The 121896-nt window shown below is 37.2% G+C and overlaps 1 protein-coding gene across 1 annotated transcript; it reads left to right on the top strand.

Annotated features, from left to right (window-relative positions):
- Positions 1-288: 288 nt before the first annotated feature.
- GRB14 (growth factor receptor bound protein 14) lies at positions 289-58903 on the top strand. Its single transcript, XM_030241825.2, has 14 exons — positions 289-419; positions 2052-2184; positions 33917-34073; positions 38366-38487; positions 40650-40724; positions 45676-45813; positions 46861-46971; positions 47161-47256; positions 47824-47904; positions 50164-50280; positions 50398-50455; positions 50547-50634; positions 54232-54325; positions 58202-58903. Exons 1-14 carry the CDS (start codon positions 289-291, stop codon positions 58346-58348), a joined length of 1548 nt encoding a protein of 515 aa, XP_030097685.1. The 3' UTR covers positions 58349-58903.
- Positions 58904-121896: the final 62993 nt, after the last annotated feature.

Genomic DNA, 121896 nt, shown 5'->3' with positions numbered 1-121896 from the left:
GCCCTGCTCCGCCGCCCGGCCTGGCGGAGCAGCCGAAGGGCACCGCTCGGCCCCCGCCCGCCCCGCGCTGCCTCCCCGTCGCAGCGCGGAGCCGGCGGCCGCCCGCCCCCGCCGCCGCCGCCGCCCTCGCACGTGTGCCGGGGAAGGCGCTCGGTGCCGCCCGGGCGGCGCTTCCCCCCGCTCCCCGTCGCCTCCCCCTCCTCCGCAGCGGGAGCGAGAGCAGCCTCCGCCCGGCAGCGCCGGGGCCGCTCGCCGCCGTGCCGCCCCGCCAGGACGTCGCCGCCGCCGATGGCCGCCCCGCTGCCCGGTGCGCCCGGCGCAGGGCGGGCGGCAGAGCCCGCTGGCGGCGGCCCCCGCGGCTCCCCCCGCCCGCTCCCCCGGCCCCCCGGGGGGGACCCGCCGCCCTCGCCCCCCGACAGGTAAGGCCGGAGCCCGGCGGGCGCCGCCGCCCTGCCGCTCCCTCGAGGGCCGCCCGCTGCCGTCGGGGGGCGGGCAGCGCCCTGCGGGCGGGACGCGGGGCTGGCGGGGCCGGGGTGCGGCGGCCTGGGGAGGGGGCGAAGCGCAGGAGGGGGGCGGCCTGGCTCTGGACCGGCCCGCGCTTCCCTGGAGCTCAAAAGTTGTTTCCCGGCCCTGCAGACACTTTCCGCCGCTGCGGATGCGTGCGTGTCCCACCCGCCACCCCCCTTTTTATTTTTGAGGTTTCTCAGCCTGAGGTGAAAGGAGCCGGCGGTGCCGAGCCTGCCTTGTCAGGCTGAGCCAGCAGCTACTTTATCCCTGCAGTGTCTCTCTCAGAGTGTTGGTGAGATAAAACGGCTTCACCGGGAGCAGTGCCGCTGTCAGCGGTGGGCACCCCGTTTGTTGCCTCTCAGGCTGTTCTTAAGGGCATTGGTCTCTATTCTTAGTAAAGGAAGCTATGAGCTGGGTTTTTCATGAAGCATCTGATGAGTTTCGGTAGACTGAAGTTTACAAAATCTTAAAATACTGCATTACAGGATTTTTTGCTCCTCCTAAAGCAAAATATCACTTTAAATGAATCTTCACCAGTTTGGTGAGGATTTTCTGTAAGTGAAGTACCTTCATTCTGTATTATCTTATTCTGATGTTTTTCTCCACTTTGTACTAATTACAATATGAAATCAATCTGGAATGATTATAAAGAAGGTAATAAAGTAAAATATGAAGCTTGGGGGCATTAATTCACACATGTAGAAAACTTGTAATATGTTGGCAGATGCAAATACATCAGGTGCTTTGGGTGCAGGTTTTCAGATGAAATCAAGCAGACAAAGTGCTCTTCAATATTTTATGTGAGAAAACCATGCACTGTAATGTACACAGCAGTCTAAACAACCACATTATTAATGTGATACTTTAAACCCGTGCATAACTGAGCTCTTAGGCAAGTACAGTAGTGATTACCTTCCCTACTCCTGCAAATGCTGGCTGGTGATACTTCTGACACAATCCTGTTTCAGCAGACAGCAACAACTGAGACATTCATTTTATGATGGAGCTGCAGAGATGCCAATACAAAACTGACTGAAAACAGAAATGAATGGATTGCTTTGCATGATTTTATCTTGTCAGTCACTTTGATTCGATTCTGGTTAAAAAAAAAAAGTTTCCGTTTGTTTAAAATTCTGTTGTGGTATACTTGGAAAGTTTTGCTGAGAAGTTACATGCATCTACTGTTGTAATATGTGTACATAGGGAATGGCATAAACACAGGGACAACAAAATATTTACTAATGTCCTTAGAAGCCAATATAAATATATCTCTGCTCTTACTCTGCAAGGACTTAAGCATATTCAAACAACTTTATATTCAGAGCTGAATACTTGGATTGCTTTCAAGTAGTGTTAGGCACTGTATGTTAATATATTCAGCCTACTGATTAAATAAAATAACTCCAAAAAGGAAAGCTAATTGCTGCAACCAGGAAGCATCATGGTATTAGTGCTTTAGTAGTTCATATATTGTGGTTGGATATTGCAATTTTAACAGCAGCTGTTACGATTATTGCTTGATATTATGTATTCTGTTGAAATAGGAGAAAAAAGAAAGGTGACAGTATTTTGGAGAACCCATCTATTCCAAATCCTTTTCCTGAGCTGTGTTGCTCGCCGTTTGCATCGGTTTTGTCATCCAGTCTGTTGCCCAAGGCAACTTCAAGAAAAAAGCAGGTAAGATTTATAAATTATTGTTTGACAGTTTCTAAATTGGTTAAATGAAAGCTTGAGGAATAGCTCAGTTACCTATTAAAATATTTTATTAAAATAGAGGTGTTCATATTTCTGTAATTTGGGGAAATTTTTTCTGTAGGTCATCAATGATTGTAGAAAATGAGGTTTTGGAATCTGTGACTTAAGACATGACTGTTCTTTCACAAGGTGTGTGTGTGGCTCTGCAGATTTTTCAATTTAAGTGGAACCAGGGGCAGGCAGGCAGTACTTTATGTCCTTAAATGAGAAGTTAATTTCTTTTTTCCCTTCCTCCCCACCTCCAATTACTGTCATCAGTGTTACAGAACAGAGGGATTTAGCAGTCACTGAACAGCTTCTCTGAAGTTCTGATTTTGCCAGGATAATGGGAAAAACGTAAATGGATGGGGAAGGAGCAGATGCTGTGTACCTGGCTATATGTTAAATGCCTGTGTGTTTATCTGTGTATGGCTGATGTTACTGTATTTCCATAAGGACCTTACACTGTAAGCCAGGGGAAGATCTGAGTGGGCAGAAGGACCTGGCAGTACTGTTCAGCAGAGTTTCCAGTTAATGGAGATTACTGGTGTCGAAGATCAGTTTCACTCTTTGAAAGCTTACCTGTCTCATTCTCTCTGCCCTTCTTGAGACTGGAAAGAGTTCTGACAAGAAATATCTATGGGATTAAGATTACTCCCTCCTTCACACTCTCTGTTTTGGTGGTCTGCATGATCCCCATTTTAACAGTTTTAAGGGTGATATTGGAGGTGTAAGGCGTTAACCTTGACGGTTATTCAGTTTTTAGATTTGCATGGAGAATATGCCTGGAAGTTGAAGTTTCTTGTAGTTGTATTAACTTTTCTGAAGCTAACCTGCCACAGCTGTTTCTGTGCACCTGCCAGAGAACTTTGTTAGCCAAGTTGTGGCTAGTACCCTAAGGAGGAACCTTCTCCTCTCTTCTCCAGTGAAAAGCATGTATCTGTCTGGGAAACTGCCCTGATTCGATCTTGCCCTGTTTTGCATGTCCACCATGGTGTCTCTCTATAAGCTGTGGTGTCTTTCTGGACTACTTTTATTGCTTGTAGTACTTATCCTACAATAGCATTACTAATCTGATGCATTCTGGCCACTGTGGATCTGAATGTTGCTAACACAGTGGGATAAAACTGTTCTAGCTTCGTCTTCTTGGGCAAAGTGGAAGCATTGACTGTCTCTGCAGAGGCAGGAAAAACACTGAATTGGTAATATTATCTTTAAGAACAAAAGAACTAAAAGTCACAATTTTAAAAAATGTAGTTTAAATTAGTCATGTTGCAGGCCTAAATTGCAATCATTGTGGTAATCTTTGGACTTGAAACTGGGAAGCATGATTTAATACACAAAGGTCAACTGCTTTTGTGGCCAGTCATATTTAACATTACTGACAGGCTTGATCAGTTAAACCAGCTCAGTGTTAGCTTCAGTCTTCCAGAAGTTGAAGTTCATATCGTCACTGACTTTGCTTCTGCTTCTTCCTAAAGGTTCATTTGTACTTGTGATGATTTCTGCTCACAGTCCCTCCATTTCTCCTGGATTTTTACTTAAGAATGTAGCGCTTCTTCTGGTAAAAGGTTTCCTGACAGAAGTGAGCTAACATAATGCTGGTGTCTGTTGGAGGGCCTGACCTGTTTTTCAGCTACCAGAAAAATGGAGAGAAATATTCCTGTTACTTTTGTGGAGGCATTTTAACAAGACTGTGATTTCTGTCCCCTAGCTGTCTGTTTTTGGCCACTGCCATAAACAGGAGAAATTATAAGGAGGAATTATACTAGGCCAAGAAGACCATTTTTCCGGCTCAGGATGACTGCTGTTGCATTCTTCATCTAAAATTATTAAAGTTAAGGCCAAGTGACAATGGTCAAATTAAACTTTTATCTTTGAAATTCAGGTTGAAGTCTTCTAATAGGTTAAAAAATTTCTCAGGTTTAAAAGGACAGGAATGCTAAGCAGGTGTGCAAAGAGAAGTGAACTGGCTGTGACTTTGACTTCCCACAGGTGGCTGTGGAGCTCTGCTTGGAAATATTGTGTTTCCACCCCCTGTCCTTATTTTGTCAACTTTGTAGCAGCTCTGTGTGTAAATATGTATCTGCATACAAAAATTTCATGAATATTACTGTTACATTTTGATAGTTCACTAACTTTTAAGAGAAACCAGCCACTCTTAAGAATTTTTTTTTTGTGCATAGCGTTGACAGCTGCCAGAATTCTTTCTCTTCTGATGATCTACATATGTTTTCAGTGATTCTTCTTTTAGATTGCTTGCTTTTGATTTAGTTTCTTTTTCTTCTGTGCGTTTAATTTCAAGCATAGGGCAGAAAAATTGCAGAGTGAATTTCTACTTATGTCTTGTAGCTAACTATTATCAAAATGGGTGTTTCTAAAAGAAAAAAAAAAAAAGAAAAGATGCCTCTTCTGTCTTGTTTTTCTCTCCAAAAAAGATTTTCTGCTTCTGTAGAAGAAAGAAGTTGTCATGAATATCTGCTCTTTTATTCATAGCACCTGTGACATCTGAAATCTTTCTACTTCTAAATAGATTATTAACGTTATTTTGAATTCTTGTTTTTCTAAGCTGAAATTCTTACTGTCTTCTAATGATCTTTTATTATAAGCCTCTCAAAACGTTGAACATGCTGCTTGAACAGCATGTTTGTGGGGTTGACTTACTGAAAATAAGTTTATAAAAGCAAATTGGTAAAAGCCACGTAGCAGAATAGTGATTTGCCTCTGTGCTTGGGAAGTGGTATGTCCATGTCTCTGAACTTTTTTTGGATGAACATGCACCTGTTCATCTCTTTTCTCCACTTGCAGTTTGGAAGAGTTTGTGTTTTATCTTTGAATCACAGGAGCATTAAGTTTGGAAAAGACTTCCAACCTTTGACTGAACACCACCATGTTCGATTAACTAAGTGCCATGTCCATTAGTGCCTCGAACACTGCCAGGGATGGTGACTCTACTGCCTCCCTGGAGAGCCTGTTCCAGTGCTTAACAGCCCTTTCACCAAAAAAATGCAGAAAAGCTGGCAGCCCACAGCTTGGACATGTGCACTCTTCCCTGGGTTGGGGGCTGTCTGCATGCCGGGCCCAGAGAGTGATGGTGAATTATGCTGCTGCATCCAGAGGGTGTCTGGTCACTGGAGGTGTCCCAAGGGAGGGGTGTTGGGCCAAGTCTTGTTTAACATCTTACTGATGATCTGAATGAGGGCTTTGAGCCTGCCAGTAGCAAATTCAAAGACCATGGGAAGTTGGATCAGATTCTGTTCTTCTGGAGGGCAGGAGGGCCCTGTGGAAGGACCTGCACAGGCTGGATGGATGGGCCAGAGCAGGGGCATGAGGTTCATCATGACCACGTGCTGGTCCTGCGCTCGGGGTACAACAAGCCCATGCAGTGCTACAGGCTGGGGGCAGAGTGGCTGGAAAGTGGCCCAGCAGAAAAGGCCCTTGGGGTGCTGGTTGACAGCAGCTGACCACGAGCCAGTGTGTGCCCAGATGGTCAGGAAGGTCAAGGGCATCCTGGCCTGTAGCAGGAATTGTGGTTCCTGCAGGGCCAGGGATTGGTGAGACCTGTGTGTTCATTTCTGGGCTCCTCACTTGGAAAAAGGATTAACCATAGCGCTAAGAGCCATGGTGGATACTGGAGAGTGTCCAGTGAAGGGCAACAAGGCTCATGTACGGACTAGAGAATGTCTTGTGAGGAATGGCTGAGGGAGCTGGCTTTGGTTAGTCACGAGGAGTCTCAGGAGGGACCTCATTGCTCTTTACAGCTCCCTGAAGAGATGGAGTGAGGCTGGGGCTGGTCTCTTCTGCGGTGTCTGCAGTGAGAGAACACATGGAAGTGTTCTTAGCTGAGGCAGGGCAAATTCAGATTAGATAGTTGAAAAATGTTTTTACTGTTAGGGTGGTCAAGTGTGAGAGTAGGTTGCCCAGTGGGGTAGTGGAGTCATCATCCCTGTTTCAGAGGCATCTGCACCTGGTGCTGGACAATGCTTTAGTGGTTTAGGGGTTACAGTGGTGGTGCTTGTGTTGATGGTGGGGCTGGGTGACTGTAAAGGTATCTTCCAAACCCGGTGATTCTCTGATTCTATGAAATGTGCTCGATTATAAACTGACTTTCATGTTTCAGGGTGGTAGAATTTTATCAGAATAGGCAAAAAAAACATCTTTTCTCTCATGTCCAACACAGTATGGTCAGTTTGGTGGATGGTGGGAAATGTTGCCTTCCTCTGAGGAATCAAGCATCTGCTGCTTCTAGGTGGAATTCATGAACTCGCACGGAAAATTTAATTGTGCCACAGAGCTCGTGTTCTCTAAGAAATTATAAGGAACTGAAGATATCAAACACTGCACTTTTGTCTTTAATTATGATATAAATAATTATTAGTAGGGAAAAGTATGAATAAGAAAACTTATTCTATTCTTGTTGTCTTTGGTAAAATGAACTAAGAAGAGGTTACTGTAGGTTTATGGAAGCTTAGTTTTTTTGCTTTCTGAAAACAAAACCTGACTATTTTCACTGCAGTGTCAGTTCTTGCCCTGCTCAAGGATAAGCCAAAAAGTGTTTCATGACAAAAGTAGTTCAAGGTAATTAGTGCCTTGTTTCTTTAAATTAAATTAGAAGTGCAAAAATAAAACTCAAGTAAATCTCAAGGTGAAGAAAATCTGAAATTTTACCTTGCCTCTTTTGTCTTTCTTGATGTTCTAAACAAGTAGATATTTTTATCATGTTGATTCCAAATATACTCCCACAATGTTCTTTCCAGGAAATCAGTTGTATGAAGACCTCAAATACATGTGATTGTAGTGGAATTGACTTTACTTTTCGTATTCATAAAGATTTTACTGTAAAGCTCTTTGAAAAAGAGCCAACAGGAACTTTATGTGTAAGAGCAGATTTTTTTTTTAACTGTGTACTGTTCTAAGTTTATGAATACTATTGAGCATTGACTGTTGTAATTGGAGCACCATTTATTTTTTTTTTACAGCAATAATTCAGGGTCTTCTAATTCTCCATAACTGCATATAATTCTACTAGCAGACATATATAAGTCTTTGGTACTTAAAAGTTTTCATGACAGAATTTTTGTCTGAAATATCTGTTTACTCTTGACTTTCAAACAGTGCAAAAATAAAAAGGGTTTTTTTTGAAATGCAATGATTCATAAATTTCCAACCAATTTCCAAGGGTTGCAACATCTTTTCCAACCAAAAGAGGCATTACTTGAATTTACTCTCTGATTCCAGTCTGTGTGTTTCTTACCAGATTTCCTTCCAAGCTGGGAACAATTGCACATTTCCTCCTTTATCATTTCTCAAATCTTTTCTTCCTTACAGCCTCTAAACATATATATGTTTTCTCCATGGCTTTCCCCTAAATTAAAGAAAAAAGACTGAGGATTTTAAAGTCAGAAGGGAAAGGAAAGAGTCCTTCCAACCAGTTTATAGGTGAACAGTAAAAACATTTTGTACAGAACCGACTTAAAAAACTCAATGAAGTCTAATACAAGGATTGCAAAAATGATTCAGTTGAATTCCTTTTTGTGATGTTTCTTTTGGTGGTCTGCTCCAGTTCCTGTGCTGTGTTCTTCATTTCTGTGGTTGTACCTGCCCACCAAGAAAAGATTTATTGATATTACAGTAGATTGGAACTATTTAGAGCCCTATTAAAACTTGCTATTTTAATGCAGGTACCTTTGTACTTTGTCCAGTCACCTTAACACTGTAACAGTCACTTGTCTACACAGGTAAAAATCAGGAGGCAAGGTTGAACAATTTCTAGTTTTAGCAATCAGGAGTACTGCCTGGTTTATACTGGGGATGCCCTATCACAAGCTCTCTGATGTATCAACCTGGGGAAACTTCAGAATAATCAATCGTTTGTTTCTTTTTGTAATTTACTTTATCTTCTTTACATTGAAATTAGTTGCTTTCTGTCAAACTTCACATCAGTGTTTCCTTTCACTTTGTTACTGTCCAAAAACAACTCAAAGACTGTAAACATTAAGACTGTAAACATTCTAACTTCACAAAAATAGCATTTCCCCCCCCATTCTAATAGGCAAGAAAACAAGGGCACTTTAACTTTTGTGGTTACTAAGATACTGCCTCTGCAAGCTTTTTGCTTAATTTGTAACATCAGGAAGGTGTTAGGCTTTAAGTTTTACAGTTTTTACTTGTATAAAATAAAAAAAACAAACCATCAGTACTGTCAAAGATTTTGGTAGACATTTCGCCAGTGTTTGTCAGATTGGAATGGTTTTAACCATCCTTTGGTTGTTTTGGTTGTTTTGGATTCATCAGCCTAAAAGTCAAACATGAAGTTGCTTATCTTTTCTTTTAGGCCAGTTTTCTCAGTACAGGAAACTGCCTCTTCTGTGCTATTTGGGAAGTTCTATTTTGAACAAGAAACTTCTGTGATGTTGCAGTAGATCTAATAACTTGTCTAGAAAAGCCCCTGTAAATTTGGAAACCTTGATTTTTCCAATAAGTGAACCTTTAATATTAATCTCTTGAATTCTGCATTGACTAGCTGTATTTTGGCCCTGTCATGTCTCTGTGTCTAGAGCAGATGATGATACAAACATCATCAACTTCTTTGAATATAGAAGAAACTTGTCAGTTAAAGCCAGGTGAAACTGCAGGGAACTCTCTTATGCTGCTGAGTCACTTCTGATAATTCAGTTTTATTGAATTTGATGTTAAAAGATTAAACTCTTACGAATGGAGCCGGAATCCTCATCATTTTCAGAAGGAAGTGAGGCATGATGGATACCAACACAGTTTTTATTTATAATTGCTCCCAGGCATGGGTGCTTTTATTTAGGGTTAGACTGGAGAGCTGGAGAGTTTGGGTCATTTTGTAGCCACTCCATGCCTGCCATAGACAGATCCGTGATTAAAGAAATATTTTATTGACAGATCTTTTTTGAGGTTTCTTCTCAGGGATGGCATTGTCAGTAAGTGAAGGTAAGTGTGTAAAGGAGGGCATGCAAGAAGTCAGTATTGTAACAGCAGAACAGTATTGGCATCTTCTTTTTATGGACCATTGTTTGAACTGTCTTTGATCAGAACGTTCCCCTCTGACTTCCTGGGACACACAGTCTAGATTAATCAGAATCATATTTAGTAATATTCATAAAATTGGATGAAGCCTTAAGTATTTTTGTGGGGTTTTTTTTCTCCATTTTGTTTTTCCTCAATGTTCTTTTCTGTTCTTATAAAACTTCTGTTGTTCTTTTCTGGTCTACTTTTGTTGTGTCATTGCCCAGTATTTTAAACACCTGTGTTATATCAGCAACTGCTATTTTTATATCATAAACAGCTTATAGTTGCATTGAATGAGACTAGGGTAGTCAATGATTAATACTTAAATTATTTAAATTTTACAGGTTTAGTAAAATTGACAACTTAGATGATTCTTAATAAAGGTTTACAATCCCTTTTCCATGAAAAAGTGTGCAACAGGAGGAGAAAATACAAGGTACTTTACCATACATTTTACAGTACTAAAAAGTGTGTAAGATGATTGAATTTTCATGATTTTATCATCATAAAACTTTTTTATTCTAGAGCTGGGGCATTAACTGAAGAATGGAGCTCAAATTCAGATCAGTTTTTCCTAGGAGCTTTGGTGCAGTTTTTAGCATATCCTTGAATTACTGCATTTCTGATGTTCTGAGAGTTATTATCTTTTCAAATAAGAGCTTGAGAACTATAGAAACAAGCAGAGGCATATTCCCATCCTACTTCTGTGCATAAATGTTGACACAATAAGTATAATTTAGATTTTATATTTAAAAAGCCACGTGCCTCCATATGAACACCACTGTTCAGCCTGGCCAGTTTTTACTAGGTGGAATTAACATGATCATCCATGTAGAATAGTATTGAATATTTGTGATTGATAAAATAATTTAATAATCTTTGTACATTCATATTTTCTTGTATCTATTTACAGTAGATAACTGAGGACTTACTTGCTCTTTCACATGATAACTCCAGAGCCACTAATACAGTATGGTTGTTCTCCCATGATTTTTGCTTCATGCTCTTTTTAACTCTTTGCAGCAGTAATCTTTACTCTGTGACATGTGTAATTAAGAGATCAAGCTAGAGCTGTAATGAAAACTGGATCAATTGGAGATGTCAGTGTTAGAACAGAAAAAGAACTCACCCTTTTCTGGTGCCTGCTGATATCATGCTTCACTCTCTGCTTTCGGTTTCCCTTGCATAAGAAAATGTATAGAAACTGTCAATAGCCCTGAGATCTCTCACCCTTCTTACCACACTGTGTAGTAGAGGACAACTTATATCTGTGCCTTAACATCTGCAAATCACTTAGAGGAGAGTCTTTAGGGTAATAGCTGCCTGTTGCTGCTTGTACAGCAGGAGCACCAATGGCCAGGCAGTGGAAGAGCATCCTCTTATGGACAATTCATGCTGATCTCTTCTTGTGTGTGTGCAGAGGCAGTAACTGATACAGCTTCCAGCTGGGGATTTCAGGGCTCAGAGTTTCCAAACTTTTGTAGCAGTTGCTTATTCCTACAAAGAAGATGGCACTTGTATCTGTAGCAAGTGGTGAAATTTGGGAATGGTAAGTGGGAGATAACAGTTGACCAATGCTCACGTTCTCTGTGTTTTGTCTTCAGCATATTTAAAGCTGCTACTTCTAAAGGCATTCACACTTTTATGACTGCTTTTGATTTGGGAATGAACAGAAAGGGAGAATTTCAAGCCAGAGTATTTAAGCATGCATCTCATTTTGTAGTCCTGATGGGAGGACTCTCAGCTCAAATGAGAATAGTTTTAAAAAAATGCTAATCAGGCCAACAAAAATCTTTCATGAAGGGCAGTTGTGGGAGGAGAAATTGGGAGGGAGAAGAAATTAGACCTCTGCTCTCATAACAATGTGAAGTTGCTTTTCTCCTGTTTCAAGTCACAGAACATTCATTTGCAGCTAATCAGCTCATATTTTAGCCCAATAGTGTACATGATATTTAATACTGAAGTCTCAAGAGAGAAACATATATCGGTTATCTTAGTTGTGTGCCTGTGCTTCTAATTAGGATACTGATGAGGTGTTCCTGCCTGTTTCTGGTATGCTTATACTGCATACTGGTAGCTCTGTCTTTTAGCTGCTCCTCTTGATATATCCACAGGAAATCAGTATACACGAGATTGTCCTGTGATCAGAATGGGATTTTTCAATTACTGCATTCTTGGGCTATAAATAGCCTTTTTATATTAGTTATGTTATGATAACTCCTGTTACTGATTACATTAAGACTTGGTGTTTATGAACAGCTGCAAGCTCTTGATAATGGCACAGAAATGGTATCAGCTGTTGAGAAACAGGCTGGAAGTTTGCAAGAATTTATTCTCATAATTGCTAGAATTCACTGCTATGTCGTGAGAGGGAAGCCCATGTAATACGAGGTTTTTCTTAAATAACTCCGCTGACAGAACTTCATCAGTGTGCTTTTCTATCAGGTTTGAACCTATTGATCACAAAATAGGCAGCTGAAAAGCTTTGCAAGGAGCATGTGTAAAATGCTTTAAGATCCCCCCAGTTTGTGAGGAGAATTGGCAGGGATGGAAAGCTTCATTGTGTTCCTTGTGGCTCGTAGTTGGTGAATTTCCTATGTACTTTGTAACGTCTGTGTTGCTTTACAGGTAATACAGTCTGTTTTAGTGCAACTGCATCTGCATCAGCCCCTACTGACCCTCCAGGAGGGTGTACTGAATGCTGTGTGTGAAAACTAAGACCTATTAGTTTTCTTTGTGTAAGGGACTAGATGAGTAAAAAAACAACACCTCAATCACTCTGAAACCTCTCTTTTGTGGGGTGGTTTTAAACTAAGTAGTTATTTGTCAAGTGTATATAAATGTACCCGTGCAAAAACCACCCTGGGTGTGTTTCTATGGTCACATATTAAAGGGCTCTTCTGCTAAAGAGACAAAGTGGCTGTGCCAGGAGACAGGAGCTCTCACAAGGAAGGGCAAATAGCACCATGAATAACTTACCTGATTTACCTTGGTCTTGTGTAATAAACTACTGCATTAGCTCAAAGACAAGTACAAAAAATAGCATCAAAAAGTTTTATAAACCTTACAGGATTTATATTATGGGGATTTTTATTTTTTATCTACAGAAGCAAAAGCTGAGTCTGATTTGTTCTTGTTGCGTAGAAATGCTCACATTCCTGCATTATATCTGGCCGAGCTAGGAATAGATCAGCTCTTGTGACTCTGTATTCAGTGCCTTAAGGACATCACTGACCTTCCTCTTCTAGCAGGATATCTCTATTCCATATGTTGTTATAAAACCCTTATTGGAGTTACTAATTTACTAAGGGCATTTCAATTCTTGCCCACTCCATTTAGTCACGCTTTCTTAAGTGGCAAGAAGTAGAAGTGGTTTATATTTTGAAGTATCTAAAAAGTATCTGCACAATGTTTTCACAACTGTATCTGGTAGCTTAGTGACAAAAATAGGAGTGAAAAGCTGCATAAACATAGTCATTTCAGCAAGTGAGCTGGATCTGATTTCCTTCCTGTCTACCGGCACCAGCAAAATTCCTTGCACACCTGCCATGGACAAGTAAAATCTTTTATCTATAGGAAAAAAAAATAGTGGTCATATATGTTTCTCTGAAGTCATATTTGGCTTTCAAAGCCTTTCTGTATCTCATATTTATCAATAGAACTCCTCTTGACTTTCACGTGGTGAAGTGATTCTGCAAAGCTTGCACTTAGAAGTTGTATTTTATTCAATTTTTTTTCTTAAATGTGTGTGTGTGAAATTTAAAAAAAGAAAACATTTCTTAACGTTATTTTTAGTACTCTTTGATGCAACCATGTTTACTTTCACTAGTATACATAAATTACTGTAATATATTTTTTTAAGCCTAATCATTATTTAAATATTAGATTTTTATTAGTCAAGTCAAATGCAACACTTAAATTTTTGGTTACTTTCTGAATGGGCCTGGCCTGTTCATCTGATTGGAAAAGATACAGTACAGATAATTTCAGTGAAGAAAATGAGCCTTTGCTTCACCTTGCAGACAAATGGGTCAATTTTATTCATAGAGCAAAAAGCTGCACATGCTTTCAAGAGCCAAGGACCTTCAGTACCCAGGGGTAAGGAAAAATGGCTTGGGCTATTTTTGTTTCTTTCCTGGTGAAGTCACTAATGCAATGCTGCAAGTTCTACAGCTGCTATTACCCAAACATTTTTTCATAAGATCCGAGGGAGAAGGAGTAGAGGGAGTTTTTTGTCCTGGTGCTGCAATTATGTGCATGTCTAATATTCCTTGAGTAAAACGCCTGTGGGATCGGGCTCTGGAACCACAAGTTTTTTTCTGGCTCTTACAGCAACATTTTGAAGCTATATTATAGAATTTTGAAAACATGCTCCCACAGGAAATAAAAACTGTGTGCCTGAAAGGTAAAAACCTAATTGCAAACACTTGACATTTATCATAGCTATCTCTAGTAGAAAAGGATGTTAATTCCAAATGTTACGTAAGTAACACTTTAAACTTGATCTCAGAAGTACTTTTTTATTTTATCTAAACAATCATAAAGATTTTGGACTGGAGTTGGGCAAAAATAAAATGGAATAAATACCTTAAACGTAAAAGATTAGTTGCTATGGATCTTTTGCTGCTATAAACTGAATGTAAAAGGAGTCAAAGTTAAAAGTGAACCTTTATTACAAGGCAAGGAAATGAGTTGTTTAATAATAATGCTGTATTTTAATTGGTTTATGGTTTTATTAGAAGCTCTTTTTTTAAAGCTAACAATGAGGATCAAATGTCTGTCTCGAAAGAAATTCTCTTTGTGACTTAGCATAAGTTTCTTATCAGTTTTTTTCCATCCTGTGTGTCTCAATCAAGGACAACAGGTTTTGAAATTTTAGGAAAATATTTATCTTTACTTCCTATTCCTTGGCAATATTTTATTACTATCTGAGAGCTGCTGGTAAAATGCCAGTGCAATGCAGGTTTTAGTTTTTGGAGGGAGCTGTATTTTTTGTATTTGTGGTGTTTGCTCCTCTTGTTCATCAACAGAACTTCCTTCAGTACTACTGATTTTAGGATTTGAGAAAGGTGATTTAGCATGAAAAGAGATGCTTTGAATTCATAGATTCTGAAGTATCTCAGTGGTGCCAGAGACTAGTTATGTATTTGCCATCTGGAAAACTCTCAAATCAGAAAAGCCCATTAAATAAAATTGTTTATTTTTAACTTGTCATTGTACAGTTTCTTATGTCTTGGAGATGAGATTCTTTTCTAGATACTTTGGGATTCATAAAGAGTGTGCTCATTTCCACTGCGGGAAAAGAAAAAATCCCTATAAATATGTTCTAGGGAAATTTAGTATGGATTATTGTAATATTTACCAAGTCAGTCCTAAATACTTTTAGGACCTATACATCAGGTGTATGCTAAATAATATACACCTTGCAGTGACTGCCTATAAAATACAGCAGCCTGCATATCTGACATGTTATTCTTCAGGAAGCTATGAATGCTTAATTCAAATAATTTTCTAAAATGTCTGCAGTCTTCAGCTACGAAAAGCAATGTTTCTGATAAGAACTGCTTGGTCAAGAGTTGTAAAAGAAATACCCAATATCACAGTTCTAACATCTGTTTAATAATTTGGTTTACAACAGGAATGTTGCTTAGTCATGCTGCATAAAAGCAGAAAAAAAAATCTGTTATTAAGTGCATTATGAGACCACTAAAAAGAATTATACCTTGCCTTATCATTTAAGCAATACAAAATGTTGCCTTTTTTTGACAAAGAAGGGAAGAAAAACCCCAGATTTCCTATGTCAAACCATGTCAATGAAAAAAGATTTTTTAATGCAAATATTTGATACATAAAATAATTGTGTGATTGGGGGTGATCAAAAACTTGGGTTCATAAAACAGTCTTAAATGTCACTCTTTGTAACATTTTATTTGTCACTTTTTCAGGCTTGGTTGCATTGGAAAGGTAGTAATTGCATTACTTAAAGTAAAAGGGATGTTTTGCTTCTGCTTTGAATAAAGGTAGTTAAGAATCATATAATTAAACTCTATGGATTCATTAAATCTATTCTTAAGCTCAGTTACTTCTCTGAAACTCAAAGAACAGAAGCTCTGAGGAATATTTTGTTTCCCTGGAAAAAGCCAGAGAAAAAGCCCCAGGACTGTAACCACTCAGTGTGAGGTGTTAGAATGCAGTCTTTAATGATTTGGTTTTGTTTTGACAGGAAAGACAAAGCTCTGAGTGGTAGAAATGCATGTTGTTCTGCTTATTTTTATAGCCAGAGATAGTGTGGGCATTTCCAAGGACAGAACACAAGTTTTCAAGCTCTTTGGTTGGTTGATTTCTATTTTGTCCTACCCCGGTGTGTTCTGTCATTGGCTTTGAGTAGGACTGAATTCACATAAATGGAATGACATTTACTAGAGCCTTAGTCTTTGTGCTGACTCTCCAATATTTAGGTTATGAGGAATTAGGTTTAAAGAAATATTGCTAACTACTTTGTTCTGCTTCGTGTTACCACCTGGATGAAGGTTGGCAAGTTCTGTGAAAAGCAGACATGAATTTGTCTTCCAGAAGAGTAACATTGCCTGCAGTTATGCCAATAACTCTGCAGAAAAGGGTATGGCATTTAAATCAGTCTTTTAATTCTGACATTAGTATGGGTTGATAACAATGTTTAAGCATGGCTGTATTTATTTTTTCACCTTTTCTTAAATTTCTCTAGTGTAATAAGAATGTTTCTTTTCTGATAAATATAGAAATTTTTGATTTCATTCTGTGAAATATGTTTGCTTGTAAATATATATGTGTCCACAACTGATTTTTTTTTACTGGTGCTCTTTTCTCTGTAACTATAATTTTGTACTTTGTGCAGGAAATTATTTTTCTTACAGATTAATGTAGTTTTTAAAATGTCACGATTGCTTTAAAATATGCCTCTTTTGAAGGCTACGATACTGTTCCTAACAAAGGATTACTGGAGTCTGCTTCCACAGGTTTTGCTTCAGCCTTAAACACAATGTGCTTTTCCCTGACCTGTTCTGGCTAATCCTTTATAGTGGATGGCCCATCATGTATTTTGGGAACCAGGGTGACACTGTACAGCGTTTTTCCATAGCCACTGTAGCTTGCCTTTATTTGTTATCTCAATAAAAAGTGTAAGCAGTGCAAAATGATTACATCTGTGTGCACTAGGATTGCCTAGTGTAACTCAATGCGTTGGGGGTATCTGTGGAGTTAAAAATACACACGGAAATGAAGTGCAGAAATATGACTCTCTGCTGAGCCAGATATGTTAACTTATGAGAAGTTTTTTCAAAGAAGTTGTAAGTTATTAATTAGTTCGATTTATTTTGTAAATGTGTAGATATTTTTCAAAACCTCATTGCTGCATAATGTGCTTAACTCATTGTTAATAGACTCTTCTGTTACTGAGGGGCTTTTTAATGTAGCAGCATTGTGAAAAGTGAAAGTTCACTGAAATATGGCTGCAGTATTAAATGGTTCTCATGAGCAGTTTATGGGGAAGGCAGCATATATTAATGGCATTAGTCCTGTGGGTCTAAAGAAGTATATAAACACATAACTTTTATTGATTTGTGATATAAACAGTGTCCATTTATATTATTTCATTGTTTGAGTTGGAGGGGCAGCCTGTGAACATAATTGGGATGGATTGGTACAGATTAGATTATGCTGCTGTTTTACTAGCATGATAATATACTATTTTTCTGGTATAAAAACTTTTACATTTAGATATGTGCAAGATGTGCACAGTGTTAACATGGCGTTATCTAACAATTTGCAATATCTCTGCTACACTTCTCAAAAATACTCCTTTAAAAATTGTGGTCTAACTTCTCAGCTCTCATCCTCTCAGTCTTGTGGTTAGCTCCCTGTCCTCTCTTCCTCTCCCTAACACCCCTTTAGAGCTCAGATCTAGATTGTCATAGTTATTTTATTTTTGTCTGGGTTTTGTTAATTGTATATTAGGAGAGGAAGGTCTTTGTTCTTGCAGCGTGTAGTTGTGTTAGACTCCTGTGGTATGCACACAGCAGTACTTGGTGCTGTGTGGGAGGGGAGAGGTGTAACTTCACTCAATCTAGCATTAGAAGGCTGGAAAACTCAGTTTTAACTGTAGTGTATATTTCAGTGGATTGATTTTTATTTTTTTGAAGTTGAAAGATAATAATTCTCTGAGAAAATACAAGAGTTTTTTGACAAATTCTCAGTAAGATAATTTTCTGCACATTCTCGCTCATTTTTTTTTTCATGCTGTTATCAAATTAGCTGCCAACAGTTATTGGCTTTACTTCTCTTTATCTATGCACTTTGTAAGCCCAAAATAAAATTAATGGAAGCAGTAGGAGGAAGCAGCATAGGGTGTTGCCTTAGGTAGGTAGCTATTGGGCTGCACACTGTTTCAAAAAATTCTTGAAGGCATGTGTCCTCACTGAGGTCTCACTGTGTGCCAAATTTAATAGGCTTGTTAAGGCTTGTGATGGTTTTATCTAGGCATGTAGAATTCCTTCTGAAAGTATCTTTTCCCTCTACAGAGGGGGCTTTGTTATTTCTGTAGCAATGCCTTAATTTCTAGAACTAGAATATGGAGGAAGGGAAGGCAGGAAGGAGCCATGCAGGTGAGGGGTGACTGACATATGTGCATGTGTAAATTTGTTTGTGTTTCTCATGGACATTAGAACCTTTGACTTAAAGTGGTGCAATTTCTGCTTTTTGTTGCACTTGAAGGACCTGGAAAAGTAGGATTTTTACATTAACACTACATAGTCAAGAGAAACTTAAGTATTAACTCATGAAATACTCTTCTGGCATATCAGTCATTACAAAGAATTATTTCTTAAATTCATGGAATAGGTAATTGTGTAAGAAGTCTAGTTTAATCACAATACTGCAAAAATTGCAAGTCTTTCTTTTTCCATCTCACAAAAGGTAAAATTTTGCATTGTCAATGTGCTAATCTGTTCTGCCAACTTCTTGAGCAGTTAGTTAGGTTTTCTCATTTTCATTCAAAATGTCTAATACACTTTGTCCAAAGTTACTTTATACTTTCTGTTTTGAAGTCTGATGTGAAGTATTTAGCACAGTTGATGTGGTTTATTCTTAAGTAATGTATTTTTAACTAAAGCTACCAAGTCTTGTTTAGGTTTCAAGGGGTCTTGTAACACAGATGGGAAAATTACATGCTTGATGAACATGGGGAATTATGTATATTGAGTGCTATCACAACCATATTTATTGCCTAGTGTAACTCAACGCATTTGGGGGTATCTGTGGACTTAAAAATACACATGGAAATGTGTATTTTATTATCTACTTTATTGTATGTGTAGACATATACTGAGTTGCATAGTAAATGCAAAGTAAATGTTTTTATCTTTTGTATGAATAACTTCATACTCTTCTAAAAGTACTTAAAAATTAGATTTGAAAGGTTATAATGCATTCAAGACATTGTTTTACAGTCCAAGACCAAAGATTTCTTCAATATAAACACAAGTCTATTAGATTTGTTACATGGTAAGTAGAAGACTTGGGCTCTTGGTGTTGTATGCAAGGTGTATAAACAGAGACCTGCAGTTCTTTTCCATGACAGCTGTGAACTTCATAACACACTAGGTCAGATGATGCTCAAAAACATTGTGTACATAGTCAAAATGTGTTGCAGCTGAATAATTTCCAGCAATTCTTGAAGAGATTGTATAGTGTCTTTTAATTGGAAGAAATATGACAAAAGAAAGATGTGATTTTAGATTGCTCAGGACTGGGCATGAAAATTTCAAGATGCTCTTGCATCTTTATTCCATCTCTTTTTCTGGCCCGAAATCACATGCTGCTTTAATCAACACTTATCCCTCCCCCAAGGAGAAATGGTCACTTAAGCCAAATTGTACTGAGAATTAGTAATATCTGTCTGCAAGGCTAAGAGCATGAAAGTAATTTTTCAGTTTTGTGTTTGGACCCCTGAGATGAAAGGCCAGTGTGCTAATCCAGGAATTTTACATAAGGCACTTTATGTGACATGATAATGGTGTCATTAAATGGATACCTTTTATAAAATTGCTGGATACAGACCAAGCATTCATGTGTGAAACATCTCTTCATAAGGACAGTTTGAAAAATAGTAATTTAAAAATAAAAAAACAATGCCAGTGCCCTTTTTGTCTTTCATGCAGTAATAGAAATAAAAGAAATACAATAATAAATAATATAATCCAAGACCAGGTTGGATTTGAGCTTTGAGCAACCTGGTCTAGTGGAAGGTCCCCAGGGCAGGAGGACTGGAACTAAATGATCTTTGAAGTCCCTTCCAACCCAAGTCTTTCCAGGATTCTTTGATTCTATAATATAGTAATAAAATGTTTCTATAATAGAGTAATATAAGGGCAGCATCCTGCAAAGTTCTGAGGACATCTGAGGGGTTTCTTAGAGATAGAGGGAGAGGGAGATAGACTTGAGTGGGCTTTAAAGGCTTTTAAAGGATTAAGGAGCAGTGGTCAGAAAAACTGTGGTGGTGGAGGTGAAATTTTTGAATTTAAAGTCTTTATTAAAATGGAATATTTTCTTTAATGAATTATTGAGGGATCTGAGAGAAGCTATTGGGAATAATCACAGGTAAATCATTAGGATGGGTGTGACTGGAAATTCAGTACAGAATTATGTCTTAGACATAAATTACTGGGATAAAACTTTACGACAAGCTACTTCTTTATCTGTAGTTTTTTATAAATTGAATGAATGTTTTGAGCCAGAAAAAGAGTTAAGGAAGGTTGAGAAGGAGGAATGTATATGGAAATGGGAAGAGACCCAAACTGAATTCAGAATGGTAGTGTGTTTTTTGAAAGAAGTTTCTGTTTAAGCTTGCTAGAAGGCCAGGCTAGGATGTAGGCTTACAGAGAGGTCTTGCCACCTTTGTGTATCTAACATGTGCTAGGATAGCTGCAGTTTGGTTGGGGGCATCTGTAATTCCTGCTTTCCTCTAATGCATAAAACTTTGTGAAACTTGCTTTGCAAGTATCTACCACAGATCCTTGTTGGAGGGAGCATGCAGTTTTCATGTCAGCTCTGAGAGGATTAATAAACTGCCTGATATCCAGTCTTCTGTTGTACAGTATTTGTACAACAGAAGACTGGATATGTTGTACTAAGTCACCTGCTTGTGGCAGAGGATGAGGAGAGGCTCGTGATGCAATGATGGATAAGTGAGGAGAGGCTAGTGATTCAATGATGGATGACAGGGAAGAAGGAGGGTGGCAGTCCAGCATTTTCTGTCATTGTGGAAGAACTGTGGCTAGGTCCAGGAACTGTTTAGGAGGGAGCTACTGACAGACCCTCCTCCAGGGAGGGTATTGCAGCACTCATCCCCTATTTATTGATGTAGGCCAAATAAATCTGGAAACTATTCTTGAAAAGAATTTTAGACCAGTTTTTACACTGAATATCTCCTCATACTCAAGCAGGCACCTAAAAGTGGATTCTGGTATAGTCATCATATATTGGTTGACCAGTCATAGTTCCTGCTTTGACTAGCATGAAACCACTAAAACTTCCTTCTATCGTTATTGTGTACAAAAATTATCTCACATGTATAAATGAAATCAAAATGGGACTGACTTTAGCAGTCCCAATGGTTCAGGTGCAGGCAGGGAAAGGGAGTTTTTTCCCTGTCCTTTGGGATTCCAGTCTCTGCAAGCAATCAGATTTTCTAGAGTGTTTTGTACACAAAACCATCAGTGGTCTTGAAAATGAAAATGTAAAGCGCTATGCTGCATAGCTGCCTTGAAGGGTAGATAGAGATGTATATGTGTATGTGCCTGTGAGAGGGTGAGTATTAAGTGCACTGAGCTTTTTAAAAGTCTTTTAAAAATCTCAGTGGTTTAATGCACTTGGCCATTACTTGTCCTTTGTATAGTTTGACAGGGTTTAGTGGTACAATTAACGTTGCACTTTGTCTCCTCTCTGTCTTCAGTTCTTGAACAGATCTTTGATATGTTTTTTTCAGTTTCTTCTTGCTTTCTTTGAACATCTAACATTCTTCATACAGTAACCAAGGAAATTGGCAGTGTTTAGTGCCCTACTCTGATCATAATCCTCTTCTGTGGGCAGAAATCCTTTGGAAGAAAACCAGTTTTTTCATCAATTGAAGAAAGTGCTTGGCCATTTTCTAGCTCTAGTACTTTAGTCTCCTCTTGAATAAATTAGGCTTCAAGAAGTCAGAACTTGACCTTCAGACTGTGTTATCTGGCCTTGAAGTGTATCAAGAGCTACTGCTGAATAGCTATTTTTGCTAAAGTAAACCCCATACTGATTGTGCTGCAGTGCTGTATGTGAAGGGAGAAACTCAACAACCGGCACACAAGGTGCTGGTGTGATGAGTCTTATGTAAAAGATCAAATTTCCCTTACTTATATGTCAGTTACATGTTACTTTCTACATGCATAAGCAAGTGCCTGAAATATTAGAAAATTTTCTTTACTTTTGATAAATTGAAGCTACATCACTGAATGCAAAGAAAACTCATCACATTGAACCAGGAATTATTCATATTTAGATGTGCTTTCTTCCTCATTTTCATGCAGTTGCTATAGGCACTGCCCATGCCCCATTCTTCCTCACTCCTTGTTTTTCTGCCTGTTGGTCAGGAACAGAGGCAAGACCAGCCCAACAAAACAACAGCTGCCTTAAGGACCTAAAGAAGTTATGACTGTTTAATCATGTATTTTGTTTGCATGGCAAGATTTTGGTAACAGGGGGAGGGGAGCTCTACATGGGTGGCTTCTGTGAGAAGCTTCTAGAAAGTTCCCTCTATGTCCAATGCTAGCTGGCTCCTAGGCTGACCCCATCATCAACAGTGCTAGTGCCTTTGGGATAATTTATTTAAGAATGCACGAAAGGTTGTTGTGCAACTGCAGCAGAAGAGAGAGAGAGAACATGTGAGAGGAGCAGCCCTGCAGTCACCATGGGCAGCAGAGGAGAGGGAGGAGCAGAGATCCCCCCCCAGCTGGTGGTGCCAGCACGGTGAGACAGCTGTCCCTTGTGGGACCATGGGGGTGGAGACCAACCCACCAAGGCACAGGAGGTGAGTGCCCGAGGCAGGCTGTGACACCTGTGGAAAGCCCACAATGCACAGGCTCTGGCAGGATCTGTGAGAAGAGCCCATGCTGGAGCAAGTGCAGAGTGTGAGGAGTCCTCCCCCTGAGGAGGCAGGACCCGCCGAGACAACCTGTGATGTGCTGACTGCAACCTGTGTTCCTTGTCCTGCTGCACCACTGGCAGGGAGGAGATAGAAAAAATTGGGAGTGAAATTTAACTCCCCTCTGGTGAGACCAGAGGGGTAGGGAGATGTGTTATAAGATTTAGTTTTATTTGTCATTGCCTTTTTGTGGTTTGGTTGATAATAAAACTGGTTTCCCCAAGCTGAGTCTGTTTTGCCTGTGATGGTAATTAGTGGGTGATCTCTCCCCATCTTTATCTTGACCCACAAGCTTTTTGTTATATTTTCTCTCCTCTGTTCAGGAGGAGGGAAGTGATAGAGTGGCTTTGGTGGCTACCAGGTGTCTAGAAAATGTCAACCCACCACAGATCAAAATGCCTCAACTGATAAAATTCTGTGGTAACACTGGAAAGTTTAGCCCAGTTCCAGTCTGTCTAAGTCTGTTGCATTGGTAGTGACTTTTTGAAATTTCTGTTTTGAAGTCATCCATATTCAGTTGCTTTCAACCCTTTATTTATGTTTACATTATTTCAAGGCAACCAGTTTTTCACAGTTTTAAGTAGTTATATAAGAACAGATTTACTCTGCTGCAGTTCAGTTTATAATGGGTGCCTTGGGAACAGTACAAAGCAAGGCGAGTCAAACTTGAAGTTGACTTTCCAAGAATACACATCCACCTTCTTCACCCAGAGTTGTTAGGCTCTTGGCATGTATCTCATGTTTCCTCATTGTTCTCGTATTTCATCTCCTTTTTCTGGCACATCCAAATGGCTGCCTTGGACTGCTGACCAAAATCTTCACCAAAACTCATGCTTGGGCATCAAAAATGATAACTTGGAGAGACATCTTTGATTCCTTTCTTTCCCATGCTTTGCTCATCCCTGCAGTTGCTACTTCTTGCAACTGGTGTTTTTGTAGATACCTTTTTGTGTTTGGCACCACTAAAATTCATATGAAGGACCGAGACCTGGGAAGAGGGGTTCAGTTTACACCCTTAATACTTTTCCTTTATTTTCTACTAGAATCCTCTTTTCCCCCCTGCCACTATTCTTTAGTGCATTGTGATTTCTTCAGAGTCTTTTAATCACATTTATTTCCTATTGTATCATTTCTACTGACAACCTTTGCCCTAACAAAGTTGTGCTCTTTTTTTAGCCCACTTGGACTGCTTTTCTGAGCTAGTCAGTCCTGTTCTCCAAGAGGTTAGCAATTAAATGATATCTAGGCTGAATAACAGCTGGAGCCCTCAGCTTGTCTTGTATTGGCCCAAAAGCCAGGCTTCAATAGCTCATCATACCCATCAGCTGCATATGCAAGTCCTCAATGTTGTTATTTTTCCTTTGGTCCTCTTGATTGTAACTTGTTGGATTGGTGTCTGTCACCGTCTTTTTGGGTATCCTGTTTGACAAGACTTGTAGGATGATCATAACAGAAATAAAATGCATATATTTATGGTAATATGAGCATGGCTTGTGTGTGGGCAAGCGAAGCAGCAGCCAGACAACCCAGCAGACCTCTGAATGTAGGGTATCACAACAAGCGTGGAGATGGGAAATGTGCTGCTGGCTTCTGTTTTCCTGTGTGACTGAAGACTGCTCAGTCTATGTATCTCATTTTCATTTTAGAACAAATGATTAGAGGTAAACATTATCAAAAGAGACTAAATTTCTGAAATTATCACCCCCTTTTAACTACATCACCCACTTATTATCTTCTTTTTCCTTTGGTTTCCTTGTTTGCTGCACATGGTGACTATTACATTTTTCCAACAGTTACAGGAGCTGGTTTCCATGCCCAGATGCCCTTCATCTTTTTTTCTTTTCCTTTATGGGTTAGAAGTTGCCAACAAAACCTGCTGACAAATCTGTAATAACACTACAGCGTATAGTTGAAGGTTTTGCGTAGTCTTACTTCATTTAATGCAGGATTTACTCTTTATTTGGATTTTATGCTTTGGCCAGAGGGAACAGTACTATGAGAATTAAAAAAAAAATGTTCAGAAGTGCTGAGAAATAAAATTTCCTGTCAGAATACATATCCTACAACAGTTAAACCTTGGTCTTACATTCCAGTGATGGCTAGAAACAGATACCCAGAGATGACAGTACTGGACTGGAAGTCTGACCCAGCAAAGCAAGTTTTTTTGTCATGTACCAAGTGGCAAAGTATTTCAGCATTTTAAAACAATCGTTTATTACAGTAGGTTACCCTACATGGCCTTTGTCATATTTGGTCTGGACATTCCTTCCACCAGTCCAGAAATACAGAGAAAATTTCCAAATTGTATCTTCAGCTAAAAATCTAAATTTTGCTTTGTCTTGGAGTCTACATGATTTTCTCCTCTATATATTCTGTATATTCAGGGAAATACACAGCTGATATAGTTGATGATAAAGGCATTTTTCTCTTTAAGCTGTGTTACAGTTCAAGCCAAAGCTTCTGTTTAAAATGGCCAAAGTGAAAGAGAGTTTTAAGAAAAAATCTGTTCTCCTTTTTTTTCTTATTTAAAAAATCTATTTCAGGACTGCTGCAAATAAAATAGGAAGCTAATTGGTCTCTTAACAGTGTTATTCAGAGACTTGGTCTTTCTCAGCTTTGCAAGAGATCTGCTCTACTGAGAAACCAGCAACATGGTGTGAAAAACCTGGTAGAAACAATAGGTACTTCTTTTTATAGCTGGTATCTCTTCAGAAACATAGACTGCAGCCAGAACGCGGCAGTAACAGATTTGCTTTCTCTTGTGCTGGAACACAGCATTCTATTTATCTCTGACAAGCGAAGGATATGTTGGACAAACTGCACTATTAAATACAGAAAGCCTCATTTAAATAATGTTAGTGCCTTGACATAAATAGGGACAAGCTATACAAACATGAGGCTGATAACATTTTGACCTCATCTTTGTTGTACACAGAATACAAAAAACAGAAGTATATTTTAGTGACTTCGTATTTAAATTTCTTTCTTCCTCTGTCTTCAGACGTGACTCATTTTCTGTTTGACAAACTTTTTTTTTAAAAAATGAAATACTGGAGTGTCTTCTTAAGTCAGATTCTTAGAATCCTCCAGTATGATTGTTCCATTCCTCTTTTTAAGTCCAGTTAGTCTAACTGGATGTTTTCCATCTGTCTATGGTAAGTGCATTCTAAATACTGCTTTCGTATATAGTAAAATGTAAACCTGCATATTACTATTAAATATATAAAAACCATTTAAAGCTAGGACTTTGCAGGCAGTGTGGAAACAAAGGACTGAAGATGGTAATACCATAAGTTTACTAATAAGGCTAATATGCTGATCAACTCCACTAAATTAAATTTTCATTAAGAAAAGTTCATGTGAACGTACACTTTTATTAACCTGAATAATCAAGTTTGGTCTGAATATTAATCTCTTTAAGTCAAACAACAAGATTTTTGAACCTTTATCAGAAAGGGCTTGGTTTGAGGGCAAAAACTCTTCGCTATTACCAAGGGGATTTTTGTACCTTGCTGTTTTTTTTAGCAATCTTCTGTGGATTTCATGAGAAATAATAAGGAAGATCTGAGTGAAAATGATGGGTCATAAAGCATGTACATTTAGCCTAAACAACCGAGCTGTGTTAGGAGGACTGTATGAGCTGAACTCTAGGAAGGAGCATTGTGATTCCAACACCAAGAAGTGGTGATGCTTGGCTTAAGGGAGAATAGCCTGTGTACATTTACTCAGTGGCTGGATCACGCTATGGTCTCAGCTGAGTTTTCAAATTACTTTCCCTTGTATAAAGAATGTTACCCAAATTCCATGGAAATTTAACCAATAATTAATTTATTTTTAGTGGCTAGGAAGGTGTAAAACTCTCATGCCTTCCTGATCATCCATGTATTGGGTTTAGATTAATTGAAAAGCCAAGCATACTGTGCACTGGAGTGGAGAGGGGACCTATGTTAGATTAGCTGTCTTTAAATGGTAGTCTTAAAGGGACAAGAATAGGGAGCCATTTACCTTTCCCTGCATCAAGAAGTTTTACAAATAGCCTTGTGTCAGGTGTTCATGGATAAAGTTGGCATTAAGAATATTTTAATGAAAAATAACTAAGATTTATTTTTATCATAGCTACTAAGACATGGTTTTTCCATTCTGATTTAGAGGGTTAATATGAGTAAGAGCCAAATTATTTGACTATAGACAGCTATTCTGAAAATGAACTGTGCATTCCAAGTTTATCTTTATTCTGTAGTCTCTTCCTTCATAACTGTTTAATTTTCATTAGAGCTCTTCTTTTGAAGGACTTGAGAAAAGTTATTGATACCAGTCAGTGTAAACTGCATTACCCCACTGAGTTTTTTCAGCATTATGATGGTTACTCTAAATCACTCTTGGAATTGCTATGAACAAGATGGAAAAAAGTTTTCATAAATGTAAGAGTAGGTTTTCTTCTAGGAAGAGACAGATTTAGGTAATGTTAGTAGATTCTTTCTTAGCTGCCTGATGGTAGGCACTGGTGACTCATGAATTTGCAAAGCAATACCCAAAGTTAATCTGCTGCAGTAGCCCTTGGGCTTTTCCACTTGTTCAGGTGTGAGCAGAATTTTATACTCAGTGCACAGCAGATGAAGTGATAGATGGAGCCTAAGCCTCCATTTCTACTGGTGCTAGGATGAGGTTTGCCATTTAAATGCTAGACTGTATTACCTCCTGTTAACTATTTGCCTTTTTATTTCCAGTTTATTTCCATTTTAAACAGACAATTTTATTTCACCTATAAAGACTAGATCTGGGAACCTGTTCCATATGCATTGTGAATAATTAAGGGAGATAAATGATTTAGCTTCTCTGCAGTGTGTTTATCTTGTATAAGTGCTCCTTTGACAGCTCAATCATTTGGCAAGTCTGCTGATTTTCTTTCATTTCTGATGTTCCATGGAAGTGTATTATTTGAATTTTTTGCTGGTAGTATTTATATTTCCTCACAACTTTCTAGTTATTTACACACATCTTAACAGTTGTATTTGAAGTGTCTTTCACTGGCTTTGTTTGGAATCTCCATAGTTTGAAAAAGATTTTTGGTAAGGTAGATTAACTTGAGACTGACTGTTTAAATAAATTATTTGATCCACCCTTACCTTTCCTTATAAATAATGTGCATTCTTTTTAAGGAGTTTATTGTGGGTTTTACCTCTGTAGATCCCTTTGTATTTCTCACTCCTGATTTGGTCCTTTGTGGTAATGGCTGTTGATGGTGATGAGTCTTTTAATCTATTTATTACTGCCATTCCTACTTACAGGATGTTGAGCTTCACAGTGTTGCTGTTACTAAATAATTCTTCAATTATTGTAATTTTTTGGGCCGAGTGTCATCTAATTATCATATAGTTTACAAGAATCTCACTTTTGGCTCTAAAAGTAGTTGTACTACTTTTTTGTGAGTTTGTCCAACACATGGCAGTGGCTTTTTCTAGACTTTGCCTTTTTGTTCAGTTTTGTGCAGGGAAATGAAATCTTCACTAACTCTTTTATTACAATCTATAACTACATTTTGTTTCTGTTGACCAATATTGTAAAATTGAATGTATCAAATTCAGGATTAAGTAATGATATTTGTATTTTAGCTTCCCTGTTGTGTCTTTCAAACTCTGTTTCTCTTCAGTTTTACTGACGTTGTCTTTGCCATGATTGCATGTCATATTGTCCTCATTCTGCCATTATTTCCAGTATCATGATGTGATTGTCATAACCTTTGTTTGAAAGAACTTCACTGGTATATTTTTACACATAGCCTATTACAATTTGGAGATCTGCATAATTTAACCTCTCTTTTTATAATACAACATATTTACACATCTAAAGCAGCAGTCAAGTGAGGAGGTATAAGTGCTTTACCAATCTTAATGAGTTCAGTCTGTTACCTTGCTGTACAGAAACAGATTTCACTTCTCCTGCCTCATGTTGTTAAAAGTAAAACTGAGGGACTAATGCTGACTGCCCGAAGTCAGGTGGCAAGTATGTCTTTTGAAAGTAAGAATTGGACCTTTTTGCCTGTAGGTAATATAAAGTTCTTTGCATTGCTATTCAGTTTCTATTTTTGGTGTGATTTTGTAATTCCTGGGATGGTCATGAGTGGTTGGATTAGGTAGGGCATGGAGTTTGTACCAGGAGCTGAAGGAGGGGAGTGGCTCTGTCAGCTGCATCATACAGACAGTTGCCATAGTGCCACCGAAGAACATTACAGAAAATAAGCAGAAATTGTTTTAATTGATAAAATATGCATACTTTTAACATAAAATTTAACAAGTTATTTAATACTTTCTAGAAGAATATTTAGGTCTAAAAATTTTTTTATGTTTTGAAGCAAGAAATTTATTAATTGCTAGAGAAACGGACCTTGTCTGTCATCTTACATTGGAATAAAGGCTGGAAATTAACATTATTTTTGCTCTTTGAAATGTCATTTTAAAGAAGGTTAGATTATGGAAAAAGTATGAGGTTTTTCTAGGTTGTGGAAGGAGAGGTTGACCAATTTTCCTAGACTTTCCTCTTCCTTCTTTGCACTTTGGTTTCTTCGCAAGACAGAAAACAGGAGCTGTGTTCCTTCTGCCTCTTGAAGCTATACTGTGTCCCAAATAAGAAGTCAAGACATGTACAATTAGACATTGTATGCACCTTGTTTTAATGACAGATGTGGATTTCTGGAAACTGCTTGAATCCTTTTGGCCTGGAAATCTTCCCTTTGGAGGAAATATTGGAGGCTGACATTTGAGCTGTAGATGGGGATATTTGAATGGAAAGTCTTGCATTCACAGCTGATATAGTACACAGTAAACTTTACTAACATGCTATTTGTTTCTGACAATAGCTGTGACTTAACCTCTTAATTTTTTTTATGAATGCAGAATTTTTGCTGACTCTTACTAAACCAAGACAGGCTGTTGCTAGAAGTCATAAACCAGTTCAAAATGCTAGAAGTTTCTAAGCACCTCCTTTGTAGTTAAAATACACTCCAAATTCCTCTACCCTTTGCCAATATCAATAAGCAAAAAATTTTGTCTAGCAGGCAGAAGGGTTGGGAGTTTGAGAACAAATGCTGCAGGCAAAAAGCCTGATTGTTAAACTATAGAGAGGGGTTAGCAGAGTATCAGGCCAGCATTTCAGGAGAAGTATGACACCCTGGAGTGTAAGATTTTTCAAAGCCTGGTTTTGCATACAATAATTCTGCATTTAACAAAAATTTGACAGAAATTATAATGTAATTACGAAAATGTGAAAATGTGCAGTGTTTTATTAGGGGGAAGGGGGGAATAATTTTAGAAATCATAAGCTAAAGTTAGGGGCTTTTGTCTTTATAAATAAAAGTGGCTTTTTTTTTTTTTTTTTTTTAAGGTGCTGACTTCCCACAGTGTCAATGGCTATACAGAAGCATTAAGAATCATATAAATGTCAGGTCATATTGGTGTAGGCACCTAAATCTGTGTGCTAGGGGTTCTTTTTCTGTGAGTTCTACCTGGCTTTTTTCACACGTTAGGACTTTGGTTTGAAATTTTAAATTCCTCAGTGCAGGGCATATGTTTGTGCTGTTTCTGCAGATTGGAACTTCCGAAACAGATGGCATGAAGATTCTGAAGAATCAGACTTGGACACCCTCTCTTAAAAGTCGATGAACACTTTATTTAATTATTGTAGTGGAGATGATGGTTGAGTGGGGAAGAAGACTCGGGGGAGTAGAGTCCAGCTTTGCTTCTCCTGCTCCTCCCTCCTCCCACACTGCTTACCTTATGTGCACTTTTACTTATTCTTTTATACAATTGCTGGGTTTCTGCTTCTTCTGGTTACTTTTTAATGTAAAAACTAGGGTCTTCTTTCTATTTTGCTTTGTTAAATACTTGATTGTATTTTTCACAATTTATTTTACATTCTGAGTTCATTTGATTAGTGAAATATAAAAATTAATAGATTTCATTTTGAAGCAGCATTTCTTATAAAAAAATTTTTGGAGGCATATAGATGCATTGCACATAATTCTGGGATCTTGGCTGATTTTTAATATATTGAAAAACTGAAGAGAACATGTAGGAATGCTGTACCTCCTTGCCTGCTCCCATAGGCAGTGAAAATGATTAATGCTTGTCATGCTGAGCTTGGTGTTTTCTTCTTATAGGAAAATCTTGGAGCTGCTTATTTCTTACTTCCAGTGACTTAAATAGAAGCTTTTGAGGTGTTTCTTTTTCTAGCCTTGGGAAGAACTAAAATCTCCTTGTATTTATAAACTAGACTGGAAAGAAGATTTCAGTGCTGCTGAGACAAGTTTTTCTGCCTGCTAGTAGGTATAGTCAAGGGAAGTGAAACAGCTTGCTTTGGAGCAAAGTTTGAGAGTGTAGGGTAATGAAAACTGTAATGAGAGCTTGTTCTCAATTAGCAGCTCTTTTCTTGTGTGCTACTGCTCAGACAAATTTTTCAGGGGAAAAAAATGGAAGAAAGTGGAGATGACTGGCCAGTCAAATACATGGTGAGAGCCACTAATAAAAATAGTGATCACTCAAGCTTACTCATTTCTATAGGAAGTCAGCATAGCTGCATCTTCAGCATAACTCTGCCACCCTTTACTTCTCAAAGTATCCTCTACTTCTAGGAAGAGAAGTATTGCAACATATTTCCAAGGAAAAATGGTATTTTGAATTTATCCTTTTTCATCTGATCCACTCCCCTTGGAATAAATACATTCCCAGCAATCTTCCCAGCAAAGGAGACTTTGCTTCAAACACAGCACCCAGTGCATACTGAGCAACTTCTAATTAAAAAAACCCTCAAAGATCAGTCTAAGTGATGAGATTTACACCAATTTGTTAAGCAAAATGTGTGACAGAAGTTGATGAGTGTCTATTAGGTGACTCTTGTCTCCTGCTGCATCTGAATCCCTTGCAAGGAAGGGAAAAAGCATTTGTGTTTTGTAAGGTGCCCCATCATAGCTGTGAGCTGGGGTGATGTGTTCTCCTAGACTTGAGCAGGATTTATTTCCCTATACTGAGAAAACTGAGTGAGAATACTCACAGAGAATATAAACTGGGTTTTTTTATCATTGTTTTTTTTTTGCTGTGTTATTTTATTTTGCTTTAGCTGAGCTCCAGTAGTCCAAGGCCACCTCCAAGGCTTCCCACTCCCTGAGCTGAATGGCCACAGGCAGCTCATTATCATGACTTGTGTTGCTGTCTCCAGCATTTTAAAAACTCTTTTTCTGTTTCTCTAGCAATAAGAGTGAAGTCATCTGCACTGCGACTCTTAACCCTTTTAAAAAGAATTTCTGTTAAAATATCCGTCAAGAGCCTCAGCATGGGCTGTACGTGCTCTTGCTGTAAAATAAGCATATCACTGAACTTGATGAGTGCCTGGGGAAAGCTGCAGTTGTTGCTCTGTGCCATAGAGTCCCCAGCCAGCATGCTCACGTGGATTCCCACCCTGCCTTCATTGCGAGAATATTAGGAAACAGAACAGAATATTTCAGCTGGAAGGGACTTAGAACAATTATCAGTACTTGGAAAGTTACTTCAATTCTTACCTTTGCTTTCACTTTCTCCACTGTCTCTCTCCTTTCTGGCATTTCAGCCTGTAAAATCCTTTAGGTTCAGCCTGACACAGACTTGCTGGACAGACTAATGAAGATGTCTGTGACCTTCAGTGCTGCCCAGAGTAGGACCTCTTTTAAGGTGATGGGATGCTGTTTCCTCTAGTCCCCTCTACAGTCCTCCATCCCATTCACAGTGCATCCTGCCAGACACATCTTTTGATTTCATCTTTGAATCAGTATAAATATTGCAGGAATTTCAATAATTCATGCTGGTTTATCCTGAATGGCCAAACATCATTTCTGTGTGACTGGAGTAGGACTTTGTGTGTGTGGAGCCAGGCTCTGCTGCAAGCAAGCTGCATTGCTGCTGGTCTCTCTTGCTTAGCAGTGGGAATGCTGCCAAAGCATAGATGTCTTACAAAACCACAGCCATCCCCTATGGCTGCGTTGGCAGCATTAAATTCAGTAGCAATGTGGTCTTTTTGCCCTTTGGATTAAATGGAAATATTGGGCTGCAGTCTAAGTCTGTGAGAACATTGGATCTTCTTTCTCCAAGGTCTGCTATTTCCCTTGAAAGTCTCAACTTTGAGGTGGTGTATTCATGATTGGGGAGAGGTTTTTCAGCATGGATTTAATGTTTGCCATATCCTGAAGATTGGTGTTGTGGCAAGGGTGGCTGGGTATTGTGTGGAACTCTTGACCTGTCAACGTTGATTAGGTGCATTATTAAAGCAAATTATCATGGGCTTCATACTCATTTAATGTGCAGGGCCAAAGTTTGGAACCAAACTTCTGTATCTCTTTAGTTCCACTAAAAAAATAGGTTTTTGTAGAGTAGTAAGGCCATCAGTGTACTTTAAAATCTCAGTGTGGTTTACAAATGGAGTCCTTTTCCCTTGATCTGATGTTTGGAAAACATGAGTGAGAGAACCTGTTTTCCAAAAAAAAAAAAAAAAAATTTGGATTTTTTCTGTTGGTGGGAAGATGCAGGTGGTAGGAGATACAGTTGGAGTTTCCTGCTCTCTTTCCTACCAACTTCAGCACAAACCAGAGAGGGAGCTGCCTTGAAAAGTTAGGGCACAATACATTGCTGCTTGTTTATTAGATTATTGAAATGAGAGTGTATTTGGTAAGGCAGCTGTTAGGAATGACTGACAGTAACGGGCTTGTTTGTCTTTAAAGTGAGAGCTTGTATCTTGCTGTTTAATGAGGGATTTACAATGGTATTTAGGTTTTGTGCATAAATTTCAGTAGAGTTTTGTCTTGCTTTCTCATGAATATGGATAAATTCAATAAGCTGAGAGGAGTATTTTGTCAGTTAAAAGCATCTTGGGCACCCTTTAAACTGAGGATGTGTGTGCAAGAATTCCAGTTCTTGCTTGTCAAAATTTGAAGCCACTCTGTAACATCTCCTGTTTTATTGTCTGCAGAACTGTGAGCATCTTGAGTCTGATTGCTATTCTCTGAACTAACTCCTTTATCAAATTTTTCTACAGTTCTGCAGTTGTAGAATTCTGGAGTTTCACTGTTTATGCTGTGTGGTTTCTTTTTCAGCTTACTTAAGACTGTACAGATTGACTGCATTTATTTATCTCTCCATAAATGGGTTTTTTTAAGCTAATATACCAGTCTGACCAGTGTCCTGTGGTAAGGGATGTCCAGTGGCCAAATTTAGTAGTGGAATGTGCTTTGCTTGGCTGTTCTGTTCTCAGTTATGCCATTGCACCAGAGAGCAATGGCTGTCTTTTATGTTGCACTCTGTGTGTGTGGGTTCTGGTCTCAGTCATGAAGCTGGGAGAGCAACATATGTGGAGTAAGTGAAGCAAAGATTAAACTTATGGATATTTTAGAGTTTTTATTTATTGCAGGTACTCAAAGTGTATAGTGAAGATGATACTAGCAGAGCTTTGGAAGTACCAAGTGATATAACAGCCAGGGATGTGTGTCAGCTCTTGATATTGAAGAACCACTATGTTGATGACCACAGCTGGACTCTGTTTGAACAACTTACCCACACAGGTTTAGGTAAGACTAATAATATATAATGAAATGATGTAAATAAGGTGTTTGGTTTTCATTTTCATATGGAAGCACAATTCTAATAGAAAGGCTTGGAAGCAAAATGATGGAAAGTTTCTTCTGAATTTTTGATTTTTGGGGTTGTTGCTTCTGATTATTTTTGAAAGGATAGGTATAAACTAGATTTTTTTCATGGTACATTTGCTTCACACTGCTTGATCTGCATCTGTCAGAATGGTTTGGAAGACACTAACAGTTAAAGTTCTCACTGCAAATTCTTCCTTGCTCTACCTTGTTTTTATCTGGCAGTTCTTTCTCTTTTTTGGGTGGTATTTCCTGCTTATCTCTAGAAAGACTTGGCTTATTTTCATTGGAAATAAAATCCTGTTTGTTCCTAACATGCCTGAGTGAAATATCTGTCATCAGAGACTGAAAGAGGTTACACAGTGCTATTTTATCTTTACTATAGAATTTGGTTTTCAGAAATAATATCAGAGTGGTATAGCCAGTATTTTCCTTCACTACATTCAGTTTGGCTAGATTTATGGGGGACTCTGGGACAGAGCTACTTTAAAAGGAAAACAAAACCATTCCTCCAAACTTCCAGATAGGACCAGTGAACTCTATTGAAGCAATGCCATGTGCAGTATTTTAAGTTGCTGGTAACAAGATGTTCTGAAATTTTTTTCACTTTGTCAGTGTTCCTCTAGTGTAGTAAAACTTCTCTTTTTCTATTATACAGTTCAAAATGTGTCATCTGTGGTTTCAAAATACAACATCTGATGTCTATTCTCTTTTGAAGTGTATAGGTGTACTTTTGCAGTATAAAAAACAAGGCAAATTGATTGTAGGGAGAAAGGGGATTTTTGCAGAGATGTAAACATGCAGAATACAGGAAAGACTTTCCTTAGCAAGAGAGGAGTTTAGAAGCCCACTGCTAGAAAGTAACAGTGAACTGAATCTCAAGTTTGACAATCTTACTTGCTTTTGCAGAATGGTGTTTCAGTACTGTGTTGTGTATGCTTTTGATAGGAAATTATGTTAGAAAAAATCTACTAGAAGACAAATGCCAAAGAAATATGGTTATAATTTCACATCACTCAAAATTTCCATGTTATTCTTGAACTTTGGCACTGTACTAGAGCTAAAAAAGGTAGTACTTCTGCAACTTCAAGGGCAGTTCCATCTGCCAGTGCAAAGTGTGGCTTGAAAAAGAGGATGTTCTGGATGCCTTCCTGCATTCTAAAATACATGGAAAACTCCATGGAGTTCTTAATTCTCAAAAGAGTCTGTACTGGTACCTGGTAACTGCGGTGCTGTTGATTTAAAAAAATGTACACACCAGGAACAAAAATCAAACACCCCCACAAACATTCTCCCTGGCCACTCTCTCTGTCCCCCCCAGATATTTAAATATGACTAAAAGCTGTTGTTAGAGTCCCTTTCTTCCTCTGGATGTATCTAGGGAATCCAGCCTTGTGCATTTATTGAAAATAAACTTGACTGTGCATCTCTCAATTATGTTTATCAGCTGTATTTTAAGGATGAACTACAAAAGCTAAAACTATTTTCTGCCCTGTTATACTCCTTTATCCTATGAAGGTAGACACAAACGTTTTTCAAATTTCATTTCTCGCTTTGTTAAATTTCAAAGATATTTGTAACCTTTTGCACTGAATGTATCAGCTGTGAGATGCTTCCAACTCAGAGGAAGGTCAGAGTTAAATCTGGGTCGAGGTTGAAAATGACTGCTATATAAGAGGTAGCAAAATGGCTTTAGAAAACAGTACTATATAAACAGTAGAAGTGTTTTTTGTATTTTGTAGTGTAGCTGGTGTTCAAGTAGTGCTGTAACTATTGAAGAAGTTGCCTTTGAGCAACCATGCCAGAACAATAGGGGCACTGGTTCTCCAGCTTTCTGCTTTTGCACAGTACACTTTTTGACAAGTAGTGCATTTTCTTCAATCTGGAAGATTTCAATATCAAATAATTAGTGAAATTGTTTTTCCTAATATTCTGATATTCTCGAAATTGCTGAAGACCTTCATTCACTATGCAGTCTTATAATTGCTCCTGCTGCTTTCAGTGTAGTTCTAGAAAAAGGTGAATGCTTAATTTTAAAAGTAAAATAATTTCCTAGATGATGAGGTTGGCAATTCAACATGACTGGCCAAGGAAAGCAACAATTTGAGATATCCCCTGTGTATTTTTAGAGTACTGAATGATAATGGAGTTATTTTAGCAATGCTGGTTTAGATCTGGTTTTGTTAGAAAGAGTTAACATATTCACCTTGACTTTCTTTAAGTATATTCTTAAGCACTGGAAGCATAGTTTGAACAAATACTTTGCAAATGATGAGTTAGTTGGGGATTATTTTCTGTTTGTTACTGCTGTGTGTTTTACCCATGTAAATTTGGAAAGTCTTTTTCATCTCATAAGTTAAGTGAATTGGTATTGAAAGGAGATGTGCTGTGAGCAAATGTAAACTCCAGGATTACGTGGATTAATAATTCATCTATCAATTAGTGAACATTTTCTTTAAAACATATCAGCTGTCTGAATACTCCCAAATTAGATATAATTGCATGAATCTTAGTGAGCTGAGCACAGTGTTCTACTTTTAATCAAGACAGACATTAATTACATTGCTGGATTGTGCACCTTCATTGCTGTGTGGAGGTATCTGCTGAGAAGGTTTAAAGAGGAAAAAATCCCAACAAAACTCCCACCTGGAGCAAAGCATAAACCCACGGTCTCTATATTTCAATTTTCACAAACATATATGCCCTTGGGTGGAGAGCTCTATTGTTGAACACTAAGGATGGTTGTGTCCTCACTGCAGCTGCCTTGGCAGCCAGGAAGCTCAGCTTTCCTCCCCACCTCCCAAGTTTTGCAGTAGCAGAGGTTCTGTTTCAAATATCTGAAATTCAGCAATTCCTGCATCTCTATAAATCAATATATTTCAGAACTGTGTCTTTCTGGTATATGTTCTTTTAACTTGAATGGTTTTCACAATGCCTAAGATCATTGAAAGCAGCTGAAGTGTGCCTAAATTTGGATGATGCCATGTCATCCATACCACCAAATACCTTGGTGCTGTGAGTGCCATACTTCCACTGCAATTCCCCTGAGCAAGGCAGGCTCTGAAAACAGAACAGTTATCCATAACTGCTCTCCTTTGTAAGGGAAGTCCTATCTTCATCCAGACATTTTTCCTTTTCCACTGAGAAACTTTTCTGCTGGCCGTAGACAGTTTTCTGTTTGCTTCTGCAGCTGAACACCCATTTTCTAAGGCTCCTCTTTTGAGCAGAGGGCAGTTCCTTGGCCAGGCACATCAGTATTCTTCAGTCTCATTTTGATTTCAACCTGCATTCTTTCAGGTACTCTGTGAAGGCTGGGAAGATTCATAAAGCACTACCTGTGCAACAGTGCTGAGCAATGTCTTTCTATTTTTTATTTAGTTTAAATTTTTTCCCCACTGGGTGGCTGTAGAAGAGGCTTTTTGAAATGTGTTCTATCATGTACTCCAATATTAAATCTTTCATGTCCATTAAATACTTTCCATAGTTAAGGAGGCTGTTGTGGACTGTAGCAGGTGCTCCTCATGTTAGAGAGAGTAGTAATAAAGAGATGATAGAAAGGTAGGTAGAAATTCTCCAGTCTAGTTGGAAGACAAAAAGGATTTACCTAAACAGAAGGGCAGCTTTTTCATGTGAGCATTTAAGGATTTGATCACAGGGCTGTGTTTTTGGAGGCCATCAGTGTTTCAGCTCCTTCAAAAAAGTAAGTTTACTCAGTTATAAAATATTTCTTGCTGTGACACCTTAAAAATAAAGAAATATCAGCACCTTTACCCATCTTTTGGGGTGATGCACAATGTCATATTTTTCTACCAAGAAGTAAGTCTTGAGGAAATGGTGTTTTCTTAAATGTCACAATGCCAAGCATTTAAGAGTTTTAAATGTCATCTCTGAGGAGCACTTTCTCTCTATAAAACTGAAGGAAAAAAATGCTGGTTTTAACTCAGAGCTTCAGTTCTTTGCCCTTGCATCTGAAGAATGTGTTTTGGAATAGAACAACCTGTACAAGATTTCAAAATGCTTACTTTCCTTTCGCTATTTTTGGGTATTTTTTTATTTTCTGAATTTCTTTATGGTTTTATTTTCTTCATTTAATCTGGCCACAAAATGGGATTTTCTTCGTTAATCTCTGTCTTTTTTGACTCAAAAATTGGTTAAATTCAATGAAGAGCGAGTTAAATTCAATGGAAGTTTAACTTTGCTCCGTTTTCTTGTAGGAAGAGCTATAGAAGACCATGAATTAGTGATGGAAGTCCAGTCAAATTGGGTAATGGAAGAGGAAACCAAACTGTATTTTAGAAAAAATTATGCAAAATATGAGTTTTTTAAAAATCCACTGGTAAGTCCTAACATTTTATCTGTGAAGTGGTGCAGTTAGTGTTTCTAAAAAAGAATTTTTTGGTGCACACAGATAGTCAGAGTTTAAATCTTTTAGTGTAGCAGGAGTCAAAAGGAATAATCAAGAGGGAATATGTGAAATACAGGAAAGTATTGCAGTGCATGTGATCATTGGCTGTCCCTTTCTTGCAGCTGTAAAACAGCCATGTTCATTTTTTATGTTTGGGGGTGATGGGAGCAACAGTTGGGTTTAATTGTATTGAAATTTCCACATGGATGTAAAAGAAAATCAAATTTTTGCAACTCAGTGAACTTTTCAGCAAGGGACAACATAATATAAAATGAAGCAGCGTGAGGAGGGGCACCTGTAGCAAAAATGATTTTATTGTTGAAGTGAAAATGGAATGTTCTGACCCAGCACTGCCAAATTGCAGCTTCTCCCAGCTGTAGCTAAATGACAACTGACACAAAAGGCCATGAGCAGCCATAACCTGTTAGGGGTAAGTGAAAGTGAAGCCAAAGTTAGCATACATAAGGAATGGAAAGAGAGCACAGATATCTTGTAATTCAGGGATGTTGCCAAAGGTTAATGCTGCTGATTCAGACCTTGGCTGATGGCAAAGGCCATGGAAGCAGTCCTGGCTCAGCGGAAGGAACTTACCATCTGGTTGCTCCATGGTGTATTTGGACAACTCCTAATGCTGTCTCTTATAAAACCAGCTTGTTTCAGATGTAAAAGGGAGAAATAGCAGAACTGTGTGAGGGCTTAAAAGATAAAAAGTGAAAGGAAGCTCAGATTATCTATGTATGAAAAAGATAAAAAGGAAAATATAAAGATAACAAGAAATATAAGAGTTTTGGAATTTTTTTTTTGTTTGATTTAACTGTGTGTCTCTGGACAGATCACGATACATTTGTCCCAGATAGGGAGATATCACTATAGCAGTGAGAAATTTTTCAGCTTGAGATGGTCTGCAGTTAGTAAAGAAGCTTTCACAGAATCACAGAATGGGTCAGCCTCCCTGCTCAAGCAGAGGCATCCTTGAGCACATGACACAGGATTGCATCCAGAGGGTTCTTGAATATCTCCATTGAGAGAGATTCCACAGCCTTTCTTGACAATCTGTTCCAGTATGTGATCACCCACATAGTAAAGAAGTTCTTCCTTCTATTCAGGGGGGACTTTCTATGCATCAGTTTCTGTCTGTTGCCTCCAAAAGTTAAGTTTCTGTATTGTTTAACCAGTGAGTGAAGCTGGCTGTAGAGCGTGGAGGACCTGCAGCGACACCAGCTTCAGCAGCTAGAGCTAAGCAGGGCTCTTCTGGGTGCTCTGGTCCCAGCTGCAGCAAGAATGCTTTATCACAATGAGTTAAGATGAATTAACCCTACCAAAAGTTCAATTTCATTAAAAATGGAAATTGCTGGACATTGGGGGGCTAAGGGAATATTAACTTCAAATTTATCCAGGCCTTGAGAGAACATTATTTGTGATGGTCAAACCCCTGTCTGGTTCATATCTGCATGACTGTATTGAACACCCCAGCTGCAGGTCTGTCCCATAAATTATCCCTTGGGCTTTCCTTGATAATGAAACTGGCATTTTAGTTGTAGGCTTTTAACCCCATCATGTTGATGTAGTCAATTTTTTTGTTAATTTGTATAATACATAAAATAGAAGATTAAAAAAAAGAAAAAAAGAGAGAGAACTCTTTCTTTCTTTTCTAGTGGAAGTTATTCCAAAATATTTTACTGGGTTTCTAGTGTAATGAAAACAATAGAAAACAAAACACTTTTCAGCATGTTGGTGTATAGCCTCCTTATTTTGTAGAATGTATTGACTCCCCAGGCAAGTCTTGTATGTCAACAGCAATAGAAATTACTGCTACAAAAACAACACTAAGGGCCAAATATTGCAATGTGATTTGCACTGGTGTCTGAAATCCTGTTCCAGAGACTATTGATGTTTTCTCAAAATTCTGTGTTTTTCAGCAAATAATATATAGCATGTGCCAAATTTTGGGATGATATTAAGGTAAGCTTAAATTATTGGATCAGGGAATCTTCAGTGTCTTGCACTGCACTGAGAACTTAAATAGCACATACAAAAGAGAAGGCTTTGTATTTATTCCTACAGAACTTTGATTCAAGTTCTTGTTGTTACAGAGCTTTTTTCCAGACCATATGATATCTTTTCCAAGTGAGACCAATGCAGCTCTAAGCCACTCTGGGATATTACAGGTATGTAATCATCGAATGAAGATGAACCAGCACAGCTCATAATTCCCCATTACCTGTGCTGTGTGAGTATAGTTCTTTCTTGCCGTTGGATCTGTTGCTAGGTTTTGAATAACTCAAAACATGGTTAATGACTTTTTTCCTCAAGAGATAAGAAAAAATGTGCCCCTTCCTAGCAGCTATTAAATGTCCACACTTGGAAATTTGGATGTCCTTTAAGACTCCAAGAAGTACCAAAGCAAAGGAAATAGAGTGAAAACATTAAATACCTTTACTGGCTATTTTGGGTGAAAGACACTTTTTCCTTAAATAGGTGGAGGAGTGCTGAACAAACTTAGCAGCAGCCTGTGGTAGAATACCAAAATACTGGTGATGTGACAAATGGATATAAAAAAGAGTTAAATGGTTAAACTTAATGAGTAGAAAATTTAGACTGACTAGTATGATTTGTTAGCTACTGTAGCCTTCAAAAGAAATTATGGTAGGTCACTCAGTGTTAGTCATCTTTTAAGCAGACACAAGATTCTAATTTACAGTGGGAATAATGAAATGATAATACAAAATGACCGTATCAGGGATCATTGTCTTACTTTCAAAGAGGGGAAAAATGACTAATAAAGGTGGAAACATACACATCACTCTTGTTTGCTTGTCATTAGAAAAATTAAATAATAGAAGAAGAACTTCGACTGGTCTTAAGACAGCAACCCTATGCATGAGTTTTGGGGATATAGAATGATTGGAAAGGCAACATAACACAGGATATTTAGGGCAGAAGCAAAAGAAACACAGAAATTACAGTTTTTTAAAAATCTGTATGATGAGGTCTACCTTAGCATCCACCAGTAAAGGAAAACCATTTTAAGTAACTAATTCTCAAAGTACTCTTTCATATTAAATAATTAAATCCTTATAAGAGTGGATTTTAATCAAGATGTTAAGATTACCTCAAATATAATAAAAATTTTTGTGAATTAGATTTGACACACACTAGATTCTGTAAGTAAATTTTACAAACCTAAAAAAATTTTTGGGATTTCAGAAGTGCTGCAAATCTAATGAAAATTGTTTTTCTTTTTTGCCACCTACATAATACAGATTTTGCAGTCTAGCATAAACATTTAATTTAGAAAATTCTGTCCCCTGTGTTAATAGAACCTTGTATTTTTTCTCACAAATGTAATTTAATAGTTCAAAAAAATAATGAAGGCTTTTATAAGAGAACTGTTTGCCATATATTCTTGTGCAGAACTTCTTTACGCCCATATTGTGAGATCTAGAATATGTTCAAAGCTGCTAGGTAAACTTAAGAATAGTTCTGAATATATATCTAGTTACATGTCACTTTGGTAGCTTGAAAAACATGTTGCAAGCTCTCCTATGTTGCTATTTTGTGTTGCATTGTATGTTTAATTGTATTTCATCAAATAAAACTTAATAGGCACAAAGTAGAGAATACCTTGGTGGATTGTGCAGCCATTGTGCACATTTCAGCAGAAACTGTTGGGTAAATTGTTTACAGTGAGTCACTATCTCCTTGGAAACTTTCATTAAGACAAGTTAATGGGCTGTATTATTATTTGTGATGTGCTTGGTTAAGTATCAAAAGAGACATTAGTTTGACAATTCAATGCTTACAAGTGATTAAAAAATCACTTCTGATACTTTGACATCCTTTTGTGGATTGAGCTGTAAGCAAGTAAAATGTTTTCAAGGTCTGTTTTTCTTAACTCTGAAAATGGAAGAGTGACTATTTTGGCTGATGATTTTGAATCAGAACATCTTTGTAGAACAGAACCACAAAGACAACGGAGAAGTTCATGAGTCTCCTATCCATTTAGCACGTGCTAAGTAAAAGTACTAGGTCTGGGATATAGTGAGTGTCTGTGTGTACCAAAGAGAGGTTTAATTGCTGCCATGAATTAGCCTACAGAGGAGGTGTGTCACTGTATTGATCAGGGTATAGCAGCTCTGAGACACAATGCTGTGTGTGCATCTGTAGTGTAGGCAGTCTGGGTCAGTTGGAACTTGCTTTAGGCTATTTTTGCAAATTGGATGTTTTAATATATGTCAAAAACGAACATGGTATGACAATTTTAGGATCATTATTAAGAGCCAGGCTTTAATTTCTTTAATCTCTCTGCCATAGCAAGTCCCTCTTTCCCTAACCAGTTTCTCACGTGACTGCCATTCCAGGCTTCAGGCTGAAACAGACCTGCACTGCATTTCAGTCTCTTGCCAGTCTTATGGATGTTGTTTTAAGCTCCCCATTGCCTTTCTGTGTCTTCCACTCTAGGTTTTGTTGGCCTCCCAGTCTAAACCTATCAGGGGGACTGAAATCCTTAGGGGACAATATTGAGATTTAGAATCAATTCTTCACTAGAAGTACTTGGTGCTCCCAAAATTTTTCAGCAGGTTCAGGATAAAAATCCAGCTAATTCCCAGTAGTATTGATCTGGATCATGGCTAGCTGTCATCACATCTTTGAAGAAATCAGTCATCAAATTCAACGTGTTTCACAAAGTCTAGCATAATGATGGTTTCTTTAACTCCCTGAAACACTGCATATGTTTCAGCTCCTTAGTGCTGTCTATATCAGTATGTGAAGGACATGGTGGCATTTGACACCACTCTACTTATCAGGGTATATATTTCACTGTGTGGGGAAGAGGGTACAAGTTTATTTCTGCATATTGTGTGACTAGTAGTCCCTGTCTGCAGGGGACTGTCATTTAGCTCTCCCCTCTTCTTCCACTACTAAGGATTTTTCTTATTTTTATCTGCATAAACAGGGATCTATTCCTTCCTATAACAAACTCGTATGTACATCTTAAAAAAAAAAACCCAACAAAACAAGGGGCAGCAAAAAAAAAAACCCAACAAAAACCAAGCTGAAACAAAAAACAACCCAAGAAAATTTTCTTTCCTACTATAATTCATTTTTGGCATTTATTACAGACATTCAGTTCTCACTCTGAAATATTTTTACTGCTCATCCTTCTGACAGTTAATGGTTTTGACTACAGCTTGTTCATGTTCTATTTTCTCACATATTCCTCAGCTGTCTTTCCTTAGAAAGGAAAAGATGGATTTAAGATTGCCTTTTCCCTAGCATTACTGCTACTTTATTTTAATTGATAGCATGGGTACAACAGTGACTGTCGAAGCTTAGCATTGTATTGCTCCTCCACTTTGGTCTGCTGAGTAAGAGAAGTGTTTTTCATGACAACATTTCTGGTTTGAAGCTCTTATGGCAGAAATCCTGGGGAAGACACTTGTGCAGGCAGAAAGCCAACCACTCCTTTTAGTTTCAGCAGAGACATTAAAGCCTAAAAAGATGCTCTTTTGTTTTTGCATACATTGGCTTGTTTAGATTTTCTTAAGGCTTTAATTTGACTTTGTTTATGGATTTTATACTTTTTCAGTTGAGCCTGCTTATTTCCCACCAGTGAACCTGTTAGTACATGGCAAAGGGAAGTTGAACAGCCGGAACATGTACCGAGACCTACCCGTCTGCTCAAGTGGGGCTAAAATAGCTTTAGCTGCATTTGCACACAGCTGTGAGCCAGCTGATGTGTGTGCAGCTAGATGTACCTAGGCTTACTGTAACTGAGCTGTTCAGGTGAATAGCACCGAAGCTGCTCATAATGCAGTCCTGGTGGTGGGCTGGGCCACTGCCCTGCCCAGTGGAGCTCTGCTTGTGTTATTGCGTTCACACCAGCACAGGTTGGTCTGCAGCTGGAACTCGTGCATCTCACAGCAAGGCAGAAAAACAATAAAAGTCAGAAACTTTGTATATCTTGTTTGGACAGTATTATTTAATGGTCAGAGAACTCGGTTTGCTTCCAAAATACCGTTCACTGTTTCATTCTGTGGAGTTCAGTATTGGCCAGTGCATCTCTTGCCTTGTAATCTGTTGTTTCACTCCTCAAATAAGATTTTCTGAAAATAGAAGTGTGTAGGAGGAAAATTCAGCAATGAAAACTGCAGATATCGACCAGAAAATCCTATGTGCTATACCTGTATGTAAGCCTTGACAGAATTTATGGTACCACAGACCAGTCCTGGGGCAAAGTTCCTAGAAGAGCTCAGAAATAACAGATTCTGTGGTGTATATGGAAATAGAAGAATTCTGGATTAATATGTTTAGAGTCATAGTTCTGAGTAGTGTTATTGGAAGAGGAGTGATAAAATGAATGCATTACATGGAATTAGGGTAAAGTTAGCGTGGTTGCTCACTTTTAGTGGGTAGTTTTGCAGCAAGACTGAGTAGAACTGTCAAACTCTCAGCAAGATAAGAGCTGTGTTGCACTCTGACAGTGTCTGATGAAATGGCTGAAGAGAAGTCACTGAATATCCTGAGTAGAGGCAGGTGCTGTCTTGAGGACTGGCCCAGTCTCTCTGCTTTTGGTTCAACTAAAGCTTCTCCTTAAGCACCTTTCAGGTGCAGAGCCCTTTATTCCCTATTTTTTAAAATGCTAATATCTGCCTGACCTGCATGGTTTTGTAATTCAGAGTTTGTGGTTTGCTGAATTAATTTGAACTCAGGTCAGTTAATTTCTCTGGTCTGTAACATGGCGGGTGAGGGGAGGGATGTAATTTTTTTCTTCTGTTGTTAGCACTGATTAGCAGTTTTATATAAATAGGGTCTGAGGCTTGGGATCAGTACTTCTTACACTGGTTTAGTTGCAGAAGTTCACATACTGCAGAAGTAATGCTCTCATTTCAAACCATATGGTTCCATATAAATATGTAACTTGCTTAGCATACCTTGGAGTTATGTAACATTCTTACATGCCTTAAATGAGAGTGCTGTTGATGATATTAGATGTGATCATAACTGAATTACTGTGGTGTGATAGTGTGTTTAGGAGTTATTCCCCTTAGCCTGGAGTATGTTAATGAAACACAAAGCTGAGGAAAATAAAAATGCATGTCTGATACTTTCTTTCAGATGTTCCTTAGCTCCAGCACATATCCTGAGATTCATGGTTATTTGCATGCAAAGGAGCAGGGGAAAAAATCATGGAAAAAATTGTACTTTCTTTTGAGAAGATCTGGCCTTTATTTTTCCACTAAAGGTACATCTAAGGTAAGGGGGGAAAAAAAAAGAGAGAGAGCAAGAACTGTCAAGTCAGAGCAAATATGTATGTATTTATCATTTTTTGTAATAATAACAACCAAATTTTATAACCAAATAATTAAAATTAGAGTGATAAAAATAAAAATTAAATCTACTTATTATAGATAAAATCTAGAGAGATATGGAGATCCAAAACTGGGAAGGTGTTGTCTTAGAAACTCTGGTTTCTTTTTGCCTAAGTTTGCTTCATTCTACTTGGTATTTCTCATAACAGAGTACCTGTTAAAACAAATTGTCAAATACTAGTTAAATTTCTGAAGTATAAGGAGATGTTCTGAAAAGTAGATATAGTAATTAATTATATAAAATAATAATTTTTACAGATAAATTTGGGAATTCTCAAAATTTGTCACTGGACACCTTTTCATTTTACTAGTTCAAATTTTTGGTCGTGGTACTTTAAGCCTTATTGTGTTCAACATTGGAGTTGAGAAACCTTTTACATAAACTGCTCAATCCAATGTTTATTCATGTTTTGAATTTTCTGTAATTACCTGCTAGAGTTTTCATTGAGCTGTTTTGTATCCTTTGGCAAATTTCTTTTGTTTGCTTCCTTGACATAATTAACTTAGTGAGTAGAGATAATGGTTAGAAATGGTACTGGGCAATAATTATAACAGTATGTTGTTTTTCAGTTTATGAAAGTTTATTTTGTTTTGATGTTTGAAATGCATACTGGTCTCAAAACTTGCCTCCTACTCCAATTTTATTATTGCTTGAATCTAGTGGAAGTTTTCTCAGAAATTATATAACTTGTAGTCTGGGGTTTTTTCCCCTCTGGAAGAATAAACTCTTTAACTGATATGATTTCTTTTTCCTCTGCATTATGAAATGAATATTGAGTTGCCTCTTTTTAGACTTCATGATGTCATGTTTAAAACTGCAGTTTGTAAGACTGTATTTTGGAACAGCATAACTACTGTATTCTTCCAAGTTTCTTATCTGGAGAGGCTGGCTAAAAGTAGTCTAACTGTATTACATTACTTTTCTTTTTAGGAGCCAAGGCATCTGCAGTTTTTCTGTGAATTCAGCAATAGTGATATGTACATGTCTTTAACAGGCAAAAAGATTTCTGGAGCACCAACAAACTATGGATTCTGCTTTAAGGTACAAGCTTATTATTCTGATACATATTAAACCAAGCCACAGTTTTTAGGTAAGCTTAAGTTTCTTTAAGGCTTTGAAAGCAATATTCAGCTGTCTGTTATAAAATAGGAGAATTAGTGGCTTTTATTTCAACAGGTATTATCTTCAAGATATGCTTTAATGCTAAAAAAATGTGCTGTGGCCTTCTAGCCTAACAAATCAGGAGGAACCAGAGACCTGAAACAGCTCTGTGCAGATGATGAACAAAGTAGGACCTGCTGGATGACAGCAATTAGGTTACTCAAGGTAATTTTTCTGTGTGGAGTTACCTTCTTGCTTAAGTGTGCTATGTGATATTTTGATGCTGTTAGCAGACATGTAACATCATTTTAGGTTCCCATGCAATATCAGTATCAATTTTGTACTTCAAAATATTTTTCTTTTCATCCCTACAAGAAGAGAGAGTTCAAATCCTGAAATCATTTTCAGGGATGGAATGATGCCTCAGTCCTGAAAATATTTAACATTAAGCATATGCTTCTGTGTAACCATGTTGAATTCAGTGAGATTGCTGAGTAATGTTGAACAAAGCGACAAGTATACACAACAAGGGAACTTGAATGTTTTTAAAATGTGACTGTTTGTGACAAAAGAGGAACAGGCCAGTTGGTATATTAAATGGGTATTTAATACAAAGTGTACATTTATAAAGGCAGCAGCAACAGTGATGATGTACATTTCCTTAGCCTAACAGCTTTTCTCCCCGGTTTTTAATGATAAAAAAAGCGTGTGCTATCTTTTTCATCTGGAAAAAACCTTACTTGGCTTAGGTTTATAATTTAAAATGCTAACCATGTTATTTTCTGGTTTTAGTATGGGATGCAGCTGTATCAGAATTACATGCAACCATATCAAGGTAGAAGTGGCTGCAGCCCTTTGAATATAACACCTATGGTATGTCCCGCAGTAGCTCCATGAATAAATACATGTTTCTGCCATTGTGCTATTTTCAAGTACCTTGTGTCAGTTACACTACTGACCTGCTCCTTCAAAACCTTGCATGTGCCAACGCTTGCCTAAATATTTAGGGCTGCCAGGGTTGACTAGAGAGCTAATTAATTAATTTCCTTTCTTAGAACAAATGAGTTAAAAGGCTTTCTCTTTGTAAAATCTTCAGTATTTTGGGAGTTCATTGGCTTATTACTGCTGAATGGAAAGAAGATGTTGAAAACAAAGCAACAGGACCATGAATGTATTAAAAACGAAGCAAAGTGTTTAAGGTTACACATGCTGATGAAAAAGAAGGTTGTAACAAATCATTTTCGGTATACTTCCTCTTTTAATTAAAAAAAAAAATAAACTATTAAGCACTTGAGATGAATTTGAGCTGGTGTAATACTGACTGGACTTTGGGGGAAAACCATAATTTGGCAGATGGTCTGCCCTGTTTTGGAGAAAAAACAGCCTGTACTAGATATCGTGTCCATCTTCTCAGTAGGATAGTTGGGATTGGATGAGGTTGTCCATTTCTTAATATCCTATGTTATCCCACCTCTTTATGAGTCATTTGATTTCAGACTTTTTCATGGATGATTTATATGTTTTATTTTTGTGTTTTGTTTTTGGCTAAATTGGATAAAAATTACTTATTGCCAAGATCTGTGGCAATGATTTTATGGTGAATTTTTTTTGCTTTTATTATTATTGTTTTTGCTCATAAAATGCCAAAAAAATGCATTTGCTGTCACAGGTATTCACAAAAGTAGTTTTCAGTGATCTTGCTAATAAGCATGGCTTATTAAGCATGAGCTTAATATGCTGCCTGTGCCTTAGTTTGTGTTATGTGAAGCTACTGCAACAGCCAGCTGCTGCTCTTATGTGGATCAGGGAGCCACTACTGATTGTCTCCTCTTTCACTGTTGTGTGCATTTTAGCTCCCATAGCTTCTAACAGAGAGAATCTATCCCCACTGCCAGCAATGACACTGTTTTTCTACTCGTGTATAGTTCATGAATAAAGCAGCAAATTGAATAATCGCGGATTAAGGGCACACGCTGATGAACAAACTCCTTAAGGAAGCCACGTCCGCGTTTCACATTCCTTCATTTCTCAACCATGTCAGCCACAGAGAGTTCCCTCCACCTTACTAGAGGCAAACATTTTCTCTTAATTTGCCCATAATTTTTTACGTTTGCAAAGTTCTTTACAGGTTACAGTTACTCCGATAGACATTAGTCTAAAGGGTACAGTGAACTACAGAATTGCTGTCTTCCGTTTTTAGTTATATTCATGATTGCAACCAAGCAAGAAAAAAACCAATAAAACAAAAAAAATACCACCACCAAAAAACCCCCAAAAACCAGAGCTGCTCTGGTTTTGGACTGGGAAGCTTTGCTAACCCTACAGAAATCTGGGCCTCTTGTGTCCAGATGTTGCTTTAACTTAGAGAATGCTCTTTTATTTGTTAGATATTCCAGCACTTGCCAACATTTGAGCCATCACAATTCTTATAAAACCTCATGTGTAAACCTTGGTTTCTGAGAAACATTTTGGTGATTTTAGGACTGTTTTGTCAAACCTCAGTGTTCTTATTCAATTGTTACAAAATTGATCTTCACTGAGAGAAAAAACACAAGCATTTTTGGTAACAGATGCTGCAGTTATTGAGTCTGTGATTGGAATTAGAAGGGATGTATTAAAATAGAAGTTATACTCCATAGAAATTGCTGTTTTCAATGCTTAAATACGGTAAACTGAATACAAATTTATATAGCAAACATATAAATCAGACATATTTCTAATGAAGTATTTTGAATATTTTTTAATTGGATCATTATGTACAATAATTTTTTATTTTGCCTTTTTTCCCCTGTTACTTGGACATCTTAATAGCAGTTTCCTGCCTTGTTTTGACATGGAAAGGGCTAGTTATAGTTAAAACTATAAATACAGTTTATGGTAAAGTGATGTATTTGTCATCCATTGCAGTAATGCAAAAAGATGGTCTGTCCAGCCAGACTGTAAAACTGAGCTTTGCAGCAGCATAGTGGAATTATAAATGCTCCCTAGGGTAAAATGATTTTGGCTCTGATGAGAAACACTGCCAATACTTGAAATATCACTTACAAAACATAATGTTTTCTCAGAAGCTCGCTTTTAAATGATGAATCTTGTAAAAAGTGAGCAAACTAAATTTATTTTTCTTTGTTGCAGAGAAGCATTTCGGAAAATTCTTTAGTAGCAATGGATTTCTCTGGACACAGAAGCAGAATTATAGAAAATCCAACAGAAGCCCTTTCAGTTGCAGTTGAAGAAGGATTAGCGTGGCGGGTAAAATTCCTCTGATTTATCGGGATGGTATTTTCTGTTTTGGTGGGGTTTATTTTTGTTTGTTTGTTTTATAACAAAAGAGCTTTGAAGTCACATTTTTGCTTCTTTCTCATACAGAGGAGAGGGTGTCTCCGACTCAACTCACATGGCAGTCCTATTGCCATGTCTAATATGGGTATGTGTGACTTCATTCCTTGCCAGAGAAATGCAATAACTGGTCCTTTCAAAAAGGGAAAATGTTTTTTCACTGATCTTTTTTTCTACAGCTATACACAGATCTCAGTCATGGTTTCATCATAAAATCTCTAGAGAAGAGGCTCAGAGACTTATTTTGCAGCATGGACTTGTAGATGGGTAAGTTAATTCTTTACATAGCTTCTCTGAGACATGTTTCTAGCCAACAATTCCCGTTCCATGTGCCTCTTACTGGGGGGAGGTGCAGCAAGGAGTTTGCACTTGCCTAATAGGAATAAAAATTATTTTATATAGGAGTATCTGGGGATCAGTTGGTTCCTATTTTATATAATTTGGAAACCATGAAGTGGTGATCTAAGACTTCAATTCTGTCACTGTCCAATTACTTGTGTCTGTTTGGAGCCAAGACTAGAGCTGTGTCTGTGCACAGGAGTCTCTGGAGCTGTCAGCCTTGGCAGCACTCTTTTGTATCTCTGTTGGTGATAAAAGAGTGAAAGAAAGCCTGAAAACAGCATTCTAAGATGAACTGTGCTGGGAGAGACATTGGAAAAAGTATGCTTTTTTCTCATGAATTGATTAAAAATTGTGTCATCCTTTAATAGGATAAGACTTTAATTTTTTAAATATTTCATTTAAATAATAATTTAAAAAATGACAAAGCAAGTAGGTATTTTATGTTCAAATCCTCCTGCTTTTCATTCCTTCAATTTTATCCTTAGTCCTTTATTAAATGTAAACTTGGGCCTCCTTCATTCAATGAGTAATTCCATAAAAATCTCAGTTTCCTTGAGTCTGTTTCCAGTTAGGTGGAAACATCAGATTGCTGGTTAAATTCCTTCAGTTTTAGATTAAGTATGTTGATATATAGTTTTCTACATCTACAGAAAGGGCTTCAGGAAAAAAAAACAGTGCACAGGGATGGTTAATTGAACTTTCACTTTTGTAGTGGGTTGTTTTGGTTTTGTTTTTTTTTTTCTTTTTTAATTTCTGGGGTCTCGTTTTTAAGCCTGGCTTATCATCTTGAAGCTGGTTCTGTGCTCTGCATTTATTTTTGCACTTGTTAGAAGACTGGGACAGGACATGGGGATGAATTCATCATATATTTCTGAACAGGATGTCAGTCTAGGCCTGATGCATCTTTCAGTGTATTTTTTACACACACACTGAAATGAGAAAGTGAATACCTTGCCAGCATTGGTTTAGTACAGTGTTGTTTATGTTATATTCGTGGAACCATTCATAGCTGTGCAGTGGGATTTTGAGGAGGATGAAACTTTTGTGTGGACTATCTAGAATTATTTAGAACACTGGTAGTAGGAGTGCTCATATGCTGTCAGATACATATTCAGGAGGTACAGTGAAGTAATGAACGCATGACATCATGTGACATCATTTTGATGAGCTGAAAGCATGAATTACCAACAGAAATGCAGCCATTTTTAATAGGAAAAATAAGACTTTAGTTTCTGGGAGTGAGGGCAGAGAAAATAATCCATATTGAGCCTTTTAAGGTGATCCTGAGCAAGTAGTTCTCATGCATATATGACAAGGGAGTAGGGCCTCTGTAATATTGTACGTACTAACAGATAAGTTTTTCATGATGGCTTTTAGAAGGCAAGGAGGCAGTTATATAAACTAGCTACAGTAGTTTTAGAGTTTGGATAACCCAATAACAGAATTAGGAACAGCAACAATCTTAAGGCATGTTATGAAGGAAAAAAGTTTTTGGATCTGGTGTTAAACCAACTTTCTTCAAAAAGTTCACATGGTAATATTGTAGATTTTGTATTTTACCCCCTAAAGTATATTTGAAGACTTTTCAGTGATAAATGGTTGATGAAAGGGATAAGAGCATTACCAAAAGGCCCATGAAAAAGTCCAGCTCATCAATCATAGAAGTTCATGAGGGAGAAGTTGACTGGACTCATCCAGCATGTCTAAAAAGCTCTTTCCAGCTAACATTTCTGAGATTCTGTGAACTACAGTCCTTTTTTCATAACAAAAATTTTAAAGGTTCTCTGACAACTAAAGTAGGTAATTGTGATTATTTTAGAAAATAATGAAGATCTTTTTATCTGAAGGAGAAGAAATGTTCCTTATATTTTGATAAAACTAGGAGAGAAGTAAGAAAATGTACTTTAAAAGAACTGATGAATAAGAACCAATAAAAATGATTACATTGTGTATCATTTAATGTGGATCTTAATAACTGGGTATAGAGACCCCATTTTGGATATCTACAAAGTGGCACTTTCCTAAAGTATCATTTTTCTGAAAAATTGAAGTGCCAGTCATTGATGACAAACATATAAAATATGGAAGTTATTGCGCAGGATCTGTGGTGGGTGCTGTGAGCAGTGCCGTTCGTGTCCCGGGAGGGTGAGAGCCCGCTAGGTGGTGGGAGCGAGCCGGTTTGAGCGGAGCCCGCGCTGCCGGCGCTCCGCCTGTCCCTGTCCCTGTCCCTGTCCCTGTCCCCGTCCCTGCCGAGCCGAACGCTGGGCATGCAGCAGCCCTCGGGAGGAACTGCCTCAGTAACGGGGCTCGGGCATTTTGACAGCAACGGTAACGAGTATGGACTCCAAGTTTATTAATTCCAGCAATTTTCTTACTATGTAAAAATAGACCTCTTAAAAACTTTGAGGATGAAGTTAGTACTTTGAATGCATGCTGGAAGTCAGTGAAAATCCGCTGCAAACCTTTGGCTGTTTTTTTTTTTTCCCTTGAAATTCTTTCTTTCCATGTAGTACCCGGGCTCTCATTTCTGGTGTGTGGTGGGGCAAACAGTTACGATTAGGTGGTCACTAATGCTCGCTTGGTTGAAGCCTGCAAGTCCATTTTGCCCACTTCTTTTCTGTCCTGAAAGAGGAGCATGCTTGCCAGTGGCTGTCCCTCTGTTTCTCTTCTTTGGTACATTGGTCAGCTATATCTGTTCCAGACCTGCTCAGTACAAGCAGTTCAGACTCTCTCCATTCCAAAGCTATCTACCAGGTTCTTCCCTGTCCTCCAAACTGTTCTCTGCCAGTATAACAAGCCAGGTGATTCAATGAAAACTGTCTCATGCTGGTAATCATCCTTTATCTTTACCAAATTATTCTACCAGGACAATGGCAAAGTTATGTGTGTCTATGTTCTGGTTGGAATAAGTTATCAGTGAATTTTAGTTGCAGTGGCACTGTTGGCCATTCAGAGTCATGATTTGAATAATCATTCCATAAAGCAAGCAGAGTATAGCTCTGTCTTGTTGGGAATTTTGCTGCTGTGCAGAAATGAGAGTGCATTTATGAGGATTGGCCAGATGTGAAGAACATTCTGGTGTGCCTTGCATTACCTTTTCTGTAAAATTCCTGTTGAACTACCTTTTGAATTTTACTTATAATGCTTGTGATTTGGAAAATTCAAGTTTTCTCTAGTCAGAATCCAAAGAAAAATTTTGTTCAAAGCACAAACTTTGAGGGTGCTTTTCTGTCTGAAGAAATGTATTGTAATTCTATGCAGTGTAAAAACTAACGCCTACAGTGTCATTTATTCTGAGAATGCATGTTTTTCACATAATAGACAAGGTGAAGAAGAACTTTAGAGAAAGTATTCCCAGTGACACATTTGCAAAGAAATACTGATTAAAAGCCTAACTTATATAATTGATATTATTTATGCTTTTCACTAATACTTGCTGTAATGAATTTAGAACAGTTTTAACTGTTTGTTTATAAAAGGATTTCAAATGTTCTTACTTTGAAATTTTTCAATCTCTTTTAGGGTATTCCTGGTGCGCGATAGCCAAAGTAACCCCAAAACATTTGTATTGTCACTGAGTCATGGATTAAAAATAAAACATTTTCAAATTGTACCAGTAAGTAAGTTTTGTCAGTTTATATATGGAGCTGTGAAACAAAAAAATTGAAGAACTGTGGTAGAATATGGATGGATTTTTTTCTTCTTTTGTTGTTTTATGGGAGATGTAAACATCATACCTGTATCACTAAATATAATTAGTATTCTTTAGTAGAGTTGAACGTTTTTGAGCTTTGCTGTTTGATTTGTTCTAAAGTTTGACTAGTATTATGAGATCCTAAAAAGTTTCTTGAAAAACTAAACAAATCTGTTTCAACTGGAATAGAAGCAACCCTGATGGCATGAAAATAATGTATTAATAGAGTTCATGTTTCATTTTACTTTTCAGTATGTACACAATTTCGAAGTCATCTGCTTTGGACTGCCTCCATTATGCATCCTTATCTCACTGAGTCTTCTGTTAAGGATATTTTCAATATTTGTAGTCAGACATATTTTGTTGACCTCTCTTGTTACTGTGGTATATTCATGTACAGGTCTTCTTCAGAGGAACAAAAAAAAAAATCATTATCTAGTCCAGCTGCTTTATAGGTAAGCTGGAAGTTACTAAACTGAAATCATGTTTCTGTTAGCTTTCATTGAACATACTGTCCAGTTATCCTGCGAGAATGGTTAGCCATCCTCATTGCTTCCACTCTCTCACAAGGTGGTTTATATGGATTTCTTTACATGCTGCATCTCTTGCATTGAAAAATACTTGAGCATTTTGTGTTTTGGCCACAGATGCTTGACATAACTGAGCAGACCCAGAGCTTTTTTGTCTCTCTTTACAAGAACCTTTCTTCCAGACCACATAATACTCTAGCTTCCATGTATCTTCCTGCTGAAGTTTCTAGCAGTTTCTGCTGTTTCTCAGTAGAAATTAGTCAAGTGGCACTATTTTTTTGTCTTTGTCTGTTGATTCTCTCTGATCATTCACCAAATTTCTGTATGCCTTATCTAGGGCTTGTAGCTGATATTCTCTACTAAAAAAGTTCATGTAGAATAAAACTGAAGCATTATTTGAGAGGAGAAAAAAAGTTGATCAGATTAGCTATAAGAATTGCCCAGGATTTTGTTGAGTTTAGGTACAGAATATGGAGGATTCCTTCATCCAAAAGTGATACTTATGGACTGGATCCCATGGGATCATCAACATATAATCCTTGATAAGAATCCCAGGTGTAAGATCTCTGTGCATTCATAGACTGTAGTCACTTCTAGTATTTTGATATAATAGAAGTGGTGTAATTGTTGTGTGGTTTAGAAAACCTTCTAAACCCCATACAAAGAGAATATGATTCGAGTTCATTGGATGTCCTTTAACTCTCAGATTTAAGAGACCACTTTCCCTTTCCCTATCAGGAAACAGACCCTCTCTTCTCTAAGCGCAGGTGTAGCAGGACGCTGCAGTTATCTTCAGCTTCTTCCCAGATGGATGATTCTCTTCTTCCCTTCATAAGAATGTGCTAAAACCTTGCTCTCCTGTTGTGGAATCTTTGGATGAACCAGGAATTCTTAGTTTTGATATAGTTGTCTACAGACTTGGGTCATATTTCCCATGCTGTTCATCAAGAAGACCTGTATCACTTCATTGCTGAACTTGACTTACTTGAAGGAAATGTTTTTGAATTGTTTTTTAAGTAAAGTAATTTCTCCTATGATAGTAGCCAGAAAAAATAAATCATGATGAGAACAGCTTAATTTAGATAGAGTGTGTCAGCATGGAAGCTGCTGTCCCCCAAATATTGGCATATTTCAGTTCCTTTCTGTCATTTTCTGGTTGCATTCAGTACCCACTGACTTAAATGTGCTCTGTTTTTGCTAGAATGGTGCTCTTCAAAGATTTCAGAAAATTGTTTTTTGAGGGAGGAAGGGTTTTGGTTCCAGTTGCTGCTCATCTAAATGAAGTGATGATTTTCTAAGAAACAAGGCACTTTATATTAATGTAGTAAATTCATAGCTTATTAGTTGAAGATCAAGGTTACCTCTTTGAATTTCAAATTCTACTGCTCTAAACACTTACCTGTTTCCAGCCATTGTAAAGGCAAACTTTCTTACTAAAGGTAAACAAATAAATGTAATTTAAAAAGCCTTTTTACAAGGTATAAACAATCCAATATCTAAATGAATTATTTTTCACCTGCATTTTAGGTTGCTTCATGTTATACTGCATGCCTTGCCCATTTAAACAGGTGCCTTGTGTTAACATTGGCAACCTGTGCAACAGGTATTGCAGGTGGGCAGTTGGGAATTGATTGTAAAAAGTGCAGAAGGAAACCTTTGGGATCCTGTTCTGTGAAAATTGGAGAACTTGTTATTTTAAAGGTATTTTTCAGCCTTTACACTCTGAGCTGATGCAAGTTCACTTCAGTGGATTCTATCCCCCAGTTTCATCCATATGAAAGATGAAGAGTTGATATACAGTTCTGGAACAGTCGTTTTCTCTTAACAGCCTTCTTAGCTTGCAGAAGAGGCTAGGTTCTTGAGCAACAGAACTTTGATATGAGTTTTTACTTTGCAAAATATTGATAGCTTTAAACTTAGCAATCTGGTGGTATTCATTTCAAGGAGTCAGCTTATTAGGAGCATAAAAGACATTTGAATCCTTGCCTGCAGTGTGTTGGCCGGAAAATTGCATGCATAAAGAAAGTCCAATGAATGATAATCCATTTTCAGGTTTTTGGCTGGAGCACAGGAGTTCACACATTCTCACATTGGTAATTCCTTAACTAGCAGAGTTTGACCTGGTTTGCCCAAAGTCTGAGAATAAAGAAATTACAAACTACTTCCAGTCATGGTAGAAAGGGGTAAAATAATCCAGGAGTCATAAGCAGTTCAACAGCTGCTTCAGATAAAACTTCTTAATTACAGGTAAGACAGCTAATTATATCTTCTCCTTTCCCCTGTATTCAAGTAGGGTAGTTGCATCTTTCCCTAGCACATCATCTGCTACTCTGTGCTAGCCCTACTTCAGGATCCTCTGTTCTATACTCTTTCAATCTTGTATCTTTTTTCCCCTTTCTTTTTAAAAATAGTTTGAATAGATTTTTATCACCCTGTATTTGCATGAATACCAATTAGTCACTATTTCACTATTCCTCTTGATATTAGACATATCAGCAGTAGAGGAACTAAATGAAGAAATTATATAGTCAGCAGTGCAATACAAATTGTGCAAGAGCTAACATTCAGTAACTAAGAAAAGGGAAATAGTGATTGCAAAATTTTAAGCATCTAATAGTCAAAAGGAATCTTTCAAGGTATCTGTTGAAGTTTCTTCTTTCTCTTCTGTATCTGTGCTAATACATGTGTGGAGTTGCAGCAATTTTTCCCACTACAACAAAGAGCTGCTAGAACAAGCATGTCACCCTTGTGATGGGCATTGTCTTGTGTAGCTAATACTAGCCAGCACACCACTGCACTGGTGTGTAGCCTCATCACACCTTACAAAAGTGATAGAAAATCATGGAAGTGAATGGAGGAAAGGTTGAAATCTATGACTAACTTCAAACTTGGTTGCTTCATGTTGATCTGTAAGAACTCACGGTTGGTATTTACCCCAGCTATAATTCCAAAGCAGAGGCATGAAGTAGTATTGTTAATGCAGAAAGAGTATTCCTATACTTATTTAACTATTCTTTTCTTTTAGGTGTTTACTTGAAGTCAAACAATGCATTATTTTCCTGTTGGTCTTTAAAAAAAAAAAAAAAAAAATCTTAAAATCCTTTCTTTAAGACCTGTAAATGATCACTGTATTTTTTCTGCTCACAGTAGTTGTAAGATTATGAATATGTTGGTCTGTAAGAACACTTCTCAAACAAGTATTCCAGTCAGAAAAAAATACCGTACCCAAAGAAGACTTTATTGAATCTTGTTTTTTCCATTTTTACAGCTGGAAGATGATGGGAAGCTATTCTATACCCTTGATGATGGTCATACCAGATTTACTGATCTCATCCAGCTAGTGGAATTCTATCAACTTAATAAAGGAGTGCTGCCTTGCAAGTTAAAACACTATTGTGCACGGATTGCTCTTTAACCAAAGCATTTGTTGTTTCATCAGAGGGAAAGGAAGATACTAGTATACTTTTTCCCCCAAAGGCAATTTGTATAGCAAAAAGGGGGGGAAAACCCATTACATTGTAAAGATTCTATGTTTAAGCTGCAAAAAAAATAATTTATATTCTATGTAGATAAGAACTTTGCTTTGTGATTGTCACAGCAAAATTAACTTTATGGTTTTGAAAAACCATTCTTTCCTATGTAATTCTTTAGTGTTGTCTTGGACTTGCTGGGTTTTCTTTTCATCTGAAAACAGTTTTGAAAAATATTGTGTAACTCCTACAAAAATAAAACTAAAGGAAGATCTTTGTTCCAAGGTTTAAAATTAACTTTTTTCTCTATAAATGTTTCTCATAATTTCTGTTCATTGCATAAAAGGATAACATTTACTGTGGCAAGGATCAGAAGCTGAACTGCACATTTTATTTGTAAATAAAATGAATAAATATTTTGCACTATATTTTTGAATGCTACTTTGAGGATTATCATATCCAAAAAGTGAAAAATCATTAAAACCACTTATAACTGCTCAGTTGTATTGAGTTGTGCTATTCTTGTTGTAATATTTTAAAGGATTTTTTTTTTCTAATCTAATGACTTAATCTACATCTTCATACAGAGCTGGATTGTCACTTACTTGGCTGTGAAATGTATGAACATGCATAATTATTATGTAATGCATAATGTGGCTTAGTGTATACCTATAATCTCTGACACAAAGAGAGGCAGAAAGACCTGCTAAGTACTGTGGATCTTTGCACTGTTGAGGAAGGAATCAATTCCAATTGCCCTTAAAAAAATAAAAGTAATGTTATAATAGCTGTAAATTATCAATAATTTACAATACTTACAAATAAAGGTAAATCCAGTGGACTTCGCTGAAAACCTCATGAAACTGTATTTGTAGTCAGTTCCTAGATTATTTTATTATTTATATAAAAAAAATGTCAATTTAGCTACCAGTTAAGCAATCTTTAGAGATTACCAAGTATCTAACATTCCAGCTAAAAAGAACTGTGCCTGTCGATCAAATCAAATTTTGCACCACAGCATTAGAAGTAATTTGGGTATTTGTGTTTGGAAAGAGAGTTGTATCCTTGAACAAAAACTCAAGTGGAATGGGACTTGGGAAAGAGGCATCCTCATCCTGATGCTTTGCTGTCCAAGAGATTTGATCTTGTTAAGAGGATTCAGGACATTGTCCTGGGTATCTTTACAAAGGGTAAAGGCTGGAGTAAAATCAGTGTTTGAAGATGGGCCATCGCACTGAATCCAGCCTCCCTTTCCTATGCTTGCTTGGGGTCCATGACTGCCGGCCATAGCAGCTGCTGTGCTGCAGCAGGAGGTGGGGAGAAGGTAAAGGAGGCCCGGGCGAGGGATGGAGCCCGTGGGCCCCGAGGCACCGCGGAGCCGGGATGTGTCAGCTGACAAGGTCATGGACATGGAGGCATTAGAACAGTGTGGTAACTGTAGCCTGTGGTTTTGTTATTGTGTGTCTCTGGAAGGCAAGCATAATAACATAATACTGTGATACTTAATTTACCGACTTGATCCACACATCACTGACCTTTTCCTCTGGTATGCAAATGCAGTTTTTAAAGCTCATTAAAAAAGCAACTCTTCCTAATGTGTACCAAAGATGCAACATATGTGGTGCCTAAGCTCATTACATTACGAAAGCTTTGTAAAAATCTTTACAGTCTAATAAATTTAACTCTTAAACCTCAAACATAATTTCAAATTGTACTTAAAACATAAGTTTAATTAAAACCTCTTCAGGTTTGGTTTAATAATGTGATTACTTCTCAGGTGGTTTTATTTCAGATGTTGATGTAGAATAAGGAGAAACATTCTCTGCATCCCTTTTTTAAATCATCTCTTGACAAATTTCTATTGTCTTTTGTAGTCCCTTTCTACTTGAGCATGTGAAAGCTTCGCTGTAATTTTTATTTGTATTTGTGTATTCATGCTTGGCAGAGAAGCCACCTGCTCAGTGAGTGAGTACTTGTCACCTTTGGACCTATCAGAAAAGAAAAGAATGCAGGGATTATATCACATGGTGGAGAGACATCGACCATCAAGAAGCTTTGCCTGCTTTTTCAGTTTTTGTTTCACAAGTGATATTGAAAAAAGCCAAAAAACAAAATGAAACCAAAATAATAATAATAATAATAATAATAAAGCCCAAGTAAAATCAAGTATTGCTTAATGAGCATGGGATTTGAAAATTTGAGCTGTCAAGTATTCAAAACTTTCTTATACTGCAAAGCATTTCCTCCTGCATTTTGACAGCTCTCTTAATTAAAATCTAAACTGAAATGTTGCTGGGAATACATAATCTCTTTTATATGATGTGTATACCTTTTGTGGACTCTGTTGTTGTTTGTGACTATGCCAGAAAAAAACAAACCAGTAAAACTAATAAAATTTAGTTTGCTGTTTAAATGACTTCACAGGCTACCTCCTCCTACCAACCTCAAGAAACAAACATGAAGGTGGTAGTCTTAATGTGTAAAAGCAAAAAAACCAAACACCACCTGTCAAAACTCAAATATTCTGATATCCCAGACTTCTTCCTAAATGGTACAAGTGGTTGATACATGACTTTCAAGATCCTTGCTTGCCACCAGTCAGAACAAAACAGCAAGGAATTTCTATGAGATCAGCCAGGATATGTCTGACCATAAAGTTCTTTGGGGGTGTAGGCAATGCTATTTAGACAGAACTTCAGTGTGTTAATTGTCACTTCTAATTAGGAATACTACACTTTGGTGCCCACCTTCACAAAGAGAATTGGCTAATCAGAAGCTGTTAACAGCTCAGGAAGAAATCAGTACTATTTTAGGCAAGCCAGTCTATCTGTCTCCAACATTTGCTTCTCTACAAAATGTGGATAATTTATATCTACCTCACTAAATGTTTATGGACTGTTTTTTAAGGAAAAAAAAACTTTAAAAAATCAACAAACAACAGAACAGTAGAAAGTGATGTTATTTCCAGAAGTTTTTTTAATACTTAAATGATATGTTTTTACATTTACTTGATGCCAAAACACCTAGGTATGAAGCACAGTATTTGAAAAACTCTTCATGTTTTCTTCAGATTTAAAATTTTATGCTTCTTTGAGTGTTTATGTGTAGTGCACTGCCAGGCAGCGAGACCTGAGCTTGCCATGTAGAGGCACCAAAAGCAGTGTAAGTGCTCAAGCCTTGCGTGCTATCTGGGGTAATTAGCCCTGCAGGGGTGTGCTCTGTGAGATGTGAGCTAGTGCAGAGATTGTGCTAAAGCTCAGCATTGTATTTGTTGGCATGCCCTTTGTGCCTTAGTTTCCAATCTAAAAATCTTCTTGGCTCAAAGGAGATTAAAAGTTAATTCACTGCTGTTTCATAAGGCATATACATACACGGACGGAATTAAGGTTGCAGGGGCAGCATTAAGTGACATTTTTAAACTTCTGAGTGTTTTTACTTAACAATCTTATTAAGTTACTTGATGAATTTTTTGAAATGTAGTGAGTCTTCAAGTCATCCAACTAAATGTTTTGAAAGAGAGCTTTAACCCTTTAAATAAAAGAGGATTATGTATGTAACTAACTACAAGTGGGATCTTGCAAGGATAATTGAATTTCTGTCAAATGTTGTCTGTTACAGCCTGGTTTAAGAATTGTAGCATTTTGTGCTTCCCTGGGGGTAGAATTATTCCAATGTGGGCTGCTTGCAGTATCTCATTTTCAGGTAAAATCAGCATATTTCAAGAGAAGAGCCTTTTTTTGTTGTTGTTTAAAAGCTACTCATCTTTATCTAAACAGAAGCCACTCATTCATCAATTAGTTTTAACTGTTGAAGCCTATTTATTAGCTGTGGCTTGCAAATCAATCTAGTATTTGTCTGTAAGAAATCTTACACATAATTTTTGTTACTGTTTTTTAATTAGCTCAGAAAAAGACAAAGCAATATAAAGCTTACATCAGCATTTCTGTTTGATTAGAAAAACAATGATTTTTACGACTCTTCTGGTATTTCAGAGTACTATTCTAATACACAGTAATGCATTCCATTTCTAATTTCAACTTTGTAGCTGAAATCATTGAAGATAGGACATACCCCATTACTTGAATATACTTGCAAGCTTTCAGAGGTTAAATACTTATGGTCTATGCATAATCAATGTGTATGGTAGTGCAATTAATGTTAACTTTAATGAAATGCATGAATATTTAAAACTTAATGAATCTGACTTTACAGCACGCTTTACAGCCTGGCTCACATATGTGAACAGTATTGACTGTTGGCCTCTGGATGTCAGCAGTGTATCACGAAATTCCTGCAATCAGCCACTGTTTTCATGCTTCCTCCCAGAAATATCTGTGACTTGTGGTCTCTGCACACCTCCAGAACACCCAGTGCTTTTTCCTCTTATAAATTATTCACATACTCTGTACCAATTAGTTCTACCAGTTGCTAGGTTTGTTATCAAGTTAAGCTTCAAGACAAGAACCTGAACTCAATGAGTGATTAAAAATTTATTAGCAGAGATGATTAAATATGCAGATAGTCTGTGAAGCTTGTTCTTGAAACCATTATATTACCTTTTTAATACTAATGATTTGTATAATTAATTTTATAAAAGCCTGAAAGTCTTTTAAAAAAATTCAGAGTAGGACATAAAAGGGAAGAGATTAAATGCAGAGGAGGCAGTGAACCTGAGCATTAAAACAGCTCATTCACATGTATAGGTAATAAAGTGATTTGATTTCCTTACAGGAATAGCTTGTGGTTTTTCTTCCCCTCTGCTAAGTTGATTATTTTATTAATCTTTTAAGCAATTTGGGAAAACTCTTCTCAACTAGCGAGCCGTATTTTCAAAACAGAACTTGATGCGATGAACACTGATAATACAGATGATTCCCCAAAACTTTACAATTACAGCATTTAAGCACATGCTGGATTGAGGCATACGAGGAGCCCCAGGGCCTCCTCGGGAAGGAAGGTCCAGGGCACCAATGCCAGGGGTGCCCCTGGGCAGCGTGGCCAGGCCAGGTGCCGAGGGAGGGGCTGCCCTCAGGCCGTGTTTCTGAGGGGCGGGAGGTGCCAGGCCCCGGCTGTGCCCATGCCAGGCCTGGCCGGGGCTGGGCAGCAATGGCTCCCCAGAGCCCGCTGCCAGGGGGAGCACCTGCTGCTCTTGAACCTGCAGGGCTGGCTCAGGAGGTGGGCCTGCCCTCCTTTCCAAGGGGGAAAGAAAGTAAATGACTTTACTGCCCCTAAAGGGAGTAGCTGGAGCAGAAGTCAGTCTTGGGGCCGGGCTTCTTGCCTTCCACGTTGCTGAGAGAAGCGAGCCCCCAAGGCAATACCTGTGGCTGTGGGGAGCTGGTACCAGCCAAGGCTGCTGGCATGAAAGAGCTTTTAGCATCTGCTGGTACAAGCAGTGGGGTGTGAGTTGGTTTATAGCACCTCTGTGAGAGGGTTCAGGAGATGATGAGACCTGGCCACACACTGGGAGCTGAAGCATGCCAGGGGTATGAGGGAGGCTTTGGGGTGAGCTGCGAGCTGCCATCCCAGCAGTGCTGGGCGGGGAGCACAGCTCAGCACCCTGCAGCAGGGAGAGCCCAAGTTCTCTGCTCTCTCCCTCTCCTTCCAGCTCTGCCTGGTGCAGTGCCACCAAAGGCCATAGCTGATGGTCCCAGGCACACCACAGGTGTGAGGTGCTGTGGGCGAGGCTTGAAGGAAGGTGAAGGCCTGCCCCAGCTCCTCCTGGAGGGCCTGGACAAGGTGGGTGGGAGCTGCCCAACCTCCTGCAACACCAGCAGCTGCCCCTCAGTGATGCTGATGAGCCCCACCAGCTGGAAACTGCCAGAGTTAATGAGCTGCCCTTAAAAAATATGTGCGAGGTGGGCTTGAGCAGTAGGTGTGTCCTGGGTTGAAGCTGCTATGAAAAGTGAGTAAAATTGGTTGGGTTTTTTTTTTTGGTGGTGGGTTTTGTTTTTTGGTTGGTTTGGGTTTTGGTTTTTTTTTTTGGTTTGTTTTTTTTTTTTTTGACTGTAGCTTTGGGGTGGGAAGGGAAGATAATGATTGGAGGTTGTCATGTATCTGTTGTGTTGCCCCTTTTTGTTTTTCTCTTCTTTTTATAAAGTAGGGTGCCTTTATTCTCAAGTGCTAAGCTCTGTGTAGCAGTATTTAGGCCTTAGTTCCATGGAGTGCAGGTTGTGTTCTAGGCCTGGCTATAGAAGGCAGCACAATTGTAGCAAAGCCTTTCCTGCAGCGAGACCTAACAATAGAGTTTGCATTGCTGTCCCCACTGAGCTTGCATGGCTAGGAGCTCACTGGGGAGGATAATTCTAAGTAAAAATGGTTGTTCTTTGGTAAAATAGAAGGTCTGCCTCTTTGATGCTGAGAAATTAAGACAGTGACCTAGGAACTTCCCTAGCAGAAGGCAGTCTTTGGGAAGCATTTCTTCAGGGCTCCTGGAGATGCGTTGTACTTGGCTGTCCTTGCTCTGAGCTAACTCAAAACACCCCTTTTGACAAAGATACTTCAGCTTCCCCTTCTAGTGTACCAGTCACCTGCTTGGGGACAGGGAAGGAGTAGATGGAAAAGCATTTTCTAGAGTAAGAATGTTGATAGAAAAATGTTGAGAGCACGTTGACCGAGGTGCTTCCTGCTTTTCTCCTTGTGGCTGAAGCTGAACAAAGAATGAGTGCTTAGCTCCCCATTCCTGAATATGGCATAGAATGCTGTATTGCTGTGTGAGGTCATGAGTTTAGACTGGTTTTTAATGTCAGTGAAAACTTTCTAAAATGAAAAAAGTCATTAAACTGAAGGAAATGAAATATAAATGAAATATAATTTTAAATGTCTTTACAATGTGTGAGAAAAACACGTAAAGCTTTCACAGTGTGGATTTGTTTTGTTGTTAATTTTTTGTTCTGCTAAATAATGGGGAACTTGGCAATTGCCAAATCTGCAGCCTATACTAAATGTTCAAGTTCTGGGAAATAACTCAGGGAAAAATGTCTTCTGATGATGGATGTGAGGTCAACTATGCAAACTAAAATATTTTTTCCCCTGCTATATGGTATAGGGCTGTGGTGCTCAGACCATATGTATAGCTAGTTATTTTTAGGCATTTAAGGGGAATGTAAAGGAGGTGATATGTGTAGGAGGATGGAAGGGTACTGAGAGAATTTTAAGAGATGCTAACACTTGGAACAACAATAGATATGCTATTGGAGTGATTTTTCCTAACCTGTGCACATCACGTCTGGAAGGGTTTGCTTCTGTACAAAACAATTAGAAGTCCTCACTTTTTAAATGATGGATATACATCTTTGTGTTCTGTGCCTAATGCTACAGATTTCTGTGTGCTTAAGATAATGTGTGTAAGTGTTGGCAGGATCAGAGTCAAAGATGTCAAAAATAACTTGGAGGGCTTGTGGAAATTTACAAAGTGTAATAAGGTGATACTTCAATTGGTGCTGAAGTGGAAATTGTAGCTGATATTATATTTAATGATGGACTGTGGTCACTGGGTTCACTGTGACTGAACAATATCCATCTCTATTTTTGAAGTAAATGAAGAACAGTATATGAAGTTGAACTAAAAATTAAGAATGTTTTTCTCTTCTACATCGGTATTGTTCTTTATGCTTATTATCCTGCACTGTGTGTGCATAAGAAAAAGAAACACTCAAAAGCCCCAACCAAATCTCCCTCATGCTGGCCCTGAGTGTCCCATAAGGAAAGAATTTGCAGTAGGAATCTATATTTGAAGTGGCCTTGGCCTTGTTAAAGTGTAAGATGTGTGACACTTTTAAAGAAAATGTTCTTCATTCCTCATCACTGTAAAGGAATGATCTAATTGTTTCTGTTGCTTTGCTAGAAATAAAACTAACAAGCTGATTCAGAGTACCAGAAGGACACGTGGGGCTTAAAAGGGTTTTCCCATGGAAAAGAGGTACAGTTGTATTTACCCCCTGGTAAAGGTAATGGGAGTTTGCAACAAACAAATTCTAGATTGTTCTGTGGTGAAGTGAAATGCTTATTTGTCTGTAGGAATGTGTGCTCCACTTCTGCTTCTACTTCCACTTGAAATCAGGCCATATCACTCAGCATGGATTTAGAAACACAGGGAAGAATGAATATGCTTTTGCCATTACATTTATCCAAGGATTTGTGAGAATGTTAACTATTGATGTTCTTCTCAGCTTTCAACTTGTCTTGTGTATATAATTCTTTCTAATTATATTTTTATTAGCTGCAGAAATTAATTTCTCAAGTATTTTTTGTCATTTATGTTCCTAGATATTTTCCATTAGAAAAGAGGTTTTTTGTCCTCTGAACAAATTTTTGATGTAATCTGGAAGCAGCATTGGTTCTGTAGCTGCTGAATCTAGTGCTGAAAGCATGATATTGAATGGATTAATGCATATGTACTGTTAAGGATGTTTTCAAAGTTGTAACAGTAGGAGAAATGTGTATTTGATCTAATACAGACTCTTCTCAAATAGGTATGATGGTGGAGAAATTCTGCTATGTTAGGTTATACAGACCAAACAAAAAAAAAAAAAATCACTTTTCAGGTTACTGACCATCTTTATAGTGGAATGTTTTGCCTTTAGAGTATATCAGAGTGGTTGTGGGGAGCACAAGAGAAGAAAAACTAAACAAATAGGGATCTCCCAAAGAAGAGAAGAGTGATGATGGATCTAGAGGAAACAATCTCCAAGTAAAAGGTAGAGAACTATGGCTTCTTAGCCAAGTGATCTGTAGCAGTTTGAACCCTGAAAAGGAGAAAAGTGAATGACAAGATGAACTAAAATATATTGGAGAAGATCAACTACTTCAGCTGCTTGGGGTGAGAGAGGAGTCTTAATCTGTTTGACCCGTAATTGAGACATTCTTGCAGGGATGTGTATGAATCAGGAATCCACTCTGTCAGTGACTTGTGGAGTCTCATGGAGCAATTCTGAGTTAGTGAAGCACTGGTAGTTTTACTGGATAATTCTCAATCATCACTTGGCAGCCTGATGTTGTTGGGGAGGTTTTGTTCTGAGGGGGTTGTGTGAATCTAAACATCTTATGATCTGCCTAACAGAAACAGTATAAACTGGAGACAGGTGGAAAGATGGTGAGACAGAAGTGAGGTGTACAACATCCTGTGGGCTGCAATTGTGAGGTCTGAGAAAGAGGAAGAGACTAGTAAGAAGTCTTCTGTTTACTCATTTGTCATCTATTGGTGAGATGCTATGTAATTGTAATTAAAATGCAGCTGTCTTGTGACTCTATTCTGGCTTAGATTTCTGGTTGAAGAGATGGATCTCTCCTTGTTAGGAGTTAGCTTTGACAATTGTTACTTCAAGGTTTTATTGGAAGCTGACTTTGAAGTGTTGAAGTATTTGATTGTGCTGTGAAGTTTACTTTTAAACTTTGCTGTGGTATCTCTGTTGAAAAGTAGCTTAGATATTTAAAAAAAAAGTAGAAAGGTGGAAACCACATATGTAAGCATGTTAACTTTTTATTAAAATAAATCATTCCAGGAGACCTCATTAAGCCAGGATGATATTCTAAAAGTGAATATACATGTTGACAGCTACACCCATAAATTTGAAAACTGCAAACATGTTCAGCATAAAAGCCACTTTTGAAAAAAGCTGTTGCCCTTGTACTAATTTAAGAATTGTTCATTCATTCTGGTTTTTATAGTTTCTATTCACATATATAACTGGGACAGTTTAAAAAGTGTGTTATAGAATCATTCATGATGTCACAAACTTCATAATGCAGATGATTATTTTTAAAAATGCATAATTTGCCTACAGGCTCCAAGTATCAAATCAACTCAGTAATTCCAGTTTTTTCTTTTTAAAACAAACAAAATGACCTGTCCATACACTGTACCTCTGTACAGTATTCTTGCAAAGAATTTCTGTTCCCCAGGAATCCTGATGTGAGTTTAATTGTTTGGGTCTAGCAGCAGGCTTGGGGAAGAGGTTCTCTTTTTCTATTCCTGCTCTATCTGGACATGTAATAGTCTTCACAGACAGCACAAGATCATCTCGGACAATCTCTTCATTTGATGCCTTTCTGCCAGAGGACATTTAAGGTACACCTGTATTCAAGATGATTTCATTAAAGTAGGGACTTTATGTCAATGTAGTTTGTGGAAGTCTAATTGGTACAAAGGGAGATGAGTATTCTGTCTGTGGATGCAGATTCTGAGGCAAAATAAACAATCAGTCCTGACCTCAGGTTTGTTTTCTCACTGGTGTGGGAGGAAGGAGGAGGAACGAATCACTTGTCTGCTCTGTGTGGGTGGAACCAAGATGGTATTTAGAAGATGGAATAATTTTAAGTGAAGATCAGTAATGAGAAATCCCACCAGAAAGAGCACAGGAACTTGGCAAAAAGTCATCAGGTGATGGAGGGGATCTGAGCAAGGACAAGACCATGGGTTGAAATTGTTCTTGGGCATTAAGAAACATAAAGAATGTTTTTATTTGTGGGTTTTTTTTTTTTTTTTTGAGGGGAGGTGGTTCCTTTTTTTTCAGTAGGTAGGTATTTTTGTGGTTACTTTTCATATCTAAAATGTTTGTGTACAATCTAATTACTTGAATTTTGTCAGACTTAGGAAATATCTTCTAGGTCTACATGATAATACTTTGGGAAGGATTTGCTATTCATGCTTTAATTTATATTACCTTAGATCTTCTAACAAATGGCCAAGGCTATGTTGTTTTCCCTACTAGAATTAAAGTATTTTTCATAGAAAATATAGTTCTCTGAATTTCCTTCTGGGCAGTGATGTAATAAGGAAAAGGAGGGAGAGAGGAAGGGTGCCAAAGTAATTTGGTGACACTTGAGATGATTTAGTACAATGCCAACAGAAACAGTGTTTGAGAGAGACTTTGATACATTAACTGACCTGCCACAGTGTAGTTGTTCAAAACTTTTGATAGGTGGATAGTATGTTTACACTGATGACAAATGAAAAACAGAGGTAGTACTATCCTCAAGGATTCACATTAATATGTGTGCGTTTGTATATTGACAGGACTCCAGTTCAGACTTTGTCTTCACAGCTGAAAAATCCCAGTTTTGCTGCAGAAAGGCTGTTAGGTATATGCACTGCAGGAAATAAATCTGCATGGAGTAAAGGAAATCATAAAACCTACAGAGTTCTGGACAGTACTGACACAGGATTCTTTCTAATGAAATTAATTGCAGACATAGCTGTGCTGTTTCTTGTCTTCTCCAATCTTACTTGAATGCAAGCACCTCAAACGGGCTTTTATTAGTGAATATTAGTGGAAACCATCTGGTAAAGGAGAATCTGTGCAAAGCACTTCCTTATCTCTAATTAGTCTCAAACAGATTTCTGTCTCTCATGTTATTTGTGGGTAGTGGGAAGAGGAATGAGTAAATTGATTATTACAATCAAGTGTGTCAGCAGCAGTTCTCAGTAAATCCCAGCATATTACTACTTTCCTATGTATTGAATTAGGCTGCTGCCTCAATTTTATTATTTGTAACACATTCTGGTGTCTCTGATATGAGCAGAGCAGGGAAACAACCCTCAATCTGAGTGGGTTGTGTTTGCTGTTTGTTTTTGGTTTTTTTCTTGGGTTTGTTTTGTTTTTGTCTGGTGTTGAGTAATAAAAAGTCAAAACCTAAACTTATGCATCCAAATTACAATGTCTAAAGGAGGACCATGAAAATGTATGAAGGATGATCTGGAGGGGAAGCCTTATAAGGAGCAGCTGAGGTCAATCTGGAGAAGGGGAGACCTCATTGCAGTCCTCAATGTCCTTGTGAGGGAAGCTGGAGGGACAAGTGGTGATCACTCTTGTGACCAGTGACGGGACCTGAGGGAATGTCATGAACCTGTGTCAGGGGAGATTTAGGCTGGATAAGAGGAAAAGGTTCTGCACCCAGGGGGTGGTTGGGCACTGGGACAGGCTCCCCATGGAAGTGGTCACAGCACCAAGGCTGACATAGTTCAAGAAAGCTTTGGACAATGCTCTCAGGCACAGGGTGGGACTCTTGGGGGGGGTGTTCTGTGCAGGGCTAAGAGTTGGGCTTGATGATCCTGATGGGCCCCTTCTAACTTAGCTTTTTCTGTCAGATTATGCATAGGAGATTTTTTATGTAGTAGATGCCCAAGAAAAAGTGGGGCTTCAAAGAGTAGTGGCATTTGCACATTGCCCTCAGCTGACACATCCAAAATTATATAATGATTACACTGTGGACTTCAGATAGGAATTCTTGAATGTTACTATCCAAGGTTTAGAGCTTGGTATAGAGGCAATGACAGATCTAGACAAGGGAAACTAACAGGCTAGGAAAAATAGTAGTGGCAGAGAAAGGTCTAGAGTGATGCTGTATGAGGATAAATGGCACTGGCACTGAAGAAGGGAAATAAAACACTGCAGCCTACAGCCAGTAACACATTAGTCTGACCTAAACATTTTTGTGTTGTCTGGTGTTTGTGCTGGAAAAACATCTTTAGAAGGAAGAGCAATAAAGGCTCATCATGTCAAATTGATGAATGTGGATAAATGTAGTGATTACAATTTTTTGTGGAAGATTTTCAGTTTTCCTCTGCTAACCAAAAAAGACTAGAGTTTTCTGCAGAGGTAACAGAGAGCAGGAGTACATGAAACTGAATAAGAGCGCAAGAGAAGTAGGTGCCTACCACTTAAAAATTGTAGCCACTGAGGTGTCTTCCACTTAAAAATTGAGATAACTGCCAGTTAATTTACTGCTGGTCCTGGTAATAGATAGACACCAATCATGCTGGTGTGGTACACTGAAGCCAGAGAAGAAAGTGTGCTTTCAGTTTTTTGCTGTTCTCTGAACGTTAAACTATTTTTAAGACAGCAGACTCAAAAATAATTCCATGAACATGTTCAGGTGTTAGACTCTTGGTACCCAGCATACATATTCTGAAGTGCAACCTATGTACTGTGTCCATACTGACAGAGCATAGCAGTGTACCAAATGTGTGCTGTGAGTAGATTTAATGGTGTTTAGTTGTGACTATTATATGCAGACTTTTTTGTTATTATAATGAAAAGCATGGTATGTCTTTTAGCAAGCATTCATGTTCTTTTCATTTTCCTGTCATGTAGAGGAGTTATCAGTCAAATAAGTAAACAGTGATATTTTTATACAGGCCATCAGATCCTTAGGTCATGCATTGTACCTAGACTAATATCTTTCCATGTAATGGTTTGTAGGTTTGGTTTTGTTGCTGGGGTTTGTTTGTTTTTGTTCTTTGGGTTTTCTGTTGTGTGTGGGGGTTTGTTTGGTTTTTGGGGTTTTTATTGTTTGGTTTTGATTTGGGTGGGTTTTTTTGTTCAACATAAGCTGCCCTCGTAAGGGAGAAGAAAATAGATGGAGCTGGGCAAATAGGACCATATGGCAGCATATCCTAGCATATTCTTCCAGATTCTGCCATGGAAATAATAACAGTAAGACTTCTATGGTGTAAAATAGGTTCTATAGCTAAGCCCATTTTCTTAAGGATAGTTTTAAAAAAACATACACCTTTAGTATTAATTTCATGTCTAGTCAAAACTACCTAGATGTGTACAGTTCCTTGTTAAACCTAGTTTTCCAGTTAGCTTACTTTAATTTTTCAATACTTTGGCTTATAACTGGAGGTATGGGCCCATGCAGATGAGTTAAAGGCTATTATTTCCTTTGGGTCAAAGAACAATTTTGATGTATCCTCTCTCCTGTGGAATGTTCTGCCCCAAACTCCTCCTGGAAAATTGTTGAGGATTGTCAGAGGACAATGCAAGCTGACTGGTTCTGCAGGAGAGATGGAGAAAGCACAATAGGGCACTGAATAGAGGAGGTTATACAAATTGAAAAGTGGAGTACCTTTTGCTTTTAGGAACATCTGCTTTGAGAGTAAGGGTTTTTCCTCACCTCATTCCCAAAATGCTGGGCCTCCTTGTGTAACCAGTCTGTCATTAGAGACCTTCTTTCAGTGGGCTGTTCTTAATTAGTTATTACTGGACTATGAACTATTGTCAGCTATTTGGTCCCATTTATACTCTTGAATTCCACCCCCTCTCAGGCAAAGAGTTGCAGTTCTTATTATGTGGGGAAAGTTCTTTGTGTCTTTTTAAACCTGCTTCTTGATATGTTTATAAACAACAAGTAGTGAGCAGGTGGTATGCTTTACTTCAGCAATTGTTATGTTATAGGTATGGGTGAAACTCTGCTGGGAAAGACAGAAGTTGAAGAGTTGAACTGCCTCCCTTTTGAATGTTTTCTGTATTCCTTTTGGCTCTTTAATGAGGTAATCAGAACTAGATTTAAAAGAAAAGGTTTGTTAGTATTTGGATTAACAAAATAATGTAATATTTTTACTTTTTTCTTTTGTTGCTTTCCCTTTATTTTTTTCTTTTTCAATTTTTAATACTGTTTATTTTTTGTGACCTCTGAGAATTGAACTGGTGTTTTTGTTGTGGTAGTATCTAACTGCTGCCTAATCGTTGCATATGCATGCCTCAGGGTTATTCTTCCCCAATACTTTGAATTCAAAGATACTTTAGCTCCCACTTTAAAAGAAAGAAATGGTTACTGTAGAAGTAGATTATGGGTGTACATGAGAGAAGTTGTCATCCTGCCTGGTGTGTTGTATGGTGTCATCCTTGGTGTTGTCTGATAGAACTTGAGTATTTTAGAAGAGAAGACATAAAATTTGGGTTGTTGGTGTTTGGAAAAGGTCCAGCGAGGCAGAAAAGACTGTTGGATATCAAGGAAAAGGGAAAATAAATAGGATTTTTTTGAGACAAGTGGCTGGGCTGGCTTTCTAAATCAGGAAAGGTACTGCTCCTGGAAAGAAAAGCTGACAAATCTAGTACTCTAATGAAGTGAGTGGATGAATGAAGTAGCATGAACTTAGTCTGGAAGGAAAGTGAAGAAAGAGATGGCTTGATTACAATGAAGTTTGAAAGTACAATTTTTTTTTCTAATTTGGTTCATTGAATCATTTGTGTATGCTTTTACAAATGACCAGTAAATTAAACTTCTGAAAATTGCCATTTGTAACTATTCCAAACTGCCAGTTTGAATGGTCTGTGAAGATATCTTTCCATCCACACCACTTCCCCTGCCACTTTCAGTTAAGATTGGATCCTGATGGATAGCATCATTTTGTCACAATGTGGCACTTTATAAATAACATAATGCAGTGATGTACAGTGCACTGACAATTGCAGTTTTAGTAGCTATTGGGAAAGCTAAAAATGAACATTTTCCATAATCTAGATCGTTTACTTTGGTGGCTGGGCTTCCTTCACATCTCCAGTGTGTATTCCCATAGGATATTAAAAAAGATGTATATGTTTTTATTATATTGTGTATACACTTTGGTAGGTGTAAAATAAGTTTACATTTTAAATGCATTTGTGCTACTATCAGAGAAAAGCAAAACAAAATAAATTGATGCCAGGGGAAATGTCAGGCATGCAACACAGATTTGTTAAATAAACATTACTGTGTGGCATTAGCTAATGTTATCACTTTGTTTCCCTAGTGGCTCTTTTTTTTGATTATCTGCATTTCTAAAGAGTGTGCACATTTCATACACACTAAGAATAGGCTACAAGGATTCTACTTACATGAAGAACCTTGCAAAAATACAGAATATGATGGCATTTCTTTATTTACAGGTCTGCTGAAAGCATAGGAGTTTTTTAGTAATTTTTATTGTGGAAGGGATGATGTGAAGAAATTTCATTATGGAAATTTTTGAAACACTATGGGAAATGTGTATAGTGAAACTTACAAAGTAAAATTGAATTTCAGGGATGTAAATGAGAGTAAAAAGTATCTCATGCTTTTCTGAATATCTTTCAGATTAGAAACCAAGATAAAAGTATTTTTTTAGAATTTAAAATACTGTCCAATGGATAGCACAGGCTTGTAACTTTTGAAGGTGATTTCATAACTTTTCCTTGGACTTTTAGATGTAAATTCTGTTTATTCTTAAAACAGGGCTGAAGAAGCCAATATGCAGTGTAGGTAATGCTTTTAAATAGTGTAAATTTATGAAATCTTGTGAAGAATTCTGTGTCTTGGAAATTGCTCCTCCTCTAGCCAATTCACATCCAATGCCAGACACTGGGGTACCTGCAGTTCCACTGCATGACTTCTTCAAACCAGCTGGATTTATTAGCAACAATTCTTAGTAATACCAGCTAGGGGTTGGCCTGTTTATGTATTTACTGTTGCAATATTAGATTACATAATGTATGTATGGTTATCTGAAGAGTAATAAGGCTTATTTTCAGGGTTTGCACAATCAGCATATTTCAAGCACATCTGATGCAGAAAAGTGACCAGGATAAAAAAGAATATCAAAGCTGAATGTTCTTACCATCTGTTCAGTTTATTTCATACACCATGTTGCTGGTCTTAATCCAAGTCCAAATAATCTTGTATCCATATTACAGCTGACATCAGCTGGCCTGTCTTTTGGCTGTTGGTAGGGAAGAGGGAAGTCTGAGGCAAGAGAACTGATCCTGACACATTGTCTAGAGCATCTGGAGGGGAAAGTTTGTGCTGATGTTACCTTTCCCAGGAAGAGAACTTAATTTGAACTCAAATCAGTGGTCTTTCATGCCTGTGTAATTGTCAGGACTTTTTCTAATGTGTTATTTCCTCCCTTGTTAAATGTTGATTTGGATGCTGGACTCAAAGGTATATTAAGTTTGCTGATGACACTAAATTAGGAGGAGCTGTTGACTCTCTTGAGGGCAGAGCGGCCCTTCCAAGAAATCTTGACAAATTGGAGAGATGGGTGACCATGAGCCTTAATGAAATTTAACAGGGGTGAGTGATCGATTCTGTAGTGCTGGACCTGGGATGGGGCAGCCCTGTGTATACATTGCAGACTGGGGAACAGGGGTTGGACAGCAGCCCCATGGAATGGGCCCTGGGGATCCTGGTCAATGGCAAGTGGAATATGAGTTGGCAGGGCCTTAGCAGCCAAAACCTGGTTGGCAGCCAAAGCTAACCCTGTTCTGGGGTGCGTCAAGCACTGCATTTTCAGCTGGGCAAGGGAGGGGATTGTCCTGCTCCACTCTGGTGTGACCTCACCTTGAATATTGTGTGCAGTTCTGGATGCCATAATATAAGAACAATATAAAGCTATTAGAGAGTGTCCAAAAGAGGGCTATGAGGATGGTGGAATGGTCTAAAGGGAAAGTTTTTTGAGAAGCAGCTGAAGTCACTTGGTTTTTCAGCTTGGACAAGAGTGAGACTTCATTGAAGTCTTTAGATTCCTCATGAGGGCAAGTACCAGAACAGGAGCTGATCTCACCCTGGCAACCAACACTAGGACCTGGGGAAATGGTTGAAGTTGAGTCAGGGGAGGTTTTGGTTGGATGTTAGAACATGGTTCTCCGTACAGAAGGTGGTTGAACACTGGAATAGGCTCACCAGGGAAGTGGTTACAGCACTAAGCCTGACAGTTTGAGAGCTTGGACAACGTTCTCAAGTGTATGGTATGATTTTTGGGGATGTGCAGAGCTAAAAGTGAAACTTCATGATCACTGTTTGTCTCTACTAACAGTATATTCCATGACTTTGCCACCTAAATGATATTTGGTTATAATTAATTGGTTTTGATTATTAAGTAGGGAACAAGAGAAAAGTTATATGTAAGGAAGACTATTGACTTCTCTCTTGACCAATCCATCAAGTATAGCCTACAACAAGAATCTTCAGTTGATTTAATGAAGTTGGTTGAAGTGGCAAAGAGAAATAGCTTAGAGGATTTCTATTAATCTGTCTTGATGAACAAAGATGTAGAAGCAGGGGTTGGTGGAGTATTTAGGTTGTGTTTTTGATGTATGCGTGGTCTGACTTTCAGTTTTATCTATCAGACTCAATCTCGTGGCTGTTGCTGCTCTCCCTTTCTGAAAAGAGGGCTGACAAGGCATTAGTCTCTCCTCTTACTCCTGTATTTTGACTTTTCGAACAATGCATTATTTTCTTCCCTAATATGATCATATCTTGTAGGGGTAGAAAGAAAGAATGGTCATTCTGGTTTCTTTCCTAGTGCCTGCCACACCTGAGGGATCTGCCGCTGCCAAGGAAATGGTGTGGCTTGGGTCTGACTTCTCCAGATCCTGATATGTTCAGAGCAAACATGTTTTCTCAGGACTTCAACCAAAATATGGCAATGATCATTTCAGTATGTGTAAATTAAATATAAACAGAAACCTTATAACTTTTCCTGAACAGGTGGCATTTCTGTGTAGGTTAGTATAAATCACTTTCCCAAATTTCATGTTTATTTCCTGTTCTCCAAGACTGACATTGATTGCTTGTGTCTTTATTTTTCTCCCATGAATTAAAAACACTGAAGCAAAAGGTTATCTCTGGAGAAAAATGTGATTTCAGAAAAGTTCTGAAGGCATGACTTTGTGTTGGAGAATAAGGTATGTTTTGCTATAAATATTCTGTATCTTTATTAACCATGTTCTGTGGTGCATATATGCTAGAAACCTGCTGAACAGAAACCTTGTCTTGGGGCATGTGGCAGGCCTGGATGGACATCCGTGTCAGAGGTTCATGGTACGTCATACTGAACATGTACTGGGTTATTTTTAAATGAAAAACTCAAAAGAGTACTGAGCCTTATCCAGGTGAAGAGGAGTTGATGTATTACTCATTAATTTAGGAGATGGATCAGCTCCTGAATTTCTTCCTTTGTTGCATAAAACTGAAAGGGGAGAAATTCAATACTGTTGGTTTGGCTGTAGGTATAAAACTAATTGTCACCACTGTAATTTCTAGACTGGTGTTCAACTCTCTTTTTAAAAATGAACTCTAAAAATAACCCTTCTTTTTTGTTATTGTTAACCTTATTAATGGACTCTATCACCTAGTGGAAGGACTTTAATCCTGTCATCCACCTTTTCTCATAATTTTCCTGAAATCTATCATTTTCAGCATGTGGCAATGGAGACTCTTAAATAGTCACATATATTTATCCTTAAGAAGCAGGTTTTGCTGGGGTTCATGCTTGAGTCTGTTTTTCTTATCTTCCTCAAATGGCCAAAGTTAACTGATTTGAAAGGGCCTCATTTTAAATTACATTCATTCAGTGAAAACAGAAATTAACACTTAGAGACATCTATATGCTAATGATGGTAGCTCAGGGAATACCCTTCTAACCTTTTCAAAAGGAGTTGGTAAAAAGCCATTTCACTTGAAAGCAACCTAGTAAAAATGGTAGATTAATTAAATACAATAAAATTTCCCTAAAATCTTTATCCCATTTATCACTTATCATTATTTTTCCTTTTCACACATGGTACCTTAGCTCCAAACTGAATGTTCCAGGATGCATTTATTAAAACTGTTTTTCTAGTGACATATATTAGATGCTGAAAAACAGAGGTTAATAATGTCATGAGTTTTAGGGATGGCAAGCAAACAGAGGTGAAAAAAGAGCCTCATCTATCAGGGCACATAAGATACTAAGTGTATGAATTTTAGCAAAAGGGTAAAAAATGTGTAGAGGAAAGATTTCTTATAGCCCTTCCAGATGCTAAGAAATAAACTGAATGTGAAGATCCCAAGCTTTTGGGTCTTTTAAGGGCTGTGTCCACATCCATTAGTGAGTTTCCTGTAAATGCAGAATAAGACTATATTGCTGCTTATAGGCAAATTTATTATAAATGCAGTTTGTGTTTGTTCTTGACTCAGTTTGTAGGAGGTTAGAATTCCTAAAGAGGATAAATAGAGCATTGCACATATTAAGTGCCTTGTGTACACTGATATTCTGCCTCGTAGTACCTGTGTTACTGCCTTATGTGCAACATTTGTTAGATAAGGTCACTGCTGTAGAGGCCTTGCAGGTCCTTGAATCACGTTCCTATCTGGGAGAAAAGGAAGAGTTTGTGGAAACAGTCTTTGTTCTTAAACTGACTAGTGTTCATGTTGTGCTTGTTCTTAGAGGAAGAATTTCTAAGGAAAGGGCCTAAAAAGCCAATGCCTGGTGCTTCTTTGAAGCTACCCATCTGATTAGTCTTGTAGATCCTGATATGAAGTCAAACTAGGGTCAAATAAAGTATTAAGCCCTGGAGTAAGATGTGTCTGCCCTAGGCTAGAAGCAATTTGCAACTCATGCTTGGTTTAAATTTAATAGCAGTAAAAATCCTATTGAAACAAAATGTAGCAATTATCGCAGTTGAAATTCCAGTGTAGGAGAGACTGGAGGAAGGTCATGGATCTGTACTTGGTTTACTGATGAAAAAGTGATATGAAGATCCAAAAGGATCACAAGCTTTAGTAATACTTAGTTAAGCAGGTGTTACACAACAGCCTTCATTCCACCAAAAAGAGAGGCCTAGAAACCTTCTTAGATGGCTGAGGAGTGCGTCCGCAAGCCTGAAGGAGGCAGCTGTAAAGAGCTGCATCCAGCTCTGCCTCGAGAGAGAGTCAAATACCCTGGGCTACCAGACAAGAGATGATAGGTAGAGATGGTCCTTGAGCAGAGAGGGACATTTGTGACTTGGGGATCGGAGGGTGAGATTTTTCTGCAGGAATTGGCACAGGAGGTAAAAGACGGGCTGATAACTACTTCCTCTACAGAAAAGCAAGACAGTAGATTTCTTTTGACTAAGAATTGCCAATAGGTAATATATAATTAAAAAGGAGTAACTGTGCCTTGAAGACATATGAGAAGATTATGTAGGGTATGAGAGAATGTCTTGTGCAGGCTTTATTAGCAGCTCAACTGTATCCTATGTTTTTTTGTGTTATCAGAAAAGTAATGATGTATACTGCTGTGTTTTTTGCTCCTGGGTCTGCAGAAAGACAGTTTTAAAGCAGCTGTTGCTTAATGCCACAAAAAGCTAACATGACCTGGGATCAGAGCAGTTATCAACAACAGGATCTTTGTTTTTCACTGTTCTGAGTTGGAGCTGTTCTCTGCTCTCATAACTTCAACTTTCCCCTGGGTTTTAATCAAAATGATGTTTCTTTTAAAATTCCTTGAAGAGGGGAAAAACATCTCATTTAAGCTGGCAGGTTTTAGTGTGTGTGCAATAAGGCACATATTTACAATGCTAAACTGTCTTTTAGTCTGTTGTTCCTCCACCTCACGCCAAAAGCCAGAACAACTGTTAAAATTGCCATTCTGCACCTGATCAGTTTTGGAAACAGCACTTGATTCAGTGGCTGCCAGGAAGAAATGCTTTCCTGCACTGTTTTGGCTCTGGATAAGGCACAATAATTCAAACAATTTGCTTTGCTAATATGAGATTGTGTCCTTTTTTGGGCAGTTGGTACTGTGGGTTCTAGGCTGGTCTAACTAAATAAAACCCTAAGGTGCCACACTGGGCCTATTTCTTGGAGGTGTCAGATATTGTTTATTCTCAACTTATGGTTTATGAAAATAAACTCACATCTAAGTCCCTCTGGCACAATAATAGGGATTTGCGGGAGTTTAACGAGTTAAAGCAGATTCAGCAAATTGAGCAGATACATATTTAAACCATGCAAAAATTTGATTCGGGGAGTTACATAAATCCTGTTTGCTGGATGTTTCAGTGAGCCAGTGTGGTTTGCTAGGGTATGAAAATGTAGTTAGCTGAGAGAGTTATTTGTCATTTGAAGGTTGTATTCCCTGCAGAAAGATCAAAACTGTCTGAAGTTGATACCATTTATGTTAATGAAGATATTTTAAAATGGACAGATATATTACAGTTATGAATTGTCGTGGTTACAACAACTGAAAGAAAAGGCCTATAAAAAACCTCCTGCATGAAGATAATAGTGTAAAATTTCAATAATTTAAGAGTTTATAATAAAAACAAACCAAGCCTCTTTTGCTGAAGTCCTAGTTTCAACTGGTGATGATACTCTTTTACTGTACTTGCACAAGTTGTGGTGTAGGCCTTTAGATCCAGAACACATATAGACTATATCATGACAGGGAGAAAAATGCTGTTGTGGCTTGCTATAACTACCAGCTGATGTTTTTTAATGAAATGATGAATTTATTTGGAATGCTGTTTTTCAGCTTTATTTGAATGGTGTCAGTAGTATGAGATTGTCAGCGACACAGACAGACAATACAGTGTCTAAAAGTCTTCATAGTCCTCCAACATTCACCTTTATCATTTTGGGGCAATATTCAAATTGGTTCTTCAGTTTTAATGTGTGAATTTGGTACACTGCTGTAGTTCAGCTCTTGAAAAAATGTTCCAATGCCTTTAATCACCTGTTCTAGATGCAGTACTTAAGCACTTATGCATCCTTTTAAAAATAAAGCATTAATGATGTGATAAGCTTTTTCATTGCCTGAATGATTATAGATATGAATGAAAAATTATGATGGTTATGTTTAACAGTGTATAATGATAGTGCAAGTGTCACTTGCATGAAATTTCATCCACATTCAAAGAAACAAAAAAGATAACCCCACCACACCAACAACTCAATTTTTCTTGGGTATTCTCACCCATTTTTGAGATTGTAATTGGAGCTGAAAGTAATTTCCCTGCTTTCATATATTTTTTTTCCTGTGAAACCTAATGTAGAATTTTCTATTGTAAATGCTTCTATATTTTTAAAAAATGTTTCTTTAAAATATAAACACAACTTTTTGTTGTCAGTAGTAGTAGACTTCTGATATTGCTTCTAAGCAAGTAGAAGGATCTACTTTTTTTCTTCCTCATCTTGGTTAAAGAAGAAACATCCATGTTAAATTACACGTAATTTTAGCTGATTCACTTGAAAATAAAAACAGTTAGTTTTCTTTGCTGCATTGTATGTAAAACTATAAAATCCAAGAAGTTGCTTGCTATAAGCCAGTCATTTAGAATATTAGTGGAACAGAAATCAGCTGGGACTGGGTGATGTGTGTTGGAACCAAATGGAGCATGCTGTTAACAAAAAGGAGAGTGAAAAGGATTTCCCTCATGCATGTACTTGACAAAATATAAGTGAAGGAAAATGTGAATTTAATCAACGTATATGCTGCCTACTTAGTTCCTTTCTAGTCTCTCTGCTGGTAAAAATTTGTCTTTGCATGAGGTTTTAGGTATTCTGTTCCTATAATAAGAGCACAGAAAAGCCATGTAAGGACAAGGAGAAACTCTCTCAGGAGGAAAGAAGGACACAAGGCCAGCTTTGAAGGTTTGGGTCTCCCATACTGTAGCCAGGCACAGAGCCAAACATCCAACTGATATCCCGTGCATCACATGTAGAGGTGACATTGGGTTTGTAATCCAGCCACAACAACATTAGTTAATGGCATACTGAATTAGAGCGATCTGTAATTTTAATAAGTGTTTTATGGAAATAGAGCCTTTAGTGAAGTTCAAGGGATTTAGTATTTTCATACAGGAGATGGTGATGAGTTACACAAGAGAAGCAAAGCACAAGCATACCCAGGGTTTGGATTTTCACGTGTTGTGTATAGTCATGCGATTGTATGGGTATTTGCATTAACTTTGTGTGGGTGTGTATTGTGGGTACTTGGGTCTTGAAGATTTTTGGCCAAGCTGTAACTATTCCCTTTGGAGTGATCATTCTCCCTATCCTATTTCCCCTTCCCTATCTCTAAAACAAACCTGAGAGTTATAATGTTTACTTTTAGATGTGGGTAGAGGCTTCTTGCTGACACTGCACATGGTAGAGCTTGCTAACTGGGAATTGTCCTTAAAGGAAAAGGAAGATTCTGGCAAACATAAATTGCCTTTTCTTCCCACCTCTTCTTTGACTCAGTTTTTAGGCTCTGCAAATGAGACTGGGGTTACTATTTCAGTAAAACTTCAGAGGTTTGTGCCCACCTGTCCCTTTCCTGTTTTCCTCCAACCCTTCCCTACTAAGTACTTGTGGATGACGTGGCGATGGCCAAATGTAGTCCATTCAGTACAATCTCTCCAACCCTAGATAAGGGAACAGTATGTGGCCACAGGAGATATAATCCATTGGATATTTACAAAATACTTTCTGCTAACCATAGTAACCTCCTTGAATGAATCAAGAAATCTAACTTTTCAAATCCTTCATCTTAAATTTATTATAATCTAAGCTGAATCAAAGGCTAACAGGTAATCTGGTGTTTTGAGTGTGCCGAAGTACTCATATCACTTACGACCCTGTTGATATCTGCCAGTATTCTGTGTGTTCTGTGCCTCACAGGATGAAGCTAAAAACTGAGCTATTCTATATTTTTGTTTCATGTTCCCAACCCCATCTAGGTCTTTAGCATTAGAAGCAATTTCTGACATGAGTTTGCCTGTGACCAAATAAGATGAAATCTGGTCCTTGTCTTTGCACTGCTAAAGTATTGAATACCAGATAAGAAGTTCATGTATGGTGAAGTAAAATGCAGTGTGGGGTTACTAACATTGTGAAGTATCACAGATATATGCAAGGAACTCTCCCATATTTTTTGAAATTGGAGGGAAAACTTGATTTTTATAATTAAAAATGCAGTTCTTCTGGTTCTGTCACTGTAATTAATCCTATTGACATCTCATTTTATAATTCCCTGGTTCTAACCTGACAGTGCTCACTCAGAAATAATTTAGTTTTGGAGTTCTGTTATCTGCCAGTGACTCTCAAGACGTCAAGTGTTCAAAGGAGGGATGCATAAAAATGCAAAATGGTTCACACGGAAACATTTGAAATAGTGACCTCATTCCTTCTTGCAATCTATTCTAGTTTTTTCTGTGATTCTGCCAATTATAGTGAAAGTACTTTTTGCATTTTGGAGGATTAAGATAATCTTTTATCTATATAAAATGAAGGTAACTTTTAGAGCTGTACCTATAACTTTTAGAGCTATGGGCCATGTGCTAGCATAACCTCCCTCTTTAAACTCCTGCTCATCTATGTTTAAAAACAAACCAGAGGCTTTTTGAACAGCTATGCACATCTTGCATCCTACTAGACAGGAAATCCATACTGATTTTTCCCTTCAATAAGAAATGTCTTTGAATTCTTTCTCATGATGATAATGTACATAGAAAAATGGACCCTTAACACACATTTCTCCTGGCCCATGGATAACCTATCTATTACCAGATAAAGACAGTTCTGTATTTTGTATTTTAGTAATATATAGTTTACCTAACAGAGTTGTAAATGCACTGAAGTTAGAAAGTTCAGCTTATTTGGTCCTGCTCAGTGATTCTAACTAAGGTTTAATGTTCCTCTTGAATGGTTTTTGTAGCATTAGCCAGGATGTGGTGTAGTGTAACTTTATTCACTAATGCAAAGTGCTTGTTTGCAAGCCATTCAGGATACAGAAATGAACATATACACAGAAAAATAAACATATACAATGCATATTTTGCAATTCATATTTTACAGCTAATCCACTTGCTGTAACTGTATGGAGGGACACTTACACTATTTTGTACATCGTGTAGTGGAGCATAGTCTGTTGACAATGTGGAATTCTCCCCATGGCATGTCTTGGAAATACTGCTGAAGTTGTGACCTGAGGTGTTACTGTCATTCTGAATCTGCCCTGGCATTGTGCTGAGATGGTGCAACCTATGCCAACATATGCATCCCTAAACAGCATTCCTGCACTTTGAGACAAGAGGAAAAGAGCAGTCTCAGGGAAGAGCTGAAGGCAAACAAACTGAGCTGGAATAGGAGTTTGTAAATACTCTGGGGCTTGTGGAATGTGCTCCTGGCAGTTCAGACATTTCACAATGGTTTACCATTAGTTATAAAGATCACCTTGTGTGGTGGCAAAAGCATCTGCTCTAATTACAGTAGGAAAATAATTGTTCTCCAACATCTTTGCTCTATATTTTGGAAATTTCTTTGTGTGTTTTAGTATGAGAAATGTAAGTGGTAAATTTCTCGTCTTGCTGGAGAAATAAGAAAATATTGAACAAGCTTTTTGCAAGTGATCTCTCTGGTGAAGAGACTATTAAACATATGGGATGCAAATATTATTTTCAGTTGTTTAAAGCTCTGCTGCTGTGTAGCAGTCTTGAACTTTCAGTGGCCTTGTATAATTTTGCAAAGTGTAGGAACTGACAGCATAATGCAGACACTTCCAAAAAAAATAATATGCTTACTAACTTCAAAACCTTGTAAAAAAATAGAATTTCTAATTTTTGGTTTTTTTTTTTTTGGCCGAGAGGTCGGGGGGGGGGGGGGGGCATGTGAGGGCAAAGCAGGGTTTGTTTTGTTTTGGTTATGTACTGCCTGTGGTATGAAAATTAGCTGCCCATGGCATTAAAATTAGAACCTAAAGTGTTGTTATTAGTCTCAAAAGAAAGGCCAAAGGATTACTTTTGTTGTGAAAACCCTCAGCTCTTTGGATTATACTTAAGGTGTTATCTTAAAATTGGTTCTCCCTCTTTGTAATTTGGGAAGACTCTTTTCCTTCATTCACCTGTAAAGCTTTCTTAAGAGGGGAACATGGTTGTCTTCCTACTTATCTCAGACATGTTTCTGTATTACTTGCACGCAAGAAATTCAGCACTGAGTTCCAAAAGGTGAGAATAGCTCTAGATCTAGGAAAAAAATAACCATATGTATTTGTAACACAAACAATACACTTTTTTTTTCCACTAAAACTCAACAGAAATTATTTGGAAAATGCTCTCTGTATTCTACTTATGATAGTTGGGATAGAAAACTTTAATTAATTTTTAAGGTTTTTTTATTATTTTACCTCTGTTCATTATTTTTTCTCAGTCTGAATGTTCTCTATTTTCACCATCAAATAGCTTGCTGGCTATTTTTGTCAAACAAGAACCCTGAAACCATTGCACTGGAGTGCTGAGCCTATCTGCCCATTCTGTCAACAGGATGAAAGTGAATCTCAAGCTTTTTTAATTACAAGGATAACATGTTCGCTCATCTAATAATGAAGATGGTTAGCAATTTTAAATTTTAATAATCAATTACTGAAAGTAATTCTCCATTAAACCACAAGAGAGCCATTAAATCTCAAAAGATGGAACATGCTGTATGTAACAGCAGCAAAATTTCTATTTTTAAATATCATTAGGGAATATCTGATTTTCATTTCTCTGCTTTTCTTTTACCTTTTTCCTCATGCAGACCATCTCATTTTCAGCAGGAAGACAGCACATGATCTTATAAATAATAAAAGAAAATCCTTGCAAGACTTGAGCCAATGTCTGAAATATGTGCTAAAAATCTAATTTCTTTCAATCCAGCGTATTTTGACTGAATAATAAGTAAAGTGACTAATTAACATCTTAAGACACTGAGGGCTAGGTGGCATGGTGGACTTGGTACACTCTCAGCTCAGGAAACCTGGGTTCAGATCTTGGTGGCATTGCAGGTGCTGAAACGAGTTTGGTGGTTTCTCTTTTACTGCTGATAAACTGCTACCTAAATCCATAGCATTAAGTACTGCTGGCAGCTTCAAATATAAGGTATGTTGAGAGCTGGAAAGCAGGGATACTACTGCTCTCAGACAGCTTGGTATCCTTCTGTGAGGATGCCTATTCACTGACAATCAAGTTGGCAAACATAAATCAGTTGTTGCTTCCAGCAGAAATAAAATAACCTCAAAGTACTGGGGAGGGAAGCAGTAGGTGTGGTTTGTCTAATCTGAAAAATAACCATTTTTCTTTTGGGGGTTTTAAAATTATAAGCTACAGATGTGGTTTGACATAATTTATTGATATTGGACCAGATTAAAAAACATATTGTGCTTTAGTATGCATGGTAAAACATGATAAATTTATTTATTCATTTACTTGGTATGGGGAAAGGACCTGAAACAGTTTGAGGGGTAAACAATGATACAACTTCAGAATGATACTTAGTCTCCTGATATAGTAGATAAACACTAATATTCCAGATCACATGTACCTTTTCAGAAGACAGTAGTGTGTATTAAGACTTAAAAGGTTCCACTTCGTTCTTTGAGGCAGGATAATTGAGTGATAAGGTTCAATGTGTCCGATGGCCAACACTGGAGAAATATGTGCAGTTGAGAAGCTCTTAGTGTCAGTTGCCATTGGTTCCCTGTACTCTGCAGGGAAGGTCTGTATCTCTGATGGCCTGGCTTAAATCAGAATGTGATCATATCTGCAGAAAATGTATCAATATTTTCAAAGGAGCTAAGTTACCGTAGCAGACTGTCTTTTTGGAAGTAAGGTGGAAGAAGGTTTAAGTTTCGTTTGGTTTCTGGTTTTTTGGTGGTTTTGTTTTTCTTTGTTGGTTATTTTCTGTTTGCTTGTTTTGGCTGGTGTTTTTTTTTCCTTTTTCTTGTGTTTGGTTTTTTTAACCCATACTTGTGTACCACCAAAACTTGGAAAAAGTGTTTTGTTTGTCATAAATACTGCTGCTGCAGCAGTGATAAGTCTGGTTTAGTGATTGTGGAGGAGGTAATTGTCTTAACATAGAACTCTGCATCAGTCTTAGGGCTATTATCATTCTCTGAGATTGAACATACTCAAAACTTGTGGTTTTGTTGATATTGAAAAAATAATTACAGAAACTTTGGTGCTCTCCTATGTCTTTTTCCAGAACTTCAGGTTACAAATATAAATTGAATCTTGAGGTAAAATTTTCATATATCTGAACACTAAGTAATGTAATAATGGTGTAATGTTCAGCTTTTTGGTTAGTTTTAACAAACTTTATTCCCAATCTCAAACTTCAATTGGACTGCATCTGTATCAGCTTATTTCTTATCAGGCTCCTAGGGGAGGGACAAACAAGCTTTTGAACACAAAGCCAGTCTCAGTGTCTGAAATAGAAGCAAAACTCCTTCAAAATCAAATATAGGTGGAGAACAATTGCTCTGAGCTTAACTTATGTTCATCAGTTAGGCAATTTGAAAGAAAAGGTGATTGGACCTGTGGAGCGAAGGGGAAGTATTAACAAAGAGAGGAGTGACAAGGTCACTAACCTTCATGCCACAGAGAGAGAGACTGATAATTAGCATTTGTGAAACATTAAGGCAATGTTTGGGGGTAGAGGGTTAGTGAGTGAACTGTAATATTCCCAAAATGGTGTTGTTGCTGTAGAGCAATGAATGTTACTTCTGGTCTTGTCTCTTACTTCTTTCCTCAGCTCTTTCTCAATTCAGGGCTGAGAAGTTACACATGGAATGGTTCTTTTGCAAAAAAAATACTCTGCAGTGATTAGCAATATTTCTATTCCTTTTATCAATTCTTGGTTCACAGTGGTGGTTAGGAATTAGCTGAACCTGTGGATAGCTTTGTTAATGGTATAAATAATTTTAGCAAATAATTTCAGGTGTAGTTATGGCAATTAATGGGCATCTCCTGTCTTGACTACTCTGTGATTGCTGGCTTCTATTAGGTAAAGGAAGACTTATGGGATATTTTATTTCAGCAATGAGTTTTACTTCAAAAGTGATTGAATTTTGTGATGTGTGGTGATCTCCTAGTCTAAGTTGTAATGTCTTCATGAAATTTTTAAGGAAGTCTGGTAGATGCCAATTTAGGATATAGATGCATTGGGCATCCCTTATATCTTGTGTATGTACAGAGTACATTTTTGGAGAAGCCATATGTCTTCTAGAAGAGTTAGGAATATCTGCAAGGTGCCCTTAGTTTGTTCAAGGTGTTCTGAAAGCAAGGCAGTGTCTGAGAGTCTCTTTGCCCACCTTTTGGATGTGTTTGAAGGCCTGGGGCTTTTGTGGAGTAAGTCCACAGGATCTCTTAGGGTTTTTGGAGCTTGGGTAGATTGTCTTTTTAGTGCTATTGTTTTAGAAACCATTAGAGGAATTATATCATCCTCCCCTTCCAAATTAATCAAATTATGCTTTGATAGCTCTCAACTTAGCAGTTTTGAAGAACAGAAGTTAGTGTGCTGGAAGAATTGCCATGTGCTGGGTTTTTTTGGTTGGTTTGGTTTCTTTCTTTGGGTTTTTGTTCACCACAGCCTTCAAGGTGGCTTCAGTAACTACACTTTCTCTTTCTAAAAGTATCTTCGCTGTTTACAAATGGAAAATCTGTGCTTTAGATTCTTTCCAAAATTACTGCTTGGTGATGATGAGTACTATAATAACATTCAGCATGGACCAGAGAGCAGCAAAGGGTTTCAGGCAGAAACCATTTGCTGCTCTCTATAGAGCTGTCCAGTTTTGCTAAACGTGTGCACAGGCACAAATAGCTGAAAGGAGTTCTGCGTCATTCATAGTTCAAGTTTGCATTTATTGTTTCATGAGGAAAACATTGCATATCTTAGAGGATTTTTTCCTGTTTGTCTTCTGTTTCTTTAAGAAGAGTTCAAAGTACTTTAAAAATGTTTGCTACTATTTTCTGTAATTTTTTTCTACATTATTGCTATAAAAGAAAAAATGTTTAGGAAATATATAAATATTTTCTGCTGCTACTCAGTCTGTTTCCTCCAGTCCTTTTTCATGTGAACTAACATCAAAATAGAATAATGGAGAAGCAACTGCCATTCTTGTGTGATTCTCCTATTCAATAATGCTAAAATAAAAATTGCTCAATATTCATTTGCTCAAACGTTGCGCTGCCTTCCACCAGCCTGTTGCTGTTTAGTATGCATATATTTGGGTAAGACCTTCCCTGGAGGCTTACATTTGTGGGTAGGAAAAGGATGAGAATATATTTGAGGTGATTAAATTACTTAATTCAGCACAGCTTTGCATTTAAAGGCAGGCCTAAATAAACAGCAGGTTATATTATTTTAAAGTTAAATTTGTATATTGAATATCTTTTGAGTTGTGTAGCTATGGTTAAACACTTGCACAAGAATATAGCTGTGTAGTGCTCATGAGCAGAGTTGGACAGAAGTTTGTGTGCTGTGCTGGGATGTGCCAAGGGAGTACAGCTCATCTGAAGAACTTGATAAATGTTTTAGAACTTCTCTAACCCAGCTGGTCTAGTTTGTTTTTCTGTTTTGTTAATGAATTCCCTGTACACTGTAGCCTTATAAATAAAACCAGCTTCACTATAAGCTGAAACTAGATTTCTCTTTAAAACCCCCTGCTACAATAAAAATTAAATGTAATACACCAGGAATAATACTAAAGTTTGTACCCCATGTGTATAATCAATGGAGACTACTGACAAGTGTTTCACTGTATTAAAATTAAATGCTATCTAAAAACGAAAAAGAATAAGAAAATTGTCATATTATGTAATATTATTACATAATATTACATATTATTGTAATAATCATTATATCAGCTACAATGCTGGTATAATGATTATTACACATACGTAATATAGAAGACAGGACATTTTTTAGTCTGATCGTGATAAGACGTAATGTTTTACCGTCTGATAGCAGTTTTTTTAAGTGAAACTTGCAAATCACACCACCACAAACTTTGGAAATGCAGGTTTAGCATTGTTTTGTGTTCAATAATTAAATACAAAATGCAAGGAGTTGCCTTCTTGACTTTCAAATCATACTTTTGCCACATCCAAAATGAAACACAACTGCAGGGTACTAATAAAAGTAGGCATGACTAGGCAAGGTAATTTCCTCCAGCATTAATCTTAAAATCTTTAAGAGTCATCAGAGTTTTATTTCACTGGTTCTGGTTTAAATGGCTGAGTTTAACAGCACATTAAAACTTGCATGGGGGATCAATTTCCAACAAATGCTCCCTTTGCAGTTCTGCCTGCATAGAAAAACAGTCTGATCAGAAATTCAGTGTGTTTCAAACAGCTTTTGAAGTGACTCTGCTGTAAGTTTAAAGTGGGTTGGGTGCTTGATGTCCCCTCATTTGTTAAGGAGTTGTTTAATTTTAACAGTAAGTACTCAGGACAATGTTTGCTTCCGCTCTGAGACCGCGGGAGCACAGAAGGAGTGAGTAGCTCTCAGGGACCAGGTTGTAAGTAACCACAACCAAAGTCCTGCTGTGAAGTAGATCCCTCATAAAAGATTTTCTTTTCTTCTGAGTGACAGCAGCTAGCTCAGATTCCTAAGGAATCAAACACTTCTGATTTGCAAATTTACTGTTTGTCTCTTATGGGCTCCCTTTTGCTGGAGGATGGTGGGATATAAAGGACCCTAACTTAATTTCCTGAGTTAAGGAAATCTCTGAAATGGGATCTTCTCCATGTTTAGGTTTTGTCTTTGAGAGGAGATGACCTTATTTATGCTACAGCAGAAAATAGAATAAGGCAAGGAGAGATTGTGTCTTTCAACTCTTGTTCATCTCTGTAATCCAAGTATGGATAACTGCATATTCTAGTCAGTGGAAAGGAGAGCAAGAAAATTCTGTTGTAGGATTGTGGACATCATCTTATGCCTTCACATTTGGAGATTATCTAGGCAATGAAATCAATAGATAGGAATAAATTATTATGACAGCAACCACACTTCCATGTAAATAGTTCTAGTGAAATATTTGCAACTATATACCTAGGGTAAATATAATCACAGTCTCAACTTGTTATTTCTGAATTGTGTTATCTGATGTCTGGAAGCAATATTTGAGCCGGGGGTCACACAAAATTAAATTTGACTTCTGCTGCTTCGTAGTATGTATATAATTTCAAGTTTATGTTTAATTTTAAGTGAATTTTAGCTGACATCACTGCAGAAGCACTCAAGTATTTTTTTGGGGGGAAGTTAAAACAGCTCTTGCTAAGTCTTGCATTGCCTTATAGTTTTGATAAAGCTAATTGGTGACTCATGGTTCTTATGTGGCAGGTACCACTGTGACAACAATATAAGTACCTTTATTAGAGCTATTTCTCATAAAAAATAACAGGAGAAAATTTATACAGCTCCTTTCCCTGGGAGGAACTTGCAGTCTGGTCTGGGATGTTTTTTCCAACTTTCTGGTTTGTATTTCATGGATTAGTCTCTCTGTTCCAAGTCTTCCAAGCGTTGTATCTTTTATCAATCACAAGCGTCCCTGCTCACCTCATGCATTCAGCTGACTCCTGGCAAAGTCCATTTGTTTTTACTATTTTCTCATAGGTTAGTAAAGGGTCAATTTTGTGAGCAGCAAGCAGGTGGCTTTATATTTATCTTCTGGATTTTCCACTACATCAGACATACTTGGCTTTTTCTTTCTAACTTGGAAGTAACAGGATTATTAGAAGAAAAAAGAAGAGAAATTTATTCAAGGTCTGCTACCTACTAATTGTGGGTGCTGCCTTCCATCAGAAATATTTATGCACCATCTGCACCAGTTACCTTAGCAATAATACCACCCTAGTTAGCCAAAATATGCCAGTGTTAATACCAACTTCCTCCTTTGTTCTGACAGCTGCAAGTATTGCCTCTGCTAGCCTCTGGCATCCTTAACAATTGGAGCTGCTAATTTTTCAGTCAATACAAAAAGTCATCAGTGATTATTTTCAGACAACTTTCAAACATGCATATTAGGTAATTAAATTTGCAATAAATGTCACTCTATTATGCAACCCTTTCCTTGTCCTTCTGTATTAAGCCTTTTCTAAACTGATGTGTCAATAACTAATTTTTTCTTGCTCTAGAGCAGCAAAGTTATCTTCTGAGCTGTGATGTAAAAAAAAACCCTCACAAACTCACCTCATTTATACTCTATACAAAAGAAATATAGCATCTGCAGAAGTCACTTACTTGCATTCAGGTGTAATAACCTAGTCTCTAATATTAATTTTCTCCATTATTACTACTTAGAGATATATGGTTGTGTTTCTTCTCTTTTGGGCCTTTTGAATGATCGTGATGCAAGACTAACAAACTTTTAATGTTGAAAAAAGTCTTAAGTTAAGAGACTATCTTGTGCCCAGAAAGTGTAATTGAAAACAACAAATGTTTCAAAATTATAGAAATATTTCCTTTTAAGTGTCAGTTTTCCCCTTCAGATATTATTTTGAGAAGCAAGTTGTTCTTATTGAGGTTGGGGCAGGTCAGAGCTCAGTCCATTCAAAAGGCTGTTTCTGAGGATTTTTTCTCTTTAGGTTTCCTGGTGTAAGACTGACATAGTTAGTATTACTTAATTCATAAGTCTTATGTCATAAATGCTAGACTTCAACAGTTGTTCAAACTGAACCAAAAAATATATATCAACATTTTTAATGGGGGACTTGACAGTGCTAGGTTAACAGTTGAGCTCTATGTTCTTAAATGTTTTTTTCCAACCTAGTTCATAAGATGGCTTGTATTGGAAGAGATGTTAAAAATCATCTGGATCACCTAAATGAGTCTGTGATTCATCAGGGTTCTACCAAGTCCTGCCTGCTTCTGCCATTCCACCTTAAATTGCTTCTTAGAAGAAGTAACATGATGTTGAGGAAAAAAAAAATTCCTTTCTTATTACAGAATGGACAAAATTCGGAGTCAGGATAATTGGAACTGAAAAGCTTTCTTTGCTAAGAGGGTGGTGGTTAATAATTTTCAGGTACTATGGAATTCAGCTGGACCTAAATCTTCAAAGAATTTTTTCTGTTTCATGCATTTTCTTGTCCCAAAAAATGAAAGTGAAAAATTTCTCTTCCTCTTGACTAAGACTCTTCCTGAAAAGCAAACTTTTCCTTTAGCCCATAGCTCTTAAAACAGTGCCTACTAACACATTTGATAAAGCCTGTTCATAATAACTTGTTTTTGACAGTGGTATTCCCTGAAGATATAGGTTTTTCTGTGCCCAGGCAAGCTTATGGAGTTATGTAACAACCATGGAAAAATTTTTTTTTTTTTTCAGCTCTCAGTGAGGGCTTCCTTAAACCCCTTAACACCTTAAACATCACAAAACAGGTGGGAGAAGGTAAATAGGCATTTGGGAGAATGAAAACATAAAAGAGTTGCTGCACTTGTCTTTCTGTTTTCTAAGACGGCATTCTGTATTTCACATGTACATTTTGGATGTTCTAGCAGACTGTCTTTGCCTGGAATATGTAGGTATAAGATGCTATGTTTGTTTTCCTATAGAAAGTACATAATATGACTTGAAAAGATAGCGAGCATGTATTTCAAAACTGTGCTGTAATACATGTGCATCAGGGCTTAGAGCTCATGTAGTGTGCCCAATACCAAGCCTTTCCATTCCTGATTGTGAGCTCTTTCCATCACAGCTGTAATGGCAAGTGCTGCAACTTGCTTATCCAAATATGCTCAGACACCTTTCATGTAGCCCTTTTGATGTAATCTTGTAAAAATTGATCCCTATGATCCTTCTTTTTAAAACAAAGCAACTTTAAAATGAATATTGCCGCAGAGCTGCTTTCTTTAAGAAAATCAGTGTCTTGACTTGGGGAATGACATGTCAAATGTCTAAGCCCCACTTCTAGAATGTTACAGCACAAGTCTTGACCACATTTAAACTGGAACAGCAACAAGGTGATTGCCTGCTGTCTTGATGTCTTCCTCAGGGTAGGAAATGGAACATTATAGGTTTTTGTGAAGAAAGATGCTGAATATCCTAGTTTTCATGTTAATATCATTTGGGGATTGGATGTGCTGACAATTGATCCTAAAGGAAAAATTCTTTATGAAGATAGTTTGCTTTGTTGTATGTGTTTAATATGCAGAGGAAGAAATTTTGTTCACCTACCAGCTAAAATACAAAAAAACCAAAACTCTAGCGTGACTTTTAATAAAAAAAATACTGTTGTTAGATTTACCCAACCTTATAAGATGAGCTTATAAAGAAAGCATAGGCACCAGTGCTATAGAATTTTATTCATTTTTAAAAAACCCATAAAAACAAAAGAAAGCTCACATCTTTACTTTCTTGTTATTGTTTTTGTGATTGCCTTACTTTGAAGTTTTACAAAAAAAATGCATGAGGACATGAGTCCTCATGCAAATTTTTTGTAATCCTTCAAAGTAAGACAATCTTACTCCCAAAGGAAGATATGTGACATAACAGAATTAACATGAAGTTAGTCACAAGGGATTTGAGGTGAGATTTAAAGTGCTTCCAAGTCTTTATGTTCTTATTCTTTCTGCAGTTATATATGCCCCTAGAGGGCACAGTACAGCTGTTATGATACTGGATGTGGAAATACCTGACATTTAGGGCTCTCATTTTGACATGGGACCTCTTCTTTGACATCTGACTGATAAAGATTTACTGATAGCATGAACCATCAGATCTGATTTTTTTTATTTAAAGACACCTATAAGGTGACTATCTAAATCAGTTAGTAAGAAATTCTGATTGCAAGCAGTATTGAAGCACTGCATTAATTTTTCAGACCTTGAACATATACCTTTATGTGATATTTATAGGCCTAAGTTTTCTCTTGATGTTCAATCCTGGGAGCTGTTTCTTAACAAAAAGCAAAATATGATATTCTTTTCTTGAAAGGATTTTCTTTCCATTGGTGTGAGTTGCTCAGCAGAAGAAGCAGCAGTCTGACTGCCAGAGACTTGAACCTACATCAGATCCCATGTCTCCTTTTTCAGCAAGTGGCCTCACTGTTATACTGTGTCTAGGTTGCTTTTCCCTCCTTTGCAGGAAAAAAGGGTTGGCCTGAAGGCAATAAGCAGGATTCCTGATGGGATATTCTGCTAGGAATGGGAAATTTGTGCTCTGCTCCTTGTTCCAGGGACTGCTTATGTTTCATGTGTTAGTGGTATTATATGAAGACTGTGGAATCTCATTCATAAAAGCAGCTTCCCAGTGAGCTGTATGAATATAGGGTTGTTCAGGGCTCAAAAATGAGATGCTTCTGGTTGTATTTAGAAACAGAGGTGTCTAAGTCTCCATAGTCCAGTGAATGTTGTGAAGAAATACCTGAAATGCAGACTAAAAAAGTGAAACCGTAGTATCTGTGGCTACTCTGGCTGTACTAATCATCACATCTGAAGAAAGCCGCTGTGATCAGATTGCTTCTAATATTTGAGATGCCCTGAGATTATGGGCCGTTGCCAGTTTAAGTGCAGACTGTGTCAAAATGTTAATACTTCTTGTTTCAGTCTTGGTGCTTTTGACATATCTGTATTTGACCCGAAGATGGATACACTAAAGGAAATCTACATGTTTCTGAAGTGACAGCTGGCAAGCAGATAAAATATTCTAGAATTTCTACAAAAATACTTGTAATAGAGTGCAACTGAATCTTATTCCTGGGTGATGACACCTATGGAATTAAGCAAACATCTAAAGATTGGTATTGCTGGGTTTCCAAACACAAATCTGTCCTGTCCCACACCAGCCAGTATGCTTTAATGAAATGGAAGGCAAAGGATAGGTTGGGCTTCCTGGCAGATGGCTGAGCCCTCCCCTGGGGAGGTAAGAGGTATGAATTTGAACTTTGTCAGACAGAAGAGGAAATTGATACCTCGCCACAACTTAATAACACACTTGAGCGTCTGCTCAAAAGCTCCTGTTGCGAGTGAGTTGCAGAGTGGGTGCTCTCCATGGTGCAACTTGGAGTCTTACTCCCTGAATGTCAATGGAGTCCTTCTGGATTTACTGTGCATTTAAGGTTCTCTCCAAGGGAGCCCTGCTGAAGAACTCACTCCTACCTGCAATTAGAATACAGCTACGTGTGACTGGGCTCCAGTAGGAAGAGGAGATGATTAATGGGCTGAGGTTGTCTCACCAGGTTACACCATGGTGTTGATAATGCTGAAGTTGCAGGTTTGATCACTGCATGGGCCATTCAATGATCCTTGTGGGTCCTTCCTGACTCGGAATATTCTGATGCTGTGACTTGAAGTACATGAGCAACTGAAATACTTGAATACTTATGAAGTCCTGCTGTGCTTTGCACATATATATTTTGGTCTGTGAATATGCATAGCTAAGTGGTGTGCAGCCAGATCAGACTTTAACATAGCTTATGCTCAGCCTACACTACAATATCCTTGTGAGCGGGGTGCAGGTTTTCATCCTTCAGTGGTTTTGTGTAACAATCATAATGAAGTTCTGTTCATAGAACAGAATGTTATTTTCACCATATGTATTTTTCTCTAAACTACTCAACTTTGAGCTCTTTTGAGGACAGTCAAACCTTTGCTATCTATATGAAAATTTTACATGGCTAAGACTCCTGTGTTCCTTGTGTTTGGAGGCTAATTTGAAATAGAAAGTAATATTGCAGATGTAGTTTTCCAATGAGAATAGGAGAGGATAACAATAAAATTCTCTAGATTCATGGTAAAATTAATATTAAATATTTAATTGTAAGAAACTTAAATCTTCTACTATGCTTTTGTACTGCACTGACGTGTAGTTTTCTCAAGGTGAAGACATAAACCTTTTACACATTTTCAGGATGATCCCTTTATTTTATTTTTTGTTTGTTAAGTCAAAGGAAGAAATTATGATGAAATAAGCTTCAAATGTCTTTTTTTCTGTTTTAGTTCCCTAGTACTGTATGAACAGCTCATTCGGGCAATAGCTATAAATACATAGTGGCAGACAAACTGTACAAATGAACTTGAAGCTAAATATATATGAGAGTGTTTTGCATAGGTTAAAGGAGAAAAAGAAACATTTTCCTGTGATATCAAAATACAGCTTGATTGAAGATATGCACAGACATACAAGCACACATGATTATTGCTTGAGCTTATGAAAATGGAGCTCTTAATATCTGTTCTAACCTCCATTAGGAATATTATAGATTTGCAGTCTGCATCTATATTGGTTATTTAACAGTGATAGTGCATATTGTAATTGATCTAGATAAAGATGTTCGTGTAAAGTAGGCAGATGTGCTTAAACATTATGTCCCCATGTAGTCATATTGGCCAATGATGGCTTAATCTTTGAGATATAATGTGCAGCTCCTCATTGTGGCTTGGTATAACTTTTAAGTGCAAAATTCTTATGTGTCTTTAAATAAAGTGACAGAGCTTTTATCAAATAATGCAGATAATTAAGTGCTGAAATGGAAAACCATGTCCAAGAGAAGAATTCTGATGATTTTATGTGTGTGATTGTTTACAGATTTCCGTCTCCATTTGCTCCCAAAGAATACACTTAAACACTCAATCAATGAATAACCTACAGCAGTTTGTTGTAGATTCAATAATGGGGAATGGTGCATTGTACCAGGATAGTCAGATATACCCATAGGAAGTGTCAGTGGTCAAAATGCTTCCATTGCCAGAAGGTAGTCTGAAAACGGTCTAGAAATTCAATACAGCATTGACCCTATGTTGTATACATGATCTGCAGTCTGTTTCTCAAGCTTATTTGAACTTTAAAACCAGCCATTTTAATCCAAGGGTTTATTAATATATTTGTACAAATTTATATTCTGGATTAAAACTGTTTTTCTTTGTCTATAGCTTGAAGTCTTAGGTATTTGTGTTTGTTTTTTCCTCTATTTCTATATACAACCTTCTTGGTCTTTTTTAGCATAAATATATTTCATGACAGTGAAGTTTCTGAAACTACAGTCTTAGAAAATTTATACACACTCTTCTTCATTGTCAGATATCTCTTCCTGATACCAAATGTTTTTGAAATGCATAACAATACCAAATTATAAAAAATGTGTTTCTAGACTTCCTGAAAAGCTTTAGCTCCTGTTGATATGAGAAACTGTCTTGATTTGAGAAACCCTTCTGCCTTTTTATATAGACATTTAAAAATTTCAAACGGACCAAAAGTGTGCATGAAATTTTAAAAATATAAATTGAAGATTATAGGTCTTACAGACCTTAATTATAAATTAATTTTATTATCTAAAACTAGATGTATTTCAATCTATGCAATTTTTTTCTCTGTTTGTATTTGAATTTTTTTTTTTTAAGTGGCAGTGTTAATTTGCTTAATAATCCCACCTGGGACCCTGCCTACTCCCTATGCCCAAATGGATCCTGTGCTGCAGCTTGGATGCAACAAAACTTTCTGCTAATTGACACATCACCTTCCTCCTGTCCACTGCTTATTCTAGGTAAGTCCGACACTTTTATTGTGCAGTGTTTCTTGTTTTCTAAGTTGCCAGTGAAAACCTTGCTGAACGTGTGCTGCCGTGCCCTGTGCTTTGGACTGATGCATATTAAACTAAGCATTGCTAATAAATACTTGGAAGAAGTCATTGCACTGAGTGCCTAGAGTTATACACATTGCACTGAGTGCCTAGAGTTATGCATATGACCGTAGTGAGATGACACCACTTGCGATTTTTAATGTACAGTGTCACAGGCTGGTTTTCAGAAATGAGTACACAGCTCTAGCATTTTCCTCTTAAATAAAAGTCTACTTGTCCTATTAAAATATCATCCATCAACTTTTTGGTTTAATTCAGATTTTTAAGAAGACCTTCCTCCCTTGAGGTTGTGTGTATGATGAAATATTTTAACTGTATCTTATTTAAGAGATGCAAATAAAACCTTTCAGCTTTTTCTGAAGCCTAGAAGTGTTTCGTTTTGCCAGCTGTCTATAAAAGTTCAGTGCTTAAAATGTTGGGAGCCTGACTTTTTTCTGTCTTGTAGATCTTTGAAAAATTGGTTTATGGCATGTCATATATCATGTATCTAAGACATATGGGAATAGTTAGAGATTAAGGTAAATAGACAAATTGAACTGCTTTAAACCATTTTTCCCTGTTTCACTTTTATGAAAGAGTTTATGAACAAAAGTTGACATTAAGCAATCACAATAGGCTATTCTATATGTTTTAGACAGTGGTAAAGACTTTAGTGTCAGAAAGTGTTGCATCACTGATGCTTATATCAATTTGATTGGTGTCCAAGTTTTAAAAATGTTACTTTGTCAAGTCATAACCTTTTCTGAGTCTTTCATTTGTCATTGTTTTGATGATTATATCTTAAGAAAAAAAAAAAGAAAAATGTTCTGTGCATTGGGAATCATATCATAGCTCATAAGGCTTATCAATTTGTTGGATGAAATTAGCATTTTTTTGTTTTATGTGATATGATTGTGTAGCTATTTTGGTGAAAAGCTTTCAATTTCAAGACAAAGATTAGCAATTTTGCTCAAGAAAAGTTGGTTAGAAATACATTTTAATGAAATGTCAGCATGACTTGCAAAGTCTTCAGTGAGAATACTTATTCACACATAGCCACCATACTCTGGCTGTTATTGTTCATAACAGTGCAGCAAACTGGGGGCTTCCAGACCAAAGGGAAAAATGTCAGGTGACCAAGCAAGGTAAGTCAGAATATGAATTTGATATAAGCAGACAAAGACTTTTTTCTGGTCTTCATCAGATTAACAAAATGGGCTATTCTGTAGACACTAAGTAACTAAGAGGGAATGGACCCGTTTTCCCTATTTGTGCTTTTTGAATCTCTGCAGAAATTTAAGAAATGAGAAACAAAAGGGAGTGTGCACTAAGAATACCATCAATGGTTTGAAGTGCTGTTTCCTTCACTCTGCAATCTCAGGGCAATTATTTATGTTGTCATTCTGAAGGGGTGGGAGCTGGGCTGAGTGTTAAAGATGTTGCTAAGGTTCATGGACCATATCTAAATATTTCTGTGTACTTATATGAAGCTTTAGGGGAGAAACAACCAAGTTACAATATTTTATTTTATTCAGATCCTTTTGGGCAACTTGCTCAACTGATCTTAAATTAAAACAACATTTCTTCCAACTGTCTACTAAATATAATGAGTGTTGTGTTTACAAGTTTTGTGTTTACTTCTTTACAGTATATAATTGTTATTTGATTGTAGGGAGATGCTTTCTACTTATAATTTATAGGCCTTATATTTTTATTGGTTTAGTATTTGTCTTGTTACTAATAGCAAATTTGGTTTATTTTTGCTGGATGCACTAATTAGCTATACATCAGTGATTTCTCTGATCATGCTAGAAACCAATGTTTTCTATCAATCTGTTTGTAAATCAAAAAAGTTCTGGAATATCTGTTCATTTGCAAAAGGTAATTTTATTCTCAATACAGATCAGGGACAAACATAGAAACAAAATAAGATTTAATGCTGGGAAAGTTCTTTTCCGTAGCAAGGTAAAAAAATGTCACTTTGTAGCTATTTTTAGTGGGTCACTGATTGTTTTGAATTAGAGGATGTATTTAGGACTGTTTTTGTGCACTGTGTAAAAACCAGGCACTGATTATTTTCAGTTCTATGTGTGCAAGTGCAGCTTTTAGTCTCTTTGGTGGGAATGTGCTTGTTTCCTGAAGTTAATTGCTATCTTCCCTGTCCATCAAATTAGCTATAAAAATAAGGTAACTGAATAGATCTCTACACTATTAAATGAATTTTTAGGGGAGTTATATTCTTTAAATTAGTGGAGAAATGCCTCTTTGCTTGATTAATTTTGCATAATCAGTGATTATTCAACTAAATTGTAATGTTTTGTATAAAAAAGATATATTAGCACTATTTCCAGCTAAGGCCACGTCTCTTTCTTTTTCTTCGTATTGTGTATAGAAAGAGTGCCGATAAACTTAGCCTGACGCCCAAATGTTGCTCAGTTTAAGCGATGGAGCTTTGGCACTTCAATCGCAAGAGGGAGCTGTTGGAGCTCAAACTGCTGGGGCTGCGCACCTACGTATTGCCGTTTTAATCGATACCGCTCCGTTCTAAATATTTAATGAAATACATTAACAATTATTAGTTTCCACCATCACACTCTGACTACCACTGACATGCGTTTTCTGAGAGAAGTATGAAAACAATAATTAAAGTGAATAAACCTATACATTGGCAGTAATATATTTGGTGTGTGTGTGGGAACACCACCCAATCTTTTCTCCTTATACTGGTGACAAGCTTAAATCTGCTTCAAAGCAAATAGTCTTGTCAAGCAGTGAAACATGACTTTGCTTATAGAAACCTTTGTTATTAATTTATGTTTTTGTGTATCAAAAGTCTGAGGGTACAACTTTTCTAGCGTCTCTCCTAGGAAATTAAGTGCACACATGAATGTCATATGGGGAAGAATGTCAGTTTATATGAAAACTGAAGAATTATCGGTGTTTCCCCTGCAGTTATGCACAAAAGCGTCATTGTCAGTTGCCTTTCTTAGGCCTTCCCTGCAGGCATGATCAGACTCAAGCAGACAGCTATTTTCCTTTAATTTTCCACAGCAAGGCAGTAATGCTTATGATTATTGTGAAGTCAGGAAAAGTTTAGTTTCATCAAGTGACATGTAGTGTTGCAATTAGTTACTTAAGCACTTGTTATAAAATTTTCTACTACAGTATCTGGCTTGTCAGATGCAGCTAAATATTAGCATCTCGTATTAAACAGGAGGGTGAAAACTCCTAGCAGAAAGCCCAGCTGACAGCTCTCAACATGAGCTGAATGATCACTCACAATTGTAATCGATTCTGTAAGTACTGAACACAAACCCCCAGGCAATTGAGGAAAATAGGATGATGAAGGACTGCAAACTAATACGTTACACATCTTCATTGATTAGTCATTGATTAACCATTATTTTTCTGAATGACAAACAGCTAGTGGTAAAGTAACTGAAGCTGATGATTTATTTACATGTTAGACAGAAGATGACTTCTTTATTCAGCTGATTGTGAGCTAATGTGAAATGAGAGCAGAGCAACAGTTTAAGAATAAAGAAAGGTTTATAATATTTTTTTTCTTTTTGACAGCATTCCTAGATTCAAATGTTTTTACTGGGAAGAAATTTAACTAGAATTTAAGCAGCACATAAAATTAAAATGCAGATAATCTACATGGTACCTGTAGTATAACTACATTTGAAGAGATCATTTTATAGACTTGGTATTTACAAGAATATTGATCTGTGTTTATTGAACTTTTAATTTAATTCTGTTTTGTCCAGTGCCTTATTGGCAATTAAACAGCTGCAGAAATGGCAGAATAATGGTTTGCAATATGCCCACGATCTTTATTATTCTGAAAATATCTGTAAATCTTAGCTTTGAACACCCCATGGTAGAAATCACATAATTAGGAAACAATCTTAGCATTTGAGATCAGGGTTTTAAAAAATATATATCAAACATCTAAATATTATCAGCTCCTACTAATATAGAATGAAGCAGAACTGATTGCAGAGGAGTGGGGGGGTGTTTGTCTAAGGTTTCTACCAGTCCAGAGGACTTGTGTTGAGGGTCCAGGTGACATTTCTCTCTTCTGGTGTGACTTTTTTGATGTGTGGGGTAGGTTTTTTTTCTGTGTTTTGGGGTTTTTTTGGTGGTGGTTTTTTGGGGTGTTTTTTTTTTTTTTTTTTTTTTGTTTTTGGCTTTTCTTTTAAAAATATTTCTTCCCTGAAAAGGCAACAAATCCATTCAATCAGTTTAAGAAAAGAGGCTTAGGATACTCTCTGTTTGAGGTTCCTGGATACAGTCTACTCCAGTTATGAAAGTGTTGTGGACAATGCCTGTTATTTATTAGTGACAAATCATTAGAAATCTTCACTTCTGTCTATCACAGCATTAATTAGAATAAAATTTGTGTAAGCATGTGGGTATGTGTCTTCATAGGAATTATGTTCCAAGTTAACAGTAATTAATGTGCACTTAATCTAGAGTGCTAGTTATCTGCAATGTGTATTAAGCACTTATCAGAGAGAACTTCAGTAAAAGATGTATGCTTTCAGGAAATATGGATGTAGAATAACTATTTAAGGGAAATTCATCACCACTGCTAGATTTAAATTATTGTATCACAAACTAAGTAAAAGACTGCATCATACCATAGTATGCTACTGCAGTTGAGGCACAGATGTGCTTGATAATAGCCTTACTAACCGTCTGTTATTAGACAAAAAATTGTGCAATTTTGTTGTCTTTGGTTCTGTAAATTAATACAACTACTTAAACATGAAATTCCTTTCCCTATTTTATGGTGAGAACTTACTGTAGGTTCTTATGTTCTGTATATGACTTTGAGAGGCTTGCTTACAGGTAGATAGCAAGGGATGCCCAGCTGGTATCTTCTGAGCGTGTTTAGTATGAACCTCTGCTAAACTGTTAGCCTTATGTTGAAATGCTTGTCAGCTGGAGCTAAGCATGATCTTATTTCGGGGTCTGAGCATTTTTCACATTAAAAAAATAAACCTCTGTGCTCTTTGTGTTTGGGTTTGTAACTTGCTTACAAAAGATCTCCAGGACAATGATGAATTTATACTATTATTACTTTTGACTGTCTGCCAAGGAATTTGAACCAGTTTGCCTCCTGGCACATCAAGTCATCCATCCCCTAGTTTCAGGACTGGCTTGTACTGGGCAGCAGGAGCATTTCACCAGGAACCAAGTTGCTGCTAGCTAGGCAGTTCCAAGTTATGAGCCCTGAAATGATGGTGCATACCCATTTGACACATCTTAATTATAAATCTCCACCTCCTCATGGCTGATCAGCCCTGTGCATTTCCAAGGAACCTGCAGAACTCCTGCCCTCCCAAGCACAGCCTTGTGCTGCATGATGAGCATTTATCACTGAACACTGCTGATTGCTTTAACAAGTCTGCAAAATAACAAACGAAATATTACTTTGCAGTAAAACCACAGGGAAAAGCCTCCATGACAAAGCATGAAAATACCTCCATTGCTCCCATGTGCACTTTCAATATATTTCTGGTTTCTTGTATAAAAGCAAGAAGGAAATCCAATGAATCCTTACGGAATTTTGCGTGTCATACTCTGTTTGTGTTACCCATTTAAATTGCCAATTAAGGGCACTATTCACATGAACAAGAGTTTGATGTGGCCTACTATGTAAAGCGGGCATCTACTTTGTAATTGAAGAAAAGAAAGAAATGTCTTGGATTTTGCGTCTCATTCTGATTATCACAACTACACACGGGGTACAATACATCTCAGTGTCTTCAAGCATATTTCATATCTTTAAATTTTTAAATGAAAATGTAGCTGTCAATTTTAAACTAATTTGGATGGACAGCAATAAAATGCAAACCTCACTTCAAATTAGAATTTTCAGTGAGGATTTCTAATGGAAAGTAATTGCTGACAATAGGAAATGACAAATTACTAATTACTTAGTTCAATTAGACTTTTGTGCCTTTGGTCCTAAGTGGCAAGCATACAGCAAGTCTTGCACTTTTATAACAATTAATGACACTAAAACTATTTAAACTGCCAACAGATGTGAGTAAGAAGACATGAATTGAAACTTACTTAATTTACATACTATCCCAATTTTATAGCAAGTAAATGGAGTTTAATTTTTATGTTCCAACTAAATATCACTGGCCTAGTGTGATTTCTGCAGAACTTCTCAGAATTAAATAGTTTAACTGAAGTGCTAGTGCTAATGCTTTTTTTCCTCTTATCACAGCACTATTTATCTTAAAGTGACTCTAAAAAATGTAGTGGCAGTGAATGGAATATAATTTTTTTGTGGAGTTTGTGCTTCCTAAGGAGTTTTTTAAAAATGGGCAGTAGAATTACATCAACCCGACCACTATGATTCAAGATTTAAAATTCTGCTTCTAATTTACAGGTGATTGCAAAAATTAATCTAGTTCATACCATTCAGAACCAGTCAAAGAGTCAATATATTTAATACTCATTCTTTAATAAAAAGCTTCCAGAATGTGTGTTAGATATTGTTTCTCAAGTCATGCTATGCTGACATAATCCATTTGTTAGCAAAGACTGGAGTCCTCATTCTTTCCCACATTTTGCAGTTTAACTCTTCTGAATTGCTTTCAGCTGTGTTTCTACTGAAGAGTGGTAAACCCATATTGAGTGCAATGGTTTTTGTGTGGTTATTGATGTATTTATACACATGTAGGTCTTCTTTGTGAACTTTACCATAATTTCTGTACTTCAAAACTTCTAACATTGGATGCCTAGAGTTAAATGGTCAAGTTAGCCTTTTATGCCTTGGGAATAGGTAGCTGCCTTCAAAGGATTCCACGTGATAGTTATCACCTCTTAAGGTGTTTAACAGTTTTGAGGATATGCCACTTATGTTTGAATACATGAATGCCTACCTAATAGTACCCAGTAACACATTTTTAGTCAACCAAAGAAGAAAATTATACCAAATTGTGGAGTGATTAATCCAACAAAACTCTGTTTGACGTGACAGATTATTTTGCAAAAGCCTATTTCTAAACTTCTTCCCTTAGCTTTCTTTTTGTTTTGCCTAAAGGCAACATTTAAAAGATTTCATTAATCTAATAGTGATTTATGATAACTTAATTTGCCAGAGAAATATTCTTCTCCCTTTTTTTAACAAGATAGAAGGAAATAGAGGGTTTTGTATCAATGGATGTTCTGCAGAAAAGATGTATAGAGAGGAGATAATATGCTTAATATGGGAATAGAAATAGGAATGGCTTTATAAAATATAAATGAGAAGGCTACAAGACAAAATGTAGTACCCAAATCAGGAAAGATTTATAGAAGTGCCTTCATTTAGTTGCAGAGAAATGATGGTGTTTAGTAAGGTACATTGTACAGGTGTGTAATTTTGTTTTATAAAAGAGTGTAAGTACTGATAATGTTGCAAGAACTTAATGCAATGTACTTAAAGACAGACCAAGTATGAGACAGAATATACAATTATGACATTTCTTCCTTGCTGTGCTTTTATCTAAGGTCTTGGCAAATGACTGCCAATTGATCGTCCCTTTATTTAGTCTTTTTACACTTTTTGGAGCATTGCAAACAAAAAATTATAATAAAATTCTCCTAGATTTGGAACATTAGGTGTCAGAAAAGCTGAACTGAATAGATGTAGAGGGTGTGTGTTACACAAGAGGGTTATATTATACAACTATATACTTGAAGAGCTAGCTCTTCACTTGGATTATGTTAGAGCAGTTTTGTTGTTAGCAGAGATGCTTCAGTATAGATCACTTAAGTCTAGCAATTTCTCTTGAGTTGTACTGTACTATAATCCTCTAAAAACCAACCACCTAGCATAAGTAGTCAGTGAAATTTCTGGCAAAAGGATTCCTTGAAGTGTTTTTCCCCAGGAGATGGTTATTTTGAGGCATTTGGTTTGGGGTTTTGGGTTGGTTTTTGTTTTGAGTTGGGGGAGGTTTTGAGTGTTTTTTTGTTATAATGTTTTTATTTTATTTGGTTTCTAATTTTCCAGTAATTAGGGCAATTATATTATTACTTCAGAATAAAGGTTCTGACTGAATTAAATTGACAGCAGTAGTTCTGGACTAACCTATGTTGTTTCACTACAGCTGTAGTTTTCTCTTCCCAAAAGCTCAGTGAACTTTAGAGTTTGAAATACAAGAGAGACCATACCTCATAATAGAGGAGAAAAGAAAAGCACAAGCTTTTCCCCATAGGGGGTAGGAAGCCTGGGCAGGGACAGAAGAAAGAATGAGTTTCACAAATCAGAAACGGAAAAAATTGTGGCATTGGTATTGTATGTAGAAAGAGATAATGTGGAAAAGAGGTGAGGGCAGGGACAGAAGTATACCTGGAGCAAGAAGGACAGGAAAAAAGAGAAAAACCCAGAAGTGGCCTAATTAGAAGAAAAAAGGAGAGAGAGACAGATGATAGGGGGTAGGGTGGGGGGGAGTAAAAGAAGGGTCAAAAGTACCAGGCAAAAAAAAGTAATGAAGCTAAGGAAAATTAGCAGGACAGATATAAAGCTGAGAATATGGTGTCTTCATTCATGCCACAATGAATCATGAGAGTAGAATGTTTAGGCTGATTTAATCATCCACAGAGTGTATAATTTCCTTTATAGCTCCATCATAATTATTGAGGCACTGCAACAGATGAAATATGCAATTCTCGATTGTTTGGTCTGCTGAGAAAAATGAGGACAAAAAGGATGAGAGGCTGGAATACAAACCTAGTCATGTTTAAGCATAGTTTGAATGAAATGTATGGCTGTATGGGTACATGCAACTGAAAAAGTACCTGTGTCTCCAGTGATACATTAATGTGGAAGCTACATTGTTAATGACAGTGTTGTGTCAACTAAATGTACTGAGAAAATTATAATTTACTCTACTGGCAATATGTTGCTTTAGGAGTAGAATGTACTGGCTTGAGCCGAGTTTTTGAAATAGATTAATACCCTTATCACTGTACACATTTTCTTTAGTAAAATATAATTTCATCATATTAAAAAGTAATTTTGTAAGAATTGGGACATATAAGCACCAAAAGTCTTTTAGGATTTAATAAGAAAATACAGAATATCCAAAATTGCCGTAATCTCTTAGCACCTCTGGCCCAGAACATTTCAAAATTGCATTTGTCATTATAGAAACTCTTAGTTGTATGATTATTCTGATGTATTTTTCTCTAAAGTGACAAACAATATGAATAGATTTGTACTGAGCCATTTTGCAGATAATTTTCTATTATCAGAGCAGTGAAAATTAACAATACAGGATGATGCTGTAAATATTTTCTAGCATAGGAAAGTAAGTATGCTGCTAATGTATTAGTTGGCTTATTGTTCTTCATCATGTAAATTATACATTTCCATTTTATTTGTAAGACTAATGGCTCTTAACAAGAGCAACTCTACCGAAAATTTCTGATAAAGGCAAATTTTTTTTTTTTAATAAATGACAGAGGTTCTAATATTCTGGTGTTTCTGAACAGGTAAACAAATTGCCTTAACACCACTACCACCACCTCCTATTTTTTTAAAGAGGAAATCAGAAGTCCAAAAAGAAAAATTGGTATAATTTAGAGCTAAGACCCTGATTCAGCAAAAATCAGCTTGTCTCATCCACTGGGCAAGGCCACTGAAGTCCTGAACAATAGCTTTTCATAGCTACATGTGCAGTGGAAGACAGATAGCTGTTTGGCTAAATGGGTCCAGTCATTGTAAATATGCTTAAATAAACTGGTTTTGAAAGAAAAATTCATCTATAGTATAGCATTAAAAAATGGTTCATTATTAAGAACAGATTTTTTCCTGTATTAACGGCTGTCTTATATTTGTATTTGTGAGATCTAACGGTTGCATTTTTTAATGAATTAAAAGTTTGTAAGACCATGCATGTGTTTAAAGAATTGCCATGAAGGATGACACTTCTCAGAGAAAAAACAACTGCAGAATAAAAATGTGAAGACAGGGCAAAATGTGGTATATTTTACAACTATATTAAGAATAAAGCACTGCCGTAAGTAAAAGTAAAAACTGAATATAAACCCTGTAGGAAAGCCTCTGTTCCTTTGAAGGCATAACTGTATAGAAGAATAGTAAAGAGAACAACAGTCTTTTGGAACAAACATAGTTAGGAGGAGATGGTTTTAGAATCGATAGGTGTTTAGAGAGATGCTTTTTTCTTTTCTAGCTAAGGTAGAGGCTAATGGCTGGAAGCTGATGTACCAATACAATCAGAAAAATTGCAGATTATGGATATGGATTTTGATATTGCCTTTTAGAGAATCTGCTGTTGCTGTAGACAAAGTGTATAAGGCCAAATGCCTTGTTAAGAAAACAGTGTAGAGGATATATTGGTGCATGCAAAAGATTGTAGCTGTCTTCATATGTACATCTTCACTGAACAGACAGTAGTCGAGAGTTCAAATGGAGATACTTAATTTTTGGCGTATCATAAAGCATTGACCCTTGGAAATAAAGTACTTATGTGCCATTTGTATTGGCAGTATTGTATCTGGAGTGGTTGTGAGTAAAATTTTACCTCAATACTACAGTACTGGAGAAAGAAGCTAATGACTGATGTTAAAGCAGACTAAGAAAATGTGTTTTGTAGTCAGTCATCCACAAAAGTTAAGGTCGAGCGTCTTCTTGACAATTCCCATTTTGGCAAAATAAAGCAAAACTAAAGCTCACATGTTCTTCATGATTTTTGTCCATTAATTATGAGGGAGCATACAGACATGAATAGAAAATTGACTCCCTCGTGTTAGGTTTTCAAATCGCTGTTAGTGCCAGACTAAATATGTCAAAAATAATTTATTTCCAAAACCATGAACTTGTCTAATCTCATGGCTTTTGGGGCAGTGTGAGCTGAGTTTATATTGCCCAGTGTTTTTATTTTTCCTCCTATTTTCTTTTTTTAAGCAAAAGTGGAGTTTAGAAGCAGGGGCTTTATAATAAAAAACCCCTGGTCTGTTTTAAGAGCTTAATACTAGGAGCACTTGACATGGCAATGCTGAAAGTCTTTGCCTCTTGATGTGGCACATACTGTAATACATCATGAGGAACTAAGAGTGAATAAAGCTTCTTAAGTCAGGGCTGTGCTTTTCTAAAGAGCATTGCCTACTGACATCCCAGAGAGGTGGAATCAGCTGTCAGGCTGTCTCAGTCTTCTGGACTTACCAGAGAAATGGATTTGTGTGGCATTAAGTTGTTCTTGCCCCCATTAGGTTGCATCAGTACTGCAGCCAAAACCTGCTTTTAAACTTCTCTTGTGTTTGATCCCCTGACTTACGTTCTCTCACTGCTGTAAATTGCTTCTTTGGGGGAAGGAGAGGGGCTGGCCAAGTCTGTGTTTGTAGCTCTTAGTAACAGGTATGTTACACTTTCTTCAGTGATTTGTCTTTTTTTCTTTTCCTAAAAAGACTCATACAGCATCTTTGTTTTGTTGCAGAGAAATACCAAATAATAGATTTAGAAATGCCTAATAACTTTAATAACAGAGAGTGTCTGAACTTTTGTTTTTTTAACTTGCAAAAGTCTAATCTAGTATTGTTGGCAGATAGGTGTGTTAGTTTGTCTTGACTGTATTCTGTATGCTGGGTTCTGCTCCTCATTATGCTAGAGTAAGTCTGATACAAGTCTTCTGACATCCATTGTCCCTGGGGATTTACCACAAGAACAACAGCAGAGCTGAAGAAGAATTAAACCTGTACCCTAAAATAGTGAGTGCATGATGATATCTGGTTGTGTCCTGCTACTTGCAGAGTCTGGGCCTTCAAAGAAATGACTTTTGGATCCCAAGTTTCTGCCTTTTTCCTTCTATTTCCTCCTCCATCTTCTTTTCCAAAAAATCTCCACACTCTTTCAGTAAAAAATACTCACAACTTAAAGATAATCCTTAATTGCTTTTTGTCACGTGTTTTTTCCCTAACTGTATTAAACTTTTTTTTTCTGCTGTTGTTGTTTTTTTTTGGTTTTGGTGTTTTTTTGGTTGTGGTTTTTTTTTTTGTGTATGTTTTTGCTGGGTTTGGGGGTTTTTTTGGCTGGAAAGGTTGACTCATGCAGTGTATCTGCATATTACAACATAAATGATTCTCTTACTTTATGAAAAGACTAGAAAGTTGTGAGATGACAGGGGCTTATACTGGGCTGTGAAGAGTAGGATCTGTTATGTTCCCACACTGAGAAGAAAAATTTAGTCAAATATTTTTTTCCTCTCAAAGGTGAGATAGCTTTAGGACCCATATTCTGTCACTACAATCTACCTTTTGTACCAGGGGAGTGTGAGTGCTGGTACACACCAAGCCTGGGGGACAGCAGCTCTTGTGGTACAAGCAGTCTTTTTAGTTTTTCTGTATTCTTGCTTAGTCATGAAAGGCAACTTAACACTGACTTTAGTATGATCCACAGGGTTTTGGCAGTAGTTTATTGATTTTTGTGTTTTATTTTTTATTTACTTCTCTGAATTCCTTATGGCTTTCGATTTAGCTGTACAGGAAAAGGACAAAGAAAAATCCCACTATCTGGTATGTCAAAAACTATACTTAGACTCAGTAGGGAACGATAAGGTAAAGGGCGAAAGACTTTTTTATACAGACCTACAGAACACTGTAGCTCTTTTAATAATTCACAAAACCACTGGTTATTATAAACCATTGTCTTGTACCAGGATGTGGACTGTGTGCAACTGCAATGAAAGGACAGATCCTGCCTTCATAACTGATTGTTCCCCATTTACCTACTACAGTTAGAGAGTTCCTTTGTATATTGATCAGTTCATTCATCCGAGCTTATATTAATGATAGCGCTAAAAAAATGTGGATTTTTTTCTTTCCTTCTTCCTGAGAAGGCTGATTTTCTTTCAGGACTTGTTGTCCTCTCTCTGTTACTAAAACAGCTTTCAGTTTCCAGGCTACCTAGCTGAAAGACTGTTTGTGGCTATAAAAGAGCCAACCTGAGGCTCAGTACATGGATCTGAGGAGGATTACTAAGGATTCTAGGGCATTTTGCCTCTGTCCAAAATTACTTTAAGGCATTGGTGTCAGATAGCTTGGCTGTGTCTGATGGATCAAGGGGACGGAGTGAGAGTGAGAAAGAGAGGTGAAAGGGATAAGGAAAGGATTGAGGACAAAAGAAAGATCAGAAAGCAGTCTGGGTAGTGAAGGGAGAGACAGGAACAATATCTTACTTGTGAACTTCTATTTCTAACTCTTTGAATACCAAAGGCGATTGAGAGCATTTCTTCAGACATATTGACACAAGCTGGAGACAGGTGACTGGCTTTAAAATTCATTGCTGATCGTGAAGCATCTATATAATTTTAAGATTTCTGTATTTGACAGTTTTTAGAAGTAGGAAGGTGTATATTCTTATTGTGAGTCATAAATAAAAATGAATCAAGTGTTTTTCACTGTGGGACTATTTCCTTTCGATTTCATTCATTTTGACAATTCTTGGCAGTAGCTGTTCAGGAAACATTCAAACCCACAATAAGCAGTGTTGGAGGTCAGGACTGCAGCGTGTTCACAGAGGTGCATGTTAAGAGAAGCATCCTGACTGTGGTGTGCGTGGCTGTGGGTGCTGGACAGGCTGCCTGCTGTGAGCCCCAGTGCCTGCTGCTGGGAACTTGTGTTCAAGTCATCTGGGGGATGCTATCAGTGCACCTGCACTGTGGTGCTGATGCCCGAGTCTCACTTGCTACCTTCACCACTATCTAGTACTGTGACCTTTGAGACAAGGTACATAATTCTGTGTTTTGCAGAAATTCAACTTAGAGTAATTTGACAAAAGCCCAAACAGGAACCCCAGAGCTGTGAAGTTTTCCCCAGCCTCTCTTCTTTTGAATAAAACCAAGACATAATTGTTTTAATGTAAGTGTGAGAGTGCTGGTTTGTCTCACTGCCCAGCTATGGATATACAGTCAGAAAAGAAGGTAAATTTTATCCAGGTACAACAATGTCTTTCTATGAATATACAGGTGCTACTTATAATCTCTGATTCATCTGGGACAAAATGATGGTGATAGAATGAGGGTTGGTAATGGAAAAGCCACGGTTATATCTAATTATTTTTAATGCTTAGACACCAGGGTGACTTAGAAATACCTACAAGGTCTTGCTGACTGAGTCAACAAGAAACAGTCTCTTAGGAGCATTTGCAGCCCACTGGGAAGGAGAATGTGAACTTTGGTATTGTGGGCCAATTTTTTTTTCTCATGTATCTTGGATTTTGTCTGTGTATTTATTCTTAGCATATTCTGCTAATTGAATTAATACGTGTAGATTTTTTTCCCCCCTCTGCCTGGAATTGTAGCCTTTCTTAATATTCTATAACAAAAACCATGGTAAAGAAATTGATATTGTAGGAGTTCTACTTCATTCTGCAACTTTTCAATGCTTTGCCTGAAATATATGAAGTTATTATGCAATCCAGAATTTTTGTTTGCAGAAGATGATGATAAAAAACCTTAAAACTTTTGAAAAACAGTTCAAAGTTTTGAAAATCACAAAAATAAGACTGGGGGAATCAGCAACTCATACAAACCAGTAGACTGAAATTTTGTGCTTTACATTTATAATAATGTATAAAGTGATAAATACATCCTGGTGGTAAAATAACAAAAACACCATTAAGCTTACTTTCAGAAGTAAATGGTTATTTCCAGCGAAGGCCTGATGATCCAACTTTGGGTCACATTTGGCTCATAGATACAGAAAATATATCTGAATCTATACATATGCAGAAAATATTAATGAATTAGGTTTGGGGGGAGGGCAAAACCCCACGTTAGTACCTGAGACCTTGTGAAACTCTTTCCTGAGACAGAAATATCTCTGAGTACAAACTACATATGTACATATACTTATGATTTCTTGTGTTTGATTGATTTACTAGCAAAGAATTGGGAAAAATGTAATAAACAAAGCTCTGCATAGGGTTTTTTATAAGATTTTTTTGTTGTTGTTGTTTAATCCCCTATATCTTGTCAAACTGCTGGTTCCTTGCTGGATAATATTGTAAAAAGATTCATTGTAAGGGTTATCTAACATTGGTGGTGTTGATGAATAGTTGCAATTAATACATTCCCTTAATTAGTCTGATACACAGAAGATGCACCTGGCAGGTCGTTTTAATACTACAATTGATTTATTGCTGCTAGAAATTTTTTTACCAGCTATCTTCAGAGAGCACAATTAGAGAGGATTTCTTTTCTTTTTTAATGCATTTTCACTGAGGAATAAACATAAAAGGTCTGTGTAATTCAGAACAAAGCAGCTATAATGTACTAATGGTTTATGGATTTTTATTAATATTCAACTAACATTAGAGTCAGTTTTAGAGAACAGCAACCTATTTTCTATATGAAGTATCCATTTTTATAATGAGAGTTTTTTATGTAAAAAAACCTGTGATATTTTAAATGAATTACTATTATCAGATATGGGAAATCTTAAAAATGATCTAACAGCAAAAATGTATCAATAGATGCTGCATGTGATGTACGTGTCAGATGCACTGAGATTTAGGGAAAACTATATATATAACTATGCATATGTATTATATTTTTTGAATCAATATGAAGTCTCTTTAAACAAAGAAATATTTTTCTGAGGTTACCATAAAAATGTGACTGAATCAATGTCAGCTTAGTCTGTCATAAAAGTATCAACTTCTATTTTTAAATCTGCTGTTAAAACTGATGTTGAAATTAGCTTGTTCTGCCTTTTTTTCCCTTCACCTTACTGTATTTTCTCCATTTTTAGTGCTGCAGCAGACAGCATGGCTGCCTTTTGTTAGCCTCTCTGTGCACTAATATCACTGACACTGTGGAAACGTCCAGCAGGCTCCCTTTCTACATCATAGGGAAAAAGGTCGTTTCTTCAGTAACAACCTGTTCATACCTAAGTTTTTAAAAAACTACTTTTTTCATCTGTATTCTAAATGAAAATTTTTTTTCCCTGATGGGGGGTCGTGGCAGGGGCAGTGGGGACAGACCGTTCAGGGTTTGGACTGTCTGTTGCTTGTATGCTCAAAGTTTTGAGTAAAATAATGGGGAATTTGTTCATGCAGTAAATGCAAGGTTGCCCTTGTTGTTTTAGGCTATTCTAGATTCACCTCAACTTTATCTGTCTTCCAAGCATCTTTTGCTCTTCCTGGGACTTGAGGGGCCATGCCTAATATGCCAAGTGCATCTCCATAATCTTTAATGTGGTGTTAGGGTGTGGGGACACTAACTGCTCAGTCATCAGGAATTGAATGATCTGCATTTGGAAGCAAGGGCCTGTTTATTTTTTCAAAATATCTAGTAGAATAACTCCTGACCTTGCAATAAAGGTGTGAGGAAATAATTATAGTTCAGTAATTATGGGTGGTATTTAGCCTGATGTGTTATTTTACATCTTCATAGTGCATACAAGGTGCCATGTAGAAAAAATAAGAAAACATTCCCTTTCCCCTTTGACTCTTCTGATCTATTTTCAACGTGACCTAAAAAATGGCATTAAGTTATAAAATAAAGGAGGAAATTGTTACTAAACAAGGATGTTATTTATAGCAGATTTAAGACTTGGTTTAAGCCTGTCTGAATGCAAGATCAAATTCTGGTATCTCTCCTTTTTAAAGATGTAGTCCAAAATGATGGAAATTCTCAGTTATTGTGACTAAAATGTTCTGGGCACATGCGTATGTTGTTTTTCACTGGAGTTACTGGTGATTCTATGAGGAATGCTTGACCATGAATCTCTCAGCAGCTTTGCAGACAACCTGTTCTGAGGGCTAGGCAAATACAATTGGTGAAATGGGGAGACTTCTTGGTAGCAATGTGGGCTTGAGCAACTCCTAAGGGAAGGAAGAGTGCAGTTTGGAGGTGACCATAAAATTGTGATAGCAAGAGATTACTTACTGCATGCCTTAGAGACAATGTCAAGACCTTCCAGCACTGTCTTGGAGGACCTGGTGAAAACATTCAAAGTTGTACCTGTGTCACAGCCAGATCAAAAGGATCATCCACTGTGTGATTTTTTTTTTTTTTTTTTTTTTTTTTTTTTTGAGGCTCTGGGAGAGGGAAGTGCTCAGCTTTCATCAGGGAGTCCACAGTAGATGAAGATGCAGTGATCGGTGATATAATGAATGACTTCAAGGAGTTTCAGCTAAACAGAAATCACTTCCTTTCAGTTTAGATGACAGGGAAGCTGATGGGTATTAGAAACACTCTGAATAATAGGGTCAGGATATGGATGCTGTACACAGGAGGAGTAGGTTGAAAAAGAATTAAAAAATTAGTTAAGTTGTAAGGCAAGGTAACGTAGCACAGAGATAATACCTTTGGATGTTTGGGTTTAGGATTTGGCTTTCTTTTTTCTAAAGCAAAAAAATTCTACTGGGGCTTTTTTTTTTTTTTTAAACTTCTTTTTTTATTTACGCCTGGCTCGGATTCTTGTTAGTTTTGATACCAAAGGTGTAACACAAAGCCTTCAGATGCCGTGTATTCTGGAAACTATGTGTTAAAAACTGTCTCACCAAATACTTCTGTTGTGGAAACACTGTGCAATCTTTTAATCTTTGTGGAGGATGCAGAGATTTTTCTACAATTAGGACTTAAAAACCATTTTATTTGAAATAGTGTATAATAGTGTGTTAAAATTATTTAGGTTTAGTTTTTCAAGACCTAAAACTAATTAATGCAACATGTATGAAAAGAATAAAAAATAAATTTTTATTAAATTAATAAAATAATAGTCAAAAATACTCCAAAAAAATTATTATAGAATAAAAAGAACAAAAGCACTTCCAGTTGCAAAGTCAACATCAACATATATCTGGTGTGGTGTTTTGTTAAGTTTTTTTATTTTGTTTTGTTTAGTTTCTCAAGGATTTTAGTGAAGATTTAAAATTATCATAGGTCTCAGTGAAGTTTGTTTGCTCCCCACAAAAGCAGAGATGATTTTTATTGACCAATCTTTGATCCAAGAGATTAAAGAAAGTACTGTAAGAGCAGTGAAAAGGATAACACCGTGGGGGTCAATAGGCTTACTGCTACTTGGAAATGAAAGTGAAGCATTTTGTTGGGAGAGGGGGTAATTTAGCATTCTTACTGGGAATTTGAGTTTTCCCTTTCCTATTTTTTAAATTTTATTTTTTAAGGTGAGAAAAATTATTCATCTTACTTACAGGTTTCTCCATGACTTAATACCATGCCCATAATACGAGGTCATTTAGAGGGCACTAGATTCACCCGACATAATTCTGCACAATGCTTTTTAGCCCAAATGGCCTGGCTGTCACATACTCACTTCTTGATTGAAATGTTTCTGGTAGACTTTTGGAATGCAGTCTGAGGGCTTAGTGACTCAATATTTTCAACATGAATACATTTTCTATCTCATAGAAACTTTCTACAAACTACGGCAGAGTTAATGTGTCTTTCTGTTGTTTCTTGAAGTGCTGTGAACTTTACCAAATCTGGTAAAATTGTATGAGTCAAAAAGAAATGAAAGTCCTTGCTTGATACAGTTTTATTTTTTTATGGCATCATCATCATCATGGCCCTTTTTTTATGAGGGTATCAAAATGCCTGCTGGAAATAAAATTTTTTCTTCTTGAAGTAGCCATTAATATCCCTTTCTTTTCCTGATGTGTGTTTCACTTGTTTTTCTTTTCCCCCTTTCTTCTCCAAGCAGTATGATTTTTGTCTTCTTTGCCACTGCAGAGAATAAGTGCAGGAAGAACAACAGCTGGTGTGACTTTGATTGGGGATGCACTGAAGTGCTTTTGTTTACAGAATATTCAGAGACACATGAGGCCTGGCAGAGTGCTGGTGTCATGCTTCTTACCATCTTTGAAAAATTGCCAAAGAAATCTGATTGAAATTGGCCAGTTGTATTTATTTTGCTGTTTGCCACAGACAAGTTTGCAGGCTTTAGAGCATTTTAACATTTTGTTAGGTTTCCTAGTGGCAAATAATAGATTAGTACTGTTTTTAAGAGGAAAAAGGGCCCAGAAAGTTCTCAGAAAGCTTCTTGTCTCTTATGGATCTGTGCAAGATATAGCTTACAGCACATCCTATCATTTCACCCAGGAGACTGATTTGCTTTGTCACAAGGAATTTCCATAGTTAATTTAACTGGTCACAGCTTGTGAAACTTGCCTTTTATGCTGGTGTAATGTGAAGTAAACATTCCTTTACTCCAAAATCAGAAAACACCGGTCTCTGCTTCTAGCAGTCTTCCAAAAGCACTAATGAAAATTAATTCTACCAAGAGCAACGGCAGAATGCTCATGGACCTAACAGAAATTGTGACTCTTATTAAACAATTTATTTTTAAGGATTTCCTTCAGAGTAGTGACTTTGGATATTTTGGTAGTCATATAAGGGAGTTAAACCGAATATTGAAATTTATTAAATATTGAGATAAAATGGCTAATATGCTTACAATTAGGTGATATGAGTTTTTTACAGTTCATTTATTATTTGCAAGTGGTTCTTTCCAACATTAGATAAATTCTTGAAACCCTATGCTTAAACACATATTTTTATGTACCTGGCTCATGTTAGGTTTTCTACTAAATCATCACCAGCCCTGTTCTTAGTCACTATTTGGTCATGCCCGGGTGTGGGTGTTTTTGAGTTTTGTTTGCTTTTCTGTGAATCCCTGACCTTGACTACTCAGAATCTTGTAGTCCTTCATTTTGTTAATAAGCACTGATGTATAAAAGAGTGTTTTCAATTAGAGCATGGTGTGAAAATCAAGCTTTCTGGAGTTTACAATCCATATTTATTCCCTTCTCTTATTAATTTTTAGCTTCTGTGTTATAAACTTGCACCTTTTCCTAATTCTTTTTCTGTAGGGTGAATTGCATCTCTTGGCTGTGGCAATGTGAAACAAGAAATATATAGACTTGACTGAATTATAAAGTCTCAGAAACAAGAAGAGAAATAGAGTGAAAACATGGAAAAATAAAACCATTTTGACGTGGAAGGACCTACATTTTTGAATGCTGATGTCTTGGGGTGATGTTCAGTGAATTTGGCATGGTTGCCCAGCAGTATATTCCGGAGCTAGAAAGATCCCAAGTGTAGTGACCAAGATTAAGGCTTTTACTGGCAGTGTCAGAAGTAAAATGACTTCTGTACAGAATGCTGACTTTTGGTATAATGGACAGGATGTGATACTAAATTTTGTGTGGACCGAAATCACAACATTTTTGTGTTCACAATTAATGGGCATGTTTTTAAGATCACTTGTTACTTGGAATGGATTTTGTCCATGTTTGGCATGTTCCTGAAATTCTAGTGTGATCCATAGGTATTTAAAAAGGAAAAAATTGAAAATAAGTGGAACAGATTTTTCTGGCTAACTTCATTATGAATCTTTGATTTGTGCAAAAATAAACAAGCTTTTTTGGTTTTTTTTTTTAACTACATCTTGAATTTAAGACATACAGATTTTCTGTGCTGCAAAGTGTGGGGTTTGGGCTGTGAAAAAACTGAGGGATATATTGAGTGTCCATTTTTGTTTTCCAATTCAAAACTACATGACTTAATTTAAGCAATGCAAAAGAGAGCTAAGAATGTTAAATTGAGCTAACTGAATATTGTCAGGAATTGTGAAAGACATAGAAAGTAAGTGAAGGACATCACTGAAAACAAGCAAAAAACAAGTTGGAAAATATTGCACACTGGATATTTTTTTTTCTGGGTTTTTTAATCCAGTGAAACTTTCAAGTACCTAAGGCTTGCTAGTTCTAAGTGCTGACATCAGGTGGTTTAAATTCTGTCCTGGGAATTTCCAGTTTAGTCAGTTTTGGTTCTTGTCTTTCAGCTTGCACCCTTCCACTCAGGGATATGAGTTTGGTTGTCATAATTCATTTAATCATAGGGTTTTTTAAATTTAATAATGAGATTGTCACCAAAATATATTCTCAAAGGAATGAGAGATGTTATAAAAAGGTCAAACCAAAGTGATCAGGACTTAGTTTAGAAATCTATACTTATTATTTCAGTTGTCATGAAACTTCACAGGCTAAACTGGGAAGTTTGGATGTTTATTTTTAAAATTTTTCCAAGTCTCTAATTTTCGTAGGTATTTCTTTTTCAAGCAGGCTTTACTTCTAAGTTCTCCTAAGCTTTTTGGCAGGCATAGCGCTGTGTGTGTTTGGCAATTTGGTATTCATATTTCAGTATCCCATGTTCTGTCCAAGGTGGTGAGGAATAAAAGGAATATATTTTAATTATCTACAGGATTATTATTGATTAAATTCTGTCAGATTTGATACATAATGTAGAAAATACTAATAAAGCAAATATATCTTGGAGCTACCTTAGTGGAGTGGGCATGAGGTAGGGGAGGAGAGGAGCATTGCTGCTCCGAAACTGAGTCCTTTAGGCTGTCAACTTCAACCAAATTAAAAAATGTGTGCCAGCCTTAAGTTGGCACGCTTGAGTTCACTTCACTCCAGTCAATGAGGCACCTTAGCGCAGTAAGCACAATAGAGACAAAGAGATGCCTTGCAACTGACAGAGAGAGAAAAGAGTCCTTTGAGATGAAATGTTAACATAAGAAGTGAAAATGGTTTGTGGTAGTCTCAAGCTGGCTCTTTTGGGTTCACTTTCCTATAGTTACTGAACTATAGTGCTGTACCTTAACAGAGGAGTCTCAATAAAATTAGAAAGATATCCTAAAAAGGACAGAAGACGAGAGAGAGTAAAAGAGAGTGAGAGAGATGGAGAGTTCTTTTGATAAGGAGCTTAACAAAAGTGGAAAAAATGGTTTATGTGAATGTTAGTTTTCATGGCAGTCTCAAGCTGACACTTGGGCTCCCTTTATTACAGTCACTAAGCTACTTTAGCAAACAAAGGCGAATGGAGAGAAGGATGTCTGGAAACAACAGAGAAAGGGAGAGAAAAAGAGACCTCTTTGACAGCATCTAACACAACATGAAATCTCTGCCTCTGTGTTTCCATTTTTGAAACGTTTTTTGTAAGGCAGAGAGAAACACAAATACTTGAATCTTTGTAAGATCCTTCATAGATAATGAAACAAATGCTGAGATTTTAAATGTGCTTAAGCAACACAGCAGCTTAATTGTGCTCAACTGGGCAAGGGATGTGAATTCCCTTCTTATCTCGCTTAAAACACTTCTTTTCAGCATGATGCTTTCAGAAATTAATAAATAATATCCAATCTAGGAAATTCTACAGTAGTGTTGAATTAATTTAAAATCCTCTATATGTATAAAAATGTGTGGGGGAAAATGTAACTAGAATAGAGTTTGTGGGGTTTTTTTTAATGTAGTACTCAGTAGTGCTTAAAACTAACTGGATGCTGGCTTACAATTGCATTGGGTAGGTGATGAATGAGTCTACCTTTCTAAACAGGTGGAAGAAATTTGTTTCTCTTTTCTGCATTTAATCCAGTTCTTTGATTTTCATCATCTAATGTTTCAAATTTTAGGTATTGTAGTTGCAACCTTTTAGTTCTCATTGGAAAGGAAATTTGATTGGCTTCCACAAATTTAAGCTTTGCAAAGTAGATATGAGAATGAAGATGATTTCAGAGCTTTTGTACCTGTTAGGTAAATATATGAGGTAAACAAAACTATACCCATCAAAGCTGTAATTAGAATACCCATGAAAATTGGCATATTTCGAACATCATCTATTCACCATGAAATGGGCCATTAGATATCTGGCTGACAAATGTTTTCATTCTGAACCTAATGTGCACTGCTCATACGTCATCTGCAAATTCTGTAGAGGCACACTTTGGAAAGGAAGGGAAGTCACAGTCACAAATTATTCTTGCCCTCCATTAGGCAAATTGTCAACCTCGTAGAATCAATAGAAGATTCTTTATAATAATCAAATTGGGATGTAGCCATGAGCAAAAGCAATGGGACAGCCAAGGATGAAACTTAATTAGAGAGCAAAACTTGCTTTTAACAATATTGGATATAATGAAGATGCGGTGCTAAGCACACAATATTGAAGACTTCAACATCTTCATAATTTTGTAATGTAAAATCCATGGCACTGCAGCTCTACTTATTTTTTAAATGAAATTTCTATATGCAGAGAAAAAGAACATTTATAGCTAAATGTTAATCTGTTAAACAAGATGATTAAGTTTATAGAAGTATTCTATACTGACATTATACTATTTAATACACTAGTCTGCAATAAATAAACAAGCTCAGTATTTGCAGATAGACAGGAGAGTAGGAAAAAAGTGACTGTAAACAAATTTGTCTGTTTTGTTGTGAATTGGTCACTTGAGCCTTATGCTCTTTGCTGTTGATGATATCTTCAATGATTGTTCATTGAAGTTCTGTGATACCTTTTCTGCTCTGTAATGAGTTAGAAATGTTTGAACTTCAGTTTAACAAGTAACAAATTCCATTATTTAAGAGGATAAATTTAATTCATGATTAGAGTCATGAAACTTCTGCAACTTAAAATTTTTCATTAATAGCCTTCTGTAGATCAAATATTCAAAACCAGCCTGAAAGATACTAGAAAATTTACTAATATTGCCAATTCTTATTGGAAAAGCATTTACTATTTTCGTAAATATTCAATTGAAACTTGTGTTTGTCCCTGACACTGGCATTTAAGTTACTTGTTCTGATGGCTCTTTTG

The sequence above is a fragment of the Serinus canaria genome, chromosome 7 (assembly GCF_022539315.1).
Source record: "Serinus canaria isolate serCan28SL12 chromosome 7, serCan2020, whole genome shotgun sequence".
In the NCBI taxonomy this organism is placed as follows: Eukaryota; Metazoa; Chordata; class Aves; order Passeriformes; family Fringillidae; genus Serinus; species Serinus canaria.
This window is presented reverse-complemented; position numbering and strand designations above follow the sequence as displayed.

Bases quoted from the DNA above. Each gene is read 5' to 3' on its own strand.
- GRB14 (XM_030241825.2), top strand. From the start codon at position 289: ATGGCCGCCCCGCTGCCCGGTGCGCCCGGCGCAGGGCGGGCGGCAGAG. The intron at 34,074-38,365 runs GTAAGACTAATA...GTTTTCTTGTAG, and splicing joins ACTTACCCACACAGGTTTAG to GAAGAGCTATAGAAGACCAT. The intron at 50,456-50,546 runs GTATGTGTGACT...TTTTTTCTACAG, and splicing joins TATTGCCATGTCTAATATGG to CTATACACAGATCTCAGTCA.